This window comes from Hemiscyllium ocellatum, chromosome 13 (assembly GCF_020745735.1).
Source record: "Hemiscyllium ocellatum isolate sHemOce1 chromosome 13, sHemOce1.pat.X.cur, whole genome shotgun sequence".
Classification (NCBI taxonomy): domain Eukaryota; kingdom Metazoa; phylum Chordata; class Chondrichthyes; order Orectolobiformes; family Hemiscylliidae; genus Hemiscyllium; species Hemiscyllium ocellatum.
The window spans coordinates 55,115,612-55,259,790 of record NC_083413.1 but is presented as its reverse complement, the minus strand read 5'-3'; the positions used below and the strand labels follow the sequence as shown (position 1 = coordinate 55,259,790).

At 40.0% G+C, this 144,179-nt stretch overlaps 2 protein-coding genes across 20 annotated transcripts; one reads left to right on the top strand and one right to left on the bottom strand.

The window, feature by feature from the left end:
• Positions 1-62,322: 62,322 nt before the first annotated feature.
• sptssb (serine palmitoyltransferase, small subunit B) lies at positions 62,323-98,374 on the bottom strand. Of its 18 annotated transcripts, none has more exons than XM_060834831.1 (4): positions 98,207-98,373; positions 92,683-92,772; positions 68,473-68,543; positions 62,323-63,663 (listed from the first exon to the last, which is right to left on the bottom strand). In XM_060834831.1, the coding sequence occupies exon 4, from the start codon at positions 63,629-63,631 to the stop codon at positions 63,389-63,391; it is 243 nt and encodes an 80-aa protein (XP_060690814.1). In that variant the 5' UTR covers positions 63,632-63,663; positions 68,473-68,543; positions 92,683-92,772; positions 98,207-98,373; the 3' UTR covers positions 62,323-63,388. The 18 variants fall into 18 exon arrangements, with proteins under 18 accessions (XP_060690814.1, XP_060690817.1, XP_060690820.1 ...); XM_060834834.1 differs by lacking the exon at positions 98,207-98,373 and adding an exon at positions 93,196-93,212; XM_060834837.1 differs by lacking the exons at positions 92,683-92,772; positions 98,207-98,373 and adding exons at positions 67,400-67,519; positions 69,947-70,090.
• On the top strand, positions 69,444-141,172 carry LOC132821898 (complement C1q and tumor necrosis factor-related protein 9-like). 2 transcript variants are annotated; one of them, XM_060834826.1, is made up of 3 exons: positions 69,444-69,498; positions 139,282-139,614; positions 140,244-141,172. In XM_060834826.1, the coding sequence occupies exons 2-3, from the start codon at positions 139,284-139,286 to the stop codon at positions 141,092-141,094; spliced, it is 1,182 nt and encodes a 393-aa protein (XP_060690809.1). In that variant the 5' UTR covers positions 69,444-69,498; positions 139,282-139,283; the 3' UTR covers positions 141,095-141,172. The 2 variants fall into 2 exon arrangements, with proteins under 2 accessions (XP_060690809.1, XP_060690808.1); XM_060834825.1 differs by lacking the exon at positions 69,444-69,498 and adding an exon at positions 134,714-134,936.
• Positions 141,173-144,179: the final 3,007 nt, after the last annotated feature.

Below are 144,179 nucleotides of genomic sequence, written 5' to 3'. Positions count from 1 at the left end.
ATTGTTTGTGACAATGTCATATAACCAATGTTGGATGTATCCTTCCAAGAATTGATGTTTTTTTGAATATCTCCAGCTCATATGCTTTGTCTTGGTTCACTTTGGGATAACTTCCTAAATGCTCATTGATCATGCTCTTGTCACAATTTCTCCCTGCTTTCCAACAATGTATCTTGCATATGTGGTGAGGTGATGAGAGAAGAAGTGAGTGTATGTCTTCCAAACATGCCAATGATGTAATCTATTATACAGTAGAATAGTACCAAAACTTAACATCGCAATCCACAAAAGCTTGGAAAATTGTTTTAATTTTAATGATAATAGATTTTGCTGTATGAACAATGTGCTCTGTGAAACCGTTTGACTGAGGATAGTGAGGAGAAGAAGTAATATGATGAATACTCCACTTCCTTCACACGTCTTGGAAGGTTGCACTGCTGCACTGTGTACAGTTCTCAGACACAATTTGTCGAGGTAGACCAAAAATATTAAATATGGAAGTTAATGGGTCAACAACTATTATACTCATGGTATTTTTGCATAAAGGAGAATTTGGTAAAATAGTCACCTGAAAATAAATATGCCCTTAACGATGAAAAGTATCAGTTGCAATCTTGTCCCACATTGGAAAGAATCTCATGTTGAAGAAGAGGTTCTCTTGCTTGTTGAGACTGATGCAATTGACATGTTTCATATGACGTGATTAATTAATTGATGCCCATATAAATATTGGGCAAATATATGGAATCATGCTTCAATCACATTTTTAATCTGTACTCATAATCTGTGTGTCTTGATACAGACCTTATGGAATTATAATTTGTTTGTCTGTGAAGATTATGTTCATGAAGAGTCCTAATTCATCTGAGTGCTTTTTCATAGATTTATTGTGGCATGGATAATGTGCTTGTTTATTGCGGGGATATGTTATGATTCTTTGGTTCAGTATTACTTCAGGAATTATAGTTTTCTCCAGCAATGCCATTTCTTGCAGTCACTTTGTGTTGTATTTCATGTATCATACAGATTTGTTTTAGCATTGCTGATGCTCTTGTTTCTGATAGTAAGTCAGTTTGATGCCTTTTTTTCCCAGAACACAGAGACCTTGATCTGTAGAGGCATTAGATTATTCTAGACACATCCTTCTTTCTGATATCATCCTGGATAAAAACAAACACAACTCAGAGCTTGGTTGAATGCTTCATACATTTGACCTGATATTTTCCCGAAAGAGAAATGTTTAGTGCGAATGCTCAGACGCAGATGGGACTTAAACCCAGGTCTTCTGGCCTAGAGGTAAGGACACTACCACTGCACCATAAGAGCCATTGAAGTTGTCCTTTAGTTTCCAAATACAACATCAAATGTAACTAGCTGAACTTCCATTAATGGAATGAAGAGACACCAAGCAGGAATACATCGATAAGCAAGATTTTTCTATTGGTAATAATATTCTAATAATTACAGGTCAACAAATAATAGAGTTCAGAGAAACAACATTATTTTATTTGAACTTACATACAATATAAAACATAGAAATAATTCATTCAGACCAACCAGTCTGTTCTCATGTTTATACAGTACATATGTCTTTCCCCATTGAGTCTACCTTATCTCAGCTTCTTAGCCTTTCCATTTTCTCTCCTATACTCAGAAAAAGTATTTTTGAATGCATCTAAACTATGTTTTCCAACCACTTCAAGTAGCAATGAGTTAGAAATTCTAATCATACTTTAATAAAATAAAGTTCTTCATATTTCCATATTGGATAAGCAGGAAAAGAAATATATGTAGCTTTACCATTGGTATCCTAGGGGCTCCATGTCATTGAATGTCGACAAGGAATTCTCTTTTGTTGGAGGTGATCATTACCTGGCACTCGTGTCATGCAAATGTTAGTTGTTAGTTCTCAGCCCAAACCTGGATAGCGTCCAGCTTTTGCTGTTTTTGGCCAAGAACTGCTTCAGTATCTGTGAAGTAGCAAACGGTCTGAATTTTGTGCAATCATTAGCAATCATCCCCACTTCAGATTTTATGATAGATGGAAGGTCATTGATGAAGCAACTGAAGGTAGTTGGGCATACATCATCAATGACTTTCCCCCTATCATAAGATCTTAAGAGGCCAAGTGTGATATTCAGACTCAGGTGGGAATCCTGTATCTCTAAATATACAGGTCCCAATTTTTCTCTGAGTTCTTTCAGTAGAAGTCCAGAGGAGCAACAGAGAACATTTAGCTCTACAATGTTGAAACACATCTTTAACACTATTATATGCCTGCCATGGATTGGGAGTCTTTGCATGACACCTGGTGCTTCAGGTGTAAGTCCCTTATGACATTCAATGACATAGAGACCCTAGGATACCAGTGGTAAAGTTACATACATTCCTCTTCCTGCTTATCCAATATGGAAATATGAAGAACTTTGTTTTATTAAAGTGTGATTAGAATTTCTAACTCACTGCCACTTGAAGCTCTGTGTTCCTTTTTATTATGACATTACTGTGATTCAATACAGTAAATCTTTTGAAAGTTAATATGTCAAAATTATTTTATTCCTCTTATTCACTTAGAAACAACTTCTGTTTTTCATTTTGAAATTCAGTTTTGACAAGCTTGTTTCTCTGAGATATATTAGTTTCTCACTTTAATTTGTTGAGTTCCTCATTATTGTTAACAACACAGTAATGTTTGTTCAACAAATTTTCTTTTACTATGACTTACTTTGCTTGGTTCCCCAAGCAATTTTTCACATTTGTCTTATTTCTCACAGTGAGATACTTTCATTCATGGCTGTAATTCACCATCATGCTTTTGTTTCTTGCTGATTTTTTATATTTGGCCAGAATTTACCATGTCTGGAAAATGAGCAGAACTTACTGTTGTTAGACTTGCCCTTGTTTATTTAATTTTCAGGAGCTTTGGCACTGATTATGACCACAATTAGAAGATCAAAATGCCCTGGCACCTTGTACATGGCACTCTAAGCTGAATGAACTGGGCAAGAATCTAACCCTTTGACCAAACAGACTGAAAAATTCTTGATGAGCAGTGCAGAATAGGAACTCACAGTTGCAAACTATTATTGTGAAAGTGGTGTGAAATTGGATGCATAAAGCAAAATCAAAAGTGGGAATGAGAAATTGGATTGTAAGAATGAGAAATTAAAAATAAATGGAAAAAGTTAAAAAGGTACTTTTTTTCGAGCAAACAGGAAATCTAAAGAACTGAATCTCCCCATTCAGAAGGGTAATTTCTAATGTCAGGGAAATTGTTTTGGCAGTAATTAAGACTTATCATCCAGTCAAAATAAATGCTTAGATTGAATGCATAATTTCTAAACTTCAGTGTTGAACTTAGCTCATCCCTATGACATCAGTATATGGGTTCACACTATTTGAAAAATCTCAATGAGAAGTCAAACAGAAAGGTTCTGTGTTCACACCGTTTATGGAGAAGTGGTTTGTATTGTACAGCAAATTCCGGATCATATTTTTAACTGTGCATTCACTTCAATTTGTGTTATTTACACAGAAATTATAGCGGTTGCTGTTAACAATTATTTTTACAATAAATTTTAACCCAGTTTTTGTGTGCTGAAGTGTTTTCATAGTGGTACAAGGTTAAGTTTTGACTTACCTATTTTATTACATAAAAGATGGCTAATCACTCATTTCAGTGTCTTATATTTAAGGGATTGGTCAGAGTGTCGAACCATGTAACTCTGTTTAGCAAATAAAGTACTTTTTTGGGCTGGAGTGATGTAAATTGTGAGATTTTCTCAGGGTTAGAGTTAAAACTGTTCTTCTCCTCAGTCAATGTACATCAATATTTTGGTCTTGGCTATGGTGGCAAATATCAAAATTTGTAGATCAAAATAGGGACTGTTGTTCACTGTTAAGGTAACTGCATGGAATAGCTGGAGGACATACACAAGTTAAGAGATTAGACCAATAGATATCAGATGAACATTAATTTGGAGAAATATGTGCATATGTGTAGGAAAAAAATTAACAGTATTTAGAATATAACTATTTTTCTAAAGGGATCAAACAATGTGGAAATTGGTCCAGATGGTAGAATTGAGGTAGAAGATCAACTATTATTTTACTGAATGGCTGAACATGTCTACAAGGAGCTACATGGCCTATTCCTGCTCCAATAATTACATTTGTACATTCCAATTATGGCCTTTAAAAACTGAATGTCTTAATGAAGCTAGAAAATTTAGAAATATGGCACATTAGAATGCATCTGTACAGGGAGAAAGGGTTAATGTTTCATGTTGATTACCTTTCAACAGAATATTAGATGGGTACCTGCAACTTCACCACTGCATAAGTTTCACCTCTAAATAGACACAGTGTTTAAAATGTGCTAATGTAATAGCTACTGTATTATCACATTAACAGATGTGAGTACAGTAAGTCAAGGCAACAGTCAAGGTTTTATTTACATGCAATTAGCAAAAAGAATATGACCCTTTTGTAATGAGTGTTAAATTACTAATTAGCTTTTGGATACGTTTATTTAGCTTTTTGGCTAACATAATTGGATATATTTTGCATAAACTCCTGCTGTTGCTCTAAAATACTGCACCATTTTTTTCTGAGATTTTTATGCTCCTTCCCCAAAATGCAGTGCAAATCCTTATGTGATTCACAAGAGAAGAATTACAAAAATCATGATGCTGCATTTTATGCAGATTATATTTTGTGTCATTTTTTTTCTTGGATAATGCTCTAAGGTGGAGGAGCAGAATCGGGTCATTCAGCTCATTGAGTCTGTTCTTCTGTTTAATGAGATCTGGACTGATTTGAGTTAAAACTCACACAACACCAGGTTATAGTCCAACAAGTTTAATTGGAAGTACTAGCTTTCAGAGCGCTGCTCCTTCATCAGATAGTTGTCCTGAAGAACTATAACCTGGAGTTGTGTGATTTTTAACTTTGTACACCCCAGTTTAACACTGGGCATCTCCAAATCATGGACTGATTTGATAATCTTTAACTCCACTTTCCCACCTTATCCCCACTCTCCTTGAAGCTCTTACTAATTAGACACCTGTCCAGTTCAGCTTTTGAATATACTGAATGACCCAGCCTTGACAGCACTCTGTGGTAACAAATTCCACAGACTGACAACCTAAGAGAGAAAAAAAATCCTCCCCATTTTGAAAGGATTCTGGGTAATCCAAGATGGAAGACAAGAGAAAATTGTGGCTGTAAGAGTTGGTCCTATTTTTGAGGTTTCTTTCAGTGTTGGAGCTGATTTCCTTGATTGTTTTGGAGCAGTAATTGCTGTTTTAATAAGCTGTTTTAAATAGTGTTGTGCTCACTACTTGCTTTCCCATCTATTTTTATATCATCCACAATTGTGGCAATAGTACTATCACTTCTGTCATCCAGTCAATAATATATATTGTATATAAGCATATGAACAAGGAACAAGAGTAGACCACTCAGTATCGTACAAATATATATTGTAAACAAGTAAATGTCCTTTTAAAACTGGTTCATGGATTAAACCTTAACGTGCATTTTTATTGCATTAGATCAATATTTATACTTCTCATTTTGCAAGTTATTTCCATTTTACATTGCATTGTTTATGGGTATATAATTAGGAAGGGTTAGTAGGGATATAGGCAAAATGCTGCCAAATGGGACTGGCCTAATTTAGTTTGGTCCGCATGGACAAGTTAGACTAAAAGGTCTGTTTCTGTGCTGTACACCTGTGTGACTCTGTCTTAAATGGATCTTATTCTGAGATTATGTTTTCTGAAACTAGATTTTCACAAAAGGGGAAACAACCTCTCCTAATCTACCCTGTTAAGATTCTAAAAATCTTATATGTTTCAATAAGGACTTTTCATATTATTCTAAACATCATTGAGTATCCACGCACCTACTTAATCTCTTCTCATGTGGATAAATTAGGATCAACCTAGTGAGTCTTCTCTTGCCTGCCTCCAATGCCAATATATCTTTTCTTCGATAAAGGGGCCAAAACTGTACACAATATTCTTTGTGTGGTTAGACAAGTACCTTGTTAGTTCTACCAAGACCTTTGTATTTTTATATTCTGTTCCCTTTGAAGTTAAACAATCCATTTGTGTTCCTTATTACTTTCTAAACTTGGATGCTCGCTTTTTGTGATTCATTCATGAGGATACCCAAATTCCTCTGTGCTGTAGTTTACTGCAGTGTTTTTCCATTCAGCTGTCCATACAGCTGTTCTGTTCTTCCTGTCAAAGTACATAACCTCACATCTTCCAACAAGATATTGCATAATATTTTGCCCACTTGCTTAACTTGTTTATATCCCTCTGTAGACTCTTTGTGTTGTGCTCACTACTTGCTTTCCCATCTATTTTTATATCATCCACAATTGTGGCAATAGTACTATCACTTCTGTCATCCAGTCAATAATATATATTGTATATAAGCATATGAACAAGGAACAAGAGTAGACCACTCAGTACCGTACAAATATATATTGTAAACAAGTAAATGTCCTTTTAAAACTGGTTCATGGATTAAACCTTAACATGCATTTTTATTGCATTAGATCAATATTTATACTTCTCATTTTGCAAGTTATTTCCATTTTACATCATGTTTTATTATCATCTTGATAATATTTGTTGATAAGGGTGTGGATGAACAAACACAGATGTGGCTTTTTAATATCATGTTAGTCATTTTTTGATTTGAATCAAGGCGGAGTTTGTTTGGGCTGTGTAGATATGAACAAGACTATTACTCATAATTTTAGCAAAGTCATTCTTGTCCCCTCATAAAGCAGGCATTCTGTAGGTGTGTGTGCTGCACCTTTCTGTAAATGCTATTCCTGGCAACACGTAATATGCTTGAACCCTACTGACAATAATAGAGTCAGGCATGCAATCTGCAGCACTGGTGACAATCATTGGCTGCACACTTTATGGGGGGATGGATTGAGGAGCTGGGAAAGTTTGGTGTGGGAATTACCTTAATTTGTAAGGTCACCTTGCTTAAAATTTCTGCTTCTTCTGAATCCTAGTTTAGTGTAATGTGCAAATTTGGCCAGTTTGCTTTGAGTTTCTCAATCCAGTTCCATTCAGTATATTGTGAACTATACTGATCTCAGCAAAAAGTCCTGAAATATCTCAAGATTGCTTTTGTCTGGTATAATTTCAGTGCAGCTCCCTCTTCTCGTTATGAACTGTGGTCTTGTCTCTTCGGGCCTACATTAAGTTTGTTGACTTACAATGCTTTAAATCAAGATGGCTTTAACCCATTATGGTCTCACCCCAAGTGTTTCCACTGCACTTCACCCCAAAATCATTCAAACCTCTCTGTTTACATTCTTCTCCCATCTTGACATCCCATGTCACCACACAAAAACACAAAAATACTCACCTGCTACTCCTTGGTAATGCAGACTCTTCTAGCATTGGCTGAACAGGAGGCAGGGTTTCCAGAGTTGATTCAGAAGAGGGGTATGAGAAGAGGTAACTATTGTCCCACACATGTTGGGAGGAGGTGGGGGTCTGTGGTGCAAGTGGTTTTATAAAATGATTCAGTCACGGGATGTGAGCATTGCTGACTAGCCAACACCTATTGCCTGTCCCTTTGAGCTGGTGGTGATGAGCTGCCTACTTGAACTGCTGCAGCTCTTAGTGTGTAGGTCGAACTATGGTATTATTAGGAAGGACATTCCATGATTTAACCCAGCAGCAATGAAGGAATATTGATACAATTCCAAATTAGAATGGTATGTGACTTGGAGGGGAATTTGCAAGTGGTGGTATTCCCTTTTCTGCCACCTTTGCCCTTCTTGATGACAGTCGTCACGTGTTTGGAAAATGTTGCCAGAGAGGCTTGGGGAGTTACTGCAGTAAATCTTGTAGGTTGCACACACTGATACTGAGTGTTAGTATGGAATGAATGCCAAAGGTGGTACTAATCAAATAGATTGTTTTGTTATAGGTGGTGTTGAATCTCTTGATTGCTGCTGGAGTTATACCAGTTGAGATAAGTGGAGAGTATTCCATCACACTCCTGACTTGTGTCTGTGTATAGTTGATAGGCTTTGGATAGAGAGAAGGTGACTTACTTACCTAGAATTCCTATTCTCTGACATGGTGTCATGGTCACAATATATATGACTGTTTCAACACAATTTCTGGTCAATGGTACCCCCGTATTGTTGCTAGTAAGTAGTTCAGTCATGGAACTGCCTTTGACTGTCAAGGGGAGCTAGTGGGGTTTCTTACTTGTTGGAGATAGTTATTGCCTGCTATTGGTGTTGTGCAATTGTCACCTTATCAGTCAAGGATGTTATCCAAATCTTGATGCATCTGGACACAGATTGTTGAAGAAGGATGAATGATATCAAATGAGCAAGTCATGAGCAAACTTCTACTTATCAGGCCTTATGTTGGAGAGAAAGTCATTGATGATAATTTGGCCTCAGACAGCACCTCTTGCAGTGATGTCCTGGGACCATGATAATTGGCTTTCAACAAAGATAGCCATTTTCCTTTGTGCACAGTATGAGTCCAACAAGGGGAAATGTTTGCCAGGGAAGTTACGTTTCCTCCAATTCCCATTGACTTCAATTTTGCCTGGATTTCTTGGTCAAATGCTGCCTTGGTAATATGCATCATTTGGTATAAAAGACAATACATTTCCCCATCTTGGTCATCACATTCTCCAGTCCATTTATGGGGAGTTAGACTCCTGAACAGACTTTGCACCTACAATGAAAAACTCAAAGTGAATCCATGCAAATAGCCCACATTTATATGGGACTCTCCAATATTTCCCACTGTTATAGGAATCACATGATAGCCTGGACAAGGTAAAAGTGGCAATCAAAGCTTTAATCTTTTCATGTAAGTGTTAAAGTTGTACATACCTCAAGGCATGTCTGTACAACATCAACTGAATTTGAGTCAGAGGTCAACATGTGTCAGTTGAGGGATAAATCATTGTCAGAAGACCAGAATACTCCTGCACTTGAACAGTACCATTAGAGCCCACACATCCTGGAATGGGAATTAAACACATAACATTCTAACTCAGGGCAAAAAAATGCAGCAGCTGAATCCAGGATGTTCTGTGCCATAAAGCCTACTATTGTCTAATTATAATTTTCACACAGCCGTTGGAAGTGCTCTCCAGCTAGTACCTTTCCCATCTGAATGATACTGACAGCTGTTACCTGGGTAATTGCTGTACAAGCAATCCCTAGATTTAATCCTGATAGTAAATGACCATTTAATAGAATGGGAGTAAGACGAATCAGTCCAGATTTGCCAGTTTTGTCACCCGTTTTGAATGCACATTTCGCAAAAGCTTTTTTTCTGATCAATATAAATCTCCCCAGGGTCCACTGACTTCTTCATACTCGCTGTCAGCAACTTACAAATCTCCTCAAATGTCCCTTTTAGCATTCTGGAATAAATGCCTCTCTACCTGGGGATTTATTTGTTTTGAGACAATTTAACCTGGCTAGGACTTCAATCCCATTTATAACAATGTCATTGATTTTAACTGAAGGACATTTGAGTCAAGTTTAGTTCTTAAGACATCTTCATCCATTTAAGCCATTGAGATCAATTGTTTTTTTCTGATACAGAGGAAATTCTTGAAATATCCTTTAGAATATAATCTTTTATATTGTCTGGAATGTAGTATCACTAGAGGGAATAAACACCAAGTTGTCATTGCCCTTCTCTGTTTAGAATTGCTGTAACACAATTTGTCTGGTCAGACAGCTTTATTGGTGATAAAGACTCATTAATACCTTCACTAACAAAGTCCACTATATTTGTTAACAGCAAAATGCATCAAGAATAATGGTATATGAACTATCATTCACAATTCTTGTAGATTTAATGCAATACATTAATTTAAAAAAACCTATGTTTTGGAGTTTTAGTTTGCTCTCTGTGCTGTAGACAATAATCCCAATATTGTTAGGCTTAGCCCTGACATGAATTTTAGGAAGAAGAGCACAAACTCAAAGTCACAATTTTTTAAAAAAAGTAGAATTTTGTTTGTTTTCGTGTTTGTGGAATGAATGAGAGGGATTTCACTGAATTTGGTGTCAGTGTCTTAGTTAGATTTTCTGTAGATGGAGAGGTTGGGGGAAAATAATTAATTATTAATATGGTTTATGAATGTTCCTGAAACTGGCATCTGATACAGTTAAACATGGGAATGATAAAACTCTCAAAATGTGAGTGATGAACAAAATCAACTCTTACATGAAGACATGATCAAAATAACTTAACAAACAATTTTGTACCATGAATAGTAGTTAGTTGTGTGGCCTGGCTGGTTGAACATTAATCTTTCAGATTTAGTGAACAATCTTAAAAAAAAGCCTTTGACTTCAGGCAGGGTAATATGTCTCTGTAATTAGTTTGCTACATCTGCATAAACTGTTGGGTCATCAATACCTACAGAAGTGTTTATGTAGGCACCTCACTGATGCTCAGCTGCAAAAAGAAAATCTCTTATGAAATGTTAATAAAGGCCTTTAACAGCTTACTTATTGCAGAGAAACAACCATTGTATTAATTTGTTTTTAGGATGTGAACAATGCTGGCATGGCCAGAGTTTATTAGCCATCTCAAAGTGCCTTTGGTGGTGAATCATTTTTTAAAATTACTGCAGGCCATGCAATGACAGTGTTGTTATAGAGAAAGATGCAAGATATTTCTGACTGACAGTGAAGGAACAGTGATATAATTCCAAGTCAGGATGGCCATGTGACTTGGAAGTGAATGTAAGTCTCATGGACACATGTTTCTTTATCTTCCACATAGGAGAATTTATGGTTTGGAAGTTTTCACAAGGATTTATGATACCCAACCTGAAACATTGACTCTTCTTATGCTGCTTGACCCACTGTGCTTTTACCAGCTCCACAATTTATCGAGTCTTTACAATACAACAGGTTTTCAAAATTACTCTTGTTGCTCATTACATGTTTATATGAATTAGGAAATATTCAATTCCATCCAGAGTCAATTGGATTGTAAGGCAAAAAGATGATCATTTGCTTATGAGTCAGTTACTCAAACTCAAAACCATAGCCACCATTCTGCCTGGACTTTTTTGCACCACAGCAATATTTATTAGAAATTCATCTGCCTAGGCCTTGCTCAGTGGAATTATAAATCAACAATTCATATACACACTACTTATGATCTTTCTTTCATTCAAAATGGATTAAAAATACAGGAAGTAGGCATTCAAATTCCTAGGCCTGGTTGTTCTCTCAATTGTGTTAGTTTCTTTGGTATTCATGCCAGAAATTTATGCAATTGCTCAGAAAAATATAGGGCCAGGGTTCTAACCTCAGTTCAGGAAAATTTCTGCCACAGGTGCAGTTTTTATTGTGGGAGGGTAGTGGTGGCATGAGGCTATGGTCAGGGCAATTGACCCAGGAAATAATTCAGAGATAGCCATAGTGGGTGCTGAAGTAGGCTGTTTAAAAGGTCTGCCTCAATACTATGGAACATTGCCCCAATTATGATTAAAAAAAAGGCCCTCAAACTGTGAGCCCTCACCTTCCCCACCTCGACCACCTCATGTATTTCTCATGTCCCAACTTTGCTATTCTTCAAACATCCTGAGGCTTAGATTTGGCAATGTTTTTAAAGGATTTGTTTTTTTAAAAAATTAACTTTAGGAAAAAAGAACTGCCTGATTGCATTGATTTGTGGCAAATTGTACATTCTCTGATATGGAAATGACATGGAGTATGAATATTAATAGGGAAATATACATTAAAATAATAAGTTTCTAGTGGAATTCATACCACTTCTATGTGATACTGCCATAAGAAGCTGTTAACTACATGTGTGATTTCATAACCTAACCTAACCTAAAATACACACGTTTACTGTTAGATCAACAATATGATATAAAGCCAGAAACCTTGATTAAGCACTAAAGACAATCAAACGTAAGAATGACTCATTATTGAAAGAATACTTGGGACTGAATTTCACCAGAAATCCACTAAGTGTAATATTTGATATGTTTCATGGAGGGTTTCTACCTTCCCAAACTCTCCTCATTAGCTATGCACCACAACTTTGTGACATGCTGTTCATTGTTTTCTCCTACTCCCTGGACTGAAGTATTGGCCACTGCTGTGAGTTCCAGGCATTCCTGTCACCAGTGCCAGCTTTAAAGCCCAGCAGCACATTGACAAAGTGCTGGCTGTCTGCTGCTACCCTGCATGGTTCAATTCATTTGTTCCAGACACGTCACATGGACAGGGATTAATTGGTGCCCTGCTCTCTCTCGGGGACTTGGAGGTTCTGCTGGATTTGGGCTGCGTGCAGTCTCTGTCCATGGAGCATGTCCTGAGACATGGTGACTGATGGAGATCTGGAGGATTTAGTGGTGAGCTGGAGGTTGCCAGATTACTGCTCCGACTTTCCAGTCAGGAATCTTTGCCACCTCGCTTCTATCTGACAGGTGAGAGAATGGGGAACTGCATTTCAGTGAGGAAGGATGATGTATTACTGAGGGCAATAAGGCTAACAAATGAGCCTCTCAATATTCACAAGGAAGAATCTCATCTTGCCTTTCAACACTTGGTTGGAAAAATGGAACTTTTACTCTTGATGGCAAGAAGCACCTCCTCTGCCCATCTTATGCAATTCTCACAACTACCCATGTTGTTCAGTGCTTGGGAAGATTCCACACCAGGGGTTCTGAAACTTCTATTATCTGAGGTGATCAAGAGGTGTATATCATTCTGTCCCCAGATTCGTCACATGGACACTGTCCACTGTTAAATTTGAACATACTGTATGGGGCTCTCAGAGCCACCGTGGAAGGTGCTGAGGTAATTGTGGGAGTGTCCAAAGTAAGGTCAAATATTATCCACATTTTCATTTAAAGGATATGCAAAAATCCAGGAGGAAAAGTGTGATTGTTATTTGTAGGCCCTTATGGGAATTTTTACAGGTGCACAATCCTTTTTCTGAAATGCTCAGGATCAGCTGGTTTTCGGAATTCAGAATTTTTTGAATTCTAGAATAAATGACAGTTTGATGGTGAAATTCTTAAAAATCTTCCTGAAGAACAGACGTGCTGTGACTAAAATGGGCCCTGAAACAGAATTGAGGCCTGCCAGTACTGGGCCATGCCCCCACATGTCGCATTTGAGTGACACGCATTGAGTGAATGTGGAGTTGGGTTACCAGTTTGTGCGTCAAACAAACTTGTTAATGAGGAAAAAAACTTCAGAAAAAAAAAACCTTTGGACTTTGGAGCTTTTCGGATTTTGGGATTTCAGATAAAGGATTGTCTACCTATATCAAAAGTCCCACATCCAAGGTAAGAAACAGAGTGGTTAACATGAACACAGAGGTGGTTGTCAAAATGGCCACCTGTACATGCGCAAATCGGTCTGGTGATATCAGTTATGGTGACAGATATCTCCAATTCAGAATAAATGTTTGTATTGTGGTCAATATTACACTGGCCCTTGTGTGAAAAAGTCACACCGGATGCATACACACAGATGACTCTCCTGGGGCCAAAGTTTGTGGAATGACGGAAAGATGAGGAACAGCAAAAAAAAAGGACAAAGTACAGGAACAGATTACATGCCAAGAACAGGATCAAGGTTCAAGACTGGGGGCATAGGTTACTATGTAGTGCTGGATATTTAGCTGAGCAGCTGCTTGTCATGGGCAAGAGAATGATAGTGGTTCAGGACTATATTTGGACTTGGGTCAAGTGATGAGAGCACTGACAACTTTAACCATTCTCTGAGTATCCGAGATCTGGCTCAATAGACTGTTCTTCTGCTTGAAAGACAGTTGGATCAGTCACTTGGCCGTGGATTTTGCCAGGTGATATCTGCATTTATTTTGTCTCAATGTAATTGGCGTTCCTACAAAACACAGCCAGGAGGAAAATAGGTTGTGAACAGGAAACAGAGAGTCAACGAAAGGGCCATAGCCCTGTTGAATTATTAGGCAAGAAGGTGATGCAGCAGACTCCAGAGCATTCTACCCATGTGCCACAAATCCAGCCTGCTGCTGCAGGTTTGGACTATTGGACATCTACAGAATCTGCCCTTAACCACAACAGAGTAATTTTCAACCCTGAAAGACTGTCAAATACCATAAAACATAGGAGCAGAATTAGGCCATTTGGCCCATTGAGTGCTCCACCATTCAAACATGGCTGATATGTTTCTCCACATTCCAATTCTCCAATATTCTCCCAGTAATCCTTGACCCCCATTTTAGTCAATGGCTTTTCTATCTCTGCCTAAGATGACTTGGCCTCCATTGCCTTCTGCAGCAATGAGTTCTTCAGATTCACTAACCTCTGGCTAGAGAAATTCCTCATCCTCTCAGTTTTCCTTTCACTGTGAGGCTGTGTCCCAGGTTCTAATCTCTCTGACTATTGGAACCATCATGTCCACATCCATTCTATCTTGGCTTTTCAGTATTCAATAATTTTCATAAAACATAGAAAAGTACAGCACAGAACAGGCCCTTTGGCCCACGATGTTGTGTCGAGGATTAATCTAAAATAAAACAACCTAATCTATGCATCCCTCAATTCACTGCTGTCCTTATGTATGTCTAGCAGTCACTTAAATGCCTCTAATGACTCTGCTTCCACCACCACCACTGGCAATACATTCCATGCATTCAGAACTCTCTGCGCAAAGAACCTACCTCTGACGTCCCCTCTACACCTTCCTCCTACTATCTTAAAACAATGAACCCTCGTGCCAGTCAATCCTGCCCTGGGGAAAAGTCTCTGGCTATTGACTGTGTCCAAGCTTCTCATTATCTTGTATACCTCGATCGGGTCAGCTCTCTTCCTCCTCTCCAGAGAGAAAAGTCTGAGCTTAGTCAACCTCTCTTCATAAGACATGCCCTCCAGTCCAGGCAGCATCCTGGTAAACCTTCTTTGCACCCTCTCCAAAGTCTCAGTATCTTTCCTACAATAGGGCAACCAGAACTGGACACAATATTCTAAGTGTGGTCTCACCAGCGTCTTGTAAGAGCTGCAGCAAAACCTCACGGCTCTTAAACTCAATCCCCCATTAATGAAAGCCAAAACACCACATGCATTCTTAAAATTCTATACACTTGGGTGGCAACTTTGAGGGATCTATGCACTTGAACACCAAGATCCCGCTGTTCCTCCACACAGCCAGGAGTCCCGTCTTTAATCCTATATTCAACGTTCAAATTCGACCTTCCAAAATGCGTCACTTCGCATTTATCCAGATTGAACTCCATCTGGCATTTCTCAGCCCAGCTCTGTATCCTGTCTATGTCGCGCTGCAGCCTGCAATAGCCTCGATACTATCAACGGCATCGTCCCCCTTTGTGTCATCGGCAAATTTACTAACCCACCCTCCACCTCTTCACCTAAGTCATTTATAAAAACTACAAAGAGCAGAGGCCCAAGAACAGAGCCCTGTGGGACACCACTCACCACTGACCTCCAGGCAGAATACTTTCCATCTACAACCACTCTCTGCCTTCTGTCAGTCAACCAATTCTGAATCCAGACAGCCAAATCTCCCTGTATCCCTTACCTCCTGAATTTATGAATGAACCTACCATGGGGAACGTTACCAAATGCCTTGATGAAGTCCAGATACACCACATTCACTGCTTGACCTTTGTCGACCTGTCTCGACATCTCCTCAAATAACTCAATAAGGTGTATAAGGCATGACCTGCCCCTCACAAAGCCATGCTGACTGCCTTTAATCACTCTATGCTTTTCCAAATAGTCATGAATTCTATCCCTCAGAACTCTTTCCAAAACCTTGCTGACCACAGATGTAAGACGTAATTGCCAGGGATTTCCCTATTCCTCTTCTTGAAAAGAGGAATAACATTCGCCTCTCTCCAATCCTCCTGTATGACTTCCATGGAGAGTGAGAAAGCAAAGATCTTCAGCAGCAGGTTAGCAACCTAGGATAAATCTGGTCTGGCCCTGGGCACTAATCAATCTGAATGTTTGCCAAAGTTCTCATTCATAACATGGTCCCTTTCCTTAGTGAAAACCAAAGCAAAAAACTCATTTAAGACTTCCCCTATCTGCTCAGACTCCACGCATAAGTTCCTTATGCTATCCCTGACCAGTCCTACCTTCTCCCTGATCATTCTCTTATTCCTCGCGTATGAGTAATGTCTTTGGGTCTCCCTAATCCTTCCTGCCAAGCCTTTTTCATGTCCCCTCTTGGCTCTCCTCAATTCATTTCTGAGCTCCTTTCTAGTAAGCCTGTAATCCTCTAAAGCTGTGCTAGATCCTTGTTTCCTCCAACTTACTTTTTGACAAGAAGCTCCTCTGTTCTTGCCATCCAAGGCTCCTTAATCTTACCCCTTCTTGCCTGTCTTAGAGGAACAAATTTGTGCATCACTCACAGCAACTGCTCCTTAAATAGTCTCCACATGTCTGTTGTGCCCTTTCTGTGGAACAATTGCTCCCAATCTATACTTCCCAACTCCTGTCTGATAGCGTCATAATTTCTTTTTCCCCAGTTAAATACCTTCCCTTGGTAACTGCTCCTTTCCTTTTCCAAGGCTACGGTAAATGTGAGGCAGCTATGGTCACTGTGAACAAAGTGTTCTTCCACCGTGAGATCTGACACCTGTCCTGGCTCTTTGCCAAGCACCAAATCAAAAATGGCCTCTCCCCTCATCAGCCTGTCCACATACTGAGTAAGGAAACCCTCCTGAACACACCTGACAAAAATGACTCCATCCAATCCATCTGCATGAAGGAGGTTCCAGTCAATATTGGGAAAGTTGAAGTCACCCATAACAACAACCTTGCTACATCTGTATTTTTTCAAAATCTGCCGGCCTATGAGTACTTCAATCTCCCTAGTACTATTAGGAGGTCTGTAGAAAACCCCGAATGAGGGGCTACACCCTTGCTATTCCTAACTTTCACTCATACTGACAAATATAGACATATAGACAAACCTTCCTCAACAACCTTCGTTTCTGTGGCTGTGAGGCACTCTCTCATTAGCAATGCTACACCCTCTGCTCTTTTTCCACCCTCCCTGTTATTTCAAATGCTCTAAACCTGGAACATCTAGCAGCCATTCCTGACCCTGTGAAACCCACGCCTCCGTTATGGCCACAACATAATATTCCCAAGTACTGATCCATGCTCTAAGTTCATCACTTTTATTTCTGACACTCTGACACAAAGTGTGTCTGCGAAAAAGCAGACACATTTTAACTGATCCCTTTGTTTCATCACGTGAAAAACCTTCCCAAAAGATTCATACATCCTGTCACTGCCCATCGACAACACCCTCCCTCTCAGATATGTAGCTCTGGTTCCCATCTCCTTGCCAAACTGGTTTAAACCAAACTGGTTTAAACAAAACTAGTTACAATGAGATCCTGCTCATCTTTTTAAATTCGATTAATAATGGGTGGCACGGTCGCACAGTGGTTAGCGCTGCTGCATCACAGCGCCAGAGACCCGGGTTCAATTCCCGCCTCAGGCGACTGACTGTGTGGAGTTTGCACATTCTCCCTGTGTCTGCGTGGGTTTCCTCTGGGTGCTCCAGTTTCCTCCCACAGTCCAAAGATGTGCAGGTTAGGTGAATTGGCTATGCTAAATTGCCCACAGTGTTAGGTGAAGGGATAAATGTATGGGTGGGTTGCGCTTTGGCAGGCGGTGTGGACTTATTGGGCCAAAGGGCCTGTTTCCACATTATAAGTAATCTAAAGTACAGACCCAAACTCCTCAACCAGTCCTCATGTGACAAGCTGTTCATCCCTGCGATCATTCTTGCAAACCTCCTCTGGACTCTTTCAATGCCAGCACATCCTTCCTTAGACACAGGAGCAGAACTGCTCACAATATTCCAAATGTGGTTTGACCAGAGCAAAGTGTTTCTTTGGGGAAATATGAAATTATGCACTTAAGAGACTGAAATAGAGTCATAGAGATGTACAGCACGGAGACATACCCTTCAGTGCAACCCATCCATGCCGACCAGATATCCCAACCCAATCTAGTCTCACCTGCCAGCACCTGGCCCATATCTCTCCAAACCCTTCCTATTCACATACCCATCCAGGCGCTTTTTAAATGTTGCAATTGTATCAGCTTCCACCACTTCCTCTGGCAGCTCATTCGATACACGTACCACCCTCTGCTTGAAAATGTTGCCTCTTAGGTCTTTTTTATATCTTTCCCCTCTCACCCTAAACTTATGCCCTCTAGTTCTGGACTCCCCCACCCCAGGGAAAAGACTTTGTCAATTTATCTTATCCATGCCCCTCATGATTTGATAAACCTTTGTAAGGGTACCCCTTAGCCTCCAACGCTCCAGGGGAAACAGCCCTAGCCTATTCAACATCTCCCTACAGCTCAAATCCTCCAACCCTCACAAAATCCTTGTAAATCTTATCTGAACTCCTTCCAAGTTTCACATCTTTCCAATAGGAAGGAGACCAGAATTACATGCAATATTCCAACAGTGGCCTAACCAATGTTCTGTACAGCTGCAACATGACCTCCCAACTCTTGTACTTAATACTCAGATCCCATCACCACCTACATTTTCCAAAACATCATACTTGTTTCAAATGGGGATAACCACAGAAGACTCCTGCATTATCTGCCTACCTCTCTTACCTTTCCTGGTGTTAACCCATCTATGTGACTGTATCTGTAACTTTTCTCCCTTCCTTTAACTGCCATCCATCACATCCCCTTGCTCTTGTAAATTCCTCATTGCCTCTAACTATCTCTCCAACTGATCCATTTGATCTGATAGGATTCACAACCAACAACATTTATTGCAGATATAATTCTCAGTAACACGTAAACTCTCCCAAAACTCCCACATCCGACAAGAAAAGCATATCACTCTACTCAAGGCCATTTTTGCTTCTTTCAGTCTAAAGACCCAGAAAATAGCATTGTCTTATTCCTCTACAGAACTCTGCTCCAGGCTAACTTAATACTTATGGCTTATATTTTTAAGTTTAATCAAGAGACATATCTCAATACAACATATAATCAAGAAAGAACCCACTCTACTCACTACCGCAGACTTATTGTAAGGCCACATTTAAAATCCACTTATCTGTTTCTGTGCTGTAACCTGTCCCAAACAGGTTCCTCCAAGATCAATGGTGAAATAACTGTTTTTTAATTTTCCCTGATGCGCTGTGATGTCCAGTGATATATGAATTCAACAGCAAAGGCAGTAACTGTGCAGGTTCACTGCTGTCAGTTAGCAATGTGGGTTTCTTTCTCTTTCTCTCTCCAGCACTCCAGTGGTTAGCACTGCTGCCTCACAGCGCCAGGGACCTGGGTTCAATTCCCACCTCAGGCGACTGACTGTGTGGAGTCTGCACGTTCTCCCCGTGTCTGTGTGGGTTTCCTCCGGGTGCTCCGGTTTCCTCCCACGGTCCAAAGATGTGCGGGTCAGGTGAATTGGCCATGCTAAATTGCCCATAGTGTTAGGTAAGGGGTATATGTAGGGGTAGGGGTATGGGTGGGTTGCGCTTCGGCGGGTCGGTGTGGACTTGTTGGGCCAAAGGGCCTGTTTCCACACTGTAAGTAATCTAATCTAATCACTGACCTCACCATAAGTTTCCTTGGTCTATTCTTCTCCCTTTTAAAAGTGCTGTTGTTTTGACTTTTTTTGTCCAAAGTTCCAAAACAATGCCGCAGCTCCTGGAATTTGAAGAAATCACCTAAAATACCTCAAAAAAGGAGCAGCTGTTACAGCCAGAAATTTTTTCATCCTCCATCTTGGATTACCCAGAATCCTAGACAGAATATCTTTTAAAGGGTAAAAGATCAGTCATAGCCTTGGAGTCATTCAGCAGGGAAACAGATCCTTCAATCCAACTGGTCCATGCTGACCCTGGTCCCAAACCAACTAGTCCCACTTGCCTGTGTTTGCCCCAATATCCATTCAAAACCTTTCCTATTTATGTACTTAGCCAAATGTCTTTTAAATGTTGTAACTCTATCTGCATGCATCATTTCCACTGGCAGTTCATGCCACACATGAACTACTCTCTGTGTAAAAATGTTGCCCCTCATGTTCTTTTGAAATCTTTCTCCTCTCACTTTAAAAAATATGACCCTTAGTTTTAAACTCCCCCATCCTTGGGAAAAGATCCTCATTATTCACCTTATCCATGCCCCTCATGATTTTATAAACCTCTATAAGGTCACTCCTCAACCTCCTATGCTCCAGTGGAAAACGTCTCAGCCTATCCAGCCTCTCCTTATAACTCAAACCTCCCATTCCCAGAAATATCTTGGGAAATATTTTCCAAAACCTGTCCAGTTAATAATATCCTTTCTGTAGCAGAGTGACCTGAACTGTACATAGTACTCCTGAAGAGGCCTCATCAACATCCTGGATTATCTCAACATAACATCGCAACTCCAATATGCAAAGGTCTGAGCAATGAAAGCAAACATGCTAAATGCCTTCTTATCTAAAACTGTTGGGTTCAAAGAGAAGTAAGTGTTCTAGTACATGAATTGCAAAAATATAAAATATTGGTACAGCAAAGAATGAGGAAGGGAAATTGTATGATTGTCTTTATTGAAAGGAATTGAAGAAGTAGAATAAAGAAGACCATAATGTGATAAGCTATAGAAGTAGAAGTAGGCCATTCAGCCCATTGAGAATGTGCTACCGTTTATTGACATAGTTGCAATCCCCAAACCCATTCTCCTGCCTTTTCCTATAACCTTGCATCTCCTTATCGATTAGAAATAAGTTAAATAGACAAGGTCTTTTCCCTGGGGTGGGGGAGTCCAGAACTAGAGGGCATAGGTTTAGGATGAGCGCAGAAAGATTTAAAAGGGATATAAGGGGCAACTTTTTCATGGAGAAGGTGGTGCATGTATGGAATGAGCTGCCAGAGGAAGTGGTCGAGGCTGGTAAAATTACAATATTTCAAAGGTATCTCGATGGGTTCATGAATAGGAAGGGTTTGGAGGCTTATGGGCCAAGTGCTGGCACATTGGACTGGATTAATTTAGGATATGTGGTTGGCACGGATGAGTTGGACCAAAAGGTCTGTTTCTGTGCTGTACATCTACAAATCTGTCTATCTAAGCTTTGAACATTCTTAATGATGCAGTCGGGACACTTCTTTGGCATATAGGTTTCAACAGATTGACTCCCCTCTAAGAGAAAACATTTCAGCAGATTGACTCCCCTCTGAGAGAAAACATTTCTTCTCATCTCTATCTTAAGTGGGTGACCCTTTACACTGTGAGATCAACCTCTCCACGTCTCCCCTGTCAAGCCCCCTCTGATTCTTCTATATTTTAATAAGGTCTCCTTTCATTCTTCTAAACTCCAGTAAGTGCGAGCCCAACTTACTTGACATCTTCTCTTGTGAAGATCCCTCCTTTCCTGGAATCCACCTGCTGAACTCTCTCTGGACAGCCTCCGATTTCAGTTTACCTTTTCTCAGATAACGCGACCAAAACTGTGCATAGTATTCTAGGTGTGCTTTTATAAGTGTCGTGTACATTTTTAACAAGATCTCCCTTTTTCGAGTATTCCATTTCCTTTGAAATAAGGGCCAACATTCCATTTGCAAATACTTGTCATGTCGACGGTACAAGGAAGATTTATTAAAATGCTTTCTATTTTGAAGGGTGTTTTCAATGAGAGAAGATTGTGGGGAATGGACTGTATTCTCTGGAATTTGGGAGAATGGGAAATGATCAAGTTGAAATGTAGAATTCTCAGAGGTATGTTACAATGGACCTGTGAGGCTGTTTTTGTTGCTAAAATGTTTACAGCTCAGGGTAATAATCTCAGGACATGGCTTCAACAATATAAGACTGAAACAAGGGGAAAATTCATCACTCAGAACACTGTGTATGTTTGGAACTCTGTACTCCTATGGACCACGGAAGGCAGTTGGTAAAGTGTATTGGAACAGAGAGACCTTGGAGTTCAGATGCATGGTTCTCTGAAAATGGAGTCACAGGTAGACAGGGCAGTGAAGAAGGCTTTTGGCACACTGGCCTTCATCAGCTAGTTGAGTATAGAAGTTGGGAAGTAATGTTGCAGTTGTACAGGATGTTGGTAAAGCTACACTTGGAGTATTGTGTTCAGTTTGGTCACCTTGTTGTTGGAAGGATGTTATTAAACTGGAAAGAGTGCAGAAGAAATTTACAGGGATGTTGCCAGGACTCAAGGCACTGAGCTATAGGGTGAGGCTGAACAAGCTAAGACTTTTTTTCTTTAGACCATGGGAATGAGGGGAGATCTCATAGAAGTGTTTAAGATCATGAGACGCATGGATAGGGTGAATGCACTCAGTCTTTTTCCTAGGGTTGGGGAATCGTGGACTAGAGGGCATCCATTTAAGGTTCAGGGAGAAAGAATAAAAGAGAACATAAGGGACAACAGTTTTTTACATATGGGTTGGTATGCATATGGAATAAGCTGTCAGTGGAAGTGGTTGAGGCATGTATATTAACAATACTTAAAAGGCATTTGGACAAATACATGGATAGGAAAGGTTTAGAAGAACATGGACGAAGTGCAGGGAAATGGGATTAGTATGGATGGATGCTTTGATTGGCATGGACCAGTTTGAGCTGAAGGGCCTGTCTCCATGCTGTAGGACTCTCTGACTCTTTGACTCCATATTCAAGTCAGAGATTGATATCTTTGAGGACATTAGTGGAATAAAGAATTATGGGGATCAAAACAGGGAAATTAAGTTGAATCTAAGAATCAACAATGATAATGCTAAATGGTGAAGGCTCAAGGGGCTATATGACCTTCTATTTCTTCAGCTCTTATATTCCTAACCTATCACTCTCGGTTACCGCTACCAGTCATTATGTATTGCACAGATCCTAAAATAAAATTTTGTTTTGTTCCTTTGACCTATGCCTTACAGGGTGGAGGAGGAAGGAAGGGGTCATAGGAGCAAGTTCCTCTGTGATATCCCATTAAACCCCACAGATAAATGAAAACTCCCTTCCTGACATCATTAGGAAAGATTATTATTGCATGATTGCTTCAAACAGATAAAATACAGAAATGTTTGCTTCAAAATATATTGCTGATATGGTAAATAAGGCAGTTATTCTAATTTTACAGCTCATCTTAGCAGTTGCCTAATGGATGATAATGTGGCCTAGACTTTAAGAAACAGTGAACAAGCAGTAACCAGCCGTAACTTGCAAAAACAAAAATGTATTTGGAGCTCATTAGATCAACTTACAAAAATGAAACTGAACTAGTTCACCAAGTCATTGAAACTCCTACGATGTGTATATTTATATCTTTGAACTCACTTACCAGCATTGTTTTTCCCTTTTGAAATATGTAAGTGTGTGTGTGGGTTTTTTCAAGTTTGAGGTGGTTTGTGGATGAGGTTATCAACCTTTTCTGGTCTAATTGGAAGGGTGTGTTGAGTAAACAGCAGCAAGTTTATCGCATGATAGCAAATATTTACAAGTTTGATTGAGGAAGTGGGTGTTTGTGGATGTTGTGCCAATCAGACAGCTTTGTGTCGATGTTGTCAAGCTTTTTGGTGCTCCATGCATCCGGGCAAGTGGGAAGTATTCCATCACACTCCTGACTTGTTGATGGTGCATAGGCTTTGGGGAGTCAGGTGGTGAGTTACTCAGTGCAGGATTTCTAGCCTGTGACTTGCTCTTGTAGCTACAGTATTTATATATTTACAACCCCGCACCGCCCGTTTCTACCCCACAACCCCGCACCGCCCGTTTCTACCTCCTGCCCAAAATCCACAAACCTGAATGCCCCGGCCGACCCATTGTCTCAGCCTGCTCCTGCCCCACCGAACTCATCTCCGCATACCTTGACACGGTTCTGTCCCCTTTAGTCCAAGAACTCCCCACCTACCTTCGGGACACCACCCACGTCCTCCACCTCCTCCAGGATTTTCGCTTCCCTGGTCCCCAACGCCTTATTTTCACGATGGACATCCAGTCCCTGTACACCTTCCTCCCCCATCACGAAGGACTCAAAGCCCTCCGCTTCTTCCTTTCCCGCTGCACCAACCAGTACCCTTCCACTGACACCCTCCTTCGACTGACTGAACTGGTCCTCACCCTGAATAACTTCTCTTTTCAATCCTCCCACTTCCTCCAAACTAAAGGAGTTGCCATGGGCACCAGCATGGGCCCCAGCTATGCCTGTCTCTTCGTAGGATATGTGGAACAGTCCATCTTCCGCAACTACACTGGCACCACCCCCCACCTTTTCCTCCGCTACATCGATGACTGTATCGGCGCTGCCTCGTGCTCCCACGAGGCGGTTGAACAGTTCATCAACTTTACTAACACCTTCCATCCCAACCTCAAATTCACCTGGACTGTCTCAGACTCCTCCCTCCCCTTCCTAGACCTTTCCATTTCTATCTCAGGCGACCGACTCAACACAGACATCTACTATAAACCGACTGACTCCCACAGCTATCTGGACTACACTTCCACCCACTCTGCCCCCTGTAAAAACTCAATCCCATATTCCCAATTCCTTCGTCTCCGCTGCATCTGCTCCCAGGAGGACCAGTTCCAACACCGCACAGCCCAGATGGCCTCCTTCTTCAAGGACCGCAGATTCCCCCCAAACGTGATCGACGATGCCCTCCACCGCATCTCCTCCACTTCCTGCTCCTCCGCCCTTGAGCCCCGCTCCTCCAACCGCCACCAAGACAGAACCCCACTGGTTCTCACCTACCACCCCACCAACCTCCGTATACAGCGTATCATCCGCCGTCATTTCCGCCACCTCCAAACGGACCCCACCACCAGGGATATATTTCCCTCCCCTCCCCTATCAGCTTTCCGCAAAGACCACTCCCTTCGTGACTCCCTCGTCAGGTCCACACCCCCCACCAACCCAACCTCCACTCCCGGCACCTTCCCCTGCAACCGCAGGAAATGTAAAACTTGCGCACACACCTCCTCCCTCACTTCCCTCCAAGGCCCCAAGGGATCCTTCCATATCTGCCACAAGTTCACCTGTACCTCCACACACATCATCTATTGCATCCGCTGCACCCGATGTGGCCTCTTCTACAATGGGGAGATGGGCCGCTTACTTGCGGAACGCTTCAGAGAACACCTCAGGGACGCCCGGACCAACCAACCCAACCACCCCGTGGCTCAACACTTTAACTCTCCCTCCCACTCCACCGAGGACATGCAGGTCCTTGGACTCCTCCACCGGCAAAACATAACAACACGATGGTTGGAGGAAGAACGCCTCATCTTCCACCTGGGAACCCTCCAACCACAAGGGATGAACTCAGATTTCTCCAGTTTCCTCATTTCCCCTCCCCCCACCTTGTCTCAGTTGGTTCCCTCAACTCAGCACTGCCCTCCTAACCTGCAATCTTCTTCCTAATCTCTCCGTGCCCCACCCCACTCCGGCCTATCACCCTCACCTTGACCTCCTTCCACCTATCACATCTCCATCGACCCCCCTCCCCCAAGTCCCTCCTCCCTACCTTTTATCTTAGCCTGCTTGGCACCCTCTCCTCATTCCTGATGAAGGGCTTATGCTCGAAACGTCGAATTTCCTATTCCTTGGATGCTGCCTAACCTGCTGTGCTTTAACCAGCAACACATTTTCAACAGTATTTATATGGCTATTCTAGTTCAATTTATGGTCAATGGTAACTCCCAGAATGTTAATAGTAGGAGATTCAGTTTTGGTAATGCCATTGAATGTCAGGGGGTGATGGTAAGATTGTCTTGTTTGCTGATAGTCTCTGTCTTACACATGTATGGCACAAATGTTACTGATCACTTGTCAGCCTAAATCTGGATGTTGTCCAAGTCTTGTTGCATTTGGACAAGGACTGCTTCAGCATGTGAGAAGTTGCGAATGGTACTATGGATCTTCATGAGGCTGTGTAGTGCTCATGTGTTTGAAATTCCCAAATATTGGCGTGTGGGTCTGTTCCAAAGACTCCTCTAACCACAAGATGTGAGCTTGCATAACGTCAGGCAACTCCAGCAGGTGGCCACACATTGAGCCACAATATTTGGAGTGATAAATATATGATAACCTGATGCCCTTCCTCACTGCCAAGGAAGTATCATAATGACAGACCTCCCTCTTCCTGTTGATATAGCTGCCTCTGACATTTTGTCCTGCACCCCAGTGCTGTACTTCCAGCCCAGTTCCTGTTAATGCACAAGATGTTTGCAACTGCTGTGTAAATAGTGTGTTAAAGGTTGTGGGACTAGGGGAGATTTCAGAGAGATGGAAGGTTGAAGGCATGGAAAGATTTTAAAACAAGGATAAGAGCTTTAAAATTGAATTATTACTGAAATGGTGTCAAAATATGTCAGCAAGCATGTGGCAATGTGTGAACAGGACCGAGTGTGAGAGAGGAAATGGGCAGAAGAAGTTTGAATGATCTTACATTTATGAGAGGGGTAGAAGGAAGACTGGCCATAACAGTATTTGACTATTGTAGTCTAAAAGTAACAAAGGCATGGATGAAGGTTTCAGCAACAGTGACATTGTGGAGGTGATAGTTGGTAATCTTTACAATGGTGTGCATATAAGGTTGTAAGCTTACCATTGGATGGTATATAGCATCATAAATATAGCACCAAGAGTGTGAACAGTCTGGTTACTGCTCAGACAGTTGTCAGGGAGGGTGATGGAATCAATGGCTCAGCAACTGAGTTTGTTTAGAGGAAAAAGAAAATGTCTTTGATTCTTTTCAATAATTATTTCCTGTGCAGATGATCAAGAGAAATGAAAAATTAATATTTTCAGTAAATTGCAATTTTAGAGTCTAATAGAAGACTATCAAAGTTATGCTAACAAGAAGGTCAGATTTAGCTGAAGTAAAATACAAACATATATAACCTCGTTTCTTAGCCAAAAGGTCATGAGATTGAGACTAGGACTGGAGCATGCAATTTACGCTCATATGTTAAAACTGTCTTGTATCGTTGAAGATTTTTTTTTGGAAGAAATGTTCAAACTCCTATGCACCTATTCAAGTAGAAATAAAAGATCTCACGACAATAATTGAGGCAATGTAATGGGCTTGGCAGATGATTATTGACCTGGCAAGTTAGTTGCTTTTTCCTCGACAGATGCTGTCAGACCTATTGAGCATTTCCAATATTTCCTATGTCTTCTCCCACAGATTTTGAACTTTTTGCCTTTGTGTAGTAACTGTGTTCTTCCAGGGCTCTGGCTAACACTTCTATTGACACATTCAAATGAATTAATTTGACCATAGATCTCATTGTTGGTTGTGATACCTTGGGCTGTACACAAAGCTTGGCGAATTTGCTTATAAAACAACTTCAAAAGTGGAAATACTAATGTGCTTTCTCTTTTTTCTCCTCCCATTCATTTCTCTCCCTTTCTTTCTTTGTTTTTCTCTGATTTTGGAGAGGATAGGTGATTTGTGAACAGGTGATTCGGTGTCCTATAACATCCTGAGACAGATCATACAGATTTCTAAAAGTGGACTATTTGTAAGAATGGTATGACAGACTTACATTTCTGAGGCTTCTTGTATTAGATTAGAAATGTGAGGACGTTGTCCCTAAAACTCAACAAATACTGAAGCGAAGAGATACAAATGTTAACATATAATGTTATTATTTGATTATTGATTAATATGGTTCATTACGTTGGTTGATAATTGTTTAATATGATAATACATTTTGCTCTCTCTTAACTAGGATTATGGATAATTAAATTATTAACAGTTTAAGTATGGAAACATCTATCATAACTGAAGCTGAGAGCATTAATACTCTGTAGATTTTTGTATGGCCTGTCACTGTCATTTTCATAAGGAAAAATCTATAAATTACACACTCAAAAAAGCCAAAAAGAAATGTCAGTTAAGCATTGAATGAGGTCAGTAGTATTAGATGGTTAGAAAACTTCAAAACTAATCCTGAAATATTGCACTCAGAACACAGAGCTATCCCCATAAATTCAAATATTCATTTACCTTATGGCTATTTTTAATCTCACTGCAACAGGGACACCCTGATAAATAGTACCATATAAATGCATGAGACATGCCTCAGCAAAGCAGCTAACAAACTCTATGCATCACTGGATTTTAATTTCTTTTGGTCACAACGAAGGCAGTAAAATGTTATTTCAAGGATTGGTTACATCTTTGCAATAATTCTAAGTAGCTTTCTTAATTAGAATTAAAATTTTGTGTGTGTAAACAATCCATATATTTACACACAGAACTGGTGGCGAAATAACAATTTGCAATCTTATTTGAAGCTTCAAAACCAAATGCCAACTTCATAAAAAATGATCCCTCAAAATCTCGAAAGATATTGCACAGCTGAACTGATAACTTTAATATGCCAATATGTTGTGAATAAAATGTCATAGTTGTCCCCCTCTACGAAAATTTTAAAAAAGACCAGTCACTTCCAAAGCAACACTGTAGGATCATGGAAAGGTTCAGAAAGTCTCACACAACATGGCAAATTGTTGTTTGTGCAAACAAAAACCAACTAGCCAAATGATAATCAGAGTTTCAACCAATGTGTCAGCATTTCAGTTTTTTAAAGAATTGTTTCAAGGCTTATCTTGCCAAAAACTACAGAAAAGTAGAATTTTTTATTCTGTTTTAAATTGTTGAACCAGCATATCCTGAATTCAACTATTTCCCTGTCAGCCATTAGGTTACCATGGAACCAAGATATTGGAGATAACATTTTTAGGGATATGTTCATTGAATATAGACATCATTGGCAAGGCCAGCATTTATTGCCCATTTGTAATTGCCCCTGAACATTTCAGAATGCATTTAACAGTAGACTGCGTTCCTGTGAATCTGGAGTTACGTTAGCCATACCAGGTGTGGATGGCAGATTTCCTTCCCTATATTAGTGAATTAGAGAGTATTTAAAACAATCAATAACGGCTGCGTCATCACCAGTTACTTATTGAGTTCAAATTTCCCCATAGTGTGTTTTTAACCCATGTCCCCACAATGTTAAAAAATCAAGTGGGGACTCTGGTTTACTGTCAAAGATTGTGGTGCTGGAAAAGCACAGTAGTCAGGTGGCATCTGAGGAGCAGGAGAGTTGACGTTTCAGACATATGCCCTTTGGAGTGGCTCAGTGGTTAGCACGGCTACCTTACAGTACCAGGGTCCCAGGTTTGATTCCAGCCCCGTGTCTGCGTGGGTTTCTTCTGGGTGCTCCAGTTTCCTCCTGCAGTCCAAAGATGTGCAGGTTAGGTGAATTGGCCATGCTAAATTGCCTGTAGTGTTAGGTGCATTGTTCAGGGGTAAATGTAGGGGAATGAGTCTGGGTGGGTTGCTCTTTTGAGGGTCGGTGTGGACTTGTTGGGCCGAAGGACCTGTTTCCATACTGTAGGGAATCTGATTACTAGCATCCATATTTTGAACCCTTTGACCAGTTTATATATTAAACTGATTTTTGGCCTGTGGTCACTTAACCAGATAAGTCTAATGACACAATTGCAACGTCACCACTTCTCCAATAGCCAGTTTTGTCAGGATGACTGTACAATGAATTTCCATTATAGTTTTATTGTTGGCCAAAATTGCAAAAGGTTTCAGTTCACAAATTATGTTGCTACAAGACCTGCTAAGTTTTTCCAGCATTTCATTTTGTTTATATTTCAGGTTTCCAGAACCCATAGCATTTTACTGTTAACATGATATTTGAGGGAACAGAATTGCAAAGGAAAGATGGTTGAAGTCCCTCCAAATATTTTTATTTTCATATTTAAAGCATCTCCTTTGGGAGAAATGATTTTTGGTGCAATGCAGCATGAAGCAAAATGTCTGAGTATGCCATCAATAAAATCTCAAGAAAATCAGAACATGTGGATAGAACACATACTGCAATATCTCCCATGATGGTAAATCACATTGCTTTAGCAATCATATTCCTCTTGAATAATTTCTGAACCTAAAGTTGGTGCAAAGTACACTTTTGTGTACCAAAGCTCTTAGTTTATCTGCAGGGATTCCAGGCATCACCTGCAGTCTATAAGCACGGTTGTTTTAAACTGTAACTCTTTGGGGACTACATCAGCTTATTCTGGAAATTATATGCCAGACTTTGCTAGTTTCTATATTGGCAGTGATCTAAAACTAGATTTTTTTTGTCTCCTTTGTCAGCGTGATGGTTTTTTTTAACTCAGCTCCAGTCGTCATATTCAGATAGTACGTGACTCTGCCCCAGGCATAGATTCCACTCACTCTATGTAGGTATTTTAACCACAGGATTTTCTTATGATTGTCTTCTCAAATTACACTCATTGCAGGGAAAGACTTAATTTCCCATGCACTGTGCAGCATAATTACTGATTTAATTGTTGCGAACAAATCCAAAAACTATAAACTTGTGGCTCAAAGCATGTTCCACTTCTGTACTTACGGAATAGCGAATGCATAATACAGTTCACTCTTTGCATGATGCCATATCACATAATCAAATATAATGTATCACTGAAACTATATACAGTAAATTTAGAAAGGTTAAACTTTGTTGATGCCAAACAGTTAAGCATATTGGAGAGACGATAGTTCACATTGAAACTCAGCACTCACAGAAGTATTTATGGTTCCAATACAATACGAACAATAGTCAATCCCATTCATGAATTGTTTCTGACTACTCTTCTAAAATTAAAATAGAATCAGGTAAGAAAGAAATCATCATAATATTGAGGTACTAACATAAATATTGTCAACACAAACGTCAGGAAATGTAGATTCATGCAATATAATTGCAGGGCTACAGACACCCGAGATGAAAATTCATGAAGCCCTTGCTGGTGTGCTTGAAGGTGGGGTGTCTGTCAAATTAAACAATTGGCTGGCAACTTCTGCTTTCCTTCGATCCTGAACTGTTCTCATATTGTGATGGAAGGGGAGATCTCAGCAGCTTACCTGGTTTTGCAATAAATGACACCCTTGAGTGGCGCATTACTGCACATGCACTTCAGTGACACATTACATTCCCTACAGTGTGGAAACAGGCCCTTTAGCCCAACAAGTCCACACTGGCCCTTCAAAGAGTAACCCACCTAGCCCCATTCCCCTACCATATAGTTACCCCTGAGTAATGCACTTAACGCTATGGGCAATTTACCTGGCCTTCACATCTTTTGTTTGTGGGAGAAAACCCATGCAGATACAGGAAGAATGTGCAAACCCCACACAGACAGTTGGCCAAAGCTGGAATCAAACCCGGGTCCATAGTACTGTGAAGCAGCTGTGCTAACCACTGAGCCAAAGCGCCATACACATTCCCATAATTTTGTTCCCTCTGTGAAGGGCTCTCCTTGTCCTGTAAATCACAGCCCATTACATCTTTCACTACCTCACCATGATCTTCCAGACATGCCTGAATTAAATTTCCAGGCTTACATGAACTCCCAGATCAATAGCACTTCTACACCACAGGCAGCCAGTAGTCCCAGCATTGGCCACTGCTTGATGCTGGCACTGCAGGGTGCACAGAGATTTTGATTAATCAGATTGGCCAGCAGTTTGCTGAGGTGTGACTTCCACCCAGGTGGATGCAGAAATCCAATATTGATACAAATAAATTAATTTACTTGCCCCAAGTGCAATACTTTTGTGGGCTGCTTGGTTTGTTGTCAGTGTGGAAATGATGTGAGATTGTCTCCAGCAGGCGTTTTCACCTTGTTCATGTTACCCTTTGTAATATAAGAAACTGGGTATGGCTATCATGCCATTGAAGAGAGAAATAGACATTTATTTTGGTTAATTATTATACAAATTTTGCATTCAAAGGCATATAAGCATTTGGGCTAACATTAAGTTATTAGACCAAAACAGATGGACTTTTCTGCTAACTGGAGAGACTAGTAATCTGCTTTGCATGTAGTTTGGAGGAAAAAAGACTTGTTCTGGAAAATTTAGGACCGAATTCTTCTGGTATCAATATTTTGTGTCAAGTAACTTGGTTTCAGTAAGCAATATTAAAGCAATTGATCACTTCCTAGAAGGGATGCCAGCTCTAAAGTTGGCAAGTGCAGAACTATAATAACTGTTGGTATATCAAAAATGTAGCTTGTAATAGAAGGTGAACAATGAATCTGGATAAGGGACCTTCATAGAATGGGTATTAATAGACAGCAACTGCCTGAGCAACACTGATTGTACATTTTAGATACAATTTAATGTTCTCTCACTGAAATAAATGTCACCTTTTCTCATTTTTACTCAACTCATGTTACTGTGTTTAGCATAGGAACAACTGCTCAACTGGAGTAAAATCAGGGCCCAGACAGCAATCACTACTTTCAAATGATCTCTTGATTTGTACTCTGCCTGTTCAGGGTATGTAGTCAGGTCAGCAGATTGATTACATCTCTAAGTTAATGGAAAGCAGCAGGAAAAAGTAAAGCACTAACTTTACCGCAAGTGTTTCTCTACCTTGTCATAGATTTTCCTTGACTCATCAATCAACACAAATGAACAAGTCAAAAGTGAGAGTTATAAGGACTAAATGTACAATAAATGTGTTTAAAAAGAAGTAATCCAAGGTAAATTGACTTAGAATGTGTGTAAATGTTAATTCATATATATGATGGGGGATAAAAGCTTGAGGATGGGCTGTTTTGTAAGGGATATGAGATCTTGGAGCAACCTTATAATGATGTTAAAGGTATGTGTGTAAAAAGACATGATAAAAGAACAACCACCAAAGGAATGGATGAAAAAGAGGCTGAAAACAAAGTAAAACCTCTGAAATACTTCAGTCAAATTGACCGTAATATTTAATGCTTGACTGCAAAAATTGTTGTATTTAATAATGCAGCAGAAAGAGATTTGGTTGGCACATTCAGTGCAATATTTCTATCAGCAGAGTTTGTCTTTAGGCAGTGTCCTGAATAATTATTACACCATTTGATTGTCTTATAATCACTTTTCAGGTGGCAAGTATTCAATTGTGAGGACTTGCAAGATAGAAATGGGTTTTGTTGGGACTCCGATTTCTTATCAGCAGCGATTAGAAATGCCAATGGCTGCCATCCTTCTGAAGTTTCGATAACCTGCTTTCCTTTGACAGCGGACCACGTATGTAAGCTTTAGAAGAAAAGGATCAGTCTTCATTGTAATGCATCTCATGGGACATTTGCTTGTGACACCCTTATCAATGTTTCACATATGATTAATGGTCACCTCAGGAAGAGGCTACTGAACATCTGACACCACCACTAATTACGAGACAATGCTTTTGGAAAAAGAAGAAAGAAAATGTAAAAATGATTTTTAAAAATTTCAAAACGATATGTAGATGTTGATCTTGCAAGTGTCACTGCTTGCTTTCTGAAGGAACAATAATAGTTCAATTACTATAAAGTAAGTTAAAATGACACTTATAATAAAAGATGCAACTGGCCCATTATACCATTCCTTCTTCATTGTTTTTAGTACCTTTATTCTTAAATTCACTTATTTATTCACTTATTCATTTAGGATCCCCAATTTAATCCCCAATTAATAAAGTTAGGAGAGCAGCAACCATCACTGCTGTCACTAGCACAGGCTTGGATGTTTATAAATTTAACTGTCACATTTGAATAAGAACAAATGCTGTCCCTCAATTGCTTTGATAAACAGACAGCCCATCAATGGTCACTGTACAGCTCCTGGCCGAACAAATAAGTTTATTTAAAGTAGAAGCGCATTTCTTATTTTATGTTAGCTGATGGCTCTCCAGAGGCCCTGTGAGTGGGTTTGGGCAAATAATACGATATTGTTTTTTACTTCCCACAAGGGGCATTCCCATTGCTATGTTTGTCAACTTTGCACAAAAGTGGCTGACAGGGTCAATGCCAACAGTATCAATCTTAGACTAAAGGGTTCATTGTAGAAAATGATTCAGTAACATCTTAAGAACTCTTAGAATGTCAGTTTCATCTCTTCACCTCTCTCAACAATATCTGACAGCATTATTTTCACCTTCCACTTTAGCACACATAATTCTCTCCCCTCCACCGTATAAAGTACAAGGACACACTGTTACATCATTTTTTTTTGCAAATACACTCATCTCTCCTTTCTGTTTTCACAGAAGCAAACTAAAATTATTGTTGTCTCACATTCCACGATGACCAACTTTTCCCTGGACTCCTTCCTCACTTTGCACCCTAGATGCTTTTCAAACATCACCTCCCAATCTGGGTTAAATTTTGCTTCTTCCCCAGTTCTTAGAAGATAAGCAGCTTTGTGCGCATCTTTGACACACCTTAACTTTCCTTTTCAATTACAAATTCAAAGGAACAAGCATCACATGGGAACAAAGAAAGTAAAAGTTCCTCAAGCAACCATTACAAGGAGAGCAGTTGAAAAGATTCTTAGATTGACACTGCCATTTATTCGGAACAAAATAACCCCACAAAATACAACAGGAGATGATAAATATAACTAAGTATTGGGCATAATGCTTTGCTGAATTTTCAAGTTGAGAATGACTTTAATTAAAAACATCTGTAATTTTCTTTTAAGAGATTAGAAGAGAATGGGACATGAAGATTGTTTGGAGTTAGAGTCTAAATTTTTTTAGGGCATTGTTTAATAGGGCTAGATATTGTGAGAAATTGGGAGGTGCTGTTCTTGTGATGTATAGCTCCAATATTCCCATAAGGAAAGGTTTGTCCTTTAAATTAGTCAGAGAAATTGGCAAAAATGATAAATATTGTCATTCAAATTTTTTAAGATGCAAATTTTTTTCTTGATAAGAGATGCAGATGTAAAAAATAAACTGCACATGAATCTTTTGGGATTTGTCACAGTGGGTTGGGGAATGTGACTGTTTACATTGAAATGACGAGTATGCTATGAAATCCACAATATTTTATATAATATGAAAATAATGTTTTCTTGGCACGTAAAATCAATATCATATTTCGAAATCAAAACTGAAAAAATCTGTAAATTACAAGCATGATACAAAAATATATTGTACACAAAACAGAAACTATATTTTTCAACAATTAAAATCAGACAGTCATCTAAGCACTAATGAGTTCAAAGTTGCAAAGGAACTATTAAAATTGAACTTTTACGCCACTTTATCAGGGTCATAGCAACAATAAGTATGTATTCAGCATTTCTCTGTCCACAGGTGCTGCTAGACCTACTGAGTTTTTCAGCACTTTCTGTGTTTGAGATTTCCAGTATTTTACTTTGATGTGAATTTATGATAGTGAGTTACCTTTTTGAGCCACTACAGTCTCTCGGGTATGGGTATACCCAAAATGCTGTAAGGAGTGGAGCTCCACAATTTTGTCTGAGTTACAGTGATTATGCAGCATTATATTTCCAAGTCAGGATAGCGTATGGCTTGGACGGGAACTGACAGGAGGTGGTGTTGCATGCATCTGCTGGCCTTGTCCTTCTAGATGGTGAATATTACGGGTTTAGAATTTGCTATAGGAGGAGACTTGATGAGTTACTAAATTGCATCTCATTGATGCTACACTCTACAGTCACTGTACATCTTAATGAGATGAACTTTAATGTGGTGGATAGCATGCCTATCAAGAGAACTGCTTTGTCCTGGATGCAGGGCAGTCCTATATAAGTGCGGATGGTTGGTCAGTTTGGCCTTGTAGATGGTGGGTAGGCTTGGGGAATTGGGAGGTGAGACAATCATTGTAAAATTTTCAGTTTCTGGCTTAACCTTGTAGCTATAGTCTTCTGGTTTGTCCAGTTAAGTTTCTGGTTAATGCTGACCTCCAAGACATTGATGGTTGAGGATTACACAATGGTAACACCATTGAATATCAAGGGGAGAAGGTTTGATACACTTGTGTTGGTGAAGGTCATTGCTTACATTCTTGCAATACAAATGTTATTTGCTAATTATCACCATATGCTTAAATGTTTCCCAGCTCTTACTGCAATCAGGCATGGATTGCTTTAATACAGGAGGAGTTGCAAATGTTACTGAAGATTGTGCAATCATTCACAAACATTCCCAAATTTGGTCTTATGATAGTGGGAGTTGTTAATGAAGCAGCTGAAGATGATTGGACTTAGACACTGCCTGAGCAATTCTTGTAGTGAAATACTAAGGCTGGGATGCTTAGACTCCAACGGCCATTATATCTTTCTTTGTGCTTGTTGTCATACCAACAGTGTTTCCTTGATTCCCATTGGTTTCAATTTTGCTAGACATGTGATTGAAGGTTTGATCTAATGTGGCCTTGATGTCAACCTTACCTATGGAGTTCAGCCATTTTGTGGCTGTAGGGGCCATAGTTGTACAGAGGTCAGGGACTGACCTCTGGTAGAACTTAAGCATAGCAATGATGGGAAGCATATCTTGAGAAAGAGATTTTTACAGCTCTGTTAATGATATCTGGATCATTTTGCTATTAATTGAGTGTAGGCTGATGTGTCAACAAGTGACTGGATTGGATTTGTCCTGTTTTTGTGGACAGACCAAATATCACATTGCCTGGCAGGTGCTGATGTAGAAATTAAATAAAATCAATGGTCCATCTTTCAGCAGAAATTGGTACCTGTTTTAATTCAACTGTCATAAAATTCTATCAAGGTAATGAGCATCAGTATTTTAAATAAATGTAGAGTGCTTCTGCAATATATTAAATTAGTATAATTTAAAATAACGATAATTAGAATTTCCAGTGGATGACTGTCTTCATGACCATGGATCAGTCGAACGGGTTTATGTAATGTAAAGTGATTGATTGCTACATTTATGTAATTTAAGGCTAAGTTATCCTCTGTTTATAAAAGCAAAATGGACAGGAATGTCTTTTTTTAAGCTATAACTTATGATCTACTAACTTAATTGCAAAATTGTGTGATTCTATATCTACAATTGCTGGATATTTTTCATGCTATGGAAAAATTGTAGCCTATAACAACACTGATAAACAAACATGGTAATTTGCTAGCTATGCCAACTACTTAGAGGATGTGGGAAATAGGAATTTTGCTTCACCTCAGAAAGAACATGTATAGCAGAATTGTACTCCTGTACAATCAATAACCTCATGGCCTGGCATATCCCCATTTTACTATTACCTTGAAGCTAGGGTGTGTCAGTAGATATTATTTTTAGAATTATAGTACTGCTAGAACTTAGTGTCATTATCTGAAGTATAAATTGTATATCTATGAACATTTTATTCTGCATATAACATAATTTGCAAAGTGTGATCAATAAGTTCAGTAGAAATTTAGCTAAATCATCTGTAGAGGTGATGAAATGCCAGGAAGCAATATCTGATTGTTAATTCAGCAGGCAAACTCAGTGTGAAATCTTGTCTGGCAAACCTCATCAGAGACCAAGAAAGTACTTCAGCAAGCTGGGTAGTAAAGGAAAAAAGGTTGTGTCAGACTAAGTTTACCATTTTTTATCATACTAGCATGATTAAATTTAGGTTACACCATGGTCCACCCTTATACCATATGATGAGTCCATACCTGAAATAATTGCATTGGATTTATGTGAATAATGATTGGTCAAGTCAAATATCCACCCCTTCGACAGAAAACTGCTCATCATTAAAGCTAGATTGTGTGATTGCACTAATTGGCATGGCAAGATAAGGGAAGATAAGGTCAGGATATTGTGAGCATGCAGGTAGTTGCTAAATGAGCTAGTGCTAAGAAAGCAAGTGAAATTCTGCCCAATGCAACCTGTCCCTGTCCTTGTGCACAAACTGTTTTTCCAGCTGCCTTTCAGTGCTTGTTGCTGGTGTGCCATGCAATGCAAATCTGTCTTTTCTAAACATTTTGCAAGTGGATCAGAGAGGTAGCACAAGGATCGTGATGGTTTAGCAAATCTCTGATGGCAATATTCATGTATGAGGTGTGCATGTGGCTGGTGCTCATGAGTTGTGCCCTGCGATACTGTTTTTTGCCAAGCAACATGCAAGCTCTTCACACAGTCAGTGGTGAGCTGAAGTTGCCAATTCCCACTCTAACTTCCATGTCTAGATTGTTTGGTGCATTTGGTAAGATCAAAAGCTACATATTAATGAGGCAACAAGTGCGGCTAATAAGGTATTTAACCAGCAATAATTCACCTTAATGGGCGTCTTGCCATTGCCTAGCAATTGCTTAAAGGTGCAAAGTATTGCTCCTGACATCAAGATAGGCCTTGTTGGATTTCACAATGGATCCTGCAATAAATCTCACCAGTGTCCAAGTCTTTCAGGCCACTATAAGATTCTGACCAAAGAATAAACACAAACACCTGAAGCATACATGGAAAGAGAAAAGCCCATCTGACAAATGCAACAAGATGGAAATCAAATCAATATGTATGAACCAACATTCGGGTTTACCATCAGCCAAGCAAGCAGACTTCAGGAGTGCAATCTGTCCCCGGCAAACTATAGGGAGGAAATAGTCATCAATCAGTGTTTATTATTTTGAGTTGACTTTGAAGTCTCAGGATATAGGACCCTTGGGAAGAATAAAATTTCATATTATTGGTAATACTACATTAAGTATTTCATCCTACTAACACTCAACACTGGAGCCCCTCAGGGGTGTGTACTCAGTCCCTTACTGTACTCACTGTATACCTATGACCGCGTTGCCAAATACCAGACTAACGCCATTTACAAGTTCGCTGATTACACCACCATAGTTGATCAAATCTCAGATGGTAATGAAACAGGCTACAGACGGGAGGTAGAATACCTGGAAAAATAGTGCACTGAGAACAACCTACCTCTCAATGTCGGCAAAACCAAGGAATTCATTGTTGACTTTTGGCAGGATGTTACTCATGCCCCCTATACATTATCATCACAAAGGTGGAATGAGTGGAGAGAGTCAACCTCCTGGGAGTGGTCATCCACAACAAGCTTTCTTGGACTCTTCATGCGGACACATTGGTTACAAAGGCCCAACAATGTCTCTTCTTCCTCAGGCAGCTGAGGAAATTTGGCATGATGGTGAATACCCTTGCCAACTTTTATAGGTGCACCATTGAGAGCATTCTGTCTGGATATATCAGTACCAGGTATGACAACTTTACCGTTCAAGATCAGAGATGGTTACAGAGAGTGGTGAACTATAAAATCCATCTACCAGGCCCACTGTCAAGGAAAGGCAACCAGCATTCTCAAAGATCCATCCCACCCTGACAATGCTTTTCTACAACCTCTACCATCAGGGAGAAGGTACAGAAGCCTGAACACACGCACCAGCCAGTTTCGAAACAGTTTCTACCCTACTGTTGTTAGAATACTGAATGGACTCATAAACTCTTCACATTCGCCTGTACCCGTGCTTTTGTTTTTTTGCTGCTGTTTACCATTTATTTACTTATCTATGCTACTTAACTATGTGATCTGCCTGTATTGCTCGCAAGTCAAAGCTTTTCACTACGCCTTAGTTTACGTGACAATAAATTTGATTCAATTCAACTAAGTATGTAAGTTAGCTCGTTGAGCTTGAAGGTTTGTTTTCAGATGTTTTGTCACCATGACTAGATAACATCATCAGTGAGAGTCTCTGGTGAAGTGATGATGGTATGTCCCACCTCTCTAATTATAGGTCTTGGTTTCTTAAAGTGGGTGATGTCATTTCTGGTTTTCTTTTCAAAGGAAGGTAGATAGAGTGGAAATCGATGTGTCTATTAATGAAGTTCTGGTTAGAATGCCATGCCTCTAAGAATTCTCATGCACGTCTTTGTTTCACCTTCCTAGGATCTGTGTGTTGTCCCAGTCAAAGTTGTGTAGGTATAGAAACTAATGATAGTGAGTCGTGTCGTTTGGTGGCCGGTCGATGTTCATGTATCCTGGTGTTGAGTTCCCTACTAGTTTGGGTCCAATGTAATATTTTTTACAGTTCTTGCATGGTATCTTTTAAATGAGGTTAGTTTTGCTAGTGGTATCTATTGTATCCTTTAGGTATATTAGTAACTGTTTAAGTGTGTTGGTAGGTTTGTGTACCAAGGGGTCTGAGTAGTCTGGAAGTCATTTCTGATATGTCTTTGATGTAAGGTAATGTGGCTATAGTTTTTGGTTGCATTGTATCTGCTTGTTTGGGTTTGTTTCTGAGGAAACGGTGGATTGTGTTTATTGGGTACCCGTTCTCCTTGAAAACTTAAAATTTTACTTCTGCTTTTTGTAGTTCTTGGGTGCTGCAGTGTGATGTAGCTCGTTGAAATAATGTCTTGATGCAGCTCCATTTGTGGGTGTTGGGATGATTGCTTCTGAAGTTAAGTATTTGGTCCGTGTGTGTTGTTTCTCTGAAGACGCTTGTTTGAAGCTCTCTGTTAACTGTACGTTCAACTATCACGTCTAGGAATGGGAGTCTGTTGTCGTTCTCCTCTGCTTTTGTGAATTTTATGCCTGTCAGGATATTGTTGATGGTGTTCTATGTTTCCTCTACTTTGTTCCATGTTGTGATGACAAAGGTATCATCTATGTAGCAGACCAAAGTTTGGGTCGGATAGATGGGAGGGCATCTTGTTCAAGTCTCTGCATTATTTCTTCTACTATGAGCCCTGACCTTAGTGATCTCACAGGTGTTCCAATGACTTGTTTGTCGATTTTATTATTGAACATAAAGTGGGTGGTGAGGCACAGGTCCACTAGCTTGAGGATGTTATCTTTGCTGATGAAGTTGGTGCTGTCTGGTATTTGTGGTCCCAGTTTTCCTAGTAGTGATGCCAGTGTTTCTTTCGCCAGGTCAATGTTGATTGATGTGAAAAGGGCTGTAACATCAAAAGAGACCATTATTTCGTCCTCTTCTATCTTGGTATCTTTGGTGTTCAGAAATTCGTGGGTGGAGTGAATAGAGTGGCGTGATTCTTCAATTAGGTGTTTTAGTTTTAGGTGGAATTCCTTGGCTAGTCTGTTTCTTAGTGTGCCAGGTAGAGAGACTATGGGTCTGAGGGGGGGTGGGGGGAAGCACCCTGGTTTATGTATTTTTGGTAATCATTAGAAGCACGGTGTGTTGAATTCATCTGGTTTCATGTTTTGGAAGTCTGTTCTGTTTAATTCTCCTGATTTTAAGTGCTGTTAAAAAGGATGAGATTCTGTTTAATATCTGTCAGGTCCATGTCAGTCAAAGAGTTACCACAGTAATAGTTTGGTCGCATGTTCCAACATGTCCCGACCTTATCCCTGATATGAACACCAGTCTAAGGAATCCAGTTCACCAAACACCATCCCATACTCATACACTCACATTCTTCCTTGTTGCTCAACTGTTTACTAGTTGAATGTGTGGGAGAGAGGTGAATAGATGTAACCTCAAACTGCCAAAGGCCTACTCAGCTAGACCATTTTGTATGTATCTCATTTTGGCAAGTTAAGTAACAGGGAATTTTGTGGTGTACACATCTCAGCACTTGCTTTGGGATACACTTCCTTTCAGATTTCTGGAAGGAAGAGAGTGGATATACTTTCAATGGAGGGATGGTACAAGATTTATTTTATCCAAGAAAATCGTTTGTAAGTTGTATCTGCCTTTCAACATGTTTCACACAAGACTTCCAATAATGGAATTTCAGAGTTTATTTTGATCGACTTTCTCTGGTTTTTACACCTGAAAACATTGCACATGGTGAAAGCAAACATTAAACATTCCAGTTAAAAGACCGTAATCTGGGACGTGAGCAATAATGTTTAGAGTACTTTTGGAGCAGGCAAGTTAACTGGAGAAAAGGTCAGGGTTTGATGCAGCAGGGCTGGCTGGAGACAGGATTGGGCCTTTCTGAACTTTTTAGTGTCATAGAGATGTACAGCATGGAAACAGACCCTTCGGCCCAACTTATTCATGCCAATCAGATATCCTATAAAAACTAGTACCATTTGCCAGCATTTGGTCCATATCTCTCTAAACCCTTCCTATTCATAGACCCACACAAATGCTTTTTAAATGCTGTAACTGTGCCAACTTCCACTATTTCCTTTGGCAGCTCATTCCATATACACACAGCCCTCTGCATGAAAAAGTTACCTCTTAAGTTACATTTAAATCTTTCCACTCTCACCTTGAACCTATGTCCTCTAGTTTTAGATTGCCCTGTCTATTTATCCTATCAATGCCCCACATAATTTTTTTAAGCCTGTATAAAGTCACCCCTCAGCCTCTGAGGCTCCAGGGAAAACAGCTCCAGCCTATTCAGCATCTCTCAAAGCTCAAACCCTCCAACCCTGGCAACATCCTTGTAAATTTGTTCTGAACCCTTTCAAGTTTCACGAAATCTTTCCTATAGTAGGGAGACCAGAATTGCATGCAGTATTTCCATAAAGACCTAACCAATGTCCTGTATAGCCTCAACATGACCTCCCAATTCCTATAATAAGTGCACTGACCAATAAAGGAAAGCATACCGAATGGCTTCTTCACTATCCTATCTACCTGCAACTCCATTTTCAAGAAACCAGGAACCAAGGTCTCTTTGTTCCACAACACCCCCCCAGAACTTTACCATTAAGTGTATAAGTCCTGTCCTGATTTGCCTTTCCAAAATGTAGCACCTCACATTTATCAAAATAAAACTCCATCTGCCACTCCTTGGCCCACTTGCCCATCTAATCAAGCTCTCATTGTACTTTGGAGGTAATCTTCTTTTCTGTCCACTGAACCTCCAATTTTGGTGTTATCTGCAAACTTTCTAACTATACCTCCTATGTTCAGCTCCAAATCAGTTAAATATATGGTGAAAAACATTGGATCCTTGTAGCACATCACTGGTCACAGACATCTGGTCTGAAAAGTAACTCTCCACCACCCTCTGTCTTCTACCTTTGAGCCAGTTCTGTATCCAAATGGCTAGTATTCCATGTGATCTAACCTTGCTAACTAGCCTATCATGAGGAATCTTGTTGAACACCTTACTGAAGTCAAAAGTTTTTTTGGGGGTGGATGCTCACAGGTAAAGGGACAGCTAGAAAATGGGAAGCCTTCAAAAATGAGATTGAGGGTCCAGAGACAGTATATTCCTGTATGGTGAAGGGCAAGGCTGGTAGGTGTAGGAAATGCTGGATGATTAGAGACATTGAGGTTTTGGTTAAGAATAAGAAGGAAGCATTTGGCAGGTATATACAGCAGAAATCGGATGATTCACTAGAAGTGTATTAAAGCATTAGGAGTACACTTGAGAGAGAGATCAGGAAGGCTCGCATAAAAGTGGATAAATCCCCAGGACGTGATCATGTGTACTCTAGAAATCTGTGGGAGGCTAGGAAAGAGATTGCTGGGCCTATTGCTGAGATATTTATATCATCGTCAGGCACAGGCAAGGTGCTGGAAAACTGGAGGTTGGCTAACGTATTGCCTGTATTTAAGAAAGAGGGTAAGGAATTGTTTTAAACCAACAAGAACCAAGTTTGATCCTGGCTTTCAATTAAATAATACATTAATAAATTTAGTTAAACTATGAAATGAAAGGGTAGAGGGTAGAGCAAATGGAAGCCCTTTTAGAACAGAGAGAAGGAGAAACCTCTTCAGCCAGAGAGTGGGGATCTGTAGAATTCACTGCCACAGAAGATTGTGGTGGCCTGGTCACTGAGTATATTTAAGACAGAGATAGATAGATTCTTGATTGTAAAGGAGATCAAGGGTTATAGAGAGAAAGCGGGAGAATGGTGGTCGAGAAAATTATCAGAGGAGAAAGTGAGGACTGCAGATGCTGGAGATCAGAGCTGAAAATGTATTGCTGGAAAAGCGCAGCAGGTCAGGCAGCATCCAAGGAACTGAAGGGCTTATGCCCAAAACATCGAATCTCCTATTCCTTGGATGCTGCCTGACCTGCTGTGCTTTTCCAGCAACACATTTTCAGGAGAAACTTATCAGCCATGATTGAATGGTGGAGCAGACTTGATGGGCTGAATGGCCTAATTTCAGGTCCTATGTTGAATGGTCTTATGGACAGGATTTACATGTATTTGGAAAGGCAAGGATTGGTTAGGGATAGTCAACGTAGCTTCGTGCATGGGAAATCATGTCTCATGAACTTAATTGAGTTTTTTGAAGAAATAACTTTCCTTTAGAGTTTCTTCTGACACTGATATCACCAACTAGAATCAGAACTTGATGCAACAAAACTTCTGTAGGCATCGCAGTGAGTTGTATTCCCAACTTAACAATCGTTAAATGAATCTTCAAAAGTTGACTTTAATTTTGGAATTTGGTTAATTTTATTAAAATATTAATTAATTTGAAAGCCAGGATCAAATGTGGCCCTTGTGAGTTTATTCTAATTGTTTGAACTGATTAAAGTTTTGTTGCTGTGGACAAAAATTATACTTTAAAAAAAAATGGTGAGGGAGTAGCCCAGAATGATAATCTAAAAAAAGTTTCATGTTATGATATAATGTTTCACTATCTATTGCTTACTCAGTTCTGTTACAAATGATTAATCTGGTGATTAATATTGACCTACGTAAAGGAAAATTACAAAGAACAAGTTAGAAACTAACTTGTAACCAGGTACCTGAGGCATTGACCTGAATATGTCTATTTTCAAAGCAAGCATCATAACCGGTGGACAGTCTTCATTGCAGTCAACTTGAATAAAGTCTTTGTCTTGTTGTACTTCAAGTGGTAGCAAGTAATACTATGTTACTAAATTTCAAGATTTGCCACAGCTGCAATTTTCTGAAATCAGGGGAGGATTGAAGAGTTATCTTAGTATCCTGTTCTGTAAGGAAGTGATAATAAATTATAAACACCAAAGGAACTGTGGATGCTGTAAATCCAAAACAAAAATAGAGATTGCTGGAAAAGCTCAGCAGGTCTGGCAGCATCTGTGAACAACAATCAGAGTTAACATTTCTGGTCCGGTGACCTTTGTCTGTTCGGAGGAAGGGTCACTAGACCCAAAACATTGACGAAACTTTCTTCACAGATGTTACCAGATCTCTATTTTTGTTTCTGATGATAAATTATGTGCATTCAGGGCACTTTTACAAAAAATTAAGGTAAATAATCAAACAAGTTAAAAATATTCAAATTGATAAAACTGTAAGCCAGTGGTTTTCACCACATGCCACACTGATTTGCTGTGAAAACTGTCCAAGTGTGTCAAGAAATTTTGCACCAATATGGTGAAAATCAATGTCACACCAGCATTGTTTCATATAAACAATATTCTATCCTATTAAAATTACAACTCAGAATGCATTCAAATTAATCATTGAATTAAAGGCAAGATATTGGTCTTTCAATTCTAAAATGTGGACATTCCAAATATATGCAATGAAAGGATAAAATTGAGACATACAATAGCTTTTACTAGAACATAAGAAAAGTAACTGTAGAAACCAAGCAACAGTACTTATGTATTGATAATAAAAGAGGACAAAGCTGGCTAACATTAGCATCTGTCAATTATTTAGTAATCATAACTTTTAAAATATTGCTATGAACTGTCACACATTATCAAAATTTGCTCAATTCAACCATTTATAAATATTCATGGCTCTAAATCAGAACTACACATAAACTGTCACCCACAAAAGTCAGATCCCTGAACTGAGTACCACACACAAGTACCCGCTCGCAGTCAAAGATACTGTGTTTTTTGTGTGGGTTTAAAACAATAATACAATTGATCCTTCTATACATTAATTTATGCCCAATTATACAAACCTCCCTGGTAAGATTGTAATCATAGTAAATGCAAATAAATGTGTCATTGTTGGACAACTGTTGAAAGAAGTGTATGTCCCATGGAATTGTTTCTCCAACTGAAATGTAACTGGTCACTGGAATCTTTGGGAACTGGTGCTGTAAATAATATTGTTGGTTATGTGTCAATGGAACTGAAAATGTTTCTTAATGAAGTGTATATAGAAGGTAAACTGGAACTATCTAACATAGGCCATAATACAGGGAAACCATTTGGTTCAACAAACCAGTGTCTGCTCGTTTGAAGAGCAATTTAGTTATTTCCATTTGCTGACTCTTTCTTCAAAAGAGTGCATTTTTTCCTTAAAGTATTTATCCAATTTTGTTTTAAAAGCTATTATTAAGTATGTTTTCATTATATTATTAGGCCAAATATTCCAAATCCTAATCATACATTGCATAAAAATGTTCCTCCTCATATTGCCTCTGGTTTATTTGTCAATCATCTTAAATCTGAGGCCTTTTGCTAAAACCCTGTCAGCTGTTGGAAATGTGTTTGTTTGCTAGAACAAAACCATTCATGATTTTAAGACTTCCTGCATTGAATACTATTTGCCACTCTGCTTGTCTGTCTATGTGCCTTAAAAATGTATTGCTGTTATAATAAACAGTGTAAGTCCAGGTTTTGTGTTATGTGCAAATTTCAAAATTGTGACCACTACCCCCATGTTTCAAGTCATGAATAAGTATCAAAAAGAATAGTGATCCTGGGGAACACTATTGTATGCTTCCTTCTAGTCTATAAAGTAACTATTCACTATAGCCTTCTGTTTTCTATCACTTAGCTTTTACACATATTGCTTCGTCCTTTTTATAGCACTGGCTTCACTTTTACTACCAAACAGATTCTCATATTTTAGAAAAAACATTTTGAAGGTCTGTAAATTACAGTGTCATTACCCACTTCCTCCACTATCTCATTTTAAAACTCAACCAAATTTGAAGAATTGGTGAAAAGAATACAATCATGGGTGAAGTGTAATGGCTGTTGGGTGGAGATTTGACCATGGAGGGAAGGGAGCAGACAGATAGTCAGGATGTATGGAGTAAGGGTGTGGTTATTGGGACAAAGTTGTGTTGAGGGATCCAATCATATGGAGGAGAAAACAGAGAAATCATGAATATTTGGGTGAGCGTTCTCAAGGGTGCCCGATTACTCTTCTTTGGTAAACCTCCCAGAGGCAGCTGGAAAATGTCTTCCCATGAAGTTGGACAGAAAAAAAAAAGTTACAAACTATCTAAGCCAATTTTTCAAATCTTCTTTACCCTGCGGTATCAGCATTTGTTTAACATGTTTGATCATATTGATATTGGAATGAACTACATAGGCAAAGTAAACAGACCCAAAGGCATTTAGTTGTCTCATGTTGACCAGGCCCTCATGCCATTAAATACTAATCCTTGTTGTTGCACGAAGTAGAGGTAGTGGTCATGCTCTGCCTTTGTCTTATCCATGTTATCACCAGCATTTTAAACTCAACTAGATAAATGTAGAAACCATACTCATGTGCCAAATGATAATCATCAGAAACAGTACCCGTCAAATTGTATGATAAATGTTTAAGATCTTGGGATTCTTCTTTTAAATGGATAGACCAGTATTTATGTTTTACATTTGGCTTTGAAAAGCATCTCACTGCTGAAAATGTAGGATTTAATTCTTCCAGGACTGGTATTTTATATAGGAACCTTTTAAGTCAAAAGTTGAGGTAGCTTAGATCGAGACAAACTCTTACCCTCATCAGCTTTCTTTGAAACATCTAGGATGGAAATACACCAATCCATATGGTGGTCTGACTTTCAGATTGTACCATTTCATTCCATCTCCTTCAGTTCCACTTGAACCTTCTCTCGAGTGTGCTGCTGCATGGTGTCATGGTGGGTGGCTCAGTGGTTAGCACTGCTGCCTCACAACATCAGGGACTTGTTGGGCCAAAGGGCCTGTTTCCACATTGTCGGGATTCTAATTCTTCTAATTCAAAACATGGAGTTGAGTCATCTTTAAGATGCAATATTGCATTACTCCCAATTTCTAATTGTGTCAAATCTGTCTGGATGCAAGCATCTGAGATTACTGTCTGATTCAATTGCATCATATGTGGTTTGCATCAATGAATTGTGGCTATACCAGGATCTATGCATTCTGGTAATCCTACCATGGGAAACCCTGGTGTCTACTCAGTAGAAGATTTCAAGAAGCCAAGATGAACTTGAGTACCGCACAACGGTGAGATTCTGCTAATGCACCAAATAGAGCACCAATTACTAAGCAATTTCTGTTAGCAGTCATGGTAATATGTTACCCCTAGTAATTAGATTAGATTAGATTACTTACAGTGTGGAAACAGGCCCTTCGGCCCAACAAGTCCACACCGACCCGCCGAAGCGCAACTCACCATAACCCGACATTTACCCCTTACCTAACACTACGGGCAATTAAGCATGGCCAATTCACCTGACCCGCACATCTTTGGACTGTGGGAGGAAACCGGAGCACCCGGAGGAAACCCACGCAGACACGGGGAGAACGTGCAAACTCCACACAGTCTGTTGTGTTGATTTTAACTTTTATTGTGAATTAATGGCTTTTCTGGACATACGATATTAATGCTTGTAAAGATTTCTGATCTCTTTATAACATTTCATAGTATAAGAAACTTGATACAACTCATATTTAGTCAAATACAGTAATGTAAGATTCAACCTGTAATGACTAATAAAGTTCACCTGAGTTCATTTATGAAAGCCCATCCCACCATCTTTTAGAACATATAATTATGTGATAAATAAAATGCTTTAAGAGTGAAAAATGCAGATGCAAAACCTTATAAACTGTAAAGTCAGTCATTCATGATTAAACATAAATAAAAATATATGCTAGAATGGCAACTTCATTACTCTGCAATGGTAACATCCATTAGATTTGCTTCTGTACAAAAATGAAACTGAAAGTTAAGTAAACTCATTAGAATACAGAGCACAACATATATTGGGATTAGATTTAATTTAGCACTGCATTGCTAATGGAATTGGAACATGTTGAATATTTTTAATTGTGTATCTGACATCAATTGCTCTCACATTACAGGCTGTCATACTCGAGATTTCACATCTTACAGGCTGGTAATGTGTAGTATCAATCATTATTAACAACAAAACTTCTCCTGTTAATCTCAAAGAAAATAAATTTTTACATAAAACAGCAGTCAGACATTTTCCAGATATTTCCTTTGAGGAAAACGAACACTTTTAATGGCTGTGTAAGTAATGGCCATGCATTTTTAAATCATTTTTGTTTTACTTCAGCCATTCACTGCTAATCTTCAGCATCAATTAAATCATTCAGCAGCTGGTCTTAATAGTATGGTTACATAACACAACCCAAAAGGCACAAGGAACCTGTCACCTTCTAAGAATTAAGAATTTTATTTTGCTCTGTGTATGGTAATGGCTGCCAGAAGCAGAAGCCAGAGAAAGAACTAATATCCTTTGCTATGTTGAATTCACTGTAATTTTCCAGCACAAAGTAATCATCTAAAATGTAGATTTATACACTAAATGATTTACATACTGACTCAAGAGAATTTGGGGCCACTGTCAATATTAAAACCTTTCTTATTGCAGTGAAACTATACTTGCCTTTAGCTACTGTCACATTCAATATTCTACCGGAAATTTATTTGATGGTAGCCAGTTTACAAAGTGCATGAAGGTACTGATGCCTTGATCGAGGGGCCATTTAGTGGTGATCTAAATGGGTGCAACTGAAATGGTTGGAGGCTGAGTAATCATTGGGGCCTGCAAGGACAGCAACACAAAAAGGAGTGTGACAGATAATATGTGGCTCATAGGTAGAGCCTGCAAGTCACTCTTATATAAAAAGATGGAACCTCACCATACCAAATCTAAAGTCAATTGTGCCATAAGTTCACAAAATGACTGGAACTACATGAAAAATAGGAGGAGGTATCTTTTTCCAATGGGATTGGAGTTACCAACATTCTTTTGAAGCCCTGCAAGGGTCAATTACAGTACTCATGCCTCCACTGATGAAGCAATGCTATCTATCGGCCTTCAATTGTCACTGCATCTGAAGGATACTAATTGTCAAAGATTGTGGATAACAAGTGGTTTAAACAATCATCAGCATTGCAGAATGCCCAGTGATTACAACCTTGTAAAGGAAGCTGAACAAGCCCGATCGTAACAAGGAACTTAAAACTTCAATCATCCACGGCTTTCTGCACAGCCAACCCATAATCCTCATTATCATCTGTATAGCTTCTCTTCTTGATGAAGGGCTTATGCTCGAAACGTCGAATTCCCTATTCCTGAGATGCTGCCTAACCTGCTTTGCTTTAACCAGCAACACATTTTCAGCTGTGATCTCCAGCATCTGCAGACCTCATTTTTTACTCGTAGCTTCTCTTCTTCTTTAGTTTATCATCAACAATCCTTGTATGTCTAACCCATTTTCTTTCTCTCCCTGTCTGGGCTCAGTCTTCATCTATCGCTTACTCTTCCCACTCCCCTCAACCCCAACTACTACCCTCATCAGCATCAATACCACCTCTTCCTAATTGTTATCAGTTCCAAAGAAAGGTTAGGGACACTCAAAATACCAACTCTGTCTTCTGTCCACCGATGTTGCCAGACCTGCTGAGTTTCTCATAGAATCATCCAGCATAGAAAAAGGCCCTTTGGCCCAACTTGTCCATGCCAACCAGGTTCCTAAACTGAACTAGTCCCTTGTGCCTGTGTTTGACCTATATCCCTACAAATCTTTCCTATCCATGTACTTGTCCAAATGTCTTTTAAATATAGAGTCATAGAGATGTACAGCACAGAAAAAGACCCTCGGTCTAACTCATCAATGGGAAAAGATGTCCTAACCTAATCTAGCCCCATTTGCCAGCACTTTTCCCATATCTCTCAACCTTTCCTATTCATATACCCATCCAGAAGCGTCTTAAATGCTGTAATTGTACCAGCCTCCACCGCTTCCTCTAGCAGTTCATTCCATTCATCACCCTCTGCGTGAAAAAGTTGCCCCTTAGGTCCCTTTTATATCTTTCCCCTCTCACCCTAAACCTGTGCCCTCTAGTTTTGAACTCCCCCACCCCAGGGAAAAGACATTGTCTATTTATCCTATCCATGCCCCTCATGACTTTATAAACCTCAATTAGGTCACCCTTCAGCCTCTGACGCTCCAGAGAAAACACCCCCACCCTTTTCAGTCTCTCTGATAGCTCCTATCTTCCAAACCTGGCAAAATCCTTGTAAATCTTTTCTGAAACCTTTCACATTTCACAGCATCCTTCTGATAGGAAGGAAACCAGAATTGTGCGCAATATTCCAAAAGTGGCCTAACCAATGTCCTGTACAGCCGTAACATGACCTCCCAACTCCTTTACTTGATGCTCTGTCCAATGAAGGAAAGCATACCAAATGCCTTCTTCACTATCTTATCTACCTGTGACTGTACTTTCAAGGAACTATGAACCTGCACTCCAAGATCTGTGTTCAGCAACACACCCCAGAACATAACCATTAAGTGTCTAAGTCGTACTCTGATTTGCTTTTCCAAAATGCTGCACCTCGCACTTGTCTAAATGAAACTCTATCTGCCACACCTCAGCTCATTGGCCCATCTGATCAAGATTTCATTGTACTCTGAGGTAACCTTCTTCGCTGTCCACTGCACCTCAAAATTTGGTGTAATCTGCAAGCTTACTAACTATACCTCCTATGTCACATCCAAATCATTTATATAAATAATGAAAAGTAGCGGTCCCAGTACCAATCCTTGTGGCACTCCACTGGTCACAGGTCTCCAGTCTGAAAAGCAACCCTCCACCACCACCCTCTGTCTTCTACCTTTGAGCCAGTTCTGTATCCAAATGGCTAGTTGTCCCTGTTTTCCATGAGATCTAACCTGGTTAACCAGCTTCCCATGATGAACCTTATTGAACGCCTTACTGAAGTCCATATAGATCATGACTACTGCTCTGCCCTGATCAATCCTCTTTGTTACTTCTTCAAAAAACTCAATCAAGTTTGTGAGACATGATTTCCCACACACTAAGCCATGCTGACTATCCCTAATCAGTCCTTGCCTTTCCAAATATATGTAAATCCTATTCCTCAGGATTCTTTCCAACAACTTGTCCACCACTGATGTCAGGCTCACCAGTCTATAGTACCCTGGCTTTTCCTTACCATCTTTCTTAAATACTAATTGTACCCACCTCTACCACTTCATTTGGCAGCTCATTTCATATATACACCACTCTGTGTTAAAATGTTACCCCTCAGGTCCCTTTCAAATATCTCTCCTACGCCCTCTTGTTTTGGACTCCTCTAGTCTGGGGAAAAAGACCTTGGCTATTCATCTTATCTATGCCTCTGATGATTTATAAACTTCTGTAAAGGTCACCTTTCAGCCTCCTATTCTCTCCAAGGATAAAAGTCCCAATCTGTCCAGCCTCTCCTTATAACTCAATCCTTCTAGCCTAGGTAGCATCCTTGTAAATCTTTTTTGCACCCTTTTCCAGTTTAAAAGCATCCTGATAGCAGGCAATCAGAATTGTATGCAGTATACCAAATGTGGCCCTACCAATATCTCACACAGTTGTAAGATGATGTTCCAACTCCTGGACTCCGTGCCTTGACTGAAGAAGGTAAGCATGTCAAACACCATCTTCACCACCCTGTCTACCTATGATGCCATCTTCAAGGAACTATGTACCTGTATCCCTAGGTCTCTCTGTTTGACAACATTCCTCAGAGCTACCATTAACTGCTTGAATCGTGCCCTGGTTTGTCTTACCAAAATGCAACACCTTGTATTTATCTGAATTAATCTCCATCTGTCATTCCTCGATTCACTAGCTCCGTTGATCAATATCCTGTTGTAGTCTGAGATAACTTTCTTCTCTCCACTATACCACTAATTTTGGTGTCATTTGCAAATTTATTAACTATGCCTACTATATTTACATCCAAACTATTTATACAAATGATGAACAACAGTGGACCCAGTACAGACTCTTGCAGCACACGGTTGGTCACAGGCCTCCAGTCCAAACTAAAACCCTCTAATACCACCTTCTGTCTCCAACCATTAAGCCAATTTTGTATAAAATTGGGTAACTCTCCCTCGATCTCAAGTGATGTAACCTTACTAACCAGTCTGCTATGTGGAATCTTGTTGAAGACCTTGCTAAAGTCCCTATAGACAATATCTACCATCATGTTGGTCACCTCTTCAAAAAATTGTATCATGTTTGAGAGACACGATTTAGCATATAGAACATAGAACATAGAACATAGAAAGATACAGCGCAGTACAGGCCCTTTGGCCCTCGATGTTGCGCCGACCGAATCCTACCTAACCTACACTAGCCCAATAACTTCCAAATGCCTATCCAATGCCCGCTTAAATGACCATAAAGAAGGAGAGTTCACCACTGCTACTGGCAGGGCATTCCATGAACTCACAACCCGCTGTGTAAAGAATCTACCCCTAACATCTGTCCTATACCTACCACCCCTTAATTTAAAGCTGTGTTTAATTAAATTAAAGCTTAATTTAAAGTAGAACAGTACAACACAGTACAGGCCCTCAATGTTGTGTCAGCCTTTTATCCTACTCAAAGATCAGACTAACCTACATACCCTTCTTTGTACTATCATCCATGTGCCTATCCAAGAGTCACTGAAACATCCCTAATGTATCAGACTCTACCACCACTCCAGGCAGTAAATACTATGCACCCATCACTCTGTGTAAAGAACCTACCTCTGACATCTCCCCTAAACCTTCCTTCAATCACCTTAAAATTATACCCCCTTGTGATAGACATTTCTGCCACAGGAAAAAGTCTCTGGCTATCCACTGTATCTATGCCTCTCAACATCTTGTACACCTCTATCGAGTCACCGCTCATCCTTCTTTGCTCCGTGAGAAAAGCCCTAGCTCCTTCAAACTTTCTTTATAAGATATGCCCTCCAGTCTAGGTAGCATCCTGGTAAATCTCCCCTGCACCCTGTCTAAAGCATCTACATCCTTTCTACAATGATGTGACCAGAACTGAACACAATATTCCAAGTGTGGTTTAACCAGGGATCTATAATGCTGTAGCATAACCTCACAGCTCTTGAGCTCAATACCCTTGCTAATGAAAGCAAACATCTTCTACACCTCTTAACAACTTTATCAACTTGGGTGGCAACTTTGAAGGATCTTCACACAAGGGCCTCAAGATCCCTCTGTTCCTCCACACTGCTAAGAATACTGCCTTTAATTCTGTATTCTGCATTCAAATTCTATCTTCCAAGAGAATTACTTCACATTTTTCCAGGTTGAACTCCATCAACACTTATCAGCCCAGTTCTGCATCCTGTCAATATCCCGTTGCAACCTACAACAACCTTCCACACCATACACAATTCCACCAAACTTAGTGTCATCAGCAAACTTACTAACTCAACTTTTCACTTCCTCATCCAAGTCATTTATAAAAATCACAAAGAGCAGAGATCCCAGAACTGATCCCTGCGGGTGACCAGGCGCCAGACTGAATCCTTTCCACTACCCTCTGTCTTCTATTGGCCAGCCAGTTCTGCATTCAGACAACCAGATTTCCCTGTATCCCGTGTCTCTTTACTTTCTCAATGAGCCTTCCATGGGAACCTTATCAAACCCACATATACAACATCCATTACTCTACCTTTATAACATGTTTTATCACAACGTGATTTCCCATACAAAAAATAATGTTCACTATCCCTAATCAGTTCTTCTCTTTCCAAATACTCGTAGATGCTATCTCTCAGACTTTCCTCCAACAACTTACTCACCACTGAAGTCAGGCTCATTGGTCTATAATTCCCTGGCTTTTCCTTACAACCTTTCTTAAATATTAGCACAACATTAGCCACACTCCTGGAGGTCTTCTGGCACCTCACCTGTGAGGGGCCCCACAGGTTCTTCCCTAGCTTCCCATAATATCCTGGGATACAGCTGATCAGATCCTGGAGATTTATGTACCTTTATGCATTTTAAGGCTTCCGGCACCTCTTCCTCTGTAATGTGGACTCTTTTCAAGGCATCATTGTTTATTTTCCTAAGTTCCCTAGCTTCCATGTCTTTCTCTACAGTAAATACTGACATGAAATATTCATTGAAGATCTCACCCATAGTTCCACACATAGACTGATCTTTAAAGGGCCTTATTCTCTCCCTAGTTTCTTTTTGTCCTTAATATTCTTGTAGAATCTATTCATATTCTCCTTAACCTCTGCCAAAGCTCTCATGTCTCCTTTTGGTCCTCCTGATTTCTCTGAAGTATACTCCTACACCCCCCGAATCCTCAAGGGATTCTCAATCATCCTAGATATCTACACTTGAAATATGCCTCTTTCTTTTTCTTGGCCAAAGCCCCTTCAGCAATTTCTCTATGGGATATTTGCCTTTATTAACTGAGGTATTAAATACAAGAGCAAGGAGGTAATGATGTAACGGTATAAAACATTGGCTAAGTGACAATTGAAGGATGTGATTGTACTAGAGAAGGTGCAGAAGAAATTCACCAGGATGTTACCTGAACTGGAGTGGTTTGGCAAGGAAGAGGCTTACTGGGGTTGCAGTTGTTTTCCTTAGAACGGAGAAGGCCGAGAGGGAACTTGATTAAGGTCTTCAAAGTTATGAGGGATGTAGATAGGCAGAAAACTTGTCTCTTAGTAGAGGGGTCAATAACCAGGGGACATGGTTTTAATATAAGGATTTCCTGACTTTCCAACATACAATTCAGGAATATGATGGAATAGTCTCCACTTGCCTGAATGAGTGGCCTGCAAAAGCACTCAAGAAACTTGACACCATTTAGGAGAATACAGCCAACCTGATCACCCCCTACAATCAGCCCCTAAACTATTTATGAAAAGTGATTGCAATGTAAACCATCTACAGATTGCACTACAGCAAACCCGTGACCCCTACCACCCAGAAGGACAAAGGCGTTCAGTTCTCCTCCAGTTTATGTTATGGTTCCTTCACTGTCACTGTGTTAACATTCTGAAACCCGCTTCCTAACAGCAATGTGGGTGTTCCTAAATGCCACTGACTGCATTGGAGGATGTCATAGTAGTGCTCTAAAGGAAATGTCCAAATTTCCTTTGATGAATTTAGACGGAGGGAATTATTTTAAAAAAGCATGTTGACATTAAGAAGGGGGAGGTGTTGAGTGTCTTGAAAAACATTAAGGTGATTAAGTCCCCAGCACCTGATCTATCCCACGATACTGAGGGAGAATTATTTGAAGTCCTTGACAGAGATCTTTCTATCCTTTATAGCCACAGGCGAGATGACAGAAGACTGGAGAATACCAACATCATCCCTTTGTTCAAGAAGGGTAATGGGGATAATCTAGGAAATTATAAGCTAGGGAGCCTTACATCAGAGTATGGACAGGATTTACTTGCATTTGGAGAAGAGTAGACTTATTAGGGATAGTCAGTATAGCGTTATGTAAGTTTTGAGAAAGTGAGGAGATGAACATAGGGCAGTGGATGATATCTACATTTACTTTATTAAAGCACTTAACAAGATTCATGGTAGGCTGGTACAGAAGATCACATTGCATGGAATCCATAGTGAGTTGGAAAGTTGGATATAAAATTTTTTGGCCATAGCAGACAGAGGGGTGTTTATTGAATTGACAGTCTGTGACCAGTGGTGTTCCACAAGGATCAGTGTGGAGTCCTTTGTTGCTTGAAATCTACATAAAATGATTTGGATAAAATGCTGGTTCTCTGATTTGCAGATGACACAAAAATTGGTGGAGTTATTGATAGTGAGGAAGGATACCAAAAGATGCAGCAGGATACAGATCAACTTGGAAAATGCACAGAGAAGTGGTAGGTGGATTAGAATCAATTTAATCCAGACAAATGTGAGGCGATGCATTTTGGGTTGTCAAATAAAAGAAGCAAGTATATTGTAAATGGCTAGACCCTTAGGAGCATAGATGTACAGAGAGATCTTGGGGTCCAAGTCCATAGTTCCCTAAAAATGGTAACACAAGTGGATGAGGTGATAAAGAAGGCATATGGCATGCTTCCCTTCAATGATTGATGTATTTAATCTAAGAGTTGACAAGTCACGTTGCAACTGTGTAAGACTTTCGTCAGGCTACATTTGCAGTACTGTGTACTATTCTGGTCACTGCACAATTTGGAGAAGGTGGTTTAACAGGATGTTGCCTGGATTGGAGTACATTAACTGTAAGGCTAGGTTAGACAAATTTGGATTGTTTTCGCTAGAGTGTCAGAGACTGAAGGGGCAACTTGATAGAAGTATATAAAATTATGAGAGGCATGAATAGACAGGACAGAAATGTCAAATACTATAGGGAATAGATTTACATGAAGCTCTGATGAATAGATATTTAGACTTGAAATGTTAGCTTGCTTACTCTCCATGGATGGTGCCTGACACTGTGATCTCCAGCATATTCTGTTTCCACTTGGGTGCAGTATCTTGGTATGAAGCAAAAAAAAAAGTGAACAGTTAAAAAGTTAAACATTATAGTCCTTCATACTAAAATGCAGTGAAACAATGAAATAACATTAACAGTTCAACACTACAGTCCTTAAGTGCCTTGCTACGCTGGACTTGTGCTCCTCACAAGGGCTCGACCTGCAGCTATCCCAAGCTGCTTCTTCCTGCTCTCATCGCCTTCGACCTCTTCCTGTTCTCACCACCTTGCTGCCAGTTCCTGTCCTCACTGCTGCCCCGAGCTGCCTGTTCCTGCTCTCGCTGCTGCCCCCAGCTGCCTGTTCCTGCTCTCGCTGCTGCTCCGGGCTGCCCGTTCCTGTTGTTGCTGCTGCTCCGGGCTGCCTGTTCCTGCTCTCGCTGCTGCCCCGGCTGCCTGTTCCTGTTGTCGCTGCTGCTCCCAGCTGCCCGTTCCTGTTGTCGCTGCTGTTACCGGCTGCCTGTTCCTTTTCTTGCTACTGCCCCGGGCTGCGTGTTCCTGCTCTCGCTGCTGGCCCCAGCTGCCTGTTCCTGCTGTCGCTGCTGTCCCCAGCTGCCTGTTCCTGTTGTCGCTGCTGTTACCGGCTGCCTGTTCCTTTTCTTGCTGCTGGCCCCAGCTGCCTGTTCCTGCTGTCGCTGCTGCCCCCAGCTGCCTGTTCCTGTTCTCGTTGCTGTCCCCAGCTGCCTGTTCCTGTTCTCGCTGCTGCCCCCCGCGCTGCCTGTTCCTGCTCTCACTGCCACCCCACGCTGCCTGTTCCTGTTCTCGCTGCTGCCCCGGCTGCCTGTTCCTGCTCTCGCTGCTGCCCCCCGGTTGCCTGTTCCTGCTCTCGCTGCTGCCCCCCGGTTGCCTGTTCCTGCTCTCGCTGCTGCCCCCAGCTGCCTGTTCCTGTTCTCGCTGCTGGTCCGGGCTGCCTGTTCCTGCTCTCACTGCTGTCCCCAGCTGCCTGTTCCTGTTCTTACTGCTGCCCTGGGCTGCCTGTTCCTGCTCTCATTGCTGCCCCCAGCTGCCTGTTCCTGCTCTCGCTGCTGCCCCCAGCTGCCTGTTCCTGCTCTCACTGCTGCCCTTGGCTGCCTGTTCCTGCTCTTGCTGCTGCTCTGGGCTGCCCGTTCCTGCTCTCACTGCTGCCCTTGGCTGCCTATTCCTGTTCTCGCTGCTGCCCCCAGCTGCCTGTTCCTGCTCTCACTGCTGCCCTGGGCTGCCTGCGCTTGCTTCCAGCTTCACAAGCCTGCCTGTTCCTTTAAGAGAACTTAAATAAGCTAGTGATCTTCTTTCAATTTAAACACTTCTATTACAACCAAAAGTCTCTACCTTTACTTTATTTTGTGCTTTAAAAACTGTAATAAAATAGTCTGCATGTATCACTTAATAATTGGCTGTTTCCATTGGGGTCATATCAATTCCTGAACTTCCCAGACAGAGACTGAGCACCACACTCAGCCTTTCTGACTGTCTCACATAATTGCCTGTTTTCACCCGACCCCAAAAGACGCTCATTTGGCCAAGCAGTACTGAGGTTGCCACCTTTTTAATGAGACCCAAAAAACAATGCTTCTGAACTGGACCAAAGCAATTGTGCAGTTAACCAGCATCATCTGAGAATGATTCAATTGTCTCCTATTTCAAAAATGTGATTAAAATTACACACAATCAAACAGAGAAGCTTTTAATTAATGGATTAAAGAACTAATTTAGCTTGAAATTAAAGTTAATTACCTATATTTAAAATAAACGAACTTATCTTTCTAATCTAGCTGGTCAGAGGTGTTATTACACACCCCTGGAGTAGGTGGGGCTTGAACCCAAAGGAACACTAGCTATGCACTACAAGAGGACCTTCACCATTTATCTTTTGAAATTCACCCAAATTCAAAGCACTTTCATTTAGCCAAGTATCATAGACTCATAGAGTCATAGAGATGTACAGCATGGAAACAGACCCTTCGGTCCAACTCATCCGTGATGACCAGATATCCCAACCTAATCTAGTCCCATTTGCTAGTATTTGGCTCATATCCCTCTCAACCCTTCCTATTCATATCCCCATCTAGATGCCTTTTAAGTACTGTAATTATACCAGCCTCCGTCACTTCCTCTGGCATCTCATTCCATATATGCATCACCCTCTAGGTGAAAAAGTTGCCCTTGGTTCCTTTTACATCATTCCCCTCGTATTCTAAACCTCTGCCCTCTAGTTCTGGACACCTCCACCACAGGGAAAAGACCTTGTCTATTTATCCTATCTATGTCCCTTATGATTTTATAAACCTTTATAAGGTCACCATTTAGCCTCCAATGCTCCAGGGAAAACAGCCCCAGCCTATTCAGCCTCTCCCTATAGCTCAAATCCTCCAACCCTGGCAACAACATTGTAAATCTTTTCTGAACCCTTTCAAGTTTCACAATATCCTTCCGATAGGAAGGAGACCAGAATTGCACACAATATTCCAAAAGTAGCCTAACCAATGTCCTGTACGGCTGCAGCATGACCACTCAACTCCTATACACAATGAGCTGACCAATAAAGGAAAGCATAACAAACACCTTCTTCACTATTCTACCTACCTGCAACTACTCTTTCAAGGAGCTATGAACTTGCACTCCAAGTTTTCTTTGTTCAGCAACACTCCCTAGGACCTTACCATTAAGTGTATAAGTCCTGCTAAGATTTGCTTTCCCAAAATGCAGCACCTCAATTTATCTAAATTAAACTCCATCTGCCCTTCCTCAGCCCATTGGCCTAGCTGATCAAGATCCCATTGTAATCAGAGGTAACCTTCTCCACTGTCCACTACACATCCAATTTTGGTGTCATCAGCAAACTTACTAACTATACCTCTTACGCTCACATCCAAATCATTTATATAAATGATGAAAAGTAGTCGACCCAGCACTAATCCTTGTGACACACCACTGGTCACAGGTCTCCAGTCTGAAAAGCAACCTTCCACCATCACCCTCTGTCTTCTACCTTTGAGCCTGAGCTGTATCCAAATGACTAGTTCTCCATGTATTCAATGGAATCTAACCTTGTTAACCAGTCTCTCATGAGGAACCTTGTTGAACACCTTACTGAAGTCCATACAGATCACGGCTACTGCTCTGCCTTCATCAATCCTCTTTGTTACTTCTTCAAAAAACTCAATCGAGGTCATGAGACATGTTTTCCCACGCACAAAGCTATGCTGACCATCCCTAATCAGTCCTTGCCTTTCCAAATACATGTAAATCCCTCAGGATTCCCTCCAATAACATGCTCACCACCGATGCTAGACTCACTGGTCTATAGTTCCCTGGCTTTACCTTACAACCTTTCTTAAATTGTGGCACCACGTTAGCCAACCTCCAGTTTTCCTCACCTCACCTGTGACTATCAATGACATAGTCACAGGTGAGGTGCCAATCAATGATACAGATATCTCAGCAAAATATCCAGCAATCGCTTCCCTAGCTTCCCACAGAGTTCTTGGGTACACCTGAGCATGTCCTGGGAAATTATCCACTTTTATGGGTTTCAAGACATCCAGACATTACAGAGGAATGTTTCATGTAGACATTACAGAGGAATGTTTCAAGCGATCACCATCTATTTCCCCACATTCTAAATATTCCATGTCCTTCTCCACAGTAAACATTGATGCAAAATACTTGTTTAGTATCTCCCCCATCTCCACACAGATCAGCTGCCTTGCCGATCTCTGAGGGGCTCTATTCTCTCCCTGGTTACCCTTTTGTTCTTAATGCTCCATGCCTCATCTGCAATGTCATTTTATGGAGATGATACATCACCCCACCTTGGTTCACAATCTATACATGTCTATGGTTCTTCTTGCCATCCTTCCTTTGCTGTGGAAATCCTTTAATGTGTGACCCCCTCTTTTCAATTATGTACTGATCATAGAAGATGTCTGCTCCATTGTTCCACATTCAGGCCTTTGTTTCACCACATTTGCAACAATTCCATGTTAAATAGATCCTTATTACAGGACAACTGAGCAGACTGGCTTGTTAAGCAGTAATCATGTCATCCATAGCTCCTGCGTCTGTACAAGGTTGGCTTCTTTTCCCATCAAGCTTTAAGATTTTTGCTGTTAGCCATATGTCTATAGTATGTATACTTTAAATGTGGGAAATAAAGAAATGGGGTGTTACATTTTGGTAAGACAAACAGGGGCAGGTCTTAGAGTTAAGGGTAATGTTAAAGAAGCGACACCTAAAAGTTCAAGTGCATAAATACTTGGAAGTGGTAACACAGGTAGACAAGGTAGTGAAGGAGGCGTTTGGCATGCTTGCCTTCAATGCTTAGACCATTACATATAGGAGTTGAGGCCCCCATGTTGTAATTGTCCAGGACATTGGTGAGGCCACTTTTGGAGTATTGTGTACTGTGCTGGTCACCCTGCTACAGGAAGGACATTATTAATTTGGAGAGGGTGCACAAAAGCATTTATAAGGATGCTACTGGAACTGGAGGTTTTGAGTTCTAAGGAGAGACTGGATAGGCTGGGACATTTTTCACTGGAACATAGGAGGTGGAAGTGAGACCTTATAGAGATTAATCAAATAATGAGGGCATAGGTAAAGTGAATTGCAAAGGTCTTTTCCCTAGGGTGGGGAAATTCAAAACTAGAGGACATAATTTTAAGGGGAGAGGAGAAAAATCTAAAACGGACCTGAGGGGCAACTTTTTCCACACAGAGGATGTGTGGGTATAGAATGAACTGTCATAGAAAGTGGTAGATCCAGGTACAGTTACAACATTTAAAAGACATTTGGACAGACACATGAATAGGGAAGGTTTAGTGGGATATGGGCAAAATGCAGGCAAATGGTACCAGTTTGATTGGGGAAATCTGGCATGGATGAGTTGGACTGAACGGTCTGTTTCCATATTGCATTACTCTATATCTTTAAAGAGGGACTAATTGCATAGCTTTTTCAAGACAGTAATACCATGAGAAAGTGCTTTGATTCTGTGTAATTAGGTTGGATGTTTAACTGATTTCTAAAAACAGACATAAATGAAAACTATTTTTATCCTCTATTTGGCGTTTTCACAGCTATAATAAAGAAAAACACTCTTGACACAAAACAAGTTGTCAGTATGAGATTGATATTTTAATCAAACTTTATTGAAAAATCATGTACAACCATTGATTTTCCTGAATTATAATACAGGCAAAAAGTTAATGTTTATTTTATAATGCCTTTTTCATTATATTACCAATTATTACCAATCGTAAAAACAATAGTATAATACTTTGAAGAGACTTTAGATGCATGACATGCTGCTTCGTGGTTTATTAGTAAAGTATCCATTTACAACATCCTTGTCCAACTGCATCATTGGCATTTACTATAACGTGAATATAGTGTTATCTAATATAGTAGGTGAAAGCACATTTCATGCATTGCTGCAAAATAAGAACTTTTTGAAATGGCTTCAAGTTTCTTTGTAAACAGCCTAGCACTGGATCAATTCAATTGCAAGAAAATGGTTCCTTTATAGATTATAAATATGAATAACTCTTCCTTATGTGTAACTATGAACATTATAGAGCAGCCCTTAAATTTAACACCAAGCAGAACTTTGCTTTAGCACCCAGCTGTCACTTCTTATGTTATAACTTCGTGTGTTGAAATTGTCTCATAAATTGACATTTGTTTGAATTTTAAGATTTGCTGTTTTTGAGGCAAAGTCAAAGTGATGAGCCACTTACACAAATATGTCTTAGAAAATTAAATTTTCTTTATATAAAAACTAGAATTAAACTAGCATTAAAATGAAAGGTTTATGTTAAACAATAGAGAAGATTGCGAATGTGAACTATGATGGTATTGGATTTAGACAAACACACGATTGTAGGAGTAAATATTTGACCCCCATGGCTATTGCTTCCAGTTGCTGTTTTTATAGTTAGTTTCATTGAATTGTAATTTCTATCGGTTGATGTCAGTGAATTCCTAACTTTAGCTACCACATGCTTTCTCTTTTTATATGTAATGCCATTTACCACTTTATTTGGATCACAAGATGATTGAGGTGCATAAGAAATAAGACTGCAGCCACAAAGTAAGTTGAAGAACCAAAGTTTTCACTGGGTCCTTAGATTCACAGATTTTTCTCATTGAAAAATGTCTTAAGTTTCAAATTAGTGTGGGTTAAGTCATGATGGCAACTGTGCTTTCAGGTTGGCCTGCTCCTAGGCCAGAAAAGAACTCCAGCGCCAGACGAATGTGAATTGGAATGAAGACGTAGGCTGTATATAAAACCATAGACACAATGATGAACAAAACAGAATTGAAAACGGTTTGTTCCCAGGGCTCCAGCACATAACTGCACGTAACAAGGAGGTATTGGTAATACAGCCAGGATAGGGTTTCCTTCACACCTTTCACATCCATTTCTCTCGCTCTAAGTGAAAAGCAGAGCTAACCTAAATGGAGACAGAATTCAATTATGAAACATAGTTATAGATAAATACATCACTTGTCCTTGTTGTTTTACTATTGCATGATTGAAACATGTCCCACTATCAAATCAAATTCCCTAAATTATCTACAGAAAATGTAGACTACTTGTGCAAGACATTTCAATCAGCAATCCAAATAGGTTACTTCTTTAAAAAATCCCAATCACAGCACACATATTTAATTATTATTCAACATCACAAACATAGACTTATAGTTAATAGCTGGAATAATGCTGATAAACAGAAGAGGATGGAGAATTAAAGATAGGGAACCTTTGAACCATGGATTAGAGTGGTGCTGGAAAAGCACAGCAGGTCAGGCAGCATCCAAGGAGCAGGAAAATTGACATTTCAGGCAAAAGCCCTTCATCAGGAATAGAGGCAGAGAGCCTGCAGGGTGGAGAGATAAATGAGAGGGGGGTGGGGGTGGGGAGAAAGTAGCATAGAGTACAATATATGAATGGTTGTGGGGATGGAGGTGATAGGTTAGAGAGGAGGGTGGAGTGGTTAGGTGGAAAGGAAGATAGGCAGGTAGGACAGGTCATTCCAGCTCAGCACTGTCCCCATGACCTGTCCTACCTGCCTATCTTCCTTTCCACCTAACCACTCCACCCTCCTCTCAGACAGTTGCCGGGAAAAAGGAAAGAGTCAACAGACAGGGAACAGAATTTTTATTGAGTAGAACACAGTAACTTTAGTCTTTCCAACATTAAGTTGCAGGAAATATTTGCTTACATAGTACTAGAGACAGGCAAGGTACAGCAGGTGATGTCAGCCTCCATGTAGGAACTGATACTGAGTTTTCAGCTATTGCAAAGAGGCAGCATGTAAATGAAACATAAGACCATAAGACCTAGCAGCAGAAATTAGGCAATTCAGTCCATCAAGTCTACTATGAGAGTGCTAAGGATAGATCCATGTGGAAGACAAAGAGACAGGGTGAGAAAGGGGAAAGAATTAAATGTTAATCTCTGGATGGATTAAGATTAGATTAGATTACTTACAGTGTGGAAACAGGCCCTTCGGCCCAACAAGTCCACACCGACCCGCCGAAGCGCAACTCACCATAACCCGACATTTATCCCTTACCTAACACTACGGGCAATTAAGCATGGCCAATTCACCTGACCCGCACATCTTTGTGACTGTGGGAGGAAACTGGAGCACCCGGAGGAAACTCACGCAGATACGGGGAGAACGTGCAAACTCCACACAGTCAGTCGCCTGAGGCAGGAATTGAACCCGGGTCTCTGGCGCTGTGAGGCAGCAGTGCTAACCACTGTGCCACCGTGCCGCCCACAAAGATGGAATCAAACAAAGTGCAATTCCAAATAGCTGATGATACAAGACAATGGCATGATCAGATATGTCAACGGTTTCACTCATGTAGGTCAAGGAGAATTTGTTACTGTTGAAGGGACTGGTACATTCCAGGACATTGCAGAGGAAAAGGAGGTTAGCAAAAGGCAGTAAGTTACAACAATAAATGGAGTCAATGCCAGTCATTTTGAGGTAGGGTGGTGGCAGCAGATTTTATGAGGAGGAGCAGTGTATTTTAGAAGAATAACTGTCAACTCCACCAGCCAACATGGGTGACCAGATGAGAAACTGTGTGGTCAGTATGAAGTTGAAGTGGAACAGTAGATTGGTCACCGACACAATTTGAGTTTGGAAAAGGAATGAGAACAGATAGAAAGGAAATTTTACAGAGAGTGAGTTCTGGGCTAAGGCTTGAGGAGTTTGGTCTGGTGGATGAAAACGAACAAATGGAGAAAAGACAGATAAACCGAAGTTTCAATTTCAGTGGCAAAGTTCCTTGTGTTTGTTTGAGGTGAAGGTGGATGAAAGGGTAAGGATTTTCAGCTGGCGCCTAGAGGTACAGAAACAAAGAGGATGTTTTTGCATTACAGCATGATCCTGCAGTGATGGGAAATTTCAGCATGAATATGACGGTCAGAATCTTTTTCCCACAGTTTAGATATCTAATACTAGGGGCATGCATTTAAGGTGAGGGGGGAAGTTCAAAGGAAATGTGAGGGGCAAGTTTTTTTACATAGAGAGTGGTAGGAATCTGGAATGGGCTGCCAGGGCTGGTGATGGAGACAGATATGAGAGGGCCATTAAAGGGACTTTTAGATAAGCACAAGGGCATTCAAGGAATAGAGGGATAAGGACCAAGGGCAGGCAGAAGGAATTAGTTTAATCTGGTGTCATGTTCAGTACAATATCATGGGCAGAAGGGCCTGTTCCTTTGCTTTACAGTTCAATATTCTATGAAAGTCTAAAAGTACATGATATTAGATTGGACACCAGAGACAGTCAAGACTGCAACTCAAAAGAACAAGTCATTTCTTTTTAGATTTTACCCTTTAGTAACTTTATAGAAAATTTACATTTTGGCTTTCGTATTACTTTTATATAATCCTTATAACTAGAATGTCCAAGTATACCACATTCCAACTATGTACACATCTACATTGGTTTTGGGAGCTTGTGCCATGAAATCAAACTTCCAGGACTTTGCTGAAATGGTTTTCTTTAATAACATGTGCAACTATATGTTTAGATTATTCTAATCCATTTTGAATCTTTCCAAACATTTTACCCTGACTTCCAAAATACATTATTTGACATTTTCTACACTGAAATGAACTCATTAATTGTCTGTCTTAGCTGCATGCTTGTTTATGACCTCTAATATTCTTTAGCAATTTACCATATCTTCGTTTGTTGCCAGTAAAATGTTGTTTCTTTTTACGTTCCAAGTTCAAGTCATTTGCAAATACAGGTAATAAGGGTAACCCCCAATACAGACTTATGTGGAACTTTACACATCTTTCCAGTTTGAAAAACTTACCCTTACACACACACACACACACACACACACACACACACACACACACACACACACATATCAATCTACAGTGCATTTTAGATTATGTTGCTCTCATTGAATGGGCATTCTGATGCAGGATGCCAGACTCACCACATTCATAGAAGTTATTCAACACCATCATGTAGAAATTGGTGTACACCTTGTTTTTATGGACATAATAAAAGTAAAAGCGTATAAATTGGAGCAGAGTAGACCATTCAGCTCCTTGAGTCCATACTGCCATTCAGTATGATTATGGCTGATTATCCAACTCAATACCCTGTTCCAATATTCTCCCCATATCCTTTGATCCTTTTAGCCTAAGAACTACGTCTGCATTTTCTTGAGAGTCTTCGATGTTCTGACGTCAATGGTTTGTTGTGACAGAGAATTCCACAGGTTCATCACTCCCTAGGTGAAGACATTTCTCCACATCTCTGTCCTATAAAAGGTCTATCCCTTACCTGTGCATTATGACTCCTTGGTTCTGGACTCCCAGGTCAGTGGAAACATCCTTCCTGAATCTACCCTGTCTAATCCTGTTAGAATTTTATAGGTTGATGAGATCACCCCTCATTCTTCTAAGCTCTAATGAATATAGTCCTTACTTATCCAATCCCTCTTTGTCTATCACTCCTGACATTCTAGGAATTAGTATGGTGAATGTTTGCACTCCCTCAATAGTTTTAGAACATCCTTCTTCAGAGAAAGGAACCAAAAGTACACACAATACGCCAGGTGTGGTCTCAACAATGAACAGTACAATTGCAGCAAGACATTCTCTTCTCTTGTACTCATATCCTTTCACCATAAAGCCAGACATACCATTTACTTTCTCCATTGCCTGATGCACCTGCATGCTTACTTTCAGCAGTTAGTTGGAGGTATAGTGGACAGCGATGGTTACCTCATTACAAAGGGATGTTGATCAGATGTGCCAATGGGCTGCGGAGTGGCAGATGGAGTTTAATTTAGATAAATGTGAGGTGCTACATTTTGAAAAGGTAAATCAGAGCAGGACTCATACATTTAATGGTAAGGTCCTGGGAAATGTTGCTGAACAGGAGACCCTGGAGTGCAAAGTGGAGTCACAGGTAGATAGGATAATGAAGAAGGCATTTGGTATTCTTTCCTTCATTGGTCACAGCATTGAGTATAGGATTTGGGAGGTCATGTTGTGGCAGTACAGGACATTGATTAGGCTACTTTTGGAATACTGTATGCAATTCTGGTCTCCTGCCTATTGGAACGATGTTGTGAAACTTGATTCATTTACAAGGATGTTGCTAGGGTTGGAGGATTTGAGCTGTAGAGAGAGACTGAATAGGTTGCGGCTTTTTTCCCTGGAGTGGGGGGTGGGGGTGGGGAAGAGGGGTGACCTTTTAAAGGTTTATAAAATCATGAGGGGAATGGATAGGGTAAATAGGCAAGGCCTTTTCCCTGGGTGGGTGGAGTCCAGAACTAGATGGCATAGGTTTAGGGTGAGGGGGGAAAAATTTGAAAAGAGATCTAAGGGGCAACTTTTTCATGCAGAGGTTGGTGCATGTGTGGAATTAGCTGCCAGAGGAATTGTGAATTCTGGTACAATTACAGCAGTTAAAAGGCATCTAGTTGGGTGTATGAACAGGAAAGGTTTAGAGGGGTATGGGATAAGTGCTGGCTAATGGGACTGGATTAGGTTAGGATATCTGGTCAGCATGGACGAGTTGGACCAAATGGTCTGTTTCCATGCTGTACATCTCTGTGACTCCAGTGCAAGATACCAAGGTCTCATTGCAAAACCTCATTCCTCAATCTATTACCATTCAGATAATCCACCTTCCAGTTTTTGTTACCAAAGTAGATAATCTCACAGTTATCCATATTATACTGCATCCACCATGTATATGCCCACTTACTTAACACACTGAAGCTTCTCTGCAAGTTGCTCCAAGCATAGTCTTCCATCCAGCTTTGTATCATCTGAAAACTAGAAGATATGACACATGGTTTCTTCAACTAAATCATTAATATAGTTTGTGAATAGCTGGGGTCCAAGCACTGATTCCTAGTGACTGCTGCCACTCAGAAACAGATTCATTTATTTCTAATCTTTGTTTCCTGTCAGAATTCACAATCCATTCCAGTGCACAACCTCCAATCTCATTTGGTTTAATTTTACATTCCGATATCTTACATGGGAACTTATTGAAAGTCTGAAAATCTATGTAAACCACATTCACTGGCTCCCCCTTATCCACTCTACTCGTTATGTCCCACAATGTTAGCAAATTTATCATGCATGACTTTCCTTTCGTAAATCCAGGCTGATTCTGCCCAATCCTGTCAATACCTTCCAAGTGCTCTTCTATTACATCTTTTAAAATGGACTAGAGCATTTTTCTGAGCAGACATATCGTGTACCATTGTCAAGAGTGTGTGCCTGTAGCACGTCTGCTGCCATATTGGTCCTTACTGCTGTTAGCTGAATCTAAAAAAAGTCTCAAATTCAATGACTTAAATAAGTAGAGTTTGGCACGTTTCAAGGTCCTTGTGGAGAATGTGCAGACAATCAGGTAGAGCACTTGCCCTGCACGTCAGACCAGTTATACAGCAATCACTGAAGGAAACGATACATTACAGCTCACAGAGTGCGAGTTATAATGGCAACATGTATTCTTACATATATTCTGTAATCTCGAGCTATGTAGAAGCTCCACTTCATCCTATGGCCAACCAGAAATCTCGCACAGTCTTAACCACCTTGCATTGCTGTCTGTCAAAAGTTAATACTTCCAGCAAACGCGGTTGTTTTTGTTTTAAGTTATATACTCAACCTGCCTGTGTCATGTTATAAACACCTCAGTCAAATTCTGAGTTGAGACTGGAGCCCAGAACTCGGGGCTCCCTTTAGGATCGCTTCCCACTGCACCGGCACCTATAAAGTAAGCTCTCTGCCTGTATTCCTGATGAAGGGCTTTTGCCCGAAACATCGATTTTCCTGCTCCTCGGATGCTGCCTGAACTGCTGTGCTCTTCCAGCACCACTAATGCAGAATCTGGTTTCCAGCATCTGCAGTCATTGTTTTTACCTAAAGTAAACTGTTCATACTCTGGCAATTCTCGCTCCCTGTCTTCTGCCCCCTCCCCATCACCTAACAGTGCAAACCATCTTCCGTGGTCTCTCCACCGTATATGCAGTGCGGTGGTTTCACCCAGCCCCCTTCCTGGTCGCTGCTGTCTCCGCTCCCACTCACCGGGTTACTGCTGCCGGCTCTGCAGGAAACGCGGGGCCACCGTCTCACTCCACCCCCTTGCCCTCCCGAGCCCCAGGTTTGCTCTCTTCTTCCCCCCCGCCCACTTCCTTGCCCGCAATCCACGATCTGGATTGTACCGCGTTCTCGCAGTCTCCCCGAATCCGCAATTCCAGTCTCCCGGGTCCGCAGTCCCTCCACGTGGATCAGCTTTGGCGGCGGGTTTGCTGCTGCAGCCTGAACATACGGCAACCTTGAACATAACACGCATGGGTCGGATTTTTCTGTTGTTATTTATATGTGTGACACCCCTGCTCCGGGGTAAGGCTTCACTGGAACAATAGGCCATTATAAAACGCTGGTATTTAAAAACTCTGCAATTCTCAGATCGTTACCGTTCCTTCAGGTGTATGGAATGCCCTGGCCATTAACGTTCATGTAGAAAGGTTAGGTAGCTGTCAGAGTTTAAGGGGGGGAAAAAAATCCTCATCCCATGTCCGTGTATAATTAGCAATGATGCGCAAAGAATTGATTTCGGGCAATAATTCAATCTGATGAGTAAAATATTCTTACTGCTGAAATTTCCACTGTTTGTAAAGGTTGTCCGAAGCATAGACTACTGTCTTGTACTCATTCAAGATCATCACAAGTCAGAGAATTAGGAGGGAAAACAGTGGCAGTTTTTGGTACCAAATTGGCAGCAAGATGGAGAGGAAAGGGTCATCTTTAAAACTAGTGGAAACTACACCTTTGAGCCTGCCAGTTATAGATATTAGGGTCACAAGTTTTAAATGTGTATAAATGATCAGGACTTGGGTACAGAGGATGTAGTTTCAAAGTTTACAGAGAATTAGTGAGATGGTAGTATTTAGGGAAGAGGATAGAATAATGGCAGACTTCAGGAGGATACAGACTGGTAAAATTGGCAGACGAGTGGCAGATTAAATTTTTCGCACATGTGTAATTGTGGAACTGAGGGATTGGTATAATCTAAATGGTACAATTTTAATAAAAGAATAGTAATGTGGCGGGAAAAACCTGAAAGAACAGCCAGAGGGAAAAAAAGTTAACATTTTGTATTCAATTTGACTCTTCTTCAGAACTGAAATTATGGTTTTTTATATGACAGAGGGAGTGCAACAGATAATGAGAGTGGGAGAAAAGTGAGGACTGCAGATGCTGGAGCTCAGGGTCGAAGAGTGGTGCTGGAAAAGCACAGCCGGTCAGGCAGCATCTGAGGAGCAGGAGAGTTGATGTTGGGCATAAGATAATGAGGGTGCCCAGAGAAAAAGACAATTGGAGTACCAATGATAGTAGAAGAGACATACAGATATTAATGGTATGTGTGAATAGTTGAAAATAGATCTGCTCTGCTAAGAGAGAACATATACCAGCAAAAACTGGGGATACAGGAGAGAGTGTAATTAAAATGAAAGAAAAAGTGTTATTGATCTGACATGGGAAGGGAATGATTTTAAATAGGAGCTGAGTGGTAACATTTTCAGGCAGAGGATGGTGTGTGTTTGGAATGAGCTGCCAGAGGAAGTGGTGAGGCAAATATAAATATAACATTTTAAAGGGCAAAGTGCTGGCAATGAGACTAGGTCAGATTGGGATGTCTGATCAATACATGGTCTATGTCCATGCTGTTTGACTCTATAACTATGTTCAGTCCCGAAGTGGAAAATGATGTACTGTTTCTCCAGCTTGTGTTGGGCTCTGCTGGAGCATTGTAGTAGGTCTAAGGCAGAAATGTTAGCATAGGATTGCAAGAAGGTGTATTGAAATGGCACACCACTGGAAAATCAGGGTCATTCTTTCAGTTCAATTTTAAAATTGGCATGGAAACAAACAGTACATTGAACTTTTTGAAAAGGATCCTTTACTATAAAAACATACTGCATAATCTAAGTGTCAGAAACAGATCAGCCATGAGTTTATTGAATGGCATGGCAGGCTTGAAGATCGAATGGCCTACATCTGCTCCTATCGCATACATTTATTTGAGAACCATTTATAAAATTACTGGTTATATCTTATCTAAAAATGCTGTGTCCAATTCTTCAGAAAGGAATGGCAAGAGATGTCAGGGAAAGGAGATTGAATAGAATCAGGAATTAAGGCTTTCATTGATGTGGAGAGACTAAAGAATCTGGGATTGGTTCTTCTCAGCACAGGGAAAGTAAGAGGGCATTTAATGGAGGTGTTCAAAATAGAGGGCTTTTGACAATAGTTATGGAGAAACTACACTAATGAGAAGTTTGATAACCTGAGTTTTGACATAAGGAAAATATTTTTCATTGAGTGAAGTAAAACATGAAAATCAATGAAGTAGATTCAATAGCAGCTTTCAAAAGGGATTTAGGTCTCTCCTTATGGCAATGGTATTGTGAAAGTGCCGATATTGGATGGAGGTGGACAAAGTCAAAAGTCACAACACCAGGTTATGGTTTATTTGAAATCACAAGCTTTCATAACACTGCTCCTTTGTCAGGTAAAGTGACCTTCTGATGATGGTAATGGTTACAGAGCTCTGGTAAAAGTGGAGAATGGGACAAATTGGTAATTCAGAGGTAGGAATGATGAGTGAAATGGTTTTCTGTGTTTTATGATTCAATACTAAATGATTGTTTACAAGTGCCTGACTTTTTAAAAAGGGCAATTTTATTTACTATGCACTGGTTACCAATTTTGCACTCATGTTAAAAATAGAAATATATTTCTAGATAAGTATTTTATCACTGGATACCCAATTTAAAACCATTTTCAGGTTGATTTCAATTCCACATTTCATGCAAATTGAAATAGCGGACCATAAAACATTCACAATGGCATCTCCCATGATTCCATATTCCCTGACAGTTCAATAATCTTTACTATTTCTGGGCATCAGTGAGATGTCAATGTTATGTTAAAAGCTGCTATTTCACTTAAAGTACATTTCTTGTGACGGTTTTTGGAAAAGTTCAAAATACAAACATTTTGAAGTAGTTCGTCCTTTAACAACTTCTAAAAAAAACACAAAAAAAGGAAAACAACAAACTTTTAAATTTATTTCCATCTATTGACTTTTACCAGGTTCATTTTAAATCCTTCCAAACAAACATCGAAATATTTACTTAAGGGGACTTTATTCACACAAAAACCAAGCTACTGCAGAAGCCAGAAATCAGACTAAAACAGGAATTAGTCAAAATACACAGGTCAGGCTGCATTTGTGGAGAAAGAAACAAAAATGATGATTCAGGTCAGTGATCTTTCACCTAAGGGAGGATGGAGATATAGCGAATTATATGTAATGATAGAGGGAGTAGAATTTGTATTTAAAATGTATATTCATTTCAATTGCTTGTTTTAGTATTTGGGGTAGCAGTATAGCGAGAGGTCTGACATTTGACTAGAGTTTACTGTATTATGAGAATTTGCTTTAGCATTGCAATGTAAAATATGAAGAACTGAGTTTCCATCCCAGTGCTTATTGGCAATCAATGGATTAACATATATTTTTCTTAAGTTTATGTTTGGTAGAATTTCTATCCCATCGTTTGGTCATAGTCCATTTGCCAAGCATTGAGAGTTTTGACATTAGTCTATTCATGGGATACAAAGTGTGTTTCACAAGTCCACATAATGTATGCTATATATGGAGAATATTTTGCTCTTCAATTTAACAGGAGAGCAAACAATAGGCAATGATATTTGCTATATTGTAAATTGATTGAGTGATGTGATACAAATAGAATCATTTGTCAATATAAGATACATTAGAAGGCAGAATGGATGAATGTGCTACTTGGCAGATAATTTCTGGAATTAACTGATACCTTGAGAATTTAAAAAAAAAAGTTATTCACATGGGAATATGCACATTAGCAAGTAAATCCAGAAATTAGAATAAAATTGCATTAAATTCATGAAAACAGAACCACCGAATTACTTTTGGCAAATGTCATTCTCATACACACACCAACAAAAGTTTCAGTTGAATGCAGATTAAATCACTGTGGTATTCAAAAATCAACTGAAGTGAAACTCTTCTGGTTTAACTGGTTTGAGGAGATTGCTCACAATGCAGTTTCAGGCTGATCAGATTACTTGCGTACAGATGTTTTCTTGTTCGTCTCAAACTTGAAGTGCCACTGCACAGCGTGTTTACAGTGTATTCAGATGCAATGGTGCTCCTGGTTCTACAAAAAAGTACTAGCATTTATTGCCCTTTTATGCTGCATATATGTGGTAAGTGTGTTAGCCACAAGGATGGACACAATAAAAAGGGCAATTACAATATACTATTGGAACTCTGTCATTATAAATAAAAACAAGCCATTTGGCCTGAATTATTGCCATCCATTCCGTAGGGCAGCAGGTTTTACATTCTCACCAGTTGCTATGTAAAAATATAACTTATAATTTCTTTATTTGATCTCTCTGGAACTCCATTCATCAATGCCTGCCATTCAGAAAGAGACCCATTTAGTTGTATTCTTATTTCTTGTCTGCTAACCAATTTTCAATCCCCCTTAAAACCCTAATCCTATTGTGCTTTAGTTTTACACATTAGTCTCTTATGTGGGATTTTGTCAAAAGCCTTCGGAAAGTCCAAATCAACCAAATCCATTGGCTCCCAGATCAACTCTACTAGTTACATCCTTAAAGCATTCTAGTTGATTTGTCAAGCAAGTTATCCCTTTTGCAAATCCATGGTGACAGTGTCTGATTTCACAGTATAATAATTGTGCAGCATAAAATATTGACAGAGGGATGGCCGAACCCCAATCTGTGGATTTACTGTTAAAATCAGGATTCTTTTCATGTCACAGCAGATGTCAGAAACATGCATTAGTCCCTTTAATTAGATACTTTACTCAACGGTTAGGTTGGGTTCAAGGGTCAGAGACAGCTGGGGAAATGATACCAGAAATTCTACTCACTTTCTGTGGCAGGCCTCTGCATAGAGAATTAACTGAGAACTTGCACAAATCCTGCAAGGTACTTAAAAGGTGTCTAACATTTCTGTAAACAAATCCATACATGAAATGCCAAAGCTTCCAGATGTAAAAATCTTCTGATCTCTTCAATGTAGGAGTTTCTGAAGGAGTCTCAGATCGAATGGATGTTATTTTTTTTCGGTTATCATGATATAAATATCCGAATTTCATTCAGGGAATAAATCAGAAAGGATCAAATTGGATTTGATACAGTTTGTAGATCTATACAAGATTCTATAATGTCAGAAATGTCAAGTGAAACACATTTAGATTGCCCAGATTGATGGTGCAATTTTAGAGCTAGCACTTCATGTAGCCTTCATGGTGAAACTGGAAGCTATTGCAGTACATGATGGAATCTTGTATTAATCTAGGTTGCAAAGTGCCTCAGAGGTGAGTATAGCACCAACTAAAGCAAACTGATACTGCAAGCAGCTGATGAATAAGTCTTTAGTAAATTTTCAGAGAGGGCGGTGTTGCCTTGTTAGTAAGAACTTAAATCAATGGCATAAAGTGGTTTAGAGTTGGAAGGCGTAGAATTGGAGTGGGTAGAGTTGAGCCCATATAAAGGAAAAGAGATCTGATGGGTATATGGATCTCCTAGCAGTTGGCAAAGATATAGAGAAGAGGAGAAAATAATCAAGAGATAGAAAAGGCATGTCAGAATGATCTATTACAGTGATCGGGGAGGGGGGGTGGTGGTGGATTTCAGTATGCAGGCGAACTGGGAAAATCAGGTTGGTAGCAGATCTTAAAAAGGAATTCATGGAATGTCTAGGAGCTTTTTTCAAAAGCAGCTTGTGGCGAAGCCCACAAGGGAACAGATAATTTTGGATTTGGTGATGTGTAATAAGGCTGAATTGATTAGGGAGCTTAAGGTGAAGGAATCCACAGGAGGCAGTTTAAGAGGAGAAGCTTGCATCAGATGTAGCAATATTACAGTTGAGTAAAGGTAATTACAAATACCTGGGAGAGCAGCTGGCCAGTGTTTCAGAGTTGATTGGGAGGGGAGCCTAGCAGGGAAGACGGTGGAGCAGCAATGGGAGGAATATTTGGGGGTAAATTTGGGAGACACAGCAGACATTCATCTCAAGGAAGAGGAAGCATGCTAAGGGGAAGATATTGGGGAGACGGGCCGCTTACTTGCGGAACGCTTCAGAGCTCCTCTATATTGGGGAGACGGGCCGCTTACTTGCGGAACTCTTCAGAGCTCCTCTATATTGGGGAGACGGGCCACTTACTTGCGGAATGCTTCAGAGCTCCTCTACATTGGGGAGACTGGCCGCTTACTTGCGGAACGCTTCAGAGAACACCTCAGGGACGCCCAGACCAACCAACCCAACCACCCCGTGGCTCAACACTTTAACTCTCCCTCCCACTCCACCGAGGACATGCAGGTCCTTGGACTCCTCCACCGGCAGAACATAACAACACGACGGCTGGAGGAGGAGCGCCTCATCTTCCTCCTGGGAACCCTCCAACCACAAGGAATGAACTCAGATTTCTCCAGTTTCCTCATTTCCCCTGCCCCCACCTTGTCTCAGTCGGTTCCCTCAACTCAGCACCGCCCTCCTAACCTGCAATCTTCTTCCTGACCTCTCCGCCCCCACCCCACTCTGGCCTATCACCCCCACCTTGACCTCCTTCCACCTATCACATCTCTATCACCCCTCCCCCAAGTCCCTCCTCCCTACCTTTTATCTTAGCCTGCTTGGCACACTCTCCTCATTCCTGATGAAGGGCTTATGCCCGAAACGTCGAATTTCCTGTTCCTTGGATGCTGCCTAACCTGCTGTGCTTTAACCAGCAACACATTTTCAGCTGTGATCTCCAGCATCTGCAGACCTCATTTTTTACCCTAAGGGGAAGATAAGGCAATCATGGCTGACAAGGGAAGTCAAGGACAACATAGAAGCTAAAGAAAAAGCATATAAATGTCAAGATAACTAGTGAGAAGCCAGAGGATTGGGAAGCCTTGAAAAATCAGCAGAGGACAACAAAAAAAAAGCAATAATAAAAGGTGGTGGGGGAGAAGATGAAATAAAACAGTAAGTGAGCTAATAATAGAAAAGATTACAAGAGTTATTGTTAGATTTCTAAAATGATGCAAGAAGCTAGAATGGGCATTGGACCACTGTAAAATGAGGCCGGAGAAGTGGATAGAGAGAACAAAAGATGTTGTGGAGAAACTAAAAAAAGGTACTTTGCATAAGTTTTCACTGTGGAAGACACCAGTGGCATACCAGAACTTCAAGAAAGTCAGGGGCAGAGGTGTGTGTAGTGGCTATCACTAAAGAGCAGGTGCTGGGGAAGTTGAAAGATCTGAAGGTGAATAAATAACTCAGACCAGATGCAATACACCCCAGAGTTCTGAAGGAGATAGCCGGAGATTGCAGAGGTATTGGTGGTGATCTTTCATGAATCACACATCAGGAAGAATCCCAGAGGTCTGGAAAATGGCTAATGTAACATCCCTGTTTAAGGGAGGCAGAAGATAGGAAACTACAAGGCTAGTTAGTCTGACTTTGGTCATTGGTAATATTTTATCCATTATTAAGAGTGAGATTGCAGAGTACATGATAAAGTTGGGCTGAGACAGCATATCTTTGTCAAGTGGAGGCCATGCCTAATGAATCTGTTAGATTTCTTAGAGGAGGTAACAATCAAGTTAGACAAAGGAGAACCAGTGGATGGATCTCTAAAAGGCCTTTGACAAAATGTCGTGCAGGAGCCTGCTCAATAAGATGGGTCCATGGTATTAGGGGCAAGGTACTGGCATGGATAGAGGAATGGCTGACGGGCAGAAGGCAGAGAGTAGGGATCAAGGCATCTTTTACAGGATGGCAACTAGTAGAGTTCCGCAAGAGTCAATTTTGTGAACATTACTATTCACGTTATACACTAACTTCATTTTAGATGACGAAATGGAGGGCATTATTGCTAGGTTTACAGAGGATATAAAAATACTGGGGGGGACAGGTTGTGTTGAGGAAGCAGACAAGCTGCAGAAGGACTTGGATAGGTAAACATAATACAAATTTGGGAAAGTGGGAGGTTATGCACTTGATAGGAAAAAAAGGTGTAGACTATTTTCCAAAATGGGAAGGGTTTGGAAATCTGAAGCGCAAAAAAGGACTTGGGAGTCCCGATTCAGAATTCTCTTAAGGTTAGCATTCTAGTTCAGTTGGCAATAAGGAAGGCAAATGCAATGTTAGCATTCATTTCAAAAAAGCTAGAATAAAAGAGCAAAGATGTACTGCAGAAACTGTATAAGGCTCTGGTCAAACTGCATTTGGGACATTGCAGGGCCCAAAACTGCTCTCAAAGGAAGGATGTGCTGGTCTTAGAGGGGGATCCAGAGGAGGTGTACAAGAATGATCCTGGGAATGAAGGTCTTGTTACATGAGGAGTGGTTGAGGACACTGGGTCGGTACTCAATGGAGTTTAGAACGTTGCGGAGGGAGTCTGATTGAAAACTTATACTACACAGATACCTGAATACAGAGATGATGTTTCCACTACAGTCAGAGATGTACAGCACAGAAGTAAACCTTTTGGTCCAATTCATCCATGCCATACAAATATCCCAACCCAATCTAGTCCCACCTGCCAGCAGGCAGCCCATATCCCTCCAAACCCTTCCTATTCATACACCCATCCAAATAATGTTGCAATTGTACCAACCTCCACCACTTCCTCTGGCAGCGCATTCCAGACACGTACCACTGTCTGTGAAAAAGTTGCCCGGTAGGTCTCATATCTATCCCCTCTCACCTTAAACCTATGCCCTCCAGTCTGGACTCCCCAACCCCAGAGAAAAGACTTTGTCTATTTACCCTATCCATGCTCTTCAATTTTAAACCTCTATAAAAAGGTCACCCCTCAGTCTCCGATGCGCCATGGAAAACAGTCCAGCCTGTTCAGCCTCTTCCTATAGCTCAAATCCTCCAACCCTGGCAACATCCTTGTAAATCTTTTCTGAACCCTTTCACGTTTCACAACATCTTTCCGATAGGAAGGAGACCAGAATTGCACCCAATATTCCAACAGTGGCCCAACCAATGTCCTGTAAAGCTGCAACATGACCTCCCAACTCCTGTACTCAGTACGCTAACCAAGAAGAGAAAGCATACCAAACTCCATCTTCATTATCCTATCTTTCTACCTGCGACTCCACTTTCAAGGAGCTAGGAACCTGCACTCCAAGGGTCTCTTTGTTCAGCAACAGTCCCTAGGACATTACCATTAAGTGTATAAGTCCTGCTAAGATTTACTTTCCCAAAGTGCAGCACCTCACATTTATCTGAATTAAACTCCATCTGCCACTTCTCAGCGTATTGGCCCATTTGATGAAGATCCTGTTGTAATCTGAGGTAACCTTCTTCGCTGTCCACTACACCTCCAATTTTGGTGTCATCTGCAAACTTACTAACTGTACCTCTAATGCTCCCATCCAAATCATTTATATAAATTACAAAAAGTAAAAGGACCCAGCATTGATCCTTGTGGTACTCCACTGGTCACAGACCTCCAGTCTGAAAAACAACCTTCCACCACCACCACCACCACCACCTTCTGCCTACTACCTTTGAGCCAGTTCTGTATCCAACTGGCTAGTTCTCCCTGTACTCAGCGAGATTTAACCTTGCTAACCAGTTTCACATGGGGAACCTTGTCAGACACCTTATTGAAGTCCACAGAGATCATATCTACTGCTCTACCCTCAATCCTCTGAGTTTTTTAAAGAAGGAACAATCAAGTTTGTGAGACATGATTTCCCACGCACAAAACCATGTTGACTATCCCGAATCAATCCTTGCCTTTCCAAATGCATGTACATCCTGTACCTCAGGATTTCCTCCAACAACTTGCCCACCACTGACATCAGGCTCAATGGTCTATAGTTCCCTGGCTTGTCCTTACCACCCTTCTGAAACAAACAAACAATCTCCAGTCTTCCGGCACCTCACCTGTGACTATCGATATACAAATATCTCAGCAAGAGGCCTAGCAATCACTTCTCTTAGCTTCCCACAGAGTTCTAGGGTACACCTGATCAGGTCCTGGGGATTTATCCACCTTTATGCATTTCAAGACATTTCTTCCTCTGTCATATGGACATTTTGCAAGATGTCACCATCTATTTTCCTACATTCTATATCTTCCATATCCCTTTCCACAGTAAATACTGATGTAAAAATACTCATTTAGTATCTCCCCCATTTTCTGCAGGTCCACAGAAAGGCTGTCTTTCTGATCTTTGAGGGACCTTATTCTCTCCCTCGTTACCCAGTTGTCATTAATGTATTTGTAAACTCCTTTTGGATTCTCCTTAACCCTATTTGCCAAAGCTATGTCCCATTTTTACCCTACTGATTTCCTTCTTAAGTATACTCCTACTGCCTTTATACTCTATGGATTCACTCGATTTATCCTGCCTATACCCAACACATGCTTCCTTCTTTTTCTTAACCAAACCCTCAATTTCTTTCGTCATCCAGCATTCTCTATATCTACTAGTGATGTACTTTCTGTGGATTCTTGATCTCATTTCTGAAGACTTACCAGTTTCCAGCCATCCCTTTACCTGCGAATATCTGTCCCCAGTCAGCTTTTGAATACTGTCAAAATTGGCCTTTCTCCAATTTAGAATTCAACTTTTAGATCTGGTCTATCCTTTCCCATCACTATTTTAAATCTAATAGAATTATGGTCATTGACACCTCAGTCACCTGCCCTGCCTTATTTCCCAAGAGTCGGTCAAGTTTTGCACCTTCTTTAGTGGGTACATCCACATATTGAATCAAAGTTTTCTTGTACGCACTTAACACTATGGCAGTCCCAGTCTATGTTTGGAAAGTTAAAATCTCCTACCATCACCACCCTATTATCCTTACAGATAGCTGAGATCTCCCTCTATTAGGGGGTCTTTAGTTCAATCCCAATAAAGGTGATTACCCCTTTCTTATTTCTCAGTTCCAACCAAATAACATCCCTGGATGTATTTCTAGGAATATTCTCCCTCAGTACAGCTGTAAGAGAGGAGGGGAAGTGGTGTTTTTGATAAGGAATAGGACTGCAGATGCTGGAAACCAGTTTCTGGATTAGTGGTGCTGGAAGGGCACAGCAGTTCAGGCAGCATCAGAGGAGCAGTACGATTTTACTGCTCCTTGGATGCTGCCTGAACTGCTGTGCTCTTCCAGCACCAATAATCCAGAAATTGCTATGATATCCCAGTTCCATGTTCCTAACCATGCCCCGAGTTCATCTGTTTTCCCTGTTGGGCCTCTTGCATTGAAATAAATGCAGTTTAATTTGTCAGTCCTACCTTGTCCCTGCCTGCTCTGACTGACTCTCTTCTGTTCTCAGCTGTACCAGTCTCAGATTGATCTCTTTCCTCACTGTCTCCCTGGCTCCCACCCTGCACCTTACTGGTTTAAATCCTCCTGAGCAGCTCTAGGACATCTCCCTGCCAGTATATTAGACCCCTTCCAATTTAGGTACAAGGAGGACTGATTGCACAGGTCACTTCTACCCCAAAAAAGATTCCAATGATTCAAAAAATGTGAATACTTCTCCCATACACCAATTTCACAGCCATACATTCATCTGCTCTGTCCTCCTATTCCTGCCCACACTAGCTTGCAGCACCGGGAGTAATCCAGATATTACTACTCCAGAGTATCTCCTTTTTAAATTCCTGCCTAACTCTCTAATCTCCCTTCAGAATCTCAGCCTTTTCCTCTTGCTGGCCCCACTCCCCCGGAGAACATTCTGCACCCTCTGAGATATCCTTGATCCTGGCACCAGGGAAACAATACACCATTCTGCTTTTTCACTGCTGGCCACAGAAAAGTCTGTCTGTACCTCAGACTAGACAATCCCCCAACATATTTGATCTCTTGGAACCCAACGTACCCCTCGTTGCATTAGAGGCAGTCTCAATATCAGAAATTTGACTGTTCATGCTACATTCCCCTGAGAATCCCCTACATTTTCCAAAACAGTATACTTGTTTGAAATGGGAATAGCCACAGAAGACTCCTGCACTAGCTGCCTGCCTCTCTTACCTTTCCTGGAGTTAACCCATCTGTATGACTGTATCTGAGACTTTCCCACCTTCCTATAAAACTGCCATCTATCACATACTGACGCTGTTGCACATGCCTCATTGCTTGGGTCTCTGTAACCGATCCATTTGATCTGATAAAATTCGCAACCAACAGCATTTGTTGCAGATATAATCCACAGTGACCCCTAAACTTCCACATCTGACAAGAAGCACACATTACTCTACTAAAGGCCATTTTTGCTCCTTCACAATCTACAGACCCAGAAAATAACAGTCTTATTCTTCTATAAAACCCTGCCCCGGATAAAATAAGCCATAACTATAAATTTAAACTTTAGTCAAGAGACATCTCAAAAAACATAATCAAGAAAGAATCCACTCTTCTCACTACTGCAGACTTTCTGTAGGCCACACTTAAAAACAATTCACTTATCAGTTTCTGTGCTGTGAACTCCACCCAAACAATTCCTCCAAGTTCAGTTGTAAATTTCACTGTTTATTAGTTTTCCCACACACACTCCGATGTCCAGCGAAACATGAATTCAAAACAGCAAAGGCAGTAATCACCAGGGTCCCAGGTTTGATTTCAGCCTCAGATGACTGGATGGAGTTTGCTCAGTCTCCCAGTGTTTGCATGGGTTTCCTCCCACAGTCCAAAGATGTGCAGGTCATGCTAAATTGCCCATAGTGTTAGGTGCATTAGTCAGAGGGAATTGGGTCTGGGTGGGTTACTCTTCAGAGGGTTGATGTGGACTTAATGGGCTGAAGGGCCTGTTTTCACACTGGAGGGAACCTAATCTAATGTAAATCTAACTGTGCAGATACACTGTGGTGTGTGTTCTCTCTCACTCTCTCCTGCACAGACCTAACCATGTGCCTCCTTTGTCTGTTCTTCTCCCTTTTAAAACTGCTGTTGTGTCGGTCTTTTCCCCCAAAGTTCCAAAACAATGTCACAGCATATAAAACAGTAATTGCTGCTCTTAGAATTTGAGGAAATCACCTCCAGCACCTAAAGTACGAAAAGAAAAGAAAAGCCAGACCTTTTTCCCATCCTCCATCTTCAGTAACCCAGAATCCTTGTCAAATTCCTGAAGTTGGGAACATGTGTGGCAGTGATGCGAATGGATGTCCTTTACCCCCAAATCTACAGGATTTTAAACAAATCACTTTCAGAATGTGGGAATCACAAGTTCAGCCAGTTTTTATTGCCGATCCCTAGTTGCTTTTGAAGCACTGTGGTCCATTTGGTGTAGGCAGACCCACAATGTCATTAGGAAAGGAGTTCCAGGATTTTTATCCAGTGACATTGAAGGAATGGTGATTATATTTCCAAGTCAGGATGGTATGTGGCTTGGGAGGCAGGTGGTGGCGTTGCCATGTATTTACTGTCCTAGTCCTTCTTGACTATAATGGTCATGGGTTTTGAAGGTGCTGTCTCAAGGAACCTTGGTGAATTTTTATGCAGTGCATCTTGTAGATGGTACACTGTTGCTAAAGAATACTGTTGGTGGATGTGTGTTTGTGTATATGATGCCAAACCTACAGGCTGCTTTGTCTTAGGTGACGTTGAGCTTCATTGTGTTGGAGGTGCACTCATTCAAAAAAGTAGGGAATATTCTTTCATAGTCCTGACCTGTGTCTTGTAGATGGTGGACAAGCTTTGGCGAGTTAGGGAGTGAGTTACCCACTCCAGGATTCCGATCCTCTGACCTGGTTTTGTAACCACAGTTTTTAAAGAGGACTAATACAATTCAATTTCTGGTCAAATGGTAACCCCCAGGATGTTGATAATGGAGGATTCAGCTCATAGTAATGGCATGGAATGTCAAGAGGTGATGGTTAGATTCTCTTGTTGGAGATTGCTATGGAGTGGGCTTACTGCATGTGAACGTGGACTGCGTTGATGTCTGAGTGGCTATGATTGGTGCTGAACATCCACAGTTCTGACCTTAATGAGGGAAGGAAGGTCATTGAAGCAACTGAAGGAGGTTGGGCTAAGGACAGTGCATGAGGGTGTTGTCAGTAAAAAAGTACTGAAAAATGTGTTGCTGGAAAAGCACAGCAGATCAAGCAGCATCCAAAGAATCGATGTTTCGGGCATGAGCCCCTCTCCTCATTCCTGAAGAAGGGCTCATGCCCGAAACGTCGATTCTCCTGCTTCTTGGATGCTGCCTGAGCTGCTGCACTTTTCCAGCAACACATTTTTCAGCTCTGATCTCCAGTCTTCACTTTCTCCTCAGTAAAAAAAAGTACACCAGTTCTGAAGAAATGAACTCGAAGATCACCAGGGCCACAGGCCTTGTTGTGCCACTTCTTGCAGCTTACCCATTGAAGACTGTAGAATCCATGGGTCAACATTAGGGTACTGGGAGGTTGCCTGGAGACCAGCTGTCATTGTTAATCCAGGGTATTTGATAAATGTTTTTTGTAGGATTGATGGATGGCGTTGCCATCCATCAGAAAACCACATTGTGAGCCAGGGAGTTTTGTCCATTTTGATTATGGTCTCTAGAGGCTTTAAGGCATCTTTACATGAAATGGTGGTCAGCATATTGTTGGAATTTTTCTTCTCAACACATGCAGTTTATCTTCCCGATTTATATTTGAACATCAGCCTCAACTGGTTGAGGTGCTGCCTCCCTGACTTGTGACCCTAGCAGGCAATGTTAGCTGCTCAGTTTTGTTCTCAGAAATTGTATATTTCAGCATCTTCATTAAACCAGGCCTGTTACTGATGATGCTCAATTCCAATGGTCTGAACACAGCCTAGTTGGTTTTATTTCATTATTCTAAACTGGGGTTGGGTTTGTGAAGATTTTTTCAGATTGGTTGAGAGCTGCACTCAAAATTCCCCTCTTCAGTCAGGTTCCTCTACAGCTGAGATATATCTCTTTCACTTGGACTTGTGCCTGGTGACAGCTGACTGCTCATTATTCTTGTGGGGTTCTGATGACTGTTTATTATTAAGCCATCAGTAGAGTAATACAGACATCACTTTGAACTATAATCCTGAACAATGACACTAGCTGTAAATCGAGAATATCTCCTTGCGCTTTTATATTTGTCCTGTCAGTGGACAAAAGTGCCAGTTAAAGTGAGGCCATACTTTAATTAGTAAAAGCATTCCATTTGCATTGGATAAAATGGTGGGAAAATCCAATGTCATGGCCAACTCTGGCACAAGTCCAAGAAGAATGAGATTTTCTTCTTTTGGGATGGTTATGAAGATTCCACGAGGGTCAGAACAGAACATTTGTTGACCATCTTTACTGGAGTCCAGGGCCAAGGCATAAGCACTGATGATAATCACATTAGCCATAACTGAGCTTCATGGTCTTACATTTAAACAATTGGAGTTCTGGCTGTGCATCCAAAATCCTCTTGGAGTGGCAAAGTCAACTCTGTCAATATGACTATCACTGTCGGTCTTTGGATTCCAGAAAGTGTATTCCCACTAGTTCCTTCACCTGGGTCTATCAGAAAAGGAGGGTCTCTCTGAAGGTGACAATGTCAATTTGGAGCCTTCATAGTCCAAGTAACGTGATTGCAGATCTTCTTCTCCTCAGATGGTCACTCTTTAGATTAAAGATTAAATTACAAATATTGCTCGATATCGAACAAGCCCTATTATTGCTGAATTCAGAACATTTCCAAAGAAGAGTTTTCCCCAGAATATATAGACAGCTAACACAAGAAAGAGCATAGAAACATATCATGAAGGGGATGCTTCCACAAATGTGAGGCATCCAGAATAACTCTGGAGTATTGCAACAATAGGCTTGGTCATTTGCCAGTGCACATTTTGTCCCTTATTTTCAAGACTATATTTTGATTTCAGAGGCTACATTTTGGTTTTTAAGGGTGATTTTCTTTTTATCCTCACTAACTCCTTTAGGTGCTGCAGTTACAGAAAAACATTAACTTATACATTTTTTTCATTAGATTAGATTACTTACAGTGTGGAAACAGGCCCTTCGGCCCAACAAGTCCACACCGACCCGCTGAAGCGCAACCCACCCATACCCCTACATTTTCCCCTTACCTAACACTATGGGCAATTTTAGCATGGCCAATTCACCTGACCTGCACATCTTTGGACTGTGGGAGGAAACCGGAGCACTCGGAGGAAACTCACGCAGACACGGGGAGAACGTGCAAACTCCACACAGTCAGTCGCCTGAGTCGGGAATTGAACCCGGGTCTCAGGCGCTGTGAGGCAGCAGTGCTAACCACTGTGACACCGTGCCGCCCACTAGTTTGCACGTAGGGTATTTGGAAATGAACAGAAACAGATTGAAAATATTGAGGGATTCTCATCCATCACACTAAAAAAACGTTAATGTTTTAGGTAGCACAGTATTTAAACTGACATGAAGCAACAAGCACAAATTAGCAAAAGATTTTTTAAAAAAACTAATACACTTCTCCACATGAAAAACAACCATACTAAATTCACTTTCCACAGACTGGTGAGATTTTGTCTATTGTGTTGTCATCATATTTCTCCCCCACAGTTCTAGCCTCACCTCCCCCACCCCCACCCACCATAAGACCATAAGAAATAGGAGTGGAAGTAAGGCCATTCGGCCCATCAAATCCACTCCGCCATTCATCATGGCTGATGGGCATTTCAACTCCACTTACCAGCATTCTCCCCGTAGCCCTTAATTCCTCGAGACGACAAGAATCTATCAATCTCCGCCTTGAAGACATTTAGCCTCCCGGCCTCCACTGCACCCTGTGGCAATGAATTCCACAGGCCCACCACTCTCTGGCTGAAGAAATGTCTCCGCATTTCTGTTCTGAATTGACCCCCTCTAATTCTAAGGCTGTGTCCACGGGTCCTAGTCTCCTCGCCTAATGGAAACAATTTCCTAGCGTCCACCCTTTCCAAGCCATGTATTATCTTGTACGTCTCTATTAAGTCTCCCCTTAATCTTCCAAACTCCAATGAATACAATCCCAGGATCCTCAGCTGTTCCTCATATGTTAGACCTACCATTCCAGGGATCATCCGTGTGAATCTCCGCTGGACACGTTCCAGTGCCAGTATATCCTTCCTAAGGTGTGGGGACCAAAACTGGACACAGTACTCCAAATGGAGCCTAACCAGAACTTTATAAAGCCCCAGTAGCACATCGCAGCTTTTATATTCCAACCCCGAGATAAGTGACAACATTGCATTCGCTTTCTTAATCACGGACTCAACCTGCATGTTTACCTTTAGAGAATCCTCGACTAGCACTCCCAGATCCCTTTGTACTTTGGCTTTATGAATTTTCTCACCATTTAGAAAGTAGTCTATGCTTTTATTTTTTTTGCCAAAGTGCAAGACCTCGCATTTGCTCACGTTGAATTCCATCAGCCATTTCCTGGACCACTCTCCCAAACTGTCTAGATCCTTCTGCAGCCTCCCCACTTCCTCAGTACTACCTGCCTGTCCACCTAACTTCGTATCATCTGCAAACTTCGCTAGAATGCCCCCAGTCCCTTCATCCAAATCATTAATATATAATGTGAACAGCTGTGGCCCCAACACTGAACCCTGTGGGACACCGCTCGTCACCGGCTGCCATTCCGAAAAAGAACCTTTTATCCCAACTCTCTGCTTTCTGTCAGACAGCCAATACTCAATCCATCCCAGTAGCTCACCTCGAACACCATGGGTCCTCACCTTGCTCAGCAGCCTCCCGTGTGGCACCTTATCAAATACCTTTTGAAAGTCTAGATAGACCACATCCACTGGGTTTCCCTGGTCCAACCTACTTGTCACCTCCTCAAAGAATTCCAACAGGTTTGTCAGGCATGATCTCCCCTTACTAAATCCATGTTGACTTGTTCTAATCAGACTCTGCTCTTCCAAGAATTTAGAAACCTCATCCTCAATGATGGATTCTAGAATTTTACCAACAACCGAGGTTAGGCTAATTGGCCTATAATTTTCCATCTTTTGTCTTGATCCTTTCTTGAACAAGGGGGTTACAACAGCGATCTTCCAATCATCCGGGACCTTCCCCGACTCCAGTGACTCTTGAAAGATCTTAACCAATGCCTCCGCTATTTCCTCAGCCACCTCTCTCAGAACTCTAGGGTGTATCCCATCGGGGCTAGGAGATTTATCAATTTTAAGACTTTTTAGCTTTTCTAGCACTATCTCTTTTGTAATGGCAACCATACTCAACTCAGCCCCCTGACTCCCTTTAATTGTTGGGATATTACTCATGTTTCCCACTGTGAAAACTGACGCAAAGTACTTGTTAAGTCCTCCTGCTATTTCCTTATCTCCCATCACTAGGCTTCCAGCATCAGTTAGAAGTGGCCCAATGTCTACTTTTGCCTGTCATTTGTTTCTTATGGATTGAAATAAACTTTTACTATCATTTCTAATATTACTGGCTAGCCTACTTTCATATTTGATCCTCTCCTTTCTTATTACTCTATTTGTTATTCTCGGTTTGTTTTTGTAGCCTTCCCAATCTGATTTCCCACTGTTCTTGGCCACTTTATAGGATCTCTCTTTTTCTTTAATACATTTCCTGACTTCCTTTGTCAGCCATGGTTGTCTAATCCCTCCCCGGATAATCTTTCTTTTCTTGGGAATGAACCTCTGTACAGTGTCCTCAATTATAACCACAAACTCCTGCCATTTTTGCTCTACTGTCTTCCCCGCTAGGCTCTGCTTCCAGTCTATTTTTGTCAGTTCCTCTCTCATGCCCTCATAATTTCCTTTATTTAACTATAACACCATTACATCCAATTTTGCCTTCTCTCTTTCAAACTGCTGACTGAATGTTACCATATAATGATTGCTACTTCCTAAGGGTTCCCTTACTTTAAGATATTTTATAGAGTCTGGTTCATTGCAAAGCACTAGGTCCAGAATAGCCTGCTCCCTTGTGGGCTCCATGACAAGCTGTTCCAAAAAGCCATCCTGTAAGCATTCCATGAATTCCCTTTGTTTGGATTTACCCAGTCCATTTGCATATTGAAGTCCCCCATGATCAATGTGACCTTGGCTTTCTGACATGCCTTCTCTATTTCCCGGTACATGTTGCACCCCTGGTCCTGACCACTGTTAGGAGGTCTGTACATAACTCCCATTATGGCTTTTTTTGCCTTTGTGGTTCCTCAATTCCACCCACACAGATTCCACATCATCCGATGCTATGTCATTCAGTGCCATAGATTTAATTTTGTTCTTAACTAACAAGGCAACCCCACCCCCTCTGCCAACTTCCCTGTCTTTTCGATAAGTTGAAAATCCTTGGAGGTTTAACTGCCAGTCCTGACCCCTCTGTAACCAAGTCTCTGTGATGCCTACCACATCATAATCATTCACTATGATCTGTGCCATTAGTTCATCTGCTTTGTTATGAATGCTACGAGCATTCAGGTAAAGTGCCTTAATGCTAACTTTCTTATCATTAGAGATATTGGAAGTCATATGATGTCCTAAGTTATCCTTGCTTTTTTCTGCATTCCCAGTCTGCCTCAATTTTAAATCCGCCTGGACACATGCTATCCTGCTGCTTATCTTTCCATTTAAGGCCATACTCCCTGTCGCTTTCACTTTCCCTTCCCCCCAACTCAGAAGTTTAAAGTCCTACTGACCACCCTATTTATCCTCTTCGTTATAACATTAGTACCTGATTGGTTCAGGTGGAGACCGTCCCAACGGTACAGATCACCCCTGTTCCAAAACTGATACCAATGCCCCATGAAGTGGAATCCCTCTTTCCCACACCAATCCCTTAGCCACGTGTTTACTTGCCTAATTTTCTTGTCCCTATGCCAATTGGCACGTGGCTCGGGCAGTAATCCGGAGATTATGACCCTTGAGGACCTGTGCTTCAATTTCCTGCCTAGTGCTTCGTAATCCCCAAACAGGTCCTCCATCCTAGTCTTGCCTATGTTGTTAGTACCAACGTGGACCACAACAACTGGATCCTCCCCCTCCCGCTCCAATATCCTTTCAAGCCGGTTGGAGATGTCCCGCACCCTGGCACCGGGCAGGCAACACACCATGCGAGACTCCCGATCCGGCTTGCAAAGGATACTATCTGTCCCCCTAATTATAGAATCCCCTATCACCACTACTGGTCTATTAGCTCCCCCCTCTTGAATGGCCTTCTGCACCATGGTGCATTCTCTGTCCCCCATTCAACCTCTGTATCCCTGTTAGCCTTCTTTCTCTTCCTTTTGGCTCCAGTGAGTAAATAGCCACTTTTCCAAGAAGCAGCTCTGCACTCTCCCTCGTCTTCCAGGAAAATCACTGGCCCCAGTCCCAGCTTCATCGGAGGTCCTGCAAAGCACTGCTGGCTCCTGGTTCCTTGCTCTGCACCTTGATCTCCTGCTCCCTCATTGCTTGTCTAAGCCACACTGCTTACTGCACTTCCAGTCAGAAGTTGTTTCTCTCCTGTGTTTGCTGCAGATAGGTTCACTATAAATTTATTACTAGTGTTCAGAGCAGAGAATCAGTTGATTGGAAGAGCAGCTCCTCATCATTTCCTTCCATCCAATAATGTTCACAGGCCCCTCTGAATGAATTTTGGGATTGATTTATTCACCGCCTGTGTATTTGAGTGTTGTGCCATGTGCCCCACTATCTGGTCTAACTAACAAAACACATTACGTATTGAAATGGTATTCTCCTGAAAGCGTTGCAAATGACTCCAAATGACAAGCCATCTTCAACACGATACTTTTCATTCCCCTGCTTATTCCCTTGAGCATACCACACTCCTTCCAGCATCTAAACCCTTCACATGTCAATAAGCTGGAACATCAGTCTTCCTTTCAAACCCACGTCATGGACTATAGAAGATGGAATGTCTGCTCACTTCGTAATATTATTCTATGAGCAGAAGGAACACTTGCCCATATCTCTCCGGAGACCGATTTCAACTGCATTCTGAACATGTTGGTTGTCTTCCCCATCTTTGCCAGATCCTGCCATTTGAGCTCCCAGTTCAACAATTCGAGATGTTACAGATCCATCTGCAACTAGTTAACCAAACAAACATACCTCAAGTTCCTCAAACATGAGAGAAGGTTTATCCTTCAATTTGAGAAGTATTTCCAAGTAGTGGGATCATGAGTATTTTTAACAGTAAAACTAAGAAGGTAGTTCAGCTGATTATTTGAACAATTCAAATTTTTTTTTAAAAAAGGTAGCTGCTTACCTATTGAGGAAATACTGTAGTGAGCACAAATCTGAAGCAGTGCAAAGCAGTTTACTAAAGGTGAGGTCACACTGTCAATAATTGTTGCAGCATGTTTATGACTGTGACCAAACAACACAGCAGACATAACATGAAAAGTTGAAATAAGCACACCCTCAACACACCCACGGTCCACAGAGATACCAAACAAATCCCTCATGCATGTTTCTATCAATATGTGGTGTATGACTAGTTGCTTGCAACCACAGGAATTACAATTAAATGATTGTTTATCAAAGAGATGGTGTTCTAATAAGTGCAGACTTTGCTAACAAAATCTATGTAATGTCTTTACACAAGTAAAGCAGCAATAATAAAAGCTTCACATCAGCAGGTGTGTGCAGAACGAGGTTGGTAAACAGCTTTGTGCTAACACTTTACTGGTTCATCAGCAAAATCAGAAGTATGCTTAGTGAAAACAGTACTACTTCAGAAAAGGCTCCCAAGTGATTGAATTCATATGTCTGATAAAAGGAATATTTGCATAATGGAAGTGCCAGACAATGATCATCTCCGAAAAGAGAACATATGCCCATCTTCCCTTGCTGTTCACTGGCATTGCTATTGTTAAATTCCCCAAAAATATTCTGGGGTGACAATTGACTGGAGACTTAACTGAACTAGCCACATAAATACTAGAAAACCAATTCAGAGGCTGAGAATCCTGCATCAAGCACAGTCCCAAAAACTTGCCCTTTCTCTACTGGGCAGTGGTGTTGTGGAATATTCTCAGTTCCTTGGATGAGTGAAGACTTGATGGGCCGAACAACATATTTGCACCATAGGGACTCTATGATCTAAGAATGCAGGTCCAATACATTCAGCAATCAAGGTCCAAGTAACCTGGTTTGTCAGTACTCCATTTAGCACCTTATATTTGTTCCTCTATCACTGGCATACGACAGCAACAGTGTGGACTATTGACAAGATGCAATGCAGCAACTCACTAAAGCACCTTTGAAAGGACTTCCCAAACATGTGACCTCTACCATTTATAATTAGAAAGGGGAGCAGATGCTTGGAGAACACCACCATCTACTAGTTCCCCTGCCAAGTCATACCCCATTCTGACTTGGAACTTCAATGTTGCAGTTTTTCCACTGTTGCTGAATCAACAATTTGGAATTCCTTTCATATAGCACTGCAGGTGCATTTAAATCACAGGGAGGACAATGTCTCAAGAAGGTGGCCATCACTATATTTGCCAAGGCAATAATGGTTCACACCAAATGCTGTCTTTTACCAATAATGCTCACATTGCAGAAGTTAATAATTGGAAGAAAAATGAACACCACTTCCATTCTGAATTGAGTTTTGTTCTTTCAACCTTTACACATCAAAATCAGTTATCAGTTTGCAAATGTGCGCAGTCTGGAATATCTAAACTAAAACCGCCACTAAATAAAGATAATTTCTTACCACGCTATGCCAAGGACTACTTGAGATAGGGATCCTTTTCCACAATTCAATAGATCTCTACGATAATATTCCAATGTTTAAAATTACAGTGAAGACAGTTTCAGCCAAAAATATCAGAATTCTGGATGTCATAGGTGCCTTCTTTATAGAAGGACAATCATGAACTATTGGTGTACCTGAATGGAGCACCGAGGTCTACAGTTTTTAATTCGCTCGAAGCCAGTCACAAAACACTGCAACAGTCTGCAAGCTGTTTTCTCCCACGGCTATAATAAAGTGATTAAAAGAATAGCATTAGAATTTGTACAACAGCACGACAGCATTCCACAATGAAGAACTTCAGTATTGACTGATCATTTAATAGCTATCCTTTGTAAAATCAGAAATCCCTGGAGTAATTCATCACAACTTTTGTTGCAGATTATGTTCTGATTATAAAGGGCAATGCTGAATTTATGGAGAACGTAATTTATCAACACTGAATTTTCTTATTTATAAATGCAGACCTTGATATATTATTGGACTCTAAAATTTGCGGAAAAGTGATTGATTTTAAATAACATACTCACTATTTGAAGTATACTAGTAAGAAATGCAACAGCATTAAAAACGTAACATGAAAATACAATGGATCCTGGAAACTTCAACACTTTCATAAGCTGGTCAATATACAGTAATGGTCAACTCACCTTTCTCAGCAGAGCCCTCTTATCAATGATGGAATTAAAAACTACATCTACATTAAATAATATTATTAGGTACTGCCAGATAAAGGTGCCAAGATCTTTTAGATTTGCCTATTAGAATGCTCCCAACTCTTCAGTAGGCTTTGCCTAGATTCATGAACTAATTTACCAGTCATGGTTTCCACTGGCATTTAAATCCTCTACCTCAATCAAAATATTGTAGACACAATTTAATTCCCCTAAGGCAGTTATAATGGTGACCTCATTGACTGCATGAATTCACAGGGTTTTACCAAACAGCAATACAAGATTATTTTCCCCATCAAGTTTTGCTGGTACCTGCCTCCAAGGTGATTCTTTATTACATAATACTTACCAAATCCTCATATGTGTACATTATTTTAAAATATGTTTTAGGTTGGTGCGTTTTTACATTCTACAGTGTTAGAAAATGTATGACTGGAATTGCTGTACTGTGTTAATGTGGCACGACTAGAGCACAGGTCCCTCATAGCAAAGTTATATACGATCAAGGAATGATGGTAATCTCAAATCACAGATTTTAAGTTTCATGAAAACAAATGCACATGGAAGAAAAGACAGTCCAAAATAACTTGTAGCAAATCACGAAGCCTCTTACTAAAAGCACTATCCAAACCTTCAACTTCTGCCAGTAGAAAAACTAGAGGAGCATGTACATGGGAACACAACCATCTGAAAAACCCCTCTAACTCAACCATCCTATCTTGAAATTATATTGTTATTTGTTCACTATCACTGGATTGAAATCTTTGAATTCTGTACCAAACTCCGCTTAGGTTGTATCTACAGTGCACGGACCGCAGTGGTTAAAGAAGGTAGCTTATCACCACCTCGTGTTTCAAGCCATAAATGGAATATCGGTTATCTTGCAAATTTTCATCTCTATATGAAAAATAGATTAAATAGTTAAAACAAGTTAATGGAATTGAATTGGAATAGGAATTAAATGAATACAAAAAAAAGTGTTGGTCATTTAACTCCTATTCCAATTCAACAATTCTTGCTGTTCTTACTTATTCCAAATTTTCACTGTTCCACCATTGATATTTGTGGTTTCAGCCTTAAATTCTAGAATTGCTTCCCTAAACTAATCCCCTCTCTCCTACTTTAAGACACCCTTTGAAATTCAACTCTTTGAATTTTGATCATGTCAACTTTTGTCAGGTTTTGTTTGATAATGCTCCTGTGAAACACCTTGAGATGCTTCATTATGATAAAGGCACACCATATTAGTACAAGTTGCTGTTGATATTAGTAGGTTTACACTGGGGAATATGGTATCGTATTTGCAGATGATCAGAAATAACGCACATAAATTCCTGATTGAAGAGCTCTCTTACAATGTTATTTTTCTTATGTATATTATTCTTGTGGCTACAGTTACAACATCTAAAAAACATTGACAGATACCTGGATAGAAAAGCTTTAGAGGGTTAAGGGTCAAATGAAAGCAGAGGGACTAGTTCAGTTTAGGAAACCTGGTCAGCATGGATGAGTTGGGCCTAACAGCCTGTGTCCGTGCTACGTATGATTCCATTTTTAAAGGCTTTCCATTAAGGTTGGTAAAACAAATCCCATTTTGCGGTCAGCGATTGAGGTGTGGCTGACTCTTTCAGAAATGTCTTGTACCACTTGGTCTCCTTTGTATGGCTGATAGTTGCCTTCCCCTGCTGAATATCTACCATCTTCCTGGAACAAAAGTTACCAGCAAATGCAAGGCTTCATTAGTAAACCAACATTTTAGCTCTCAAATGGCTTCGACCATTTTACACAATTGTGTTTACTGTCCAAATAGATTATCAAAAAACTTTTCTTTTCGGCCAATCAACAACTAATTAACATGAAGGGTCTGTCTCTAGTTTCATTTGTGTGCAGCTTGTTACACTAATTCCAGTTTTTCAAAAAAAAGTATATAATTTACACTTGGGAGTAGTTGTGAAACCTGAACAACTTGCTTTTTAAATTGATTATGTCCAAATCAACCTGCAATCATAATTTCTACACAAAGCCAATCATCATGATCATTTCAGCTTCTTGTCCTTCTTTCAAAGACTATGTCATGATTTCAGACATTATTTAGACCATAAGAAATAGGAACAGAATTAGACTATTTGATCCGTCCAGTCTGCTCTGCCATTCAATCATGGCTGTCATGTTTCTCGATCCCATTTTTCTATCTTCTCCATGTAACTTTTGAACTCTTTGTAATCAAGAACCTTTCTATCACTGTCTCAAATACAATGACTTAGCCTCCATAACGTTTGGTGGCAACGAGTTCCACAGAATCACCACCTCCTGGCTGAAGAAAGACCTCTTCATCTCAATTCTAAGGGGACATCCTTCATTATTTTGGCTGTGGCCTTGGCTCCTAGTCTCTCCTGCTAGTCCTCTGCATCCACTCTTATCTAGGCCTTTCAACGTTCTGTAAATTTCAATCAAATTCCACTCACATCCTTCTAAATTCCATTGAATACAGAGTCCTTAACTGTTCCTCAGAACGAGCCATCCAGTATTCCAAAAGTGGTCTGACCAGAGCTTTATACAGTCTCAGCTGTACATCTCTGCCCTTGTATTCTAGGCTTATTGAAGTGAATGCAAACATTGCATTTGACTTCCTAACTGCCAGCTGAACCTGCATGTAACTTGAGAATCCTGAAGTAAGACTCCAAAGTTCCTTCATGCTTCAGATTTTTGAAGCCTTTTCCCATTTCAAAAATATTTTTTGCCTCTGTTTTTTTCTACCAAGTGCATAACCCCACACTTTCCCACTTGGTTTCAAGATGGTGACAGAGTCGGATGCTCCAGCTGGAGCTCCTCTGCTTCACTTTTTTCCTCATTTCTCCCCTAATTTCGTGAGGTTTTAAAAATAACTTTTAACTTACTCAGAGGGGAATGAAGCAGGTCCCAGACAGAGGAGAGGGCCTGCGTTTTGAAGAGATTAAATTATATTCCCTACGGTGTGGAAACAGGCCCTTCGGCCCAACAAGTCCATACTGACCCTCCGAAGAGTAACCCGCCCAGACCCATTCCCCTCTGACGGATGCACCTAACACTATGGGCAATTTAACATGGCCAATCACCTGACCTACACAGACACAGGAAAAATGTGCAAACTCCACACAGACAGTCGCCAGAGGCTGGAATCAAACCTGGGACCCTGGTGCTGTCAGGCAGCAGTGCTAACCACTGAGCCAACCCAGAGTTGGACTGGTGTAGTCTAGAGGCTTGGTGCTGGCACAGACTGGGGTGAAAGGATCGTAAATCAAGTACTTTTTGTTTATTTTTATTCTGCTGCTGATCCGTTATTTGTTATTCTTGCACTTTTGTACCAAATACTTAAGTTTCTGTACAGAGGTATCTTGCACCTAAAATGGAGCCATAAGCAGCAACATTGCAAACTTTTCATGTGCACTTTTGAGTGCACATGACAAAAAGCTAATTCAATTAAATACAATTTGTATCCCATCTGCCACTACTTTGGCCACTCTGCTAGACTGTTTAAGTTCTTGTGCAACCTCTGCTTTTCAACACCACCTGTCTCTCCAGTTATCTTTGTGACATCTGCAAACGTAGCAACAACGCCCTCAGCTCTGATTGAGCATGTATAACGTGGATAATTGTGGTCCCAATACTGACCCATGCAAAACTCCAATTGTCACTGGCTGCCATCTTGAAAATGATATCTTTATTCTTACCCTCTGCTCACCAGTCAGTCCTTTGTTGTTGCCCCTAACACCATCTTATTTAGCAGCCTCTTGTGTGGCACCTTGTCAAAGGTCTTCTGGAAATCACATCCATTGTGTCTCCTTTGTCCAACTTGTTCATTGTCCTGACTTGTCAAACATGATCTTCTTTTGATCAAGATGTGCTGCCTCAGCCCTATTTTACCAAGTACTCTTCAATCGCATCATTAATGATGGACTAAAATGTTCCTGAAGACAGATGTCACCATTTACCAATCCTCTGGGACTCTCTTTAACTTCAGTGATTCCTTGAAAAATCACCATCAATGCCTCTCTGATCTCTGCAGCTAACTCCTTTAGAACTCAGAGGTGTGATCCATCTGGTCTAGGTCATTTACCCACTTTCAGGCCTTACAGCTTCCCCAGCACCTTCTCTTTACTGATGAACACTACACTCACCTGTGCTCATAATTCTCTTGATGTTTTAGTTTGCTGCTGGTGTCTTCAACTGTGAAAACTGATAGAAAGTTCCTACTCAGTTCCTCCACAGAGTCTTTCTTTCCCATTACTACTCTTCCAGCGGTCCAATATCCACTCTTGCTTCTGTCTTGCCTTTTACATATCCAAAAAAACCCTTATAAACTTCTTTCCTATTACTAACCAACTTACCATCATAGCTCAGAGAGAATAAACTATTTTTTTTAAGTTAGCCTCTGCTGCTGTTTTAAAGGCCTCCCAGTTCTCTGACTTCCCACAAATCTTCACCACATTGTACACTTTTCCTTTTATTAGGTCACTGACCTCCCTTGTCTGTCAAAGTTGCCACATCCCCCTATCTTAGTATGTTTCTTCTGCCTTGTTGCTTTTGAGATACATTTCACTTGACATGTAGTTTCAAACATAAAATTTTCACTTTTAGAACTAAAGTGCCATGACCTAAACAAATCACCACTTGCATAATGATATAAACAATTGCCTTCCTAACACTCATTGCACCAGTCCAGTTTGCTCGTCAGCATTCAGACAGATTGAAACTATAATATCTGGATTAGCATTTGTTTGTATGTTTGATTTAAGTTGCAGAAAATCGGAATAGTAACTAAAAAAAAGTAAACCTTAAACAAACACAAAAGGTTTTTGTTGAAGGAACAGGAACTTCAAATTAGATTCTGTACAGAAAACTAGAAAGACAGGTCCTGCCACATATTTGCTCTAGATCTTGCATTAACCTGCAACCTGGTTTTATTTAGCTTTCTGTCAGCATTAAAGAAACAAGAAGAAAATCTCACCTTTCCAAAATGTAGGATATTTAATAAAACTGTTGCTGCTTCTGTGGGAGAAGAGTCACAACTGTCTGTAGTTCATATAACATGAAATAAATCCTGCAAGTACTCAGCAGTTGGGTTTGACACACCTGCCCCCATTTACTACTGTGAGCAATTGAAATGATTGACTAATAAAAACACAAGTTACTGATAAGCCGTAATACAGAAACTCACGCGTCTCCTTGGAGAAGGAGGCACCTCCCTATTTCTCAATGATTGTATTGAATGGGTTTCCTACAAATCAAGATTAGATGTTGTGGGCAGGTTTTAATATAGTCACAAGCAAATGTGATAGCAAGGTGGCTGAATAATTCTGATAACTCTACCTATATTCAGTAGGTTTTCCACATTAGTCACAATGTCAGATTGATACATGCATTGAAAAATGTGCAGTGCATCCACTAAAATGCAGTCCAGAGTTCCATCAAATTGTGCGATATTACTGTTGGGCAGAGGGTGAAATATATCTAAAAAGGCAGTATTCATTTTATATATGTGTGGTGCATTTGTTTGTTGTGTACATCTACAATAATATTCAGAAAAACAAATTATGAATACTAAGTCAATAGCGTGTGAACCAGGAGTGGTAATTGATTGCAATGTGATTGAGAAAGGTAGAATTAACTTGCTTACACCAGTTTATACCAGTTTTGGTGTATCACACTGAGTCATTTATAAAAATGGATGGCACTGAAATCCCCCTTTGATGTCTTAGTTTTTGGAGGAGGTATACGTTTACATTCTTGTGGTTAATAATAAGTTTCACATCTGCAACACCTTAGAAAATATCTTGGTAAGCTGATGGAGACCGGTAAAGTCAGGGATTGAGACAAGTTAATTCGGTTAATTGTAGCTTATCTCTCTGATTTTCATGTTTTTTTTATCATGGCACCTCATTATATTCTGAATGATGCATTTATTTTGACTTTCATTCCCTTATATGGCAAGTTATCCAAAATATTTTACTCTACAAGACAGAGGGAGGAATTTTCTTCGGATGTTTCAAGTGGGTTTGAGCAGCAGCAAGGGAAGACATTAGGAAGCAAGTGGGAAAAAACAGATAGAAAGGTATGAGTCAGGATCCCATATTATCCTGGCTTCTCCCATAGGCCCAGATCTTCTGATGGCTAGACAGTTGCTATTCCAGCATTGATAGAAATTACCTGGGAAACTGAGTTTTCCTAGGGCAATTCCCCACATGCTTGGAAATCTTTGGGGATTCTGATGAAATTAAGTAAATTAATGATTTAAGAAAAGGTAGATTATTAAGTATGTAATCTAGTCTTGAGTAAACACTTGCAACAGCTCCCCTGATTACACCATTCAATTCCCAGCTACATCTCCCCCAGAGACTTCAACACTCAGACTCTGACTTGGTACCCTTCCTCTCCAACCACCAGACTCAATTTGACCTCATCTCAAACCATGCCAACCCTACCCCACCACTATTATCACCACCACCACTGGACTGTGCCAGCCACCCTGGACACAATCACTCTCCCATCCCTGGCAGATCTGACCTGATCCAATCCTTCACCCCATTCATTGCCTCCCTCCCTGTCATCAGACCCAAGGGGCACCCTCCCCAAAATCTCCATTTCCCTGGTGGACCGGATTTCAGATTCTGATGAACTGTCATTGCGTTCTCCCTATAGTTGCTGCCAGACCTGCTGAGTTTCACCGGTAATTTCTGTTGTTGGTTCAAATTATTTAAAGTGCCATTACTGATGTTGTTGGGAGTGAAGAAACTTAATAAGGCCATTAAAAATAGGAACAAGAGTTATCTACTGCTGTGTGATTTTTAATATTGCAAAAATTGTTCACATACTTTTGCAGATCTTCTCAGGTTACGCACCTTCTTCTATATCACCTCTCAACTACCTTTGATGGAAAAACTAACAAAACTATCAAATGACACATACTGGTGTGACTCGTCTACTTAAACATAGGACACAAATATAACCACAGTGTTCATTTTCAAAATCCTCTTGAGTTTTTTTTTCCCCGTCTGGGACAGTAGTTGTGGGTTTCAGCTTTGACTTTATTTTCTTCCTGCGTCTGGCATATTTTGTGTTCATGTTGAATTTAAGGTCATGGAGATTTATGTCAGTGATCCTTTACATCTCGAACACCACAATCCTAGTGCTTTATCTTGGTGCTCCATTTGCTTATCTGGCCTCATATGCTGCTCAGCCCGCTGTTCCGAGTATAGCCAGTTAACCAGCAGTGTATGCCATATTCTGAGCAGACAGGTGGGACTAGATTAGTTTGGGGTTATGTTCAGCACGGACTGGTTGGACCAAAGGGTCTGTTTCAATGCTGTATATTGCTATGCCTCTATGACTCTAAGTGAGGAGTTGACACAATACTGGTTTGCAGCTTGTCTCAACAGGAAAAGGCAGATCATGATTCACTTTTAAAACATTCTAACGTGGGTGTAAGTGAACTTTTATCACATTAGTTTGGAAGATAGGATGCCAATGCAAATAAATTTATGTATTCCCAAACAGCAAAAGATGCTAACACCTACTTTACACATTTTCCATATGAAAGCAGCACTTTTCTGATCTGATGTTTATTATTTACTGGCACTAAGCCAATCTAATTGGCAACACTGGAGAGTACAGCCTCATGTTTCTTCATTCAGTCTTGCACAGCAGCCAAGGTATATTAGGGTTTTGCTACTCTTAGATAGATTTTGCTGTGTTCACACATTTGGTCAAATGTCAGTATTGTCTTTCAGAATTTTAGCTTAGCATAATCAATTTTACATGAAAATGTCAACAAAGTGTTGAAATTTTTATTCCCAGTAATAGTTCATACTTTGTTATGGCATAAGAAAACATCTGGACTTTGAGGCCAGCTACAAAAGTGGTGTTTTGATCTTGGCAATGGAAGCCATTGTCCTTATACCCATTAGCTCATGTAATCACCTGAACATCAATTGGATCTGTTCTCGTGGTGTACTTGAGACTGGGTTCACTCAGTCAGCTGCTTTGCAATGTCGAGTGATGCCAACAGCATGTGTTCAAATCCTATACAACCACGTTAAACTCCCCATCATTTGTCTGTTTCTAGTGAGAGAGCAGATCTATGGTCGTGTGGGACTATGGCAACTTTACTATGTAGTATGGTTCCATCCAGCAGAATAATATGTCCGATGTTCTTGTTTGTCCATTATGTGATGGTCATGATTATAGCTTTATTTGAAAGATCAAGAAAATCCCAGTTCTTGCTTTTAGGAGACCAATGCTATGCTTAAACATGGACCCATGAACACCCGAATACTACTCAAGGGTACAAATTATTAAATAGAATGATGAAGACTACCCATCCGCCAAGCTTGTATGGAAAATTTCTTTCCATTGGACCCATTTTATGTTAGCATTCATGAATAAAATTTAATTTTACCTTTGTGCAACCTTAACCCTTACAGTAGACAGTGAGGACTGCAGATGCTGGAGAATAGAGTTGAGAGTGTAGTGTTGGAAAAACACAGAAGGTCAGGCAGCATCCAAGGAGCAGGAGAATCAATGTTTCGGGCATAATTCCTGATGAAGGGCTTATGCCCGAAGTGTGGATTCTCCTGCCATCAGATGCTTTTCAGCGCTACACTCTCGACCCTTACCCTTACACTGCCTGATGTAGCTATGTTTAGAATGTTCTGACTTGCATTTCCCTTTACTTAATATATATCTTGTGTGTCTTCAAACTGTTAACTTAGTGGTTTTTCATTGTTTTCCCCATCGTGGAAGGAAGAGAGCTGGATGGCTGCTGGGTTTGTACTTGCCTTTAGGCACAGAGGCAGCCTCGTTTTCTTCCAGTCATATGCTGCTCCTTAAAGCAAGAGTTCCAAAACAATTCCAGGTGCTGTCTGAAAGATCAACAATTCTATGACAGTCATTTGAATGGGATGGCTGGGATGTTGGCATGTGATGTTTTCCTGACAGATATCACCAGCATTCATGTTAACTACTACCATTATTTTCTTACTGGACACTTGCTCAGTCTATGTAGAGAACTGTTTGATCCTAGAGCAGTGGTGACCAATGTTCGCAACTAAATGCATAGGGTTAGCTGGTTATGTTATGATAAACGATTTATTGTTTTTTTGACCTGAATTTGATTTTATGTGATAATGAAGTGTGGATGCCTCAAAGCCAGCATTTATTGTCCATGTTCCCCATGAGAATATCTCAGAGCCACATTCTTGCAATACTGCTGACTGTGTGTGGTGTGTGTGCACCCACAATTTTGTTAGTTATAAAGTTTTAGAGTTTTGACCCAGCAGTGATGAAAAAAAGTAAAAATATTGTTTTAATTCTGGATGATGTGAGACTTGAAGGAGAACCTGCATATTTTCTTTGGTGGTACAGCCTGCCAGTTTGGTAAGAGCTGCTGGAAGACTTGTAGATAGTGCACACTGCTGCCACTTTTCTTAGTGGCAGAGAGCACATATGTTGAAGGTGATAAATGGGTGTACCAATCAAATTGGATGCTTTGTCCTGCATGATGTTGAGCGTCAGATGTTCTTGGAGCTTTTCCAGGCGTGTGAGCAGTATTTTCTCATGTTCTTGAGTTGTGCCTCACAGATGCTGGTAAGGCCTTGAGGAATTGAAAGGGAAGTTACTTGCCAGCAAATAACCACAGTGTTTGTACAGCTGGTCCAGTTAGGTTTATGAATGAACGTGACTATGATGTCAAGGCATTGATGCAATACTAGGATAGGAAAATTGCTCAACAAATGGGTAGTCCGCAGTTGTATTGAAGAGGGAATACACTGTTGCTGGGTAGTGTGTCCCTGTGGTCAGAGGAATGCTGATGGCCATTTATGTTGTGAAACGTGCTAACTTCAAAATGTCCTGAGATTGGTTGTCCACCTAGAAACTGTGCAAATATGCTATTGCTGGTTGGCAAGCCAGCAATGAGGGAGTTGTTTTTTAACTAGAAACTCTTGGCGTGGAATCTCTATCTAGAGACATTGCATCAATCTGGAATCAAAGTGATCATTAAGATGATGCACCTAATGATAGAAGTTTGGAATCAGTTACTTCTTTACAGACCACAAGTATCTGAGAACTAAATCAGGTCATTTAATTTGCCATCCTGATGTCATAAACATTGACAACACCGGCTTGAATTTATAATTGTTAGCACCTCAATATAGAAAAGATCCCCCAAGGAACTTCATAAAAATAATCTGCTAAAAATCAATATGTGCCTAAAGTAGGGGATACTAGGAGTGGTTAATCACATTTTAGTCAAATAAATTGTTTTGAAGGAGAGAGCAGGCTGGCACTTAAAGAGATTTAAGGAAGAAATTACGAAGTTTGTGGCCTAGATTGTTGAGGGCATAGCAGCCAGTGGTGATGGGATGACTCTTTCAAACTGAGATGAGAAGGAATTTCTTCAATCGAAAGGTGGTGAATCTGTGGAACTCATTGTCGCAGAAGGCTGTGGAGGCCAAGTCACTGAGAGTACTTAAGACAGAATCAGATAGGTTCTTGATTAGTTAGGGGATTATGGGGTAATAGGGAAAAAGCAGGAGAATGTGGTTGAGAAACGTGGATGGCAGAATCTCCAATGGACCAAATTCACAGTGGGCCAAATGGCCTAATTCAGCTCCTACATCTTATGGTCTTATGTTTAAATTCATTTTGGAATGTAAAAAAAATGCCAAACTTGAATGAGTAGGGAGTTTTTAGATAGCTAAAACAACTGTCAAAAAGGCTTTGGAGATAAGGTGTGGTGAGAAATTTAAACACAAGTTTGGGAATTCTAAGTATGTGGTATTGAGATTGGGAGTCAATTTAGGTCAGCAAGCACATGGCCATTGGTGAGTGACCTAATGATTCATGGTGTGTTTAATAACAAAACCACGATCCCCAAACGACCAGAATAAAAAGTTAATAAACAAGATTTCACCTTATATTTGTACTTTAACCTACTAATCAAATTAAAGAGAATATGAATAATATATTACACAGTGGATAAAAAATTTGCAACTTGCTTTCGCTAAGGTTTCAAGCTGGTATCCACAGTGAATGTTCCTTTACAATTTTGTCAACTGTGAGTTCACATGCAGGTGATGTTTGATGCGCTAAAAGAAAAAGCTTTAAGTGCCCAAAACTGTGAAGCCATTAAATGTCAAGTGATAAAATGCCCAATGTCACCATTGCTATTCCTCAGGCGAATCTCCAAAAAATGGCATTCAGCTCCCACACAAACCAACATCATTAGCAGCAGCTAACGAGTGTTGATGTCCAGACATATAAAAGATTTCCCAATAAAACTGACAGTTTAATGAACTGGCAGATACTCTGACGATAGCTTTTTGTCAAATATAATGAGCAGAGAGGAAATCCTAGTACTATCAGGAAAACAATCACTTCATTTCCCATTTTAAAAAAAGTTGTAATGATAATTGCAAGATTAAAGTCCCAGTTTTCCAGATGGAACAATTTTCATCCATCCAAAACAAGTCATCAGGAGAAAGGCAGAAGAACATCTATTTATAATATGAACCCAACTCTTCATATCCCTGTTACAACAATAAATCCAAATTCCCGCAGTGTGCATTCACTTATGCACTGATTAAATAGCTTTGTAAAGTGCTAACAATCTAGGCTGTTATCACAGTTGGATGATCTGATGGAGGAAATGATTCCCAGAATTTCACATGATTGTAAGAAAAGGTAGGGAGACAAAGTGAACATTGAAGTTGTCAAGTCCTGAGGTAATATACAACCAAATTAATATTTTTAAGGTTGATTCTAGAAGTGAAGGCAGGTGATGTTGCAATGGTAAAGGGAATCAATCTTTGCAATGTGGGCAATATGGGTTTGGATTCTTGGTTTGTTCTTTTTAATGCAGTAAACATTTCATTATCTGGCACTTATGGGACCAGGAGCGTGCCAATAGATCAAATGTTCTAGGTAATCAAGAGGCCCACACTATTAATGAAAAAACACATACTAAGTAATAGAAATGTAACGCAGGCAGTATACACATCACTATTATACTTTTTTTTACAGCATAAATCACTAAAATAATAATGCAAAATTGCCTTAAACAAACTGACCAGCAGAGAGCCTTGTCACTTGCACCCTCAACTGACTACTCAGACATTATGGTAGATCATGGTATTTGAGAGAAATTGAGTCGAAATTGAATCAACTGATGAAATTTCATGTGGCCATTCTATTGAACAACAAATATATTTAGACTGAGGTAAATAAATCAATAAACTATAATAATTGTACAGAAGAATGCAGTAAACTTTGCAATTTTTGAGGTATATATATCATTTTGGCCAGTTTGAGAGTGCTGGTTCAAGAGATGCCAGTTATGGAGTCATTGATTTCTGCCGCACAGAGACAGGTCTGTCAGCCCAAACTGGTCTATGCTGACCAAAATGTCTATCCATGCTAAGCCCATTTCCCTCCTCCTTTTAAACCTTTCCTATCCATGTATTTGTCCAAATGCTTTTTAAGTGTTGTTACCCACTGCAATCCCTTACTCTGGCAGCTCATTCCATATGTGTACCACTCTCTGTGTAGAAAAGTTTCTCCTCGGGTTCCCTTTTATTCTTTCCCCTCTCACCTTGAACCGATGCCTTCTAGTTCTCGATTGATTTCCCCAATTTCCGAACTCAGAAAAAGACTGAGTGCATTCACCCTATTCATGCCTCTCATGATTTTATACACTTCTCTAAGGTCTCCCCCGAAGTCTCCTACGCTCTAAATAAAAAAAAAATCCAAGCTTGTCTAACCTCTCCCTATAACTCAGACCCTTGACATCCTTGTAAATTTCTTCTGCACTTTTTCCAGTTTAGTAACATTCTTCCTATAGCAAGGTGACCAAAACTGAACACAATACTCCAAGTGTGGCGTCACCAACATCCTGTACAACTGCAACATAGCTTTCCAACTTCTATACTCAGTGCCTGATTGACAAAGGTCAGTGTGCCAAAAGCTTTCTTCACTCCCCTGTCTACCTGTGACTCCACTTTCAGAGAACTCTGCATCTGAACTCCAAGGTTCCTCTGTTTCACTACACTTATAACGGCCCTATCATTCACCATGAAACTCCTACTTTGATTTGACTTTCCAAAATGCAAGACCTCACACTTATCTATATTAAACTCGATTTACCATTTCTCGACCCACTTCCGCAGCTGATCAAGATTCTGCTACAGTTTTTGACAACCTTCCTCATTGTCCATGATACCACCTATTTTAGTGTCATCTGCGAACTTACTAATCATGCCTTGTACATTCTCATCCAAATCAGCAATGGGCCCAACACCAACCCCTTAGGCACTCCACTAATCACAGGCCTTCAGTTCGACAAGCATCCTTCCACTATTATCTTCTGCCTCCTACCATCAAACCAATTATACTTCCAATTTGCCAACTTTCCCTGGATTCCATGTGATCTAACCTTCCAGAGCAGCCTACCATGTCGAACCTTATCAAACGCCTTACTGAAATCTATATAGACTCTGTCTATCGCCCTGTCCTCATCAACCCTCCTGGTTACTTCATCAAAGAACTCTAACAAAGTTGAAACAAAATTTGCTGTAGATAACTGGAGAACATTACACTTCTTCTGAATCTGGATGCCTGACAACAGAGTCAGTAGAGAAAGGGAGTTACAAAGCAAATGTCTAATCATAGTCATAAATAGAGGACATTATGAAACCTTTATGCGGCATTGACGTTGAGGATGAAGGTAGGTATTTTCTCCGAGATGAACGGCAGAAGGAAATAGAGTTATAAGGAGAAGAAAAGCAATGGCTGGTAAGGGAAGCAAGGAAGTTATCAGAGAAAGCCATATCTATGATTGAGGTATTGAGAGTAGAGAGATCATATGGGATTTCAAGGTTGAATGATTATCTGCGAATAAGATATGATAATTTACATGGGGACCAGGTCAAAAGGGTCACTGAGTTATGTCAAATAGAGAGTGACATTGCTCCATGCCCAAGGGAGGTTCTCTAGTGCCTTAAACTTGAACCAAACATCAACAAATCCAGAACATCAGCAAGTATTGAAGCATTCTTCAAAATAAGGGTTAGAATCCCAACAAAAGTTATCTGTTATTAAATTTTACTATGGTGGATCCATAGATTCCTGCAAGATTGCTGCCCTTTTCTGATTCTGTATGATTTTCAGTTTAGCTAATCAACCTGGCTAATTAATTCAACCTGGAAATTATGAGCTGTTACTGAGACTAGGAATTATTTGTATTTGACTTCAGATTACAATATGGAATAATCCCAAATGGATAGATGTGGAAACTTGCCCATGCAATGATTAGCATTATTGGCACATGTTAATGAGGTTATTTCGGGAGAGATCGTAAAAGATTCTTCTTCTGTTCTTTGTCCAAAGACAGGTCCAACCCACAGCATCATGATTTCCCCCATGAGTAGTGTAAGGAGACAGGTTCTGAATCCAAGTTTAGCTGGAGTGACAATTAAAACCCATGCTCAGAACACCACTCTAATTCACACCAACTGTCTGGCCAAAAGAACCAACCATTCCCACAAGGGGTCTGAGTTGCTTTGGCAACATGCACTTTATACTGCATGTTATAAAAAAATGTTGTTATGAATATTGAAGTAAAGGATCCATTTTCTACTCATCATATGGCTGACTTGGAATCTCTCCCATTCTTGCTGCCTGCCATTGTTTTATGTTGGCAGGATTTACAATATAAATGCACCTTCCTCGGCCTTTAAATCCTGAAGTGAAATTTACACTGTACTGCAAGGCCTCCCCATTCATTTTCATTACTTATCTCTGTTATCATTAAACATTAATTCAAAACAAAAAAAATTTTGGCTTATTGTGATGCTTAGGTAGCAATAAATGTTTGTTCTTTAACTTCTACAAAGTTTACCAACCTATTTATCACAAGGATTGGCAGCACATATCCTATAAAGGAAAACTAAAACTGATTTCACAAAATGCTCTTCTTTAATATGTTCATTTATTCTTTATATTTGATCCAGATTGTTTCATGCCCCTTTTATTTCCATAAGTAGTATTTCTTAGCTGTTGACTCTATTCAGCTACCATTTAAATTTCTCTGGCTTTATTACGTACAATAATTTTTAAAAATATTTTAGTTGTTTGTTCAGTATCTTGTTAATATTTTGGTCGCATTAACTAACCTTGATTCATAGCTCAAAAGTCACAGCATCACAGCACCTCAAAGTGAATTTCTGTATAAATATCATACTTTAACAATAAATGTGATAGTTAGCATAGATTAGTGTAATGACCAGAATATGCAAAGGAAAATCTTTTCTTTTAGTAAAACTTCATGATTTTCTTCATGATTCTTCTGTTTAATTTAAAAAACGATCAACACTGTCGGGCTGTTAAGATGACTGCTATAGTCACGTAACTGGAATTAACTGAAACCCTCTTGAACTTTCTGCAAGTAAAAGCCATCTAGTGCATTAACAGCTCTTGGAGACTTGCCTACTAGCTATTGTCACCAAATATTGCTTCGATAGGCCCTGGCTGCCATAAAGTCCAGGACACAAAGCAATTGTAAATGACTACCTGATACCAAAATGTTAATTATATTAATTTCAATTAGCCACTGACATTGGCTATCAGCACTGCTTTACCTAATAACAATCATTTTTACTAGGATGAACATAGTATGTAATTTCTCTGAATGGCTTAGCTAAAACTATCCAGTCACATAACTGGAACCCGCCCTTGGATTGCTTAAGAGCACAGTTTTGACTTCCGATGTCAGTTGCTGCTTCAGTATCTTGAAAAGAGCAGCTCCAAGGCTTAGAAACTTGAAGATTGCCCACCATAGAACATTACAGCACAGTCCAGGCCCTTCAGCCCTCAATATTGCACCGGCATGTGGAACCACTCTGAAGTCTATCTATCCTACACTTTTGCATTTTCATCCATATGTCTATCCAATGACCATTAAATGTTCTTAAAGCTGGCAAGTCTAACACTGTTGAAGGCAGGGTGTTTCACGCCCCACTACTCTCTGAGTAAAGAAACTACCTCTGAAATCTATCACCCCTCAATTTAAAGCTTTGTCCTCTTGTACTAGCTATCACCATCTGAAGATAAAGGCTCTCCCTGTCCACCCTATTTAACCCATTGTTTAACTTTTATGTCTCAATTAAGTCACCTCTCAACCTTCTTCTCTCGGATGAAAACAGTCTCAAGTCTCTCATAAGACCTTCCTTCCATACCAGGCAACATCCCAATAAATCGCCTCTGAACACTTACCAAAGCTTCCACCTTCTTCCTATAATGCGGTGACCAGAATTGCACACACTACTCCAAGTGCGGCCACACCAAAGTTTTGTACAGCTGCAACATGACCTCATGGCTCCAAAACTCAATCCCTCTACCAATAAAAGCTAACACACCGTATGCCTTCTTAACAACTCTACCAAACTGGGTGGCAACTTTCAGGGATCTACACTGCCAAGAATCTTACCATAAGCCCAGTACTCTTTATTCCTGCTGCTCTTTCCAAAGTGAATCACCTCACACTTTTCCACATTAAACTCCATTTACCACCTCAAAGCCCAGCTCTGCAGCTTATCTATGTCCCTCTGTAACCTGCAATATCCTTCATCACTATCCACAACTCCACCGACCTTAGTGTCACCCACAAATTTACTAATCAATCCTTCTAAACCCTCATCCAGGTCATTTATAAAAATGACAACCAGCAGTGCCCCAAAAACAGATCCTTGAGGTACACCACAAGTAACTGAACTCCAGAATGAACATTTTCCAACAACCACCACCCTCTGTCTTCTAAATCAGCCTCAACCCCATGCCTCCATATTTTGTGCAATAGCCTACCATGGGGAACCTTATCAAATGCCTTGCTGAAACCCATATACACCACATCAACTGCTTTACCCTCATCCACCTGTTGGTTCACCGTCTCAAAGAACACCTGCCCTTCACAAAACCGTGTTGCCTATCCCTAATCAATTTATTCCTTTCTGGATGATTATAAATCCTAATTCTTATAACCTCTTCCAACACTTTATCGAAGAAAGGCTCACAGATCTATAATTCCCAGGATTGTCTCTACTCCCTTTCTTGAAGGAGGGGACAACATTTGCTATCCTCGAGTCTTCTGGCAGAATTCCTGTCAACAATGATGACTAAAGATGACATCAGCAGTACTGCCAGTCTTCTGGCTCTATTCCTGTAGACATTGATGACCTAAAGGCTCTGCAATCTCCTCCCTGGCTTTCCAGAGAATCTTCGAATAAATTCCATCTAGCCCAGAGGACTTACCTATTTTCACACTTTGGAGAATTGCTACCTCCGTCTCCTTGTGAACCTCAATCCCGTCCAGTCCAGAAGCCTGTATCTCAGTATTCTATTCGACAACATTTTCTTTTTCCAGTGTGAATAATGTGGAAAAATATTCATTTAGCGCTTCTCCTATCTCTGCTGACTCCATGCACAACTTTCCACTACTGTATTTGATTGGTCCCAATCTTACTTTAGTCATTCCTTTATTCCTGATGCACCTATAGAAGGCTTTAAGGTTTTCCTTGATCCTATTTGCCAATTACGTATCATGTCCCTCCTGGCCCTTCTTAGTTCTCTCTTTAGGTCTTTCCTAAAGTGCCCTAACTGAGCCTTCATTTCTCATCCATCTCTCCTATATATCTGATCTCTGGAAAGAAACTTGGATTTTGCCTGTGAAACTGGACTAATTCTTGAAGGACAGGAAATATTTTTGCACCTTTAAAAGCCATCCACCTGCATCTCAGCTCCCAGGAAAAAATAATGGCTGCAAGATTATCCAACTGATAGATTCTCAATTGAGCACTGACTCAGTCGACTGTGTCAATTAAACAATTACCAACATTTTGGTTTTATTTTTAAGAAATTCATGCATTGTAACCTCCTTCTTTCCCTTTCTCTTTCTTTCCACTTTGAATGTTTGTGTGTGTATGAATGAAGTAGCAAAACAGTACCCCACATTTTGAGAATAAACCCAACCTTTGATTTTGCGGGGTGGGGGTGGGGTGAGGGGTGTTGGGGGTTTATAGCGAAGATTGAGTTTTGTTTTAACTCAAAACTTTGGAAATACTTTTCAGTGCAGAACATTAAGGGATAGGAATAAAATAGTGAAAGAGTGGAATGATCAATAACTCGCTGGTTCTGGCTTAAGAGAGGAAAAACAATCATAATTAAAATTCATCCCATTCTGTCTTTATCCATGATGGTTGGTATTAAATATTAGCATTCCTTCACAATATGCATTGACAATTGTAGAAAGTGCTTTGAACGTGATACTTAAATTTCTGATGTGTCATTGTCGTTATGCTTTGCTTTTGTAAATTTCATTTTTATAGCTTAGATATTACTTTGAGATGTAAACAGATAGACAATGCCAGACTTAATTTTAAAGTCCTGCTTATGTGGATGATTATTATATACTTAATGACTTATTGTTGAATCTTATTCTTCCATAGCTTATTGTGTAAAGTATTAAAATATAGAATTATAGTGTCAATTTTATTTTTGTTGGGCCAATAATAGATTTAGAAAGGATCATATGAGTCATTATGTTAAATGCCTTGCACCACATAGAAAATGTTGTCTGCTTTTTTTAAAGTTCGGTTTCCAGGAATTAAGATAAAGAATTGCATATTTGTGCAATGAAAACAGTTCTGTATTTCATGCTTTTTCTTCTCAAAATGTTGTGCTTTCAACCATGGAAATTGAATAAGGTTTTATTTTGGAATACTCTTTCACTTTTGGTAGTTAGTGCTTTGTGTATAGTTGCAGGGACCCAAGGCAGAAGATGGGGTAGAAGTGACCTGTACAAGGAGGACAGATTGCACCTGAATTGGAAGAGGACTAATATACTGGCAGGGAGATTTGCTGGAGCTGCTTGGGAGGAGTTAAACTAGTATGGTGTGGGTGGGTGGGGGGAGGGGGCGGTTAGCATGGGGAGGTGGGACCCAGGGAGATAGTGAGGAAGGACATCAATCTGAGACTGGTACAGTTGAGAACAGAAGGGAGTCAAACAGTCAGGGCAGGCAGGGACAAGGTAGGACTAATAAATTAAACTGCATTTATTTCAATGCAAGGGGCCTAACAGGGAAGGCAGATGAACTCAGGGCATGGATAGGAATGTGGGACTGGGATATCATAGCAATTACAGAAACATGGCTCAGGAATGGGCAGGACTGGCAGCTTAATGTTCCAGGATAGAAATGCTACATGAAGGATAGAAAGGAAGGCAAGAGAGGAGGGGGAGTGGTGATTTTGATAAGGGATAGCATTACAGCTGTGCTGAGGGAGGATATTCCCGGAAATACATCCAGGGAAGTTATTTGGGTTGAACTCAGAAATAAGAAAGGGATGATAACCTTTCTGGGATTATATTATAGACCCCCTAATAGTCAGAGGGAAATTGAGAAACAAACTTGTAAGGAGATCTCAGCTATCTGTAAGAATAATAGGATAGTTATGGTAGGGGATTTTAACTTTCCAAACATAGACTGGGACTGCCATAGTGTTAAGGGTTTAGATGGAGAGTTAAGTGTGTGCAAGACAATTTTCTGATTCAGTATGTGGACTTACCTACTAGAGAAGGTGTAAAACTTGACCTACTCTTAGGAAATTAGGCAGGGCAGGTGATTGAGGTGTCAGTGGGGGAGCGCTTTGTGGCCAGCGACCATAATTCTATTAGATTTTAAATAATGATGGAAAAGGATTGACCAGATCTAAAAGTTGAATTTCTAAATTGGAGAAAGGCCAATTTTGATGGTATTAGGCAAGAACTTTCAAAAGCTGATTGGGGGCAGATGTTCACAGGTAAAGAGACAGCTGGAAAATGGGAAGCCTTCAGAAATGAGATAATGAGAATCCAGAAAAAGTACATGCCTGTAGGGTGAAAGGAAAGGCTGGTAGGTATAGGGAATGCTGGATGATGAAAGAAATTAAGGGTTTGGCTAAGAAAAAGAAGGAAGCATATGTCAGGTATAGACAGGATAGATCGAGTGAATCCTTAGAAGAGTATAAAAGAAGTAGGAGTATACTTAAGAGGGAAATCAGGAGGGCAAAAAGGGGACATGAGATAGCTTTGGCAAATAGAATTAAGGAGAATCCAAAGAGTTTCTACAAATACATTAAGGACAAAAAGGTAACTAGGGAGGGAATAGAGCCCCTCAAAGATCAGCAAGGTGGCCTTTGTGTGGAGCCGCAGAAAATGGGGGAGATACTAAATGAGTATTTTGCATCAGGATTTACTGTGGAAAAGGATATAGAAGATATAGACTGTAGGGAAATAGATTGTGACATCTTGCAAAATGTCCATATTACAGATGAGGAAGTGCTGGATGCCTTGAAACGCATAAAAGTGGATAAATTTCCAGGACCTGATCAGATGTACCCTAGAACTCTGTGAGGAGCTAGAGAAGAGATTGCTGGGCCACTTGCTGAGATATTTGTATCATTGATAGTCACAGGTGGGGTGCCAGAAGACTGCTAGTTGGCTAACGTGGTGCCACTGTTTAAGAAGGGTGGTAAGGACAAGCTAGGAAACTATGGACCAGTAAGCCTGATGTCGGTGGTGGGCAAGTTGTTGGAAGGAATCCTGAGGGACAGGATGTACATTTGGAAAGGCAAGGACTGATTAAGGATAGTCAACATAGCTTTGTGCATGGGAAATCATGTCTCACAAACTTGATTGAGTTTTTTTGAAGAAGTAACAAAGAGGATTGATGAGGGCAGAGTGGTAGGTGTGATCTATATGGATGAAAATGTGTTGCTGGTTAAAGCACAGCAGGTTAGGCAGCATCCAAGGAAGAGGAAATTTGACGTTTTGGGCATAAGCCCTTCATCAGGAATGAGGAGAGTGTGCCAAGCAGGCTAAGATAAAAGGTAGGGAGGAGGGACTTGGGGGAGGGGCGATGGAGATGTGATAGGACCTCCTTCCACCTATCACATCTCCATTGCCCCTCCCCCAAGTCCCTCCTCCCTACCTTTTATCTTAGCCTGCTTGGCACACTCTCCTCATTCCTGATGAAGGGCTTATGCCCGAAACGTCGAATTTCCTATTCCTTGGATGCTGCCTAACCTGCTGTGCTTTAACCAGCAACACATTTTCAACTGTGATCTCCAGCATCTGCAGACCTCATTTTTTACCTGTGATCTATATGGACTTCAGCAAGGCGTTTGACAAGGTTCCCCATGGGACACTGATTAGCAAGGTTAGATCTCACGGAATACAGGGAGAACTATCTATTTGGATACAGAACTGGCTCAAGGTAGAAGACAGAGGGTGGTGGTGGAGGGTTGTTTTTCAGACTGGAGGCCTGTGACCAGTGGAGTGCCAGAAGGATCGGTGCTGAGTCCTCTACTTTTGTTATTTACATAAATGATTTGGATGCGAGCATAGAGGTACAGTTAGTAGGTTTGCAGATGACACTAAAATTGGAGATGTAGTGGACAGTGAAGAGAGTTACCACAGACCACAAAAGGACCTTGACCAGATGGGCTAATGGGCTGAGAAGTGGCAGATGGAGTTTAATTCAGATAAGTGCGAGGTGCTGCATTTTGGGAAAGCAAATCTTAGCAGGACTTATATACTTAATGATAAGGCCCTAGGGAGTATTGCTGAACAAAAAGACCTTGGAGTACAGGTTCATAGCTCCTTGAAAGTGGAGTTATAGATAGATAGATAGGATATTGAAGAAGGCATCTGGTATGCTTTCCTTTATTGATCAGAGTATTGAGTACAGGAGTTATTGTGGCTGTACAGGACATTGATTAGACCACTGTTGGAATATTGCATATAATTCTGATCTCCTTCCTATCCAAAAGATAGGTTCAGAAAAGATTTACAAGGATGTTGGCAGTGTTGGTGGATTTGAGCTATGGGGAGAGGCTCAACAAGCTGGCGCTGTTTTCCCTGGCGTGTCGGAGGCTGAGGGGTGACCTTATAGAGGTTAAAAAATTATCAGGGGCATGGATAGGATAAATAGACAAAGTCTTTTCCCTGGTGTCGGGGAGTCCAGAACTAGAGGCATAGATTTAGGGTGAGAGGGAAAAGTATAAAAGAGACTACGGGGCAACTTTTTCACACAGAGAGTGGTGCGTGTATGGAATGAGCTGCCAGAGGATGTGGTGGAGGCTGGTACAATTGCAACATTTAAGAGGCATTTGGATGGGTATATGAATAGGAAGGGTTTGGAGGGATATGGGCCACGTGATGGCAGGTGGGACTAGATTGGGTTGGGATATCTGGTCAGCATGGATGGGTTGGACTGAAGGGTCTGTTTCCATGCTGTATGACTCTATGACTCTATGAATATCCAATTGAGAATCCTCTGTGTTGTCACCAGTCACACAGTCTCGTTTTGCTTTCCTTCCTGTCAAAATACCTTTTGAGCATATTGACACACTCTGAGATTTCTTTCTGTCTGGAATCCTTATCAAATAGTTCACCTCGCTCAAACTGCTTTCAACTTGATAAAGTCCACTAAACCTTGCTTTTAAAGGTTCACCTATCATTGGAAGTAACACTCACACCTTATCTCTGATAGCAAAATTGCATGCTTTTGATTTATTGTCTGCTTCCTGTTTCATTGTATGCTGTGATACTTCTAAATGCTGTCTAGCCAACTCCCCCACTCTATTTAGACATTTCAGAAACTCTGACACACAATCCAAATATGTGGTCTCTGAATTCTGACTCACCAATTTTAATGGTCTTCTCACTTCATACCCAAAATCTAATTCAAATGGATTGAATTTAGTTGATTCATTTGTTGTATCTCTGATTGCAAAAAGTACAAATGGAATTCCTTTATCCCAATCATCTGGATAGCCTTGACTATAAGCCCTTCACATGGTCTTTAATGTCTGATGCCACCTTTATAGTGCTCTCAGCAATTCTTGATGGTATAGATTTGAATTGTTTCATTCCTAAGCTGCCCATAACTTCCTTGAATAATTCTGATGTGAAGTTTAACCCTTGACCTGATTGGATTTCTGTGTGTATTCTGTATCTACTGAAAAATTTGAGTAACTTCTCTACAATCCCTTTAGCTGTGATATTGCAGAATGGAATGACCTCTGGAAATCTAGTGGACACATCCAGTATTGTTAACAATTACTGATTCCCACTTTTTATTTTAGGTAGGAGTCCTACGCAATCAATTAAGGCTCTTGGAAAAAAAGTTCCTCAAATGCAGGAATATTTATTAAAGGTGTGGGTTTTATTACTGCCTGTGATCTGACATGCATGACACTTCTGGCAAAATTCAACTACATCCTTGTGCAATCCTGGCCAGTAAAAATGTTTCTGTATTTTAGCTTGAGTTTTTCTTACCCCTAAATGACCTCCTACTGGTAGTTCATGTGCTATCCAAAATACCTCCTTTCTATAAACCCCTGGTAATACGACTTGATGAACGTCTGCCTATTTGTCATCTGCCTGAATATGTGATGGTCTCTATTTCCTCATTAAGACATAATTTTTAAGGTAGTAGCACTCAGGGATACATTCAAATTCTCCCTCTATGCTTTTTGATACAATTGCTTTCGTTTTTCATCTTTCTGCTATGAGTCAGTTAATTTCTATGAGCTAAAGAGGTGTACTTTGTCATCCATCTGCCCCCGGTTTGTCTCAACCATTTGATCAAACAGGGTCTCTGATAACTCTACTTCAACTTTCTCAACTGTACTCTTTGATCTCTTGTTTCAACTGGTGATTTTGTGATCTCATTACCACACAGTCAGGAAAAATCCGATGATATGCTTCCTTGCTTCCTCTAATACCTTAGTTGCCTGATTATCCACTGGCTTGTCAACCACAGTAGCCAGCATTCTTACCTGTGAACCAGCTACATCATTAGCAAAGACAAATTGTATTCCTGGAGCTGAGAGTTTGTCCAGTATTCCTACCACGATTTCTCCACTCTTCACTGGACACTCCAATCTCATTTTGCATAATTGTGTACTTCTTGTCTCACTGTGAATTCCCGTTACTAATACCTTTTCTGACAATATTCCTTCAGAGGTATATATTTCCTTATCTTTCAACATGAAAAAATTGAGAGGAACCTGTATCTCTTAATACTGTAATCTCTTTACCTGCTGCTCCTGGCCTATGTGAGTAAATCTCACCTTCTCAAGTATATGGTTTCAGAAGATCTGGCACTTCCTCCTCAACCAACTTCGAACCAGCTTATACATTCTAGAGTAGCTTTTTAGCCTCCACTGTGCTTTCTGTTACCACTCCAACAAAAATTCACTAGTTTAACCTGTTTTCCTACATCTGGCTTCCCAGTGCTTTTTCTAACCCATCAACTCTGTGGGTTCATGTGACCTACTTTATTGAGTGAAATCACCAGAACTTTTTAACTTCTTTCTGCTCCAAGGATTTCCTTTTTACCCTGTGGTAAGTTATCCTTATGATCTTCACTGAGATCTACTTTTCTGTTACCATGTAAGAAATTCTATTTTCTTCAATTTTTAATCCCTCATTGATTGAAATTGATGTTGGAAGCCAAACTTTGATTTATGGACCAACTCATAATCATCAGCCATTTCAGCTGCTAATCTTGCCATTTTAACTCTCTGCTTTTCCACATGAGTTCTCACTACTCCAGGAAGCGAATGTTTGAACTTCTCCAAAATAATTTCTCTAAGACCATCATAGGTTTGCTCTATTTTTGATGCCCTTATCCTCCTGTCAAGATTACTTTTGTGTGATCCTTTCAAACTCAATATAGGTTTGACCAGGGTCCCTCCTTAGATTCCTGGAATGCTGTCTGTAGGCTTCTGGCACAAACTCATATGCACTTAAAATAGCTTTCTTCACCTCCTCATATGCCCCAGATATCTCCTCTGATTGTGATGCAAATACCTCACTAGCTCTACCTACAAGTTTTGTTTGGATCAACAAAACCACATGGTCTCTGGCCACTGCAATTGTTTAGCCACCTTGTCAAATGGGATGAAAAAGGATTCTACATCATTCTCTTTACTTAAACTTAATGCTTGAATATGTTTAAACAGATTCCCACCAGGCCTTAGATGGCCATGGGTTTGCTCAACCTCACTCTCTTCCTCACTCAGATTACCTTCAGCCTTGGGTGGCACAGTGGTTAGCACCGCTGCCTCACAGCGCCAGAGACCCCGGTTCAATTCCCGCCTCAGGCGACTGACTGTGTGGAGTTTGCACATTCTCCCTGTGTCTGTGTGGGCTTCCTCTGGGTGCTCCGGTTTCCTCCCACAGTCCAAAAACGTGCAGGTTAGGTGAATTGGCCATGCTAAATTGCCCGTAGTATTAGGTAAGGGGTAAATGTAGGGGAATGGGTGGGTTGTGGGTCGGTGTGGACTTGTTGGGCCGAAAGGCCTGCTTCCACACTGTAAGTAATCTAATCCATCCTTTCCTGTTTAAGTGCCATTTTATGAAGTTCAAACTTCCTCTCTTTCCTCCTTTCCTTTCTTTCCTTTTCTCTTCCTTCTCTCTCCTTTTCTTTTTGTTCTGCTAAAACAATTCTGTCTTTTTGTTTTGTTCTGCTAGGGCCTTCCATTCTTTTTCTCTTCCCTCAGTTTTTAATCATAATTTAATCATAATTAAAAAAGTTTCATTTCTTTTTCACTTCCTTTTTCTTTTGCCTCTAAATCAAGCTGCCTTCTTTTCAATTGAGTTTAAGCCATCTCCAAAAATTCCAATGTCTTGTTTGGCAAATTTAAATACTGAGCTATTTCTGTAATTATCTCTCCTTTTCTTATGGATGAAGGTAACTCCAACTCCAGCTTACACCCAAAACATTGACTTCAGCACCTCCTGATGCTGCCTGGTTTGCTGTGTTCTTCCACCCTCCTGCCTGTCTACCTTGGATTCCAGCACCTGCAGGTTTCTTTTTGTCTCTGACTGCCAATTCCAGCAGCTTTGCCTTGTTCGGTTTTTATAAAACCTCCAAAGTCACTTCTTCTATCCCCAGAAAACTCTTTGTGACTGGAAGAGCCACTACTACATCAAGCACTATTTAAACCAACCAAATTCAACACCCAGAACAAAAGACACTAACACCTACAATTTGCTGCCTTTGAGTCCAGCAACCCTAATTCCAAATCAGAACAATAGAACAAATCCCGCAAACAGCCCCTAGTCTGTTAAGGACCAGGATACACCCCCTCAAAACATTCTAAGAAGGTAATCCAGAACCTAACGTTTCCAATTGTTTTAAGCAGGTGTAAGTGGATATTCCAGGAGTGATGCAGTGAGTCAAATCACTCAGTTTTAAACAAAACAAAATTTATTTTTCATACAAACAAAAGAAAAGCAAATTTAGAATAACATAACTATTTGAAAACCTAACTGACATGAAACTTCAACTTAACAAAGAGCTGTTCTGGTTTCCTGAAATGTCCCATAAACACACCCCTTGAAAAAAAGGTAAATTCAAACACAGGTTCTTACAGGAGAGAGATGTCAGAGAGAGAGAGAGAGAGAGAGAGGATCAGCATTGAGCTGTTTCATTGGGTCCCCAGCTAAAAACTGGAATAAACCCTGAAGTGGGTGAATTGACAACCCCCCTTTCATTGTACAAGTATTTAAAATAAAATACCTGGAAGCCTTTTCTGCTTGTTTACTTAGGCAGCATCTGTTAGCCATTACTAAAGTAGCCAGTTCAGACATTTTGGCACTTCTGCCTTTAGGGACCCGTCTCAACAAAAAAAAAACAAGGACAGAATAACCTTATTAAGGGAGCCATATTGTCACACATTGTAATGGTGTGTTCTCTCACCCATCTCTTATGAGCCTGCAATTCAAATACACATCTCAGCATTAATTAGAATGCCAACAATAACATTTTAAATAGATTTTTCACTGTTTAGAGGCATAAATATGTACCTAAAAGATAGAAGCAGGAATAGATTATTCAATCTATCAAGCCTGCTCTGCCATTTGATAAGTTCATGGCTGATCTGATTTTGACCTTTACTTTCCGTTCTATTGCTGTATCCTTTAATTCTCTTGTCAATAAGAACCTCTTTCACTCAGCCTTGAAAATATTCAATGATCCTGCTTCTACCACTCTCTGGCAATCAGAATTTCACAGACCAATAACACTGTGAGAGAAAAAGATTCTCTTCATTTCCAAAGAGAGATTTTTTAAAACTGAATTTTCTACTCACTCCCTCAAGGGTGCAATTTAGCAAAGAGCTGTTCTGATTTCCTGTAACATTCTCATAAACACACCCCTTGCCAAAAAGGTAAATTCAAACACAGGTTCTTTCAGGAGAGAGATGTCAGAGAGAAAGAGAGAGGGAGGATCAGCCTGAGGCAGTATCACCCTGTCAAGTCTCACCAGGATCCTATATGCTCCTACAAGATCATTGCTAATTTTAAAAACTTCATACAGTCTCAACCTTCCCAAACTTTCCTTGTAAGACAACCCATTCATCCCATGAATCAGTTGGGTGAATCTTCTCAGCATTGCTTCTCATGCAATTATGTCTTTTCAGAAATAAGGACACCAAACTTTCCACAGTACTCTAGATGTGGTCTCTCCAAGGAGAACTGCAGAAAAACCCTTTTACTTATATATCCAATTTCCCTTGCAATAAATGACAACATTCTATTTGCCTTACTAATCACTTGCTGTATCTGCACATTTTATTTCGTAATTAATGTATCAGGGCACTCCAATCCCTCTGTCATTTTGCAATTATTCTTCAGTAAAATAGTATGTTGCTTTTTTTATTCTTCCCATTCAAAGTGAACAAGTTCATATTTTTTCATATTACACTTAATCTGCAAATGTTTTGCCAACTTATTTAACTCACAATATACCTTTGCAAATGTATTGTGTTCGCCTTATGAGCTACCCTCTTATCTATCTTTTTGTGATTGGCAAACTTAACAACCACAAATTTGGTCCCTTTATTTAAGTATTTTACATAAATTGCAAAAGTTAATGTCTCAGCACTAACACCTGTGCCACTTCTCTTGCTTCATTCTTGCCAACCTGAAAATGACCAACTTACCTCTATTCCTTGTTTTCTGTTAGCTAAACAATTTTCTATCCACGTGATTAGGTAAAAACAGGACTGCAGATGCTTGACATCAGAGTCTAGATTAGAGTGGTGCTGAAAAAGCACAGCAGGTCAGGTAGCATCCAAGGAGCAGGAAAATCGACGTTTCAGGCAATCTATTCCTGATGAAGGGCTTTTGCCCGAAACTTCGATTTTCCTGCTGCTCGGATGCTGCCTGACCGGCTGTGCTTTTCCAGCATCACTCTAATCTATCCACGTGATTATGCTACCCCTGCGCAGTGAGGTCTTATTTTTAAGGAAGTCTTTCAATGTGACACATTGTCAAATGCCTTCTGGAAATTGAAATGCTCCACATGTACAGTTCCCACAGAAAAACAGGAATTTCCTTCCACAAACCATATTGATCCTACCTGATTGCATCAAGATTCTCAAAATGTCGTGCCAAAATCTCTTCAATAATATATTGTGGCATTTCCCCCCATAGATTACATGCTACCTGACCTGTAGTATTCTGCTTTAACTCTCCACCCTTCATTGAAAGGTTTTACATTCAATATTTTCCAACCTGTTGGGACCTTTCCAGAGTCTAGAGAATTTTGGACAATTAAAACAAAGCATCTACTATCTTAGCAGACATGTTTTTAATGACTGGAGCGTGACAGTGTCATGTTTAATGATTGCCATTATTTTCCACCTCTTCCTCCACCTGGCCAGGCGTTTTGAAGGCCTGTAGTCCTTACTGTCTCCGACTTCTTGAAAGCATGAATTAATCATTATGTTTCAATTGTTGGCATACTTGAAGTTGGAAGGTTTGACAGAGAGGGATCTCCAAGCATTGAAACTCCGAGAGGAGAAAACCCTGAACTTGTTACCAATTTAACCAACTTCCACACCCAGCCAGAGACAGCAGGAAGCCCCTATAGAACAGAACAGCAACTGGTCAGAACAGCCTGCCTATCCATCTTGACAGAAAAGCCTGACAAAAACAGGACCCAAAAACATCATAAAAACAAAGATGGACTAATGTTGCTACAAACAGACAGAAACATGTGCAAAGCAGTGGCAGGAATGGCTGAGGGAATCAGTCTTTCAGAGAATAAAAAAGTTGTCATTTACTTAAGTGTAGAAGGAGAGGAAACTGAAACAAGAGAAGGAGAATAGTGAGTGCAATTCATCCAAACCTATAGTTATAGTGGAAGGATATTAGGAATGTGAGTGGTTCCCTTGAACTGTGAAGCGCTGCTCGTTGGATGCTGCCTGAACTGCTGTGCTCTTCCAGCACCACTAATCCAGAATCTGGTTTCCAGCATCTGCAGTCATTGTTTTTAGCTCTTTCTATAGCACTGCTGTGAGTACAGATTTCAGAATATGCATTTTACGGTGTTCCAACTGGTGACAGGTGACAGGCTGCTCCATAATGCCTGAAAGGGAGAGAAAATAAATTCACTCCTAGCTTTCAAAAGGAAACTAGATAAATCTTTGAAGAGAAAGAAATTACAGGGAAGAGCTTGTGAGTGGGACTCATTGAATTGCTTTTTGAAGGACCTGACCAGATGTCCACCTTTGATTTTGCACTGTGATTCTATTTGATTATAGATGGTGAGAAATTTAGCTTTGAGTGTTCTCACAAATTTCTTTCTCTGCATTACTGCGTGTTGATACAATTAAGTACAACTTACTTATGAAAAGCTGGTATTAGCAATGACATGAATAAACACTGACCACAAAATTCTTTGACTAATTTAGCAAAGGCATCAACCTGTTGCTTTGAATATGGTGAAAGGAATGCAGTAATAATCAAATCCAAACACTCCACTAGTGGCATCGTTAGTGTAAACATGTTGATTCAATTACCAAAATGGCTAATTCCATTCTTTTGTTTTATTAAAAGAAAAGACAAGCTGGCTTCTTTAATGAACTAAAAAAGTATATTATGAACACAACTTAGTATTAGAACAATTAGCAAGTAATGATTAACACCTAAATTATGATCCAGAATCAAAACTATATCCCTCTAATCCCACAGACACTCACAATATAAAAAAAATCAAGTCTCTGTAGAAATATGTCTTTTCATTTTAAAAACGACAAAAGGCAAAACCTATGAGATGCTCTGCTGGTATACTTTTTACGTATATGATTTCTTAATATTACCACTTATGATAAAACATTTCCTCACATTTGCTGTTCATTCTCAGGAAAATATATATCTAAACATCTAAATTTGTCCAGAAGTCTAAATAATAACCCTCAAAATTTAGTTAGTTTGATAGTTTACTTTCACTTAAAATTACTCTTCATGGAACCATACACAAATTTGTATTTTACCCTTCAAATTGATTTGTTGTATTTTTCTACTGTCCTCTAGTGGTGCATTATTATACCTTCACGAAATGTCGGCTCAAGAATCACATGATGAGTTAGGAAGCTAATGTGTTTTATCACTTGGGTTTCAGAGTTTGTTAAATTTTACAGTTCTCTATCTTAGATTAATTAAAAAGAATTGTCAAGCAAAGCAAAAATCATTTCATATTTTCATGATATTTTTCATAACGTTTGACTATTTTAATGGTGTTCAATGAAGCAGTTTATATCGTGCAATGCCCATCAATCTTAAAGGAAGCCTGTTGATAAGTTGAATATGAGGCTCAGATGTCTGAGCATATAATGCCTCTATCAACACTCACCCTGTTCCATCACTGTCCGATATATGTCTTGAAGCAATAAGGTGGCCATTTGAGATGAATATGTGATTGCAATATTTTAAAACATGAATTATATGTGATCAACCTTTAGTCTGAGCATGAGGTGAGCAATGCCAATGTCATAAATGTTGTTATTGTGAATTTAAATAAAGACTATTAATCTGTATTAGCTAACATTGAAGTCTTGGATTTTGGGTTAACAGAAGAAAAGTTAAAATTACCTGAGACAGTACAAACCAAAGTCTCTTGCTTTGAAAGTATCTGAATTCACAGGATCATACAAAGGATTGTCTGGAACTGTCTAGAAATTAGCGAAGAGGTAATTAGCTGAACATTAAAATTCATTATGCGGAATGTCTACACAACATGACCTTCCAATGTATCTGGGGAATGAGACTTCTCAATTACAGGTATTGCTGAAACAAAGACTTAAGTCTGAAAATGGTCATGCAAAGCAGAGGATTGAATCCCATCCAGCTGACAAAGAACCATAGGTGTATTCTGAGAATGGACTGTCAAAAATCTTGGCGGAAAATAGATTGTCCCCATTGTGGGCCAATAGCCAGTTTTGAAACACCGATACCTTGAGTACAAAGACATTGTAGGTTTGTGGCTTTTGTTATGGTAAACAACATCTTAAAAATTGAATAATTTTGTTTTTATTCATTTGTGCTATGTAGGTGTCACTCGTTGGACCAGCATTTAATACCTATCCCTATTTTCCCTTGAGAATATCCAGGAAATTGCTGTACCCTCAATAATGAGGTAGCAGAAGGACAAGAAAAACCTATTAAACCTTATTCATATAGTCGAGGGATGACCATATAAGTGCCTTGCAAATGCTGCCCATGATAGACAAAGATGTTATCTTTAGGCTTTAATTAGTTTAGGAAGACTTAAACTAACTTAGCAAGGGAACCAGAAGCAGAAAGTGATATTATAGAAGAAAAACAAGATTATCAAAGAGTTGTGAGACAGATAGTACCAGAATAAGTCAGAGTAAGGTGTTAGATGAGTCCAAGTAAGCAGGCATTAGCCTGTTTGGATCAGAGTGCTGGCTGCAGGTTGATGAGATAACTAACTATTCCACCATATGGAAGCTCTTCTGTGGAGATGCAGTGGTGGCAGAGACAGCATTGTCAAAGGAATTTACTCTCTTCTCAGCAAAGAACATGAGCCGAAATGGCCGTGTCGCTTGCCCCACGTCAGTATTCAGGACATCTGCTCAGGGCTGGAGAGCAACTTGCAGTGAAAGGGACAGGGTCCAATCGATGTGGTCGATGTTGATACCAACAACATAAGCCAGACAAAGAAATTGGTTCTGCATTGTTAGTGTGAGGACCTAGGCACCATAGCAAGCAGCAGAATTTCAAAAGTCATTATCCCTGGATTAACATATCTGCCACGTGAAAATTGGCATAGGGCAAATCAGACTGATTAGATGAATGCATGGTTCAAAGACTAGTGTGAGAGAAGGGCGTTCTGGTTTACAAAACGTGGCATTAGTATTGATCTTTATGCCATAACTGTCTACAGGAATAGTGCCAAAAGACTGAAGGATAGCAAATGTTGTCCCCTTTTTCAAGATGGGAGTACAGACAACCCTGATAATTATAGACCAGTGAGCCTTACTTCGGTTGTGCATAAAGTGTTGGAAAAGCTTCTAAGAGATGGAATTTATAATCATCTAAGAGAGGAATAAGTTAATTAGAGATACTCAACATGGTTTTGTAAAGGGTAGGTCATATCTCACAAACCTTACTGAGTTCTTTAAGATGATGACCAAACAGGTGGGTGAGAATAAAGCAGTTGATGTGGTGTATATGGGTTTCAGTCAGGCATTTGATAAGATTCCCCATGATAGGCTATTGCACAAAAAATGGAGGCATGGGATTGAGTGTGATTTAGCAGTTTGGATCAGTAATTGGTTAGCTGAAAGAAGACAGAGAGTGGTGGTTAATGGGAAATGTTCATCCTGAGGTTCAGTTACTAGTGGTGTACTGCAAGGATCTGTTTTGAGTCATTTTTATAAATGACCTAGAGGAGGGTGTAGAAAGATGGGTTAGTAAAATTATGGTGACATTAAGGTCAGTGGAGTTGTAGATAGTGGCTGAAGGTTGTTGTAGGTTACAGAGGGACATAGATAAGTTGCAGAGCTGGGCTGAGAAGTGGCAAATGGAATTTAATGCGGAAAAGTGTGAGATGATTCACTTTGGAAGGAGCAACAAGAATATAGAGTACTGGGCTAATGGCAGGATTCTGGGTAGTGTAGATGAGCAGAGAGAACTCGGTGTCCACGTACATGGATCCCTGAAATTTGACACCCAGGTTGATAGGATTGTTAAGAAGGCATACAGCGTGTTAGCTTTTATTGGTAGAGAGATTGAGTTTCAGAGCCACAAGGTCATGCTACAGCTGTACAAAATTCTGGCGTGGCCGCACTTGGAGTTCTGCGTACAGTTTCTGGTTACCACATTACAGGAAGGATGTGGAAGCTTTGGAAAGGCTTCGGAGGCGATTTACTAAATGTTGCATGGTATGAAGGGAAGGTGTTATGACGAAAGGCTGTAAGACCTGAGACTGTTCTCATTCGAGAGAAGAAGGTTGAGAGGTGACTTAGTTAGACATATACGATAAGCAGAGGGTTAGGTAGGGTGGACAGTGAGAGGCGTTTTCCTTAGGTGGTGCTGGCTAGCATGAGGGGTCATAACTTTTAATTGAAGGGTGATAGATATAGGAGAGATGTCAGAAGTAGTTTCTTTACTCAGAGTAGTAGGGGCATGGAATGCACTGTCTGTAACAGTAGTAGACTCGTCAACTTTAAGGGCGTTTAAATGGTCATTGGATAAACATATGGATGAAAATGGAATAGTGTCAGAGAGATAGACTTCAGATTGGTTCCACAGGTCGGTGGAACACTGAGGGCTGAAGGACCTGTTCTGTGCTGTTACGTTCTATGTTCTATTGGGGAAATTAGGGTCAGTACAATTGGGATGGTCTGTACCTTCATCATGCTAAGGTCAGTGCTCTTGTGAGCCACACAACAGGGAAAAAGAGAGGATTTAAAATGAAGTGGCTGAGATAAAGGATTAAGTTTAGAAGACATGGTGAATTAAGGAGAAAGGGATAAAATGAAAAGTATTATTAAGGAAAAATGGATAAACGTACTGGGCAGGAGGGTTGCAGAATACAAATCTAATTGTAAATCATATGATAAGTCCAGTGGTTACAGAAGTAATAAAAAGATACAACAAAAGACTCTGGGCTGAATTTTATCAAACATCAGCTTGTTGTTACTTACAGGGAATTTCACAGAGCGTTTTTCTCGGTGAGATGCAGTGAGTTATCTCACAGATTTTTAGGCATTTCACCTGATTATATACACACCACACCTCCGTGCCACCACATTTGTGCGAATGTGCCCTCACCAACAGTGGAGTTACTCCCACTTCTGAAACCTTCTGAGAGTCATGTCACCTACATCATATTTAAAGCCTAACTGTGCACCAGGCCAAATGAAGGGAATTGAGAAAAGACAACTTCTGAAGGCACATAGGTGACACAGTACCATAGAAATGATACAGCATCGAAAGAGGCCATTTGGTCCACTCTGTCCATGCCAACCCAAAAGACACCCAATGCCCTTCCTAATCCCATCTTCCTGCACGTAGCCCATAGCCTTGCAGTTTACAGCACCTATGGTGCTGATCTAGAGATCTTCAAAGAGTTTAGGGTCTCTGCCTCCACCAACTCAGGCAGTGAATTCAGGACACCACAACCCCACCTCCGCAATTCTGCATAAAAATGTTTTTCCGCACATCTCCTCTTATTCCTCTTAGCATGAATCCATGACCCATGGTTTTTCTTTCAACTCTCTGTGAAGGGAAACAGGTTCCTCCTGTCTACTCTATTTCTATCCCTCACAATTTTGTACATCTCAATCCTGTCGGCCCTTAGCCTTCTCTGTTCCAAGGAAAACCAATGCAACCTTTCCAACCTCTTCAAGTAACTTCAATACTCCAGCCCCGGCAATGTTCTAATAAAACCTTCTCTTCATTCTCTCCAGATAAATTACATTCTTCCTTCAGGGTTGGAGCTACAGGGAGAGGCTGAATAGATTGGGGCTATTTTCCCTGGACTATCGGAGGCTGAGGGGTGACTTTGTACAGGTTTTTAAATCATAAGGGTCATGGATAGGGGAAATAGACAAGGTATTTTCCTTAGGATGGGAGAGTCCAGAACTCATTGGTAGAGGATAAATTTAAAAGGGACATAAGGGACAACTTTTTCAAGCAGAGGGTGGCGCATGTATAGAATGAGCTGCCAGAGGAAGTGTTGGAGGCTGGTATAATTGAAACAGTTAAAATGCATCTGGATGGTATTTGAATAGGAGGGGTTTAGGGGGATATGGACCAAGTGCTGGCAAGTGGGACTAGATTAGATTGGGATATCTGGTCAGCATGGATGTGTTGGACCAAAAGGTCTTTTACCGTGCTGTACAACTCTGTGACTCTATGACTCTACACTATCCACTACACGGCCAATTTTTGCATCATCTGCAAATTTCCCAATTGTGCCTCCCACATTCAAGTCCACAACGTTAATATAGAAAACAAACTGCAGCAGTCCCAACACTGACACATATGGATCACCATTTTAAACAGCTTTCCATTCACAAATTCAGCCATTAACCATCAATCTTTGTTTCCTGCTACTAAGTCAATTTTGGATATAATTTGACAAATTACCCTGTATCTCATGGGCTGTTACTTTTTTGACTAGTCTGCTATGCAGAACCTTCTCAAATGCCTTAAGAAAATCCATGTCGACAATATCAACTGCTCTACCCTCATCGATTTTCCTTGTCACTTCCTCAAAGAATTCAGTCAAATTTGTAAGGCATGACCTTCCTTTAAAAAAATCATGCTGCCTGTCCCAGACTAGTCTTTCTAAGTGACAATTTATCTAATCTCTCAGGATTGATTCTAACAATTTGCCTACAACTAAAGTAAGTCTATCTGGCTGATAATTATGTAGTATTTCCTTTGTGTTGTTTTTAAGCAATGGAACCACATTTGCATTCCTCCAATCCTCTGCCACCTCTCCTATGTCTAGTGAAGATTGTAAAATAATCCTCAGAGCATCTGTTCTTTCTTCTCTGACTTCTTTCAATATCCTAGGGAACAATCCATTTGGACCTGGTGACTTATCCACTTTAAAGGATTGCAACAGGTGACACTACATTGCAAATAGAAGCACACAGTTTTAAATACATCATTGTCTCTCTGATCGACTGAGTTTGTAACTGTATCTGCAAGATGCAAAGGTTACCTTCAAATCACTCAGACTATTGTTCCTTAACACTATATCATGTTACATTCTTGTCTAAGGGGTTGCTAATGTTTCCATAACACCCAGCATAATACAACATTTTGATATTATTGAATGTGGGAGCATCATATGTTGGAAACAGTTCAAATAGAACAAAAGATTAGCTTTTATTGGTGAACAGAAAATGTGAAAAAAAAAACAAGAAACAAGCTTGGATTCGTTTCTGGGAATAAACAGTAACTTTGTGACTTTCAGCAACAACAAATTTATGCTCAATTAATGATGACTACATAAAGATCACATTGATTGGAACTGGGTGTCAATTACGTCCTGTCTGGCTTATTGCAGCTGATGGTGTACAAATCTGTCATTTGAAGTAATGTTCCTCCTGTGCAATTTGCCTACCACCGAAATAAGACTATCTGGCTGATAATTATGTGGTATTTCCTTTGTATTGTTTTTAAACAATGGAACCACATTTGCATTCCTCCATCTCCCTCTTTGGAAGACTGTGGCTGTTGTCAGTTCCTCAACATCTATCTCACCCCCTCTTTGCTTGTTGCAGTTGTGCAGGATGTCATGCAAGTATCATGCAGTACACTGTCTGGGGTGTGCTGCAAGGCCCCCTCTCCCCTCGATCAAACCAAACATTAGAACCTTCATTTTCAAGAGACCAGTCTGCTCCATTATGTCCCCATGTGAATGGGCTGCATCATTTCTATACTTGTCCACAGTTAGGTGATTAATTAATAGTGTAATCGGTCACAGAGTGTAACCATTATCTTCTAATAATCATTCAACTAGTGCACCAATTCTTTGAAATTAAGCAGGAACAGACTTTTCAGGGATACAGGCATCATGGCAACTTCCAGTGTAATTGACGGAGACTTTACAATGCCATGAGTATAGTTTATAGCATCTAGCACATGGGAAAAATCTGCCATGTTTGGAAAGTTTACAGTTCAGGCTGCAGCATGTACACCTTCACATAGGAACAAGATAAAGTGGGGGTGTTCTGGCACAATTTGTATTGGTAACAGCCTTAACATCAGAGGTGAGATAGCTATGAAAAAGCTGAGAGTACCTGAGTTTGCACTTACTATGGTGGAGTAGAGCAGGTCATTAATCATCCCTTGTGACACTGCTGGCCATTTCCCTGCACCTTGGAGACAAAACTGACTTGGAGACTGAACTGACCAGGAGATTGGGCTACTAGGACCTAGAGTTCTGGCCTCCTGTATGAGTCCTCTGGAAAAAGGGGACAACTAATTTATACTCAATTAATGACTGCATAAAGATCACATCGATTGAAACCGGGATGTCAATTATGTCCAGTCTGGCTTGTTGCACCTGACGATGTACATACCTGTCATTTGTAGTAATGTTCCTCCTGTGCAATGTTTTCATCACCCTCTTCGGAAGACTGCAGCTGCTGTCAGTGCATCAACTTCTATCTCACCTCCAAGAGGTTCCTGTTGGAAAATAATGGTGCTATTTTTCCCTTCTCAGACATCTTCTGACTGAATGTCGATTGGTGAGAATGGCAGTTTCGGAATGCCAGTGCTTGTCTGGGTCATTTAAATATGGCATAATCATAGGGGAGACTGGTCTTCTTGTGGTATCCAGTGTGGCAACTTTTTTTCTGGGATTATGAAAAGATAGGGCTACAATTGGACAAGAGGGATGTCACACTGGTAGAGTAGGTACTTAATGAAGCTTGGAGAAATACAACAAGAGATGTCATCAGACCTTGAGGTGAAACATCCTCCAAGAAACTTGACACAAATGACGTAGCAAAAAAATGTCAGATTCAGCCCCAAGTCTTTAAACATTTTTATAAAGTTTTAAATAAGTTATGTTAAGCAAGAGAGTGAAGGCTCAGCAGATGTAGGCCGGAATGTGGATTTAGGATTAAGTCAGATCTGTCATGATATTATAGAATGGTGAAGTCAGCTCAAGCTCCTACTGATTTTCATGTATTCATATTTTGACAGTAATTGATAGCGGATGTACCGAAAATGTGATAATTATTTCTTTTTTCTTGAGTACCATTACTTCATTTTCTAGAATTAACAGTTATTTTTATTTACATAGTAAGATTTTCCTTTTAGCAAGTATATAGTTTCTCATTTTTTCAAAATATTATGTAAATCAGGTTATAAAACAGAAGACTATGACACAAGACATATTTTCATCAGCTTGAGAAATAAAATGTTGCCTGTTATATCATCATAATCAATGACCTACTGAAAAAATTTAATTCTTAAGAATATGTATATTACAAAGCAGCTGTAAAAACAAATTCTTACTTTTTAGCTGATTGTGAACAGTCAGTAAATTCTTATCGGTGAATCTAAAATGTGTTAATCCTTCTAGGAAGTGAGCTTTTTTGTTTAAAACTTTTAAATTCCTAATCAGCCTCTGAAAGTACTCTTCGCTGCATGTGTTGTCTCCTCTAAAATGGTTTAAGGGACAATAATTCATTGTTCCTTTGCAGTTGAAAGGAACCAGTCAATTGCATAATTTCTGTTCTCCCATTTCATGCCATGAAGTTCTTTGTTCAACCCTCCAATATGCACCATTTGGCATTAATAACATGTTTACCCATCTTTACATGATTACTTCGGAGATCCAAAATAACTCAATTTTTCAAATGACTCTGAAAGAACAAATTACTAATAGGATTTGGCTTTTTGCATCTTTAACTTGAATGTGAACCAATTGAAATGATACATAAATCAAAGAGTGAATGCTGCTTCAAATAATAAGACTTTTAAAATTGTCGATACAAAAAAAGTTATGTCTTACAGGACCACAAACCCCCAAATCACTCTCTTATAGAGTAGTTGCACAGTTCCACAATATACTGTTCTTTATTCATGCAGGGTAGGAATGTTATCTTACACCAATTTTCAGCTTTGAGTTTATGAATATCATCAACAAAACAATATTCTTTGAATCCTGGCTGTTTCGGGTCATGATAGTCATGTTGTTGTAGATTTGCAGAGTTTCTTTTTAGCTGACCAATCAATAACACCCAGTTCATAGAGTGGCCAATTCATGGAAAGTGGTGAGCTCTTTGGCTTTTTGAGCTATTCCGAAAGCTTTTCTGGTTCTAACTAGTTTGCTTAATGTCTCCAAGAACTCCTACATCTTTTTCCTGACCTCTTCTTAAGAATGATTTATCTTTTTCTCTTTAGAAAATGTTCTGTGTGCCTTGTTTTGTCTCCGCTATTCCTTTGCTTCTGCATCTATGCTTTTCACTTCTAGCCCCTCTGCTTGTAGCTGCCTTTCAACTGTAATATCTTTGTGTCTAGGCACAGGGGGACTGTATCTTAACTTCCTTCCTGTTGATGTTCCGATCAGATTGTTTGCCAGTCCCATAGACCAATATTTCTTATTCTCCAAGAAAGATACAAATCATCCTTTACAATTGATGCAAACTCTAAAATGTGCTTTCCAAACATTCATAAAAATAATTAGACACCACTGGAATTTTAAACAAGTTACACATTTTCTTTAATGTATCACTTCCAGGTCAAATGTCATCAAAGCATGTTTGTTTTTGCGTCTGTAACAATATCAGTAATTCTTTTTGAAACATCACACAAGAGAAAGCCATCTAACCTGCCATAAGGTCATTGAGGTGTATAGCACGGAAACAGATCCTTTGGTCCAACTCATCCATGCCTACCAGATATCCCAACCCAATCTAATCCCACTTGCCAGTACACAGCCCATATCCCTCCAAACCCTTCCTATTCATATATCCATACAGATGCCTTTTAAATGTTGCAATTGTACCAGCCTCCACCACTTCCTCTAGCAGCTCATTCCACACATGCACCACACTCTGCGTAAAAAAGTTGCCCCTTAGGTCTCTTTTATATCTTTCCCCTCTCACCTTAAATCTATGCCTTCTAGTTCTGGACTCCCCCACCCCAAAGAAAATACCTTGTCTATTTCCCCTATCCATGCCTTTCATGATTTTATAAACTTCTAAAAGATCTCCCTATCGCTCAAAACCTTCAACCCTGGCAATATCCTTGTAAATCGTTTCTGAACCCTTTCAAGTTTCACAACATCATTCCGATAGGAAAGAGACCAGAATTGCACACAATATTCCATCAGTGGCCTAATCAACGTCCTGTACAACAGCAACATGACCTCCCTACTCATGTACTCAATACTCTGACCAATAAAGGAAAGCACACCAAATGCCTTCTTCACTATCCTATCTACCTGCAACTCCACTTTCCATGCAGTGAAGAAGTGATTTTTTTTTCAGTTTTACAGGGTCTTAATTGAATCTCATTTGTAATAATGAATTCAGTGTGGGCACTAAATCTCAGGCATGGAATGGATACCATATATTGTACCATTACCAGGGTTTAAAGTTTGAAATTATGAGGACAAATTCCCCAATCCGATTTGTATTCCTTTCAGTTTAGTAGGTTTGAGTGATTAAGATTAAAGCCATTGATAAGATAGATACCCAAACTCTATTTCTTCTTGATTGGAATCAAATTCAAGAGGGGCTGTTCTTACAATTAGAGCTAACTCCTTTCGGAGTAAAATCAGAGAACACTTTTTAGAGTAAACTTTATTCCTGATCCTCAAGGCATGTGTCTGGCAGCAAGTGATAAACTTTATCACTTTTGATATTAATGGAAATGTTTGCTATTTAATGCTATTTCAGTTTCTTATTTGCTAATATTAGATGAATTTTAAAAACATTTAAATACTTTTCTCTGCTACCCAAGACACCTGGTCCATGCTTTCCTGTCTCTAGCCACGCAGAATGCACATTAAAATAATTTAAACCATGCTCTGTCTGATTTCTCACTCTACGCCTTTTTAAAAATATGTATTTGTAAGACTCAATAAATACTGAAGTGTAACTCTAAAATATGATGTTTTTTCAGTTTCAGATTCAGTTTGCTTTTCAATTGTTGGCCATTATCACCACTGGCCCTTGGTATTTGTTTACAAGCCCACTCATAGTTGACCCATATCATTAAATAAGTTTTGCTCACTCCTCTCAAATGGTGCTCATCTTTCTCATAGCCTATAGACCATCACTTCAGCTTCTGACCATATATCGTCTTGCTCACTGAGACTGCCTAATGCCACCACTGAAACACTGCCCATCTGTACAAATATGTGGAAGGGCAGGTTGTGAGAGAGATAAAAGCAGTTCACACAGAAGTATTGAAAATGTGAAGTTGTTTTGGAAGGGAGAACAAAAGAACAGATTATTATTGAAATGGAGAAAAACAGCAGAAAACTGGAACACATAGGGACTTGTCAGTACATGTGAAAGAAACACAGAAAGCCAGCACACAGGTGCAGCAGTTAATCAGCAAGACTATAGGAATGCTGGCCCTGATTTGAAGGGGGTTGGAGTAGAAGAGTAGAGAAGTCTTAATGCAACTATACAAGGTGCTGGTGAGACCACATCTGGAGTACTGTGAGCAGCTTTGGCCCTCTTATTTATGGAAAGATCTCATTTCATCAGAAGCAATTCAGAGAAGTTCGCTTGGATGATCAGCAAAATGTCTGCCCTCCCTTGACTGAGGACTGACCAACAGTAAGGTAAGGCATTGATTCTGTGAGCATGTAATTGGATACTGTGTGAGTGAGCCCTAAGACAGCAAATAAACAGCACTAAAGATTAGCCTGATCCAATCTGTAAGTTGTATCATTGTCCCTGTGTTGTGTCTCTTAAGCAGCTATTCAATACTTATTGTCATTCAATGCAGGTGTCTAATTCTGAAGGTTCTTGCAATTGGATTGTAGAGGTGCCACAAGGATTCTGAAAGGTTGACAATTGTCTGAAGTCAATATCTGTATTGAGGGATGCATGCTACGGGTGACAATGGCTTGAGCTCTGGGATACGTTGGGTGCAACATGGAAGCTCTTTGCAGTCAGCAGTTACCAGGTGCTGCTCTGACTTCCATGCTGAGAACTCTGGGCATCTAGTTTACTTGCATCAGGTGGTACATAAGGAAGCTGCATATCAATGAAATGAGATGTGCAGCTAATAATGTGGTTAATGTGCAATGATCCCCCATAATAGGCAACTCACTTCTGTCTAGTGAGAGTCTTACCTCAATGCCCTGAATTTAGTTAAAGGATGCAGTGATTTGCTTTGGATGTTGAGATAGGCCTCTCTAGGCTTTTCACATAATTCTTCCACATTTTGCACCATTACCAAAATCATTCAGGCCCCCATAAGATTCCGTACCAAGTCTCTTTTCAGCCATTACCCCTGCGTTTGTTGAAGTACAAAACCTCCCATGGTTCAGTATAAAAATTCTTTCAAAATGTCTCCATGGCTTTTGCTGCTTTTGCCGCTCTTAACCCTATAAGCATCCAAGACCTCTTAGTCTTCCAATTCCAGCCTCCTTATTTTAACTGTTCCACCATTGGCTGTTCTATGTTGAACTAATTAGACACAGCATTCTGAAATTTCCATCCTCAACTTCGCTGCCTCTCTCCTCTCACCTGCTTTGAGACACTTCTTCAAACCTAACTCTTTGTCAAACCTTTGGCCATCTATCTTAACATTTGCTCCAGGGTAAAAGTTTAAATGTAAGGTGCTAGTCACATGGAAAAGAAAAATGTAATTAGGAATTAAGGTATAGATTAGACCAGACAGATCAGTGTGTAATCTAACTGAATGGGACATGTTGTTAGCTAAATGAGGAATATGTACTGAAACTACAAAGGTCTTGGTGTAGGTTTTTCGCTTTCTATAAAAATTGATGAAGAAAATTCATCCGCAAACATAACCACACCATCTTTCAGGTACTTTGGGTGTAAAATTTGCGTATGAAATCCCGAGACAATACACTTTTGGGTGGATTTCATCAATGTAAGAACTTGGAGGAGGTGTTTTCAATTCAGCCTCTAAGTATTGTTCTGCAATTTACTATGATCATGGCTGATCTCATCATCGCCTCAACTCCATTTTCCTGCCTAATCTCCATAACCGTTTAACCCACTGCTAATTAAAAATCTGTCTATACCAATTTAAATGTGCCCAGAGTCCCAGTGCCCACTACACTCTGGAATAGAGAATTCCACCAGTTCACACTTCTTTGAGTGAAGTAATCCCTCCTCATCTCTGTCTTCTTTGAATTGTCTCTGATGCAATTAAATTTGTCATTAACTAAGGGGACCAAAACTCTATGCACTATTCAGATGTTGTCTCACCAAACCTTGTACAATTGCAACAATGCTTCCCTACTTTTAAACTCCATTCCTTTACCAATAAATACCAAAGTTCCATTTGCCCTCCTTATTGCTTCCTATACCTGCATACTAGCTTTCTACGATTCATGTACAAGGACATCCAGAACCCTCTGCACTAAAACATCTTGAAGTTTCTCTCCATTGTTTTTCTGACAAAAATATATACCTTAGAGTTATCCACATTAACCCCATCTGTCACATTTCAGCTCACTCATGCAACCTGTTCATATTCGCTTGTAAATTTCATATTTCTTCATTGCAATTTACGTTTCTACCTATTTTAGTGTCATCAGTGCTGGGATTTCTCCATTTTATTTGTTAAATCATTTTCATCAAATCTCTGGGCTGGATCTTGAATGAAATCTTCAATTTCAGATTTTTTTCTTAGAAGAAGCGTTAGCACGGTATTACTGTAGTCTGAGAAATTGGGCGGCATTTGGATACATTTTCTCAGAAATGCTCGAACTTAATAGTGAAATGGCTGTAGTTGTTGTCCTGTTAATATAGAGTCTTTGAAACCCATGTCTCTTTTTATTTAACAGTGTCTAATTATATCATTGGTGCTACTGAAGCAACCTTTTGATATTAAAAATGCCTGTGGAAATTGATGGAGCAAAAATTAATTGAAACGCAAACATACTTGATGATTTTCAATTTACTTGTGACATTTAGATCAGCAAAATGCAGCATAGCCATTGATAACGATGTAGTAACTGCATGTTCTCACATTTTAGTAAGTAGCATGTGCCAGTTCAATAAGACTGAACTCTCATTGTGAAAGTGCAATTTAAAAAATAAAGCTTTGTGTCAGTAACCATTGAAGTGGTATTTGGATTTTTTTGTAAAAAAAAAATAAATTTCTATTGGTTTATCTGAATAACTACCCAGCTCTGAAACTTCTTGGCTCAGAACTGCCATTAATTTATATAAAGCGCAGCAGCGTGTAGGCCTTGTTCAAATCACAGTCAGTTATTTGGTGAGTGGCTATTAAGTCAGAAAATAACGGTAATTATAATTGAGCACTGAAGTGCATCCCTACATTTCATTCAAATTCCTCAATTTATTAAAAAGAAAATGACAGGCATCTAACATGCAATTGAGAAATAAATGCTCATTTTCATGAAGCACTTACATTCTATTTAAGACTTGCCACGGACCAGGGCAAAAGAAATTTTGATCGAAGCTATTGTAGTGAAGGTTGATTTGTTTGCTGTGCAGGTAAACTCATATTATTCAGATAAACAAAAGGTGAATAGGACATGTTCATGTGGAAAGTTTTGAGGTTTTACATTGATTGCTTTAGAAATGTATTAAAGTTCATTTCTGTGGATTTGCTTAATATGTAGATTTGTGCTTTTTAAACATTGTGGGTAAAAACTGTTGTTTTATTTGGATTTCTATCAAATGTAGTAAATTGATCAAGGCTCTAAAATGGATTTGAGTAGCTTCACCTTTAGTGAAGTTGTGTGCTCCCTCACTGAGACTGATGGTGCTACTGATTTTTAATGGAAACAGGAAACTAGAAAGTGCCTGGGATTTGCACCTGTTGGTTGAACATTTTCCAAAAACTGCGTGAAGGCGTTTGGTCCAAAGGATTTTAACAATTGGTGGTTTTTGTGTCCCTTTCCAGTTTTTACCATTAATAATTTTGTTACATTACACTGATATTATGGAAAAGAGGATTCACAATGTTAATTTAAGTAAATAACTTACTTGACGTAACATCAAGGTGTTATTTTAAGTTGGCAAGCATTCCCAAATGCCAAAAAGACTCAGAAGCTATGACATTCTACTGAACACATCACTTCCAGGTGAGGTGTTCAGCAGCAGAGTGCTCCTGGAATTTTAAATGTAAGCAAGTCCCAGAACTGTTCACTCCACTTGGTAAATGACCTGTGCTGATAGTTTGGCATGCAAGGACAACATTTGTGTAGTTACTTTGATCAGCCTGTTAGGACATGCTGTGACACACTTTGGGGGCAGCTGGGACTTGAACCCAGATATTTCAGCTCGAAAAAATGATGTTTGTGTAACCTGTGTGGAATATAATCTACCCATAATGTCATAAGAATTATGTACAGTTCATAGAGGCAATGATTTTTTTGATAAATATTTGTCTCCCCAAAGAGTAAATGTTCAAAATGTTTCATGAGGAAAATGCTGATATATCTTAAACTTGCTGTCTTGATTTTGAGAAATAATTTTCATCAGTGGCAAGCCAATTGAAATATTTGATGTATTAAGGACTGCTCAAGTGGAGTGGAATTTAAAATATCAGTAACAGATTCGAAGATTGGATGTTGCAATAGATGTATGAGGGTGTGAATTTAATTTATAATAGAACAAATGCACATGTCAGCTGTAAGTATAATGGTAAAATTACTTCTGGGTTTGGGTACCCATTACAATATTGCCCATTGGAACAAACTCGATTAAGCTGTAAGAAAAATAATTTACTGATAAAGAAACTTTCAATGGTATGAGATGTAATGTTGTAGGGAATGTGGTGAAATCATATTTCCTTCTATTAATATTCCTAACTTAGTTGTCCGACTGGGTGGCTAAAACTTTGTATGTCATTCACCACCATTGCTTAGATCTCAATATGTATTTGTTTTTAAAAATCACAAACATATAACATTTAAATAATACTTAAAAATTGTGTTTTTTAAATCTTTATAGAAATGCTTCATACATTTATGATATTACTGCCGATGCTGGCTTCCAGATTATATGCTCAGAATGGAACCAGTCTTGCTGACAGTGACTCTGGTAGATTTTTTTTACCTATGGAACAAGGTGATTTTGGATCTCGTGAAAGTGAGTCTCCAGATCCAACGGCTTCCTCAGAAACTGAGACTACTTTCTCTGATCTAGTTACAATGACTGATTCTGGATTTCAAGAGAATGAAACAAATGTTCTAATTTCCATATCATCTCCAGAAGTTACTCCCCTTCCAACTAATGAAAACAATGAAGCTGAAACAACTGCTCATATGGATTCAAAGATTAATGGTAATACTATAAATTTTCATGAATTGAGAATAAGCAAGTAACGAGTTCTTTGTACTATACTTCATCTGTCATTGAAAATTCCAACATACTAATCGAAATTTATTGTTACAGTTTCAGTATTAGGGTGTAGGTTTGCTCGCTGAGTGGTAGGTTTGATATCCAGACATTTCATTACCTGGCTAGGTAACATCATCAGTGGCGACCTCCAAGTGAAGCAAAGCGGTTGTCTCCTGCTTTCTATTTATATGTTTGTCCTGGATGGGGTTCCTGTGGTTTGTGGTGATGTCATTTCCTGTTCATTTTCTGAGGGGTTGATAGATGGTATCTAGATCTATGTGTTTGTTTATGGCATTGTGGTTGGAGTGCCAGGCCTCTAGGAATTCTCTGGCATGTCTTTGCTTAGCCTGTCCCAGGATAGATGTGTTGTCCCAGTCAAAATGATGTTTTTTTCATCCATGTGTAGGGCTATGTGGGAGAGAGGGTCATGTCTTTTTGAGGCTAGCTACACTATTCTATTCTATAAATAGGATAAAGCTGGCTGGTTCTTTGAATGTCATCTGGGGAGGTGAAGGGACAAATTCTGATGATTCAAACCAAATTGAGATTTTAACACTTTATATTGTTTCCAGGTTTGTCTGGCATCAAAGAAAACAACATCCTTGAAATACCTGCACCAGGATTCAAAGAAAATAATGCATTGAATAATTCCAATGCATTCGGGGTTCCGGGTCCGAAGAATAATCCTGCTAAGTGTTGTCCTTTGGGCTCAAAAGGAGAAAAGTCACACCAAGGAGCTGACAGAGATTTTGGAAGCAGCCAAAACTCATCTTCTGGAGAGACAGAACATTTCGAAAGGAACCCTGAAGAAGAAAGCAATATTGAACTTCCTGATTCTTCTAAAGAAATCCATTCTCAGGAAGAAATAAGTAAGGTATTTCGCAGAGAGATTGCAGCTTCTACATTTTCCGAGCCAGAAGGATCACAGGCGTCAGAAGGCAGCTCAAGTACTGAAGGAATAATTGAAACTGATCAACAGGAAGTGACAAAACTTCTGAGTCCCAGTGATGAGAAAAATGGATGTGCTATGGCTCAGGCTTTTTCAGTTGGGTTAATGGGTCAAACTGAACTTTCATTGATTGGAACGCCAGTTAAATTTCAAAACATTTTCTTTAATGAACAGCAGCTGTATAACACTAGTTCAGGAATATTTATTGCTGAGGTTAGTGGCACCTACTTGTTTACATACAATGTAATAGTTTCAGAATGGAAACTGACAATTGGCTTTTTTATGAATGGTGTCAACATTCTTAACACTTCTAGTGTCCAGGTTAATGGAAATATTGGTTCGGCTTCTGCATCTCTGATCTTGAATCTTTCAAACGGGGATGAAATCTGGCTTGGACTTGTTAACAGTGGTGGAGGGACACAAGTGACACACAGTAGTATGTCCACCTTTTCAGGATCTCTACTCATCCTCTGATTACTTGTATAAGCCCAGATACTGTTTCTTAAACTTTTATTGTAATATTTAGTGAAGTACTGAATGATTTTTAAATTGGCTACTATTTTGAACATTTCATATACTTGAGAACTTACAATTCTGTTCTTTCCATTTCTGTACAAAACTCAATGAATATCATTAGAATAAAAATATCAGATTTGCATGACATTTGAGAAGAGGAATGGTGTGTACTACTGCATCTGAATTGATAAAAATTCAATTGTAATTAATCTATTGTATCTTTCAATCAGTTACAATAATAAAGTTCATTTCCCTCCTAATAATAATACTGGATAGTATTTATACATTAATATATTTACTTAATATCTTGGAATTGTTACAGCAGAAAAGAAGGCCATTTGACTGATTGTGTTCATGCTGAACCTTTTTTTATTGTTTCATGAGTTGGGGGCATCTCTGGCAAGGATAGCAGCATTTCTTGCCCATTCCTAATTGCCCTTGCTGGTTCATAGCAGAGATTACTTAAGAGTCAATCACATTTCTGTGGCTCTGGAGTTATATGTAAGATAGATCAGGTACAGATTTCCCTGCATAAAAGATGTTAAGTTTCTTTATTCATTCATGGGTTGAAGGTGTCGCTGGCTTGGCCACATTTATTGGCCATCCCTAATTGCCTAAAGGACAGTTAAGAGTCAACCAAATTGCTCTGGGTTTGGAGTTACATGTAGGCCAGACCAGGTGAAGATGGCAGTTTTCTTCCTTAAAAGGACATAAGTAAACCAAATGGGTTTTTCCGACAATCAATAATGTATTCATGGTCTTCATTGGATTCTTAATTCCAGATTCCACTGAATCAAAAGGGGTTTTTACAAAAATCCACAACAATTGTCACACCCACCATTACTAAGGATTGCTTTATATACCAGACTTAATTGATTTCCTCTAAATTCCACTAACTACCACAGTTGGGATTTGAACCAGTGTCCTTAGAGTATTAACTTTGGCCTCTGTGTTGGCTAGGCAAATGATATTGCCACTATGCCAGTGTCTCACCTCTGCCATTGTCCTCCATAACTGCACATTTCTTCATTTCAGAGTCGTACAGTAATTAGAAAAGGTACCAACAGCATGTGGTACAGAGGGACGCCACTTTGCCTACTGTGTCTGCACCTACTGAAAAATTCAGCTACTCAGCCTCATCCCATGTTTTCTAAGTTATGGGATTTCAGGCATATAATCAGACACTTAATTGAGGAAAGCGATTCTGCCTTTATTAATAAGCATTATTCACATAATATACGTTATTCTGTAGCAGTTAAGAAGGCAGCCCAAGACCACCTTCTCAAACACAGCTAGGGACAGGCAATAAATACTAGTCAGCCAGTGATGCCCATGTTCCATGAATGAATGAAAAAAAAACCTAATTCCACTTTAAGAAGGTATATTAGCAGACCTACAATCCTCCATCACATCCACCCTAATGAAGATTAGAAAGTGATGGTCAGAGAATCTGATATTTCCTCCTTGGCTTCTTTCAACTGACTGATGTATATTTCATTTGTCACTGGTGACTTATCCACTTTTAAGTACGTTAATTCCCTATTGTTTCCTTTCTTCTCCTGTTTATCATATTCAATATTTCCCATTCCTCCTTAATAATTATTATAAATGCATTGACCACCCTTTTTCTGCATACAGATGAAAACTGGCCATTCAGAGCTACATGTTCTGCCTTTAAACGTAGGTTACACTTTAGATCTTTTATGAGGCCACTCCTCCTTAGTTATCATCGTACACAATGCATTGGTAAAATATCTGTGAGTTTTCCTTGATTTTACTTTCCTAGCTTCCTCTGGCATTCACCATTATGCTTTTATTTTCCTCTTAGCTTTCTTCAATATTGAATTCCTGGTGTCTGCCTTATTTTATCCTTTAAGTTCTTAGACATCTGGGTGTGGTTGATTGGGTTTATTATAGTTAGAAGTCAATGAAATATTGTAAATGATTGAGCGATTTCAGTTAGATGAATGGGACGAATGGAAATTCCTAGCCTAAATCAACTCCAAAGGATTGTCTTCATCCAGGAATTGTGTAAAAACAGTTCAGAACATTTTCTTGCTGGGACCAATGACATCTGATTAATTATGTTCAAGAATTTTTAGTAGCACAACTTTACTTTTAATATTGTAAAAAAAGACAACACAAATACATTACATATACAAAGTTTAAATAAGAAATTAATCCATTAGAGAATGAACTATAAAAAGCCTCAATTATTATAAATGTTATAAATTGTCATTAATAGCATTGATCACCCATTTTTGATAATTTGAACTGATTCATCAAATGCATTGTTCTTAACTTGGTTAAATTTGAAATCAAACGCCAATTTTAAAAAATGTTCATTTTCTTTCAATGATATGCTTAAGTCAGCATGTTCGGAGCAGCACAGATGTAGCTAAAAATGTAATGCCAATGTATGAATGTACATCTCAGGACTATATGCAACCTAACTACCCGAAACAGTATGCTACAGACAAAGCAAAGCAACTAATAGATTAAATTTAAAGGTCTGCAGTCCAGTTGCAAGCAGTCATAAATGTTGATGCAAACAAACCAATGACCTAAAGGATGAGTCTCACAAATAACCTGAACCTCAAGATGTCACTACAATAAACAAGGCTCATACATTTGCAAACCACTTCAGTCAGAAATGCAACTTAATGCTCCTCATGGCCTCCTCCTCTGCTCCCCAGTATCACCAGGTGATAGACCTTAGTCAACTTGATTTCTTCCTTGAGCTATCAAGAGAATGACTTCCAATTAGAAATTATTTAATCTAACTGCTCATGCTTCATGCAGTAAACAGCACTATGAACTCTGCTTTGAGGAATGAACAAGCTAGTAACAACAAAAAAAACAACATATTAGAAGAAGATACCTTGCAGGGGTTTGCTGCCTTATTTTGAGACTGCTTTTTACTGCTCTCATGGCACATGAGACAAGAGTTGTTTTTTGCCATCATTTGCTTTTTATATCTATTAGCAATCCAGATTTGTAAAAAAAAAGACATGGATATTCACATGCATAAACAATACATCTG

Bases quoted from the DNA above. Each gene is read 5' to 3' on its own strand.
- LOC132821898 (XM_060834826.1), top strand. From the start codon at position 139,284: ATGCTTCATACATTTATGATATTACTGCCGATGCTGGCTTCCAGATTA. The intron at 139,615-140,243 runs GTAATACTATAA...TATTGTTTCCAG, and splicing joins TATGGATTCAAAGATTAATG to GTTTGTCTGGCATCAAAGAA.
- sptssb (XM_060834827.1), bottom strand. From the start codon at position 70,155: ATGGCCTATTGTTCCAGTGAAGCCTTACCCCGGAGCAGGGGTGTCACA. The intron at 68,544-69,946 runs GTACAATCCAGA...CATATCTTCTAG, and splicing joins GGGGAGACTGCGAGAACGCG to TTTTCAGATGATACAAAGCT.